The 118,250-nt window shown below is 28.6% G+C and overlaps 1 protein-coding gene across 1 annotated transcript; it reads right to left on the bottom strand.

The window, feature by feature from the left end:
* Nucleotides 1-20,604: 20,604 nt before the first annotated feature.
* Nucleotides 20,605-94,193, bottom strand: LOC129964094 (uncharacterized). Its single transcript, XM_056078775.1, has 6 exons — nucleotides 93,807-94,193; nucleotides 54,550-54,784; nucleotides 50,889-51,124; nucleotides 48,557-48,723; nucleotides 29,962-30,096; nucleotides 20,605-21,697 (listed from the first exon to the last, which is right to left on the bottom strand). Exons 1-6 carry the CDS (start codon nucleotides 94,002-94,004, stop codon nucleotides 21,535-21,537), a joined length of 1,134 nt encoding a protein of 377 aa, XP_055934750.1. The 5' UTR covers nucleotides 94,005-94,193; the 3' UTR covers nucleotides 20,605-21,534.
* Nucleotides 94,194-118,250: the final 24,057 nt, after the last annotated feature.

Here is a 118,250-nt window from a genome sequence, read left to right as displayed (position 1 = left end):
AAAATTCGAAGTTATTTCAATTAAAAATGAATATACTTTTTCAATGCTTTATAAACATATGTAATTATACATATATATGATATTTTATTAAATATACATATATTATTAAATAACCATATATATGATATTTATGAATATTTTATACGATATTTTAAAAAATGTATGTATGCTTTATAAAAATGTTTTATAATTAAAACATTTTCCAAAGGTATTTTTCTTTAGTTTTTTTTTTTTTTTTTGGCAAACATATTTTTTACTCATTATATGAAAGTTTTGGGTTTATTTGATTTGTGTCAGTTTTAGACCGGCAGTTCTGGATCTCCATGTATATATGCATGAAGTTCTTTAGATCTAATATAAGCCAAGAGACCTTCTATTATTATTGAAATATTATGAGTAGAGTATCGATTTAGATGTTTTCTCATCAGCTAACTCTGTCTAAAAAATTATGAAGTTCATCTCACAATAATCCTTGTGTAGTTTCAAAACGAGATGTAAACACTTTGGCAACATCTTAAGGCTTTAGTATAAATGCTTATACGGTGTAAACGATAACTTATTTGCAACGCCATATAAACTCGTTCTTTATCATCTGACTCATTTCCAAACAACATTTATATCAACAAAGGAAATAAATCTAATGAAATACGAAATTTAATACTACGAAGATAAAATATGAATAATAAATCAAAACAATATAAAATTCTAACATTAAATTAGAACAATACGATATATGAATGTACAAATAAAATAATATGTAAATTTAATATAAAATTAAAATAATGTGAACATTTTAAGTTTAATAAAAAGTAAAAATATGTAGATTATTTTTATAAAATTTATGAATATCTAAGCTTGAAATAATTCGCTATGAATTTGTGAAGGCTCATTTCATATTACCGCAGTTGAGAGAAATAAATAAAAATACATGAAATGCTAATTTCTTTTTTAATATCAAATTTAATATCCTTTATAAAGTAATTTCGTCAGTGGGGGAAAGAGGGAGTACCTAAATTTTCTTCAAAAATCCCTTTATAATAGATATCATTACCCTTATCTCAAGGTAATGTCAAATTTTTCTGAATATATTAGCTAGTCAAATTCATTTAGACTATAAAATCCGAAAATCCAAAGTTTCGATTTTGCAACAACAGATAGCCTGAGCACTATAATAAAAATTTCCCGTTTATATATATATATATATATATATATATATATTTGAAAAATAATATAAACGAGAAATTTTTCATAAAGATAAATTTTTTCTGTCTTTTACATAAGGATTTCAGATATGTGCCTTTCTTCAACAACTTTCTTAAAGTTACAATATTTACCCTGGGCAGCAGAAATACTAAACAGAACCTAAATAAGAAAAATTAAAATGCTTCCAATGAAAATTTTCCGCTTTAGCATGATAATGGTTTTATTCTGGATTTTAACATATAAATTCCGGATGTGGAAATATTTTATGGGAAAAAATGTTATACTGTTATGAAGAGTTGATTTAAGATAAGTAGATAGACAGACAGGCAGACAAAATAAAGGATAAGCAGAAAAATAAATCCACAATTTTTTAATACACTTTCTATAAATAGGACCAAATGAAAATCATAAAATACAATGACTGATGCAATAAAGCCAAATAAAGACAAGATAGATTAATAAAATTCTTAAAAACTCCAGCTCTAGGAGTTTGAATTTCCCTTTTCATATTATGATTAATTCCTTTTAAATGAGCGATATGATATATGGAACGCTTCGTTTTATTTTCTACTTATACTTTATTATATTTACAACGAGGTACAAATAGAAAATAATATGAATTGAAAATAAGATGATAATGAAATTCCGAAATATTTTGGGATAATTCTAATCTCAATAAATATTGTTTATCCAGAATTGATTAAATTATACCTTAAAATATTTAATACTTTTCATGATTTACTATATGAATCAACGCATTCTATGATCAAAAATAACAGAGAAATTTTAAATGGTTTCGATTCATGATGTTTCATATTAATTTTATTACAAGCAAAATGTATAGACAAATTTGTTAATTACAACATAAATATTTCCATTCAATATTGCAATTTAAACAGCGGGAGTGGTCCCCTCGAAACATTCTCGTATACGCTCCCATTCATTTTAATCCCTTTTTTTCTGTATAAAACTGAGCACTTTGAAATGTATTGCATGACATTATTGAAAAATAGTTATAAAATACATATTTTTTGTGTGAATCTCACATTCTTACAAAACTATAATTGATAATGTGAATGTGATACAAAACTATAATTGCAGTCACAAGTTAAGATAAAGAATTTCATTCATTCAAGCGATTTCGCTTATGAATTATTGCGTCTAAATGTATGCGAAAATACAGAAAGACAGACATTCAACCGTTTTTTAAATTTTGCTCAAAATTTGAAAAGTATATACTTTAGATGCTAAACTTGTGTATCAAATTTTACAATACAATTTCTTTCTCGGTAAATGCGAAACTCTTGCATTTTGTCGTTATCTATTCGAACAGCTGAACCTCTGCATGGATTTCATTCAAAAGTCTATAGAATTCCACAAGTATGTAGTAATTTCATGTACCAAATTTCATTCGGCTTGTTCAAAGCGTTTTTTAAGTTATCGTATTCACAGACATGATACTGATTTCAGACTGTAGATCTAAAACATGGAAATCTCGAGTTCAAATCTTTTAACGATTACAATACTTCTTCTATACTTCGAATACAGAAAAAAAAATGATATTCTTATTTAGTAGATCATTTCGAAAATTTAGAATGTAGTTCCTTTCTTGAAGAGAATCGATCATCTCTATCTCTATTAATAATGAAGTTTGGTCGGACTCCTTGATTTAGAGCTACCAGATTAGGCACATATAAGATACGCTTTGGAGAGTAAAAATAAGTACTTCGGAGCGATATTTTTGAAATTTTGGTTAAATATATAAGATTTTAGCCTTTATCTATTATTTTTTCTGAAAACACTAATGCACAAAATTAATTTCTGCTTTTCAATTTCTTTTGAATTTTGGTATTTAAATTTTTTTGCATAATTCTCAGCAATATATTTTATTGTAGCAATGAAATTTAAATCATTTTTAATGTCCGATCAAGTATCCCATAAAACTTTTTCATTGCTGAAAGACAAGAAAGAAGGATTTTCGTTAACATCTGTGTAGCTTACGTGAGTGAAAAGAAATCTCAGTATTATTTTATAGACAGTAAAAAAATAATAAATAAAAAAAAATGTCTTAGAGTTTGTAACATTGTAAATTAACAGCATTAGGAAGGATATACAGAAAAACCTGAAATACCTAAATCATCTCATCTTTGCAATGGAATCCGGGTCTAGAGAGGCAACTTATTGAAAATAGAGACGGCTGCTTACGTTGAATTTAAGGCACTGGAGGTTGACATGCACCTAGCTCCTGTCCTTCTCGATCATCAGATATTACATGTTTGAAAAGGCGTTGTCTTCAAAAGATTTTCAACAACATTTATAGACAAGAAATGTGTCTAATATTCCTGGAATTTTCGCCCATGCGTGGACAATGTAATGTTTGCATTTTACTAATTATTTGTAAAAACACAGCTTATTTAAAACTTTTAATCTTGCTTTTATTTTAGTCAGTATTTATCAAATTACTTTTACGAGTGTAAAGGGGTAATAGCCATTAGTGTAGCAAATTTACAAGTGAAGTTCCTGACGCTTGCTTCAAGAATAACACAGATTGAAAAAAGCAAAAGAGATGAAGAATACAGATGGAAGAAACCTTTTTTAAAAGGCAAAACAGTTTCTGGGTGCAGATAAAAGAATTCTCGAGCATTAGCATATAAACACAAAACAGTTTTTATACAAAAAGAAAACTTTTGTATGCATTTTCAGCTGCCAAATGCATTTCTGTACCAACTTGTGTAGAGGTATTTTGTTCTTATTTTAGGTAAGAATATTACTCAATAGTTATGAATTATTTTAAATTTATTATGCATAAAAAATGGGCATCTATTGTTGTTTAGAGTTTTTTTAAAGCTAATGTGCAAAAAATTTGATATTTTATATATTTATCTATATTGTTGTTGCAAGTTTAGGTTATTTCAAATTTAATATTTTAAATATTTATCTGTATTATTGTTGCATGGATAGCTTACCTCAAATAATAAGCATCAGTTTTCAAGTATTTAATTATAAATAGTCACGTTATTTAGCTGATACAATTTTAAACATAATTTTAAAAATATAATACATTACTTTACATTACTTATTACACAATATACTTATTACATTACTTTACATCTTAGCTTAATATATTCATTGAATTTAAAAATTATAACTTTCTAATATTTCTAATTCTAGAAAGAAATACTCACAAATAGGAATAAAATGTCTTTAAAGGAGTTTAAATAGTTTTAATTCACTCTTTAATTTGACATTTTATGGATCTTTGAAAAATGAACAATACAAAGGCAAAAACTGTAGAGAAATACTCTGTGGCTTCCATAATGTAGGTTTACTTATCCTATTTTCAATTTACCTTTAACATATCGAGGAACCTTTTGAGAAATCTGTGATATAACGTAATTTTATAAGAAGCAATTAAAATTAAGATTTCATACGAAATCATCTGGAAATAAAAGAACGGAAATAATAATAATTTAATGAAATAAATATTTTATAATCTAATTTTCCAAATCGAGCCTTCTTAATATGTAACAGCAGGAATTAATCATTCTTGAAAATATTTATTTTTGAAACTCATTACGTGCGTTCGACGTGTATACATGTCTATCAAAATCTTCATTTTGATGCGGTCGATGTGCAGTTTTTTCCTATCTAATAAAAATGAAATCTCATTCTCTTTATCATGATTTTTTTTTGTTACAAAATTTACTTTCCAACTATCTGTATTAAGCTTGACATATATATGCGTCATCACTTGACTTTAAATAGAGGAACTTGAGGGGCTTTAAAGAAACAATTAATTTGTTCACATTTATATAGTTCAGTTAGTTAAATTTAAAATCTGAACCTTTCAGTTCAAATATCTACTGTTTGACAAATCAAATAATTTGAGGAATATATTTGAACGAATTCACTTCGCTCGGAAAATAAAATATATAATTATTATATATACTGAATATAAAAATACACATGCAAAAAAAGATACAAAAAAATGTTAGGCTTTTTCTTTATTTTTGAATATTTTAATTGAAATAAATTTAGGAAACTCAAGAAGAAATACTATGTTTTACTTGTATTTATCTGTCTCTATTATCTTTATGTGTATTTAGTAACCTAATGAAATGCTTTGATTAATTAATCTAGTTTTAACTACGCTAAATTTTGGATGATTACATTCAATGGTCCGCTATTCAGTGCATTGTTGCGAAGAATAATCCATGATAACTGTAAGCTTGCTATCCCCATCCTCCCAAGAAAAGGAAGTATACTTCAAGGAAGTAAGCTCAGATTCGTTCTATATTCTCAGGAAAAGTGAGAATCCGCTTACTTATTCGGCGACATCTCATCTATGAACTTGTGATACTCCCTTTCCAAGGAAATAAGGCAAGTGAGAATAATAAATAGACAAGTAATATTATTCCTAATCTTTTCTAATTCTCAAGTGTTTAAATAAATAATAGTCACAAGATTTTATTAGGAAACTATGGAAGCAATCATAATAGTCACCATCCGCCAAGGCCCAGTCTTTCCCTCTAAAATTATATCATCAGCATGATAAATCAAACCCACACCGATGCTGGGAGCCTCCATGAACCTCTCTCTATATATATTATAAAATCAATTTATCCACGGCCTAAAAGTAATTATTTTCTAACCACTCGAGCTTTGTCTTCATTCCAACTTCTGAGTTGCGTAGACTTTTAATTATGTACAGTAATTTTTAAAACGTTGAATCAAAATATTTTCTCAGATAAAATTCCAGTCTAAAGTTGTATAAGCTCACAACATGTTTCCAGTGGTGGTCTTCGTATTGATTTCTGCCTTTCTATTCGATGCTGTTTGATCATGGCTCAATGAAATCAATCTTTATAATAGATAAAAATTCAGCTCTTTTTGCAGCAGCATGATGAATAAAAGATATTTTTAAAGAACTCCATGAATGCTTTTCCTTAAATCAAAAAATGCTTTTCACGCAGACAATTGGCAACTTTTCATCGACGAAAGTACTGCCCTCCACCATTGGGGGAGGGGAGTGAAATCAGAAGTAACAAGAACTTAAAATACAGGCGGCATTCATTTTAGATCATAAAAAGAAAATGCAGAAAAAAAGTTACGAAGTAAAGAAATAACTGGTAAAATTGACCACTTTTGACTATAAATTATTTTATAATCATAAAATAATTGTGAGTTGAAGGTTTTTGACAGCTGTTCGCATTTCTCTTGATTGTTAGAGTTGGAGCAACGAGATTAGACACTTAGCTATTTTTCGGATAGTAAATGAAAATTAATTCGTGGTTTTTCCAAATTTAATAATTTTTAATTAATTAAAATTAATAGAAATTTTAATATTTTTTCAGTGCTTTCAGAGTGTATTTTGGCAAAAAGTTCATTTTCAAAAGTAACCGTAGAAAAAAAATCACAACAATACTTTTTATTGGCGTAAAACAACTCAAATTAATTTTATTAGTTCATAAAATCTTTCAGCTTACCTGCTTTTACCACTTAACATGATAATATTTTAAGATTGTCATTCTTTTTTTTTTTTTTCAAATACGTTATACAAAAAATCGTAATGCCCATAGTACAACGGCTGATTGAATCAAAGAAATGCATCAAGTGCCTATAAAGCATTATCATGCTACGATGTTTTAGGCTAGAAGTTAAGTCTGTCTGCTTTTGTTGTAAATATAGTAATCACTTTCAGTAGTCAGAAAAGTATTGTTACCTCACCTTTTTTGTGTATCATTCATTTTCCCATTTTCTTAAATAAGTATTACAAAACTTTGATGTTCTTATAACGACAATATTTTCTTTTCTGTTTTCTAAATAAAAGTGCTTATGTCGCTAACAGAAATAGGAGTGACCACTGTCTTCCATTCATTAACTTTTACTCTAATGATGCATTGATGTGATACCTTAACACCAAGAATTTTTGTCTTAAGAAAGCTCAGACGTTTTTAAATTAATCAAAGGTCTTCAGAGGAGTTATAAAAAATAAAGCAAACGGAAGAATCGAACAACTACGCAAGAGTCCCAAATAAAATTATATTCCAAGTCAAATAAGTTAAAAAGCAATTGCTGCTACTTACATCAATAAATTCAAGAGATTCATCTGAGTAAAAAAGAAAATAAATATCGCAGAATTGCATTAAGCATTAAAGGAAGAAATGTCAATTTACTTGACAAGCAATTTCGGAGGTAATGGATGCAGCAACATGAATCACTTCTCTGCATTTTATGGGTCCATGAAGAAATAATTATTTAAATAAAAGAAAATAATGCACTAAATTCAAAAGTTGACTAAAATGTTTTAAATAATTTCTTCTTGCTTCATACAGATTGGTCTGAAAATTTGTTGTTGTTATTTGCAAAATTTACAAATTTTCAGGACGATCTGTACGGGATGAGAAATCTGCATGGGGCAAGGTGAAGCTATTTTTTTACTTGTTAGTCCGTTTTAAGAATGTATTATATTAAATTTTTTTTATTATTTTCTGCTTTTAAGACATATATATGTGTGAAGTATTGCATAAGTTTGAAACTATCTTCTAGATGAGTTAGCTATTTGATATGGCGCCATCTATCGGCAACGAAAGTTTTTATTTAATTGAAAAATTTGTACCGAACACACACAAGAAAGCGAGTTAATACTGCTTTATTTTCCGCTTCTGAATTATGTTTAAAGTTTCAAGTCTCTAGATAATCAATTGCAATATTTTTACCGAATAGACAAATAAGTAGAGCAGAAAGTAACATTTTGTTAAAAAAGTGTTAAAATCCAAACGATTTTCAAATAATTTACAAAAAAGTATTTAAAAAAATTTACATGTGCTAAGTATTAGTTGTTAAATATAAAAAAAATATGTAAAAAGAGTTTTAAAAATTTTAATAAATATTTAAGAAAATCGTTTTATAAAAACGTAGTTGTAAATCTGAAGAAAAAAGAAGGATTAGATAATTTAGAATAGAATTTTGAGGACATAGCAGCTAAAACTTTTAACTGAAAAATATTTTTCACAATTAGAAGAGTTTTATTTTATATTTAATTATAAAAAATAATTTTGCTTTATTTTCAGAAAAGTAGTTTTGTGTTGAGACTTTTTTTTGGCATTATGCCATTTCACTATGAAAAATAATGTACCTTTTGTGCCTCATGAAATGATTCCAATCGGCACCACTGTACCATACTAATCACCAAAGAGAAAGTGAGTTGCCAGTGTTCGAGTAATGCATGGAAGCACATAACATGATAGACAAGGGCCTTTGTAACACGAAAATATCGTTTAGGAATGAATCGTAGAGATGGAAAAATCCATTATATGAATGTTCAGCTGTAATGGAACTGATCTCATTTTAATCTAAACCGAATTAGTTTAATCTGATTATTTTCCATAATTTCAACGGTGGTTTACATAAAGATACTATAATATTTATTTCTAATAAACAAAGTTTCAAGTAGACTTTCAATATAACATTTAAAATAGTATAATTTTTGGAGTAGGAAAAAAATATTTCGAGAATTAGATCACAAAAATCATTCTCAGTATGAAAAAAAACTTCACAAAATATTCCATTTATAAATGTTATAAATGGCCCTTTGCTTACTTAAATATCATTTTCAGACTTTTACAGAACTTTCGATTGAATATAAATTGAATAAATATTCGTTGTAAACAATTTATCAATTCGTACATCTGCAAGAAAAACTCTTCAAAAAAAATCAAAACATGAGCATTAGAAAAATTCAATCCAATTTTTTTTCTAAAAACATTACATTTTTAATTTGGTTAAACGAATTGAAACCAAAGCATTTAACGTGGAAACAAATTAATGCCCTATTGAATTCTTACTTAGATGAGATTTAATACTAAATTTAATAAATAAACAAAAATATATGTTGAAACAAATAAAATTTAATTTTCTAGATAATGCTATTAAACTATCTATTCTAATACGGAGCAAAGATGTTTTGGATTGGTTTAAAAATAGCTGCCAACTCACAACCCTCCTCGCCAAAAGGGATCGGAAACAGTGGCTAGACTCGCCGCTCCATCAAAATCGATCCCCCTTCTCCCCTTCTGCGCATGCGTCTGTTTACGGAATTAATGTCTAGCCTTAGACAAGTCTGACGTAATTCAGTTAGAATCCGATTTCCTATTCATCATTTCACGCCAAGGGTAACATTGGGTAACACTAGAATGCACGAGAGCTGTCATGTGCACAGATGGTCCTGATCAATTGCTGTTTAAAAACAACGAAAATGGAAGTGAAAAATATATTTAAAATAAAAAACTGATCTTTCAGTTTGGCTTGGAGCTTGGCGAAACTAAAAATTTCCAACTTATTTCATGAAGTAAACCTTTATTGGAGCATTATTTGAAACTGGCGTTTTATTATTATTGGCGTTTTCATTCACGTTTATTTGTTCATAAAATTAACTTCATGTAGCAATTGATTACCATTGGCATTTTAAGAATTTTTTTACGTTTTGATGATTTGTGGTAATAAACATCATTGGAATTTACACATGACAATAGACAAACAGAACGTCATGTGCACAGACTTTGCTGTTGAATATTAAAAACTCCTCAGACGGCATGAGATATTAAATTAGGAATGAAAACTATTACCAATTCGAGGATCCGGATTCGCTTTCATTTTGTAAATCGAAATTCAATGTAATATTTTCGGTCCACTAAATACTTTCTATGGAAAATAAAATCAATTACTCCACATTACTTATTCGTTTCATTCGCGTATAATGATGTACATTTATTTAGGATCCTTAATTGCTTATCGTCAGTGGTTTTAGAATTTTTAAATTTAATTGTGACGAATTTTTCTTATATTAATATCCAGGAATACCATTCGAGAAGCAGATATTATTTCTCTAAATTAACTTGATTTACGCCAATAAATATTTTATTAATGGGCATCAATTAGCAATCTTTACTGCCTCTCGGGATTTTATTTTAGAGTGATTTAATTTTCTTTATAGTTAAAGAATATAGATAGAGTGTTCAGTCAAATACTTTATGGCTAAAGTATTTTCTACTTTATAGTTAAGATAAAAAGGGTGCTAGTGCTCATATTTTTTTAATTATTTCCTACGATAAGAGATGCTATAGAACATTTAAATATTTCAAAAAATATACCATAAAATACTGTTTAAATTTCAAAATTTATGCTTTCTTTTTACTGATAAGAATTTCATTACATGAGCTATATTTATATATTTATTTACTTGTGTTTGATATAGTTTCAAATCTAAAACTCAGTGTTCAAAAATTAACTGCAATAAAAATAATATTTCTTTGTTGTTAGATATATCTTGTTAAAAACAATATTTATCAAGAATTTCTAATTTTTGATTGGGTTGATCTTACGTATAAAATTCATTTATTTTCCAAAGTTTTCCCCGCCATTCTTTTGAAGCTTGGGGAAATCTAATATCTTAATTATTTCTTACGATTTGGAGGCTCATGAGAATTTCATATAAATAAATATTCGCTTCTCTATAAATTTATATGGATTTATTAGAAATCTTGGTAAAAAAAATATTGATAAATTCTAACTGGAAAATTTATACAAAAAAAGCAAAAAAAAAAAAACCCGAGTTTGAATGATTTCACATGATCAAGATGACGAAAATTGATTTATATATAATATATTTTTTTATTCTAACATCAGAAAGATTGTTCTTCGTTTCTGAAAAGAAGAAACGAATTTAAGAAAGGAGGGAGAAAGAGACCTTAGAAAAGACATTCCCTAATTATCCCTTTTAAGGCATGCAGAGAAAACAATTGTTCTAATCTTCTTTAAAAGAAAATGCATGCTTAAAATGAATTAAAGTCTTTTAGATTAATCTTTTTTCCTCAGTTTTTTTAATGAAAATATAACGTTATTTGGGTCAGTTTCACAAACTAGATGTCTAGTCAAAATGCTATTTCCTAATTAAGAATTATCTAAAGTAAATAAAAGACTAGTTAATCTGGAATTAAAATGATTTTTTTCAATTTCATTAATAGAATAAGTACAAAAAAGGCTATATGCATTCCACAAGCTTGAACAACAAACAATTGAAATTACTATTTTAGTGAATCTGGATTTCAAAATTAAGAAAGTTCATTTAGTTAAAAAAATTATTAAAAATTATTAGCTTTCACTTATTTATTTATTTTTATATTTTTTTTCCAGTTTCTTTTTATCTTACACTTGTGAATAAATAGACACTAGCATGTTTTTTTTAAAATTTAGTTTGGCTTTAGCCCATATGGAATGAAATCAGAAATACATTCGTTTGTGTTTAATGTAAAAAATGTAGATAAAATACCCCCAAAACGCGTCACATACAATTTAATTCAATTACAATTATAAATAAATGTTCTTGATATTCCAACATGATGCATCAACCAATTTTTCTATATGGTAGAGAATACCGCTTTGGTTTGGTCAATTTGGCCAAAATTCGATTCTAGTCTACAAATTTAGTGTCAAGAAGTTACAATAAATTTTATTTGATCATCATTTTATGGTTTCGATGTATCATGTTTCGTCATATAGTTGGTTTAGTCTAAGATAGATTTAACATTCTATATTTCTAGTATTAATAAATTGAGGAAATTTCAGTGAAATACGCTAATTCCGTGATAAATGTGTTAATGGCATGGAATCGCTGGAATGGGCAATCCTACATGGAATTGTAGAAAGTAAAATGCAGATTTTTCTGCAAAAGGCAGAAGTGCTTAAATGAGCATCTATATAATGCTTTCCTCATAAAGCGAATAATTCTAATGTGATATTTTTTATATCAATAAGACTAAAGACAAATTTAGAATCGCCGTAGGACTGCATGCGATATAGTATACGCAGCCACTTGTGATTTGCAATGAATAAATATTAAAATACGGAAAAGAAAAAGAAAAAATTCTCTTGAGACTACTTTACTGTCTAATAATGCATGAATAAAATATATATTAGCACATTTATTATTAATTATTATGTAAAGCATAAGCAAATGTTAATGAATATCTTAACGCATTAATATTATTTACAAGACTTCATATCTAAAATTTTGTTTCATATTTTAAATTTGTAAAATGTTACACTAGAGAATGAAATCATTGAAATGAGCAATTATGTAGAACAGGAGGATTAGAAAGCAGATTTTTCAGCAACAAGTAGACAGTGTTTTCCATTGAACATTTATCTTTCCTTCCAACATGAATTGAGGAAATCTTATATCTCCTATCTTATATTATTATCTTGCCTATAAATATATTATGCTGCACTGGATAATGCATTTGCAATCTTCATAATGTCCTAATAAGGTATCATAAATATCGCATTATTATTGAAATAAAGGTTTCTATAAAGTCATTGGGACATTTATGAGACCTTACTTTGATTAATAATGCATATAGACTCCTAGACAATCAACTAAAGAAATTAATTTCTGTATTTCGAGAACCACTTGAACTGCGTAGTTGCATGACCAACAACTTACTTCTTTGCACACTAATCTTACTTGCAGCGATGACTGTGTGGGAATTTTACATGAACTTTTTGATGAGTTCCCAAAATGTAAAGGTCGTGACAAAATGAGATTACCTATCGTATCGTTGCGTGATCCTCACCATTTCTGAGAAAGGCGTGCCAAGATAGTAAGATAAAAAAAAAGGTTAGTTATCGATCATACTACTTATTATGGGCACCACCAACACAGAATATATAATGAATGCTCCAAATGAACATGTCGATTTAGATTTCTTGAATGTTATTTGCTCGATCTACAATTCAGCTAATAACAAGAAATTTCGATGAGATATCTGTGAATGACGAATTGCTCCAATTGGATAAAAAAAAAAAAGACAAACTTTATTTAAAGAGATATTTCTATTCTGCACAATTACCTGGTAAAATGTTTTAATAATTAAGGTTTTAAGTAAACATTCATAATGGGTTTGCAGATAGTAGTAGATTTGACACCGATACATCGAATGGTGACGTTTCCTTTTCGGCAAAACTGGACAATTTACAGATTTCTACATTGTTGCAAAATATAGTATATATTTTTGATGATAAATATAATGTCATATTTTTCAGGTGTTAAAGAAAATCTTACTAATAAAGGCTTGGTTCAGACAAAATCTCTATTTAATGAGTGATGACCACAACACAAACTGGTTACTCCGACCCGCCGGAAGGCACACAGAAAAATCTGAATGATTCGACCGTCCCAACAGCAATACTGGCAGGAACTGTGGTTGAGTCCTAAGGGCCATTACCGGCCAAGGCACAACCCTTCCCTGAGGAACTACGTCCCGCCGTCGATGGAAGGAGCCAGACTCTCACTTTTGTGTGCACCCACAAGGGTAGCGAAAACTAACCACCATGCTTCTTATCCTCAATTACTAGGTGCCCTCTTGGTGCTTAGTGAAAGATAAGTCAACCTTCTAACTCTCCGACCCGCCCTAAGGCACACGGATTTAAACCATAGAACTGAATGACCGGACCGCCGCAACAGCAATTGGCGGGAACTGTGGTTGAGTCCTAAGGGCCATCACCGGCCACGGTACAACCCTCCCCGAAGGAAGTACGTCCCGTCATCGGTGGGGGGAGTCAGATCCCCCACCTATTATTGTACCCTCCAGGGTGGCGAGATCCAACCACCATGCCGGAAGCATCTCATCCTCATTCCGAGGTGCCCCCCCGAAAAGATAAAAGCTACTTGCATTTTTTTTAAAATCTAAAATATCCCATATTGAATTACGCTTTATAATCTTTAAAAAAAATTAAGAAATTTTTTGCAATAAATTACAAAACCAGAAATACTATTAATGTTCCTATTAGAAAGTTCCTCCGAAATAATTCATTTCTCCGCAGTTATGTTTTGATATTCTCATTGATTTACAGTGAATTCGGCATAAATGCAAAATATCTTCTAGTACGAATGTAATTTAGCAAAATATTTCAAAAACTAGAACTCTATACTTTCTCGAAACATTTTTGATACGTCGATATCTTCACGTTAGGTCTTCTCAAAAATACGATAAACATATTTAGACATCCTGCATGCTTCCTATAGTAACTTCTGAGAAGACTTATATTTTACCTTTGTCGTAAAAAATTTATGTTTTTCCCTTAAATGTAAGTCTTATAAGGCTTTGCTTTCCCACATTCTCGAATATATGAAACTATGTCTTGAAGAATAGTTTTCTGGCCTCTGATGATGCATGAGAAGTGAATAGTAAGAAGGAGTGTCTAATGTTTTTCATCTTCGGGCATCGTAGAAAGAAAAGCACAATAAGATACAGAAAAAAACGATAACTTAAATGATGTAGATATCAGCAATGTAAACATTCTACGTGTGAACAAATGTATTCTTATATAATGTAATTTGTATAATATTATATAAGTATACAAATGTATACTTATATAATTATGTATATAAAAAGCTCTTAAAGTAAATACTATTATTGCTGAAGTTGAATAATAAATCTTGATGATTGATTAAAACAAAGGCTTTTATTTTATGCCAACATGAGGAATTCATATGCTGAAAATTATTATAAATATTGGCTCTTATTTAGGTACAGATACGAATTCGCGGTCACAGCTAATGTATAGGCATTTACATGTGAAAAAATTACAGTTGGAATGCTGATGGATCATCACTGAGATTTCGAGGTTCTTTGGTGATGTTCGAATCCGCAAATCTCCGCATGTCCATACAATATACACTCAAATCTTGAAAAACGGAATCCAATGCACATATTTTGCAAGAAAGAAAAACCTCTCTACAATGTATAGTTCTGGGTAGATTTATGCATTTTGTAGCTCTGAGCAAAGCAGACAATAAGGCCCCTTTTTAATGCATTTAGTTTAATATTTCAACACATTTTTAACAAATAAGAGATTTTTTATGTCAATAATTTTTATTTTATAACTTAGCGAATATATATATATATATATATATTTAATCTGATGATACTCCAGCATCCATGTTTGTACACAATACTATCGAAACAGGTGCCAGGTTTACAAATATTCTCATGACAAAGTGAATGCAACGAATTTCAAGAAATTGCACTTGACAAAGTACTAAAATTATCCTAATATTCTATCATTTAAAGAATTTGTATTTTTTAATCGACCTACTTGTGAATCCCTCCAAGCTGCCTTAGCGGCCCTTCATTGCCGGCTTAGTTTGAAATTCGACAGTCCCTAAGTTATATATTTGATGGTATGCACATTTAACTTTGTCATGTATGTTGATTTCTTTGTATAATGTTTCTAAGTTATCCAAATATCTGAAAATGAGATATTTTTTAGATTTTCTGTAAAATTAAATGGTTTTTCTAGAGTTGAAATATTTAGATAACGAAACTTCTAGAATTTTGGTTCAATATAGAACTTTTAAAGAAATTTCTAAGCTTATCTTAATTGTTAAATGCGTGTTAAGCGTTTATTTATTTATTCTGAAACCAATGTGTTCTTTTTTTATTTATAATATCCAAAAAGTAGCAGAATTTTTTTAAAAAAATGTTCTGAAGGTATGCGATATTTTTTTTTTCTATTTACAATCGCTGCTTTGATATTTCAATCAAATCTAACAAATGATATTTCATTTGAGTAGGATAATTCATTTGAAAGTGGAGCAAATGCTTAATTACATTTATTTTTTACTACATATTATAATCAATCGCTTATCTCCTCGGATGGTAATTGTCATTTATTCTACGCCTTATGTGTAATATTTTTATTTTCAGCTCATTAACTCAGCTCGTGAATGGATAGTTAAGTCCGAAAACATGTCTGCTCAAAACAGCATTATTTGGAATGATAATAAACGTCTGCTTTTATTGCAAATAAAAATGAAATATATGATATTCAGATATATAAAATAATCATTCTGGAAGTTTTTATTACAGTCTTGTTGATTTCTATTGATTTATCCTCACTGAGATCGTTTATATATATTATCCATAAGCCTCCTGGTTTGAAATTGCATGAAAGTACCGTATTTTTAAAGGGAGATCTGGATTGTTGAATAAAAATAATAGTATCTTTTATATCAGGAATTATTACATTAATTGTCCAGTTATCAGTCTTAAATCTTTGAAAATATATTTTTACTTCTGCCTTTTTAACTATTCATTTTAATTTTTATCTAAATATACATAATAACAGAATACGACTTATGCTTATGAATGTCTATCTTATTAATGTAATTCAGATCCAACGTGAAGCTTTTGGTAAATCGGCTCAAGAATAGTATTTTTAAATACTACTGAATGAAAAATGCTTGGGCAAAATCTTTTCTCATCCTGACAGATATGAGTATAAGAGGCTTCTGGAATGATGGTTGGTTTCAGCTTCCCAGTAGGTACAGAAATGGTCCAGATGATTATCCTACCGATGAAAGGATATGCCGTCTATGGGAAGGAATGTATCTTTATCGGTGACGGCTCTTAAGACTCGGGTGGAGACCTTGTTTCCCACTAATGCTATTGCAGCGGTCCGTGATTCAGATATTTCTGTGTGCCTGCCGTAAGTAAAGAGAGAGAGAGAGAGGGGAAGGGGGAACAAAAGATATTAAGAATTTCATAGAAAACGACAAGAAACGGCTCCTTATGGAGACCTTCCGAAATCTGGAAGAAAGAAGAAAGCAAAATTTTCTGTATATATATATTTCTTATTTTTAAGAAGGGCTATGTAGAATTTGTGTTAGTAGGTTATCAGTGACCTGGATTGTACTAAGATTTGTGGAACTATATGCTATTACCAACTACTGGAAAGACTGTAAGACAGATAATTAGACAATGGATTTCCAGAAGGTTACTTCAAGGACGATTATATGAAAAATGAAGAACAAATACCGAAAGATGAAATTGAGAATGAGAAGTTTGAACTTACAAAGATACAAACGGTTTTTGTAAAGATTTTATGGTAGAAGCATACACAGGATCGAATAATATACATGGGAGAAGGCACTGATGTTTAAATTTACATTGAGTAACATCTTGTGTCACTAAGTCCTAAAATAACATGTAATATAATGTCACCACAAACACTCAAACATTACAACCATTTTTCATTAATATTTATTACATTCTCTAATTGACACGTTATTTAATTTTTAAATGATAAACAGAAAGCCATAATATATTTTCCATCTTTTAACAAAATTTCTTACATTCTGCAATGTATACTAACTACCTAGGAATATTTTGAATAATTGATAGGTGCGTATGTAAGAGAATTGATCCTATATATAAATATTTTGAAAATATATGGAATTCTCTTTCGAAAAAAGTTCATTTAGTATTTAAATACTTTACTTTGGCATTTTTTATGGCAATAATTTCAATTAAGCAATACTAAATATGGAAAATTTATAATCATTATATTTGAGGAAGTCCTACAAAAGTTCTACAGTTAATACTTCATATTTTCATCAGATAATTTGTATTTATTCGTATATGGAAATTCGTACGGAAATTCGAATATGTATAATGTGTAATTCTTATTTATTTGTATATATTTGCAATAGAGTATTAAATATCAGAATTCGTTCTATAAAATCTATACTTCTATAAAAAAGAATCATTAAATAAACAGTTTGATTCAGTAACTGAACACAATAGTTAATACTAATCAAAGGTATTTGGTTAATAGTGTCCTTAAATGCGGTACAAATACAGGTCAAATCTAAATATAATTCTAGATATAATAAATAAATAAATATAATAAATCTAAATTCAAATCTAGAAAAAAGTTCCTTTTGTTTCCCTGTACGTATATACAATATAAGAGGAAATACGCGAACAGCACTCATGTGCTAATTATAATGGAATAAAAATACTATATGAGTGGAAGAAGCAAGTCACTCATTGAGTTTGTCAATGAGTGGAAGAAGCAAGGTTCTTCAGTAATTGTTGATTTAAAGAAAATGAAGTCAAATTTTTGGAGGTGAGTTCGTATATTTTTTTATAGTATTCTTCATAAATATAAAGACACTTTGCTAAAACACTTCCTTTATCAGTTTCAATAGTTCCACTGGTAATCAAGTAACTTGCAGTCATTTTTATAATATTAATTTTTTTTCTCAGTCCTATATTTTTAGAATTATCAATTTCTATCAAAAATAAGTATCTAATGTTTTTGATTTTGCTTCTTTTGACTATATTATTTTTTATTAACTGTTCAACAAAAATGAAAAGATATTCATTTTTGAAAGAATTCATTCTTTTTCAAGTAATGCACTTCTGGTTCAGATGTCTAAATCTTTTAAAGAAATTGCCAAAGAATATTAGCAATATAAGAAAATTTAATTTTAGAATCAATTTTTCTTGAGAAGCATTTGTAGTATTATCACTCGTGGCAGATCCTTTATTTCTTTTATTGAAATCTATGTATTTCTTTATGCTATCAAAAACCTTTAGCGTACTTTCGTAAGCATTGATATTTTCTACCCAACGAAAAGAAAAAAAAAACTTCAATGAAAATTCAGAAGAACTATAAACTTCCAGGAAATCAGCGCCTCTAGTTTAACTATTTTTAAATATCCTATACATTACTTTTATAATAGCATCCGTTTTCCATTCAGAAGATTTATGTTCATTATGCTCAGTGGATTAAGTGCATTCCACAAGTACTTAGATTAAAATTTTACAGTCATTTTCACATGGAAGTACATCTTTGATATATTTTAATTTACATTTGATTCATCCATACTAATTTGTAAAAGTAACTGCAAATTTAATGCAACTTCTTTAAAATTCTCAAACATTTCTTGAAAAGTGATATGCCTTAAAAATATTGAATTCTAATATCTTCTGGAAACTTTATTGGTTGATTCAGACCAATACCTTACAATAAGAACTATTTGGTATTTCACAGAAATGCAATTCAAAACTTGCTAAAACATATTGCAAATAAATTTCTTAAAAGATTGTTGAGAAAACAGAACTAATGCATAACTAATAATGCATTATATTTTTATACGACTTGAAGCACTTTTATTTTTTGGGGGCTATTTCACTATTAGTGAATATATGTGAAAATATTTCGATCATTAAATGCATTAAAGGACGCATGTGATGCAACAATTTTTAATGCCCATAAAAGTTCAGACTTAAACTATTGTTCTTGAATTAAAAAATTCGAAATTGACTTATTTTTAGACTTGGCGTATTATCTCCTGTATTCTTTTCAGACACAAAGTCCAATATCAATTATGACTTTTTGGAACAGAAAGCTATTTTGTATGTTTTCGTCTTTTAGTATGATAAATATAAACCTATTTTCCCATATTACTTAAGCGTATTATCTTACAAAGACAGAAATACACAGCAAACCAATTTTGCGGAGCTTCTTTAACCCATTCTGCAAAGTCAGGATTAATATGCTTATTTGTCCAATCTCTATTAATGCTGATTTTAAGCTGTTAATTGTTTAAAAAAATTATTTAATCTACTCTGAATAAACTCAGAATTTCTTAAATAATAAACAAACCATTCAATAAACTCATATGTTAGGGACTAAACACTATTGCGATGTTTCCGCAAATTGAATATTGCAATTCCTGCCAAACAAATTTATTTTATTCCCTCAAGCAATTATTGCAGTTTCTCATATCCTAATTAGCTGAAATTGGAAATCTCATGGCAAGAAAGCAACTGACACTGAAATCGAAATTAGACTAATCTATACAGGAAAAAAAAAGGGGTTAGGAGTAGAAAAGGGGTGAGTTTCCGCGATTTCACGGCTGTTCCATTCTGTTGTTATGGCTACGATCCTTTTATATTGCAGTGTTCAGAGATCGATATATTTAAATGAAAAAAAAAGGAATTAAGAAACTTGAAATTCCCTTTTTTATTGTTTTCCATATTTTCCTGCATTTTCCCTGTTGTTTAGATAATTTTTAAATTCTCTGTATTTTCCAGATTCTAACAGTACCGCGACAACCCTAAAATAGTGCATTAGATTTTTTTCTCCTATTTGTGTAGACTAATATAACTGTTAAGTCATTCAACGAATAATATTTCACTTTTTCTATAATTTTTTCTTCTCTGTTATAATTAAATGGCGATTAGTTCCATTCGTTTGTGCTGTTTAATGATCACACGAGTGATGTGAAGAGTGGTTTTGAAGGAGAAATAACTATGATAGAGAACCTTCTTTTAAAGGTCAAAGTGACCTTAAATCTTGTCCTCCGGCTGTTCGGAAAGTACTTATTTGTTTTTTTTTCTTGAAATTTTCTACTTTAAGGAGCCATTTCAAATTTTATAATAAATATATTACAAAAGTAACATGTTATAGATTTTTATTTGAAATTTAATGCAATTTTAATAATACATCTACTAAACATAAAAATTCTTACATTTCTTATCAATTTAACATTCATCTAACAGAATGTGCACATGAGAAAAATTGATGATACAAAATATAACATACAGCCATTTAGAAATTAAAAAATGCCAGACATAAAGCAGCATGGGTTAATGTGATATAAAAAGTAAATAAAATAATGAAACATCTTTTTTTTTTTTTACGAATTCATGATTTCTTTTTATTGAGTGATATATAAATATTTTTTATTTGTCGGAAAAAAATTCACTTTATTTTTTACTGTAATATCATCCATTAATGATATATTAATAATCATTAGATACAAACATCACAAATGGGAATATAAATTAGGAAATGCAAAAAGGACATTTTCAATTTTCGAGGAGCAGACAACTCGTAAAATAACAAATTCCGATCTGGCTTATGAAAAATTTTAAAAAAGGCTACGCATATAATATAATGCTGCAACTCATTATTGAATGTTTTATAACCAAAATTGAAATATGTGCAAATATAAAAGAATTCACATTTCAGAAATATGTGACACATTAAAATAATTCACAATTCAGAAATATGTGACATAATAAATGAATTCGACATTTTGTCAATCATTTGACGAAAAAATATAATGAATGAAAATGCCACTGTGAGGATAAAACATGCAATCAATTCTTTGCCATATTATTTATATAAAATAAGTTCTTATAAAAATAACAGAAAACTTTTGGCACTTCTTGTTGCTTGCTGGCATTTAACCGCACATTAAATTGATTGATAAACATGCCTTAAAATATGGGATTGTTAATGCAAATCTCATCGAAAAAGCTCAAAAGTGTTTCTGTATTTATTTAAAAATGAACAGTTCTTTGAAAATACTAGAGTGACATGAAATTTAATGTTTATATTTGTAGTCTTTGCGCACAGCAGTTTATCAGCAAATAAAATAACTGTATAAAAGGCTTTGAACTGTACGGTGGTTCAGTCTCTTTCTAAATGTATCCGCCTATGGTTGTGGTGCAATTGATTCGGACGACGGTGTATTCTCTGGTCTTCGTCATGTCTTCTCGGACAGTATCCACTCTCAGGATTAAACAGTCCATATTCGCAATCAGGAATGTGGCACTGATTTGCCAATACACATCTGTGAGAAAAAAATATAACAATTATTAATGTTTTTTCAACGAAATAACATCCAAATACAAAAATAAATTGATTTGACACAAAACATTTAAAAGAAAAACCACAAAGATTATTAAAGAACTGCAATACATTTAATTTCATAAAACCTTCTTTAACAATTCAAAGGAAACGACACTGATTTCTGAAACATGTTTAAATAAGATAAAAGCACTAAAACCATCAATGTGCTGCAAAACATCTCATAGTGTTATGTCAATATACCAAATCTGAGGTGTGTGTGTCGGCATAACTACAAGTTCAAGAGAGTTACATTAATTTGTCTTAACATACAGATATCTGACCGTCGTTGCAATAGCAATGAGTTGAGAACTAAGGTTGAGTACTAATACGATAAGGTTGAATATGATAGTCTTCCAGTCCTGCCATATGCAATGTCCTGCCATGTATGGAAGTATGTCCTGCCATAGCAATGGAGGTAACTCGATACTATGTACATTATTGTTTTAAGCGGCCGCTAATATATTATTCCTATATTTGTGAGGAGATATTGGTGGTTGGGATTTGGCTGAACTCATACGTTGTTATAATTGTTGCATTTTATAATATTATTCAATAACTTAAAATGGATAAATATTTATAATTTATGATGCGATATTTATTTGCGAGTATAAAATTAATAAATAGAATAATTAAAAGTAATAAACTTTATAATTAATCTAATGATATTTCTAATTTTTATAAAGTTTATTACACACTAAATATGCAGCACTCATTTGCCAATATAAACATAAATAGAAAGCATCAAAATGGTATTATGCAGAATTCATAAATAACGAGTTTAAATTCAGCAATAATGAATTTAAACTCGCAATTAAAAACGTGATAAAAATTTATTTATCAATGAAAAATTGCAGAAAAAGTTTTAAAATTATTAATATATCTGAAACAAAAATGCAATTATATCCTTTCTTTCGAGAAATTAACTAATCATATAGGTCAAAAATTGTATTTTTTAAAAGTTCGTGGATTTATGAAACATATACAAGAATTTATACTATGCAAACTTTCAATAAAATAAATTAAGTCATCAAAAATAAGGTTTTGAGTTTTACATATTTTGAGTGCTTTTGTTTGCTATTATTTCAGTTATTTTTTTTTTTGTTCCAATAAGGATTTATAAATAAAAAAGATCAGGAAATTTGATTTTTTAATTATTCAAATGTAAATATTTTCTATATTTGTGAGATGTATTTTATCCATTTCCATGAATGAAGTTAAACTGATTATAATTCTCAGATCAAATTCATTTTCTGAATAAAAATTTTGATTTGTTTATTATCTTCTTAGCTTCATAATATAATTTATTATAAAATTAAAGAAACCTAAATTTTATATAACAAACGCTGAATTTCCCTTAATGATGCTTCTTGCGAAAGCATAAGGTCATTAAAAACACACTTAACTTTGTTTCATAGCACAATGACGAGGATGTCATTCGAGCTGCAATCGATTTACCACATCACATTAGAGTGAGGACATTTGTTTGAAGGTTTTATGCAACATTCACTACATCTACATTTACAGCGGATTAGCAGATAAAATGCAAGCCCGTTTTGCATAATTTCTTCTATAAGACATTAATGCTATTTTCTAATAATTTCTGTATACCATTTTACATAATTTCTTATATAATACGTTTGTATAATTTCCTCTGTAATACATTAATTTATAAACCAGCATTTAAACTAAAAGTGTGGTTTATAGAGAGAAGATAGTTAGAAAGATAAATAAATCATATTCTTGAGTTTTAGAAAAGAGGGGGGGGGAGTGAAATATTTATCCTCTATCTTATCAGATTTTGAATTTTTGACTTCACATACAAATTGAGAGGCAATTTTCTTTTTGATGAATTTTGTTACACATTTCAGATTGATCTATTTTATTTCGGTCCAGTTCAGTTATATTAACGTACCATTTTCTAAAGTAACACTAGGGCTACTTTTGGAACGGATCTCGCAATTCTAAACAGCTTTCAGATGTCAAGAACAACACTAGAGCTGGCACACCCCTCTCCAATTTTCATCACTCCACCAGCGAGAGGATGTTTGGTCCCGACGGATTTACGTACACAAGACCCGCTTATAAGACGATTCTTCGGTGGAATCGGGACTCGTACCTAAAACCTTCCGGTTCCGCAACCGAAACTTTACCAGAAGATCACTACAGCTCTCAGACTGATTGTAGTGTTGGTGTGGAAAAATTCATGCCAAATTTTATTTTTTAGACCGCTGTGTTTGCCCAGTTTTTATTTTCACACAATTTTTTAACTGCACACGCACGGGCAAAGAATCATGGAATTCGTCCAAAATCTGATATAAATCAAAAATTTTGATATAGAGGCAAGATACCAAATTTTGTCCATTTATATTCTTGTGTTTCAGAATCAACACACACGCGGACACGCACAGAGTGACTAATTCATCTACTTCTTCTACGAAATTTATTTTTGAAAAAATAGGAAGGTTTAAATTGTGGAGATTCATTAAACTCATGAGATCCAATTTTTTGGTGACTACAATACTCTCTCTTAATATACTTATTATTGGAGAAAGTAAAAGGAGATGGAGTGTCATTTAATTGTAAAACTTTCTCTTTTTTACATTCAAGAACTGTATAAACATTTTTATAATTGATAATCTAGTTCATCTTTTTATAGATTTTTTATAGATTTATATATTTTATAGATTTTTCTGTTCCCCATATATGTTATAAAATTAAGACATTACTTTCCAAGAAATTAATCTGCTTTTCTAGTGCTGAATAGATAATATTAGTATGCCGTCATATTGGATCACTTTATGTGTGAATTATTTGCTTATCAGGGATGAAACAACACTGTGTAGAACATTCACATATATTAAGAATGAATATATGTGAATTCATATATTCATTCTTTCTTTAATATCTTTTCTATTTTTCATTCTTTTAGATAGCATTAATTTTTATTTATGGTCAGTAGATGATATACCTGCAGAATTTTTTTTCTTCATATCATGAAAGAAAGTAGATGATGTACCATTAAATTATCAGAAATTCTCTTCCTTGAACTTAAACTTCTTCCAATCTTTCTTAAGCTTAAATTTCCCTAGCAGTTAGTTCAGATTGAATATCAAGGGAATTTTTCATTCTCTGTACGAGATAATATAGGAATTGTACCATAAATTTGTTAGAAATTCACTCCTTAGTGGTTACTCGATTTGCAATCTAATCATTGATGAGATAATACTACTAACTTGTGTCAGTACTTCACCTAATATCAGACGGGTGAATTAATTGCTAATTAAAAAAATGGTGATCGAAAAGATGTTATAGAAATCCTTTTTCAATGACTTGTTAAGATTGCAATGCCTTTTTTTGTTTCTATACCAGCAATCCCAATTTGAAAAGATAGTTTTGGATTTAACTTGGTCGTGATCTAAAGATTGATCAATAGGATATATGAGATGGAATTCGTGTACGTTTTGAACAAATAAAATGTGTCGAGAAATTCCTTTAGAAATTTAAAGAAGATTTTCCATCGAAAAGAGAGTTCAGAAGGATAGTTCGAAAAATCCATCTAAGCGACTTTACAATATCTCGGGTTTGAGAGAAGTCTGAAGATGGAACTGTTTGCGAATTCTCACAGAGAACTATGTGAAAGATGAAGCTCAACGACGTTCTCACGAAAAAAGAAAGATTGATAGGAACGAATTCAGGATAAGGTAGATATAAAAATGAAACAAAACCTAAGATGACTCTTTTTTTTTATCTGAAAGAATAAAATATTCCAAATAATATCTCTAAAATGGCGAATTTCCATGCGGATCCTAAATAAAATGACAATTGTTTCTTCTTCAAATTTATTAAATACTCAGAAGTTCTCATTTGTCAGTTCTACGTAATGTAATTAGTTCATGGAATTATTTAAAATTATAGCTTTTCAAGCATATTAACATCATTTTTCATATTTTTTAACATGGATGTAATTATAAACTTCAAATGCAATCACTATGTTTGATTATTATTCCATGAAACGGAGCTGAAATTCCAAGCATCCAGTGATGCATTTCTTTTTCGTTGACTGAATAATTGTGCTTAGATACATTTTTGAAAATAAATAAAAAAAATGAAAATAAATAAAATCAGCCCATTTTATACGGCCTTTTATTATCGTATATAAGGGTAGAATTTATTTTCCTTATAAATAAATACTTATTATTATGGATTATTTTTATTCATATAATCCATTGTTTACTCCATTTATTATTATTATTATTACGGACTTATTTCTTCATAACTATAAATCCTTATCATTATGGATTGTCTTTAATAAAATCATGTCATGTTTATAGATATTACGTAATTTTTTTAATGGCTTATGACGGATTCTATTCCTTTTTTTTTTTTGAAAAATTATCAAAATGCATAGAATTACTTCCATACTTTCAATTTTTCAAGATGAAATATCATTTTATTAAAATAACCTAAATTTCACAATTTTTTTTTATTTCATTTCTTTATTTGCTGATTTTTCCTTGAAACATTAAATAAAAATTTTGAAATTCGATTATCTGCATTCATTTTTATTCTTGTGTCTTTAAATCCAAATATAAATAGGCTTGGAAATTAAAACATTCTATTCACCGACGAGAACTGGCAAAAAGAATATTTTATATTCCTTATTTATTATTCCTTGTCTTCGATCAAAAAGATTTGAAATATGATTTCATGATATACGCACAATATAAGGGCGCTGAAAATGTTCCAGAACTTATTTTATTTTGGAAGAATGAATACGGATATAACCTGTTCATTTGTGGTACTCAATTCAAAACAAATATTCTGCGAAACTACATTTTTGTCTCTGTTTATACAAAAATACGAATGTGTAAGAGTACATCTGTTTACTCTTCAACTGCTTTCACCATCATACTTCTTCGAAACCTGAAAATGATTGCATCTTATATAATTCGTCATCCATCGAAAATAAATGCATGGTGCGAATTTATATAGAAGTAACTGAATGAGGAAGTATCAGAATATGATGATAATTACACATTGTGGTGCATTTAATTGTAATCTAATCAAAGAATGAATAAAAGTGGTGGGCCTGCCATAGTGTTAAAATTCTATGTATAATTAATCAAAGCATAAGTAGGGTTAAGTTCAATAAGACAGTTTATTAGGTATATATCGTTATCCATTTAGAACCCAACAAACTCAAAACATACCGAAAGAAATTTATGAACGGTCGCCACGATTTGACCATCCACGTGATAGAAAGTTTAGAATGCCTGTCATCAACAGATACCGCATGCTTTGTACTTATATGGGTCGGATGAAATCTGTTACGCTAATTAGCTACATAATTACTCTCTGCTTGTTCATTGTGAAATGGAGTGAATCGTAGTTTAACCTCTTTCTTCATCGTTGGCGATAACGCGCCAAAGCTGGCAACTCCCGTTTTCTCTAGTCTAACACATCCCCGAAAAGCACGGCGTAAGCTCTTGGTTGGCGAGTTGGCGATTTTTGAAAAATGCGCCAAGTAACTACGATCGCGCAGTGAAACGTTATAATCAACTGACATTATTAATTAAAATGTTTTAAATTATTAATTTTAAAATGTTTGAAAAACATTAAACATTTTTGAACTTTTTAAAAGCTGTAATATTTCTATTGTTTAAGTGAGGTTTAAACTTAACGTATGAGTTCTCTTTCTGCAAAGCTACGACAAGTTAGATTAGAACCCACGATGTTGATCTTTAGATTTATAGTTATTCATTGTTTACTTGTTATTTGGAGCTACGCAGAACTGGATAATTTTTGGATGCCAACAAACAATTAGGGTTATTGTTATCTTCTGTCTTTCCCACCAGGGGGCATCTCAGATATTAGGATGAGATCGTTCGGACATGATAGTACAGAAATGGAGGAGTTGGCTACCTCCTTCCCATGGCGGGACGTGCTTCCCTCGGGAAGGACTATACCGTGACCGGTGACTTTCAATTATTCCCTCAATTGCTGTCGCCCTGGTCCGGGCAGTCAGATATATCCGTATGTCTTACTGGCGGGTCGGAATAGCCAAATTTGTGATTACCTTCTGTCTATTCTATATGACATTTACAAAGTAGGGTAAGCTGTAGCAAATAACTGTTAAGGTGAAGTTAGAATATTTATGATACTAACAATTAAAAATCTAGAGAGATATTTACAAAAAATGTCTTTTTTTAAGATTCGAAGCCTTTTCTACTGTTTAGCATGCATATAGTCCATATACAAACAAAAAAGGAAATGAAGTAAAAATGGAGATATTCAAATTGGAAAGCTAATTATGGCGGAGAAATATTTTTGATATCTTCATTCTCATGGAAATTAACTTTCGGGAACTTCCACCTCCTAATTGCCTGAAAAAAAATCTGGATTTTGAATCTTGGCCAAGAAGTGATAACTTATCACGGCAATGAAATGATGTACTTAATGGAAGTTCCAATAAAGAATTTAATTATTTAGCTGTAACGAAGAAAAGGAATTTACTGAAATCTTCAATATGCACTTCATCAGAAATTTGCAATATAATTGAATAGAAACGTGGAATAATGAAACGGATAATGAATATGAATAAAAAAAAACTGACTCTTCATGACCATTAAAATATGGAAGAAAAAAAAACATTTTATTTGCACAGTTTAATCTGTAAAGTGAATACATCTTGCATTTCACATCTTTAGCAAGACATTTCATCTTTAATAATATGAAACTGAAAAATGATAAAGTAATATTACGTATTTTAAGTATTTAACCTTACTATTTCATGATTTTATTTCATATTATTTCATGATATTTTATTCAAAAAAAATCATGAAATAATATCTTATTACTGAGTTTTTTTAGAATTGTAATAGTTTTATTTCTAAATATAAACAGGAATGCTCTTTCATTAAACATTAACAAAGATTTCAGTATCCAGTAGAATTCTAATGAAAATGTTTGATAAAAAAAATCTAACTATTTGTAATTTTCATACTACACGTATAATTTAAGTTCATTTGCTTGATTTCTTTCTAACAAAGTTTATGATAATTTTCATTAACAAAACAATTAAATAAAATTATTTAGAAGGTTTGGTTCAGAAAATCACTTTTTCGAAAAATAAACAACTCATAAGTACCACATGTTCTATCATTTAAATAGGTCAAAGATTCGTATTTTAAAAATGCATGCTTCAAAATATAATACATTTTTATATGAATAAAAATCATCGCGGCCATGCATCTATACACTTTTCAAAGAACGAAAGTTAATAAAATATTAAATAATTAGAAATTAATTGAAATTTTGCATTTTTCTTCTGCAACGACTTTGAAAAAAATGTATTTTACAAGAAATACCGTAAATTTTAACACCACTTTAAAACTCAAAATTTTACTCTTTCAATGATAACAAATTCCATCCTGTGTAATTCTTTTACTTCAATTTTATTAATTCTTTACAACTGATTTTGAAATACAGTAATAGTAAGATTCAAATCTATTCTACCAGTAGCTTTTGAAATAACCGTTTCATATCTTTTGGAATTTTTGTGGATTGGAAATATTGGATGAAAATACTTATTTAAAGGTGTTATCTTGGATTCAGACGATTGTAGATAAGAGATCCAAAAGATACATGTACATATGTAGATATTTTTGATTCAGTTGATCACAGAGAGATCAAAAAGGCAAGTGTTGTATGCTGGGCGACAATACACAATACAAAATTTGCCATTTTATGTAAGTGGAAAAAGAACACTTCTTTATTTTTTAAGGCTTCTTAACTTAAGGTTTTTTATCACTTATTTTTTAAAATATATGAAAAATTGTAGCTCTGGAACCTAATTAGCTGCAAGGATAATATTCGCTCTCATAACTAAAATATTTATAGATTGCTGTTTAAAGAGACATCTTTACGAATATCAATATTCATTCTAAATATTGATAATGGAGCTTTTATGTAGTGAGTCACTTCATAGGGAAAGAAATTAGAAATAAAAATTAAAAAAAAAAAAAGATTGACACGCAGCAGAAATCCATTTTTCCAAGTACATCATTGAATATCAATTCCAGAAATGACACAAAATAATAAAAAAAAATAAGTTTGAAAGATATTTATAGAAGCAAATCCATAAAATATCCTTTAAAGAAATGAAAGAAAAAAGATATGAAATGAATGAGCTAAGTGATGACATACCTTCTCTCAATTTCAGAAAGTGGTTCTCTTCCCCTCTTGATGCGCAGACAGGGTTTCTGGCGATCAAAACAGTCGCAGCCGCATCGGCCATCCTTGTAAACACGACTCGTAAATGGTACTGGGCACTCACGGCACCTGAGCAAGAAAAAAAATAAAAAAAAGGTCATCAACAAAATTCAAGAACAGCCTTATTAAGATGTGATTTTGTGGAATTGTGTAACTCATTAGATGGCTAAATAAATATTTTGAAAACTATTAAACATGATATAAGCTTCAGTTGTTACATATTTTTTCTCTACTGTCAATTTAGATGATACTTGAATGTTTTGAAAAAGATTTAGTATACTGATTCAATTAAGTGTCCGCTAAACTTTTGATACCCTGCCGTTTCTTAATCAAGTTATAATGTGTATATGCGACTGGATTTTTATTTATAAGATTAAAAAAAAATCTAATCATGCAAAGTATGTGTGGAGCCTAGGTGGGATGATTAAAAAATTAGACATTCTTAAAATATCTACATGCTGTGTTGTAGAATTTACCTATTCTAATGCTGTTGGAAATAAATTTATCCTAATGCCTTTCCATTTATAGATATCCTTAATAAGCACTTTACTACCACTGTTTTGTATAACTTCAAATTTACAAAAAATATTAATGAATTGTTAGGTATAAATGTGGTTTAAATCTTCTAATATCTAAATCTTGACGATATTTATAAACTAAAAATATTGATTATTATTTTTATGGTAACAATGGGACAACGCCTAAAGCTGAAAAGAAGGCTGGTTAAGTTCCGCTAAATTTCTCGATACACCAAATGGTTAGATGTCTTTTTTTTAATCTCAAACCATGGCGATGTTTTCTGATTTGTTAGTTACTAATAAATTAATCAAATTAATTACAAATCAATTTTATTAATAAGATAGATGATTTTTTTAAAATTAATTTCCATTTTAATGATTTTTTAAAGTGCAAATTATCTCTATTCATAGCGTTGGAGAAATCTGTAAATTGTGAATTGAATGTATCCGAGAATATGGGGAAAAGTTACACAATAATGTTTCAAGAGTGAATGATGGTGAAATGGAGAACAGTTCTTAGAATTTTCCTAAAAACTTAGTGAAGGCCGTGATACGTATTAATTACAAATCACAAGAAAAATAGGCGCGCAGTAGATACCAACAACTGTCATTAACATCTAAGTGTCATTTTAATTAATGTATATAAGATAAGAAAGTTAAGTTGCGTAATTATTATATGATTCTTTCTTTTTTTAGTTATTATCCTTTATTTATTTTCCGTTTCTCAGCTTTTCAAAATACATACGGCTGCGACTTGACATTCTTTTGTACTCTTGCTTTAGAATATCATTTCACTCTTGCATTTTTTAAACAAAGTTACAAAGGACTCTCGACTAGCTGTCCTAGTTAAAAATAATACTTATCTGTAATGAAATAAGGAATAATCTAATTTGCCAATATATTGCAAACGAGCGTCTTCAAGAATCCTCCAACATAACGTGTATTTTATCACACACTGAAATATGCAAAGAGCGAATTTCTCACCTCTTTCTTAATTTTCACTTCGTCAGATGTGCATCGGATATCAACAAAAACGTAATATATTTGCAAATGCTTGTCATTATCTTAATAAGTTGTTGCTAGATGCGCGTTGTCTTTTTTTATTAGAGATTAATAAATAGTAAATAACAGGAAAAAAAGTAGGGTCATTAAACGAAAATTATTCACTGAAATTCTGGAATAATGGTAGGAACATTTATTTCGAAGTTAGAGGTCAGGAAACTAATATAATAAATTTTTATATTTAATATATAAATTTTTCTTGGATTTTCCTTTTTTGTAATAAGTTTTGTAATATATAGTACATTACATACAAAAATTCATAAAGTACCAACCTGAATTAAGACATGAAATAGTCTGGATAAGAAAGAGTTTTGGGAAAAGAGCTATAATAGTATAGGTATAGAAGGAATCAAGTATAAATGCCATTAGGCCTACCTTGACTTTTAATTATTCGACCCGTATTTTCACTATATATGTCTACTATACTACAAATCTAAATTTGTTTGAATTAATTTTCCTCTTTATTAAAATTCTTGATGGTGATGCAGTACATTTCATACCAAAAATTTTAAAAATTTATTGATTTCATTTTTCAGATAAATTCTCTACTTCTGAGTTATAACAACTAAGAATTATATTTCCGAAGAATCGTAATTAGTCTTTATTTTAATTTTTAATTAGTCTTTATCCTAATAAAAAAGAATCCACAGAAATTTCAGAATGTATAAATTTCCCAAATTTAGTGTTATCTGCCTTCATTATATATGACTGCATTCACAGAAATAACACTGATTTTAATTGAATTAATTATAACTATACTTTTATATTAATCACAAGTAGTATAACCTTCATTATATTTTCAGTCACAGAAGCAATTTAAGGAATACAAAAATAATGAAAAAGTAAGACAATTAGATGAAAACTGGATGGAGTTATAAGGTGCAAGCTATTATTCTACAGATTTCATGTTCACACTTTTAAACAATATTGGAAAGTGTTTTCTAAATATACACAGAAACATTCATTTTATAAAGTAAATTTGAGTCCTTTTGTACAATATTTTACGAAACTAGTATCATCTCAAAATATGCGCATTGCAGATGTTTCTTAATTGCAAAATTCCCTTTATGGTGATTATCCAAACATTATTTCTCTTTTTGTGATTCATTTGTGATGACAGTTCGATAGCAAGAGAATTTAAAACGTAATAAATGAAATAGTACAAAACAATTTTAAAAAATGCAAGCATTATGATTCAATATCGGTAAAAATAATGCTTGAATTTTAATCTACAAATAATATGATATAAATATATATATATTTTATAATATCGTATTATATGGTTCATTGTACTCATATTATCACTAATGTTTCTAATTGAAAAATAGCCAATAATATCCTCCAGAGATAAGAGTCTGCTAAACAATGCGTTCTCAACTTTACATTGAGTTCATTCAATACATATAAATTTTATAAAATTCGTAAAATTTTCTTAATACTTCGATATTTATACTATGCACTTTAATGTTTACAATTTTTAAATTCTTAATTAATTCAACTTTCTAATTATTAAATTCTTCTTTTAATGTTTCTAAGATCCATAGTGTTTAACACTTTTGCTGGCCATTTATTTTTCTTTTGAATTCCCCCCGTTTTTTTCATGTCTTATTATCAATTAAACAATAGCACTTAATGAAATAGATTTTATTTATTTAAATTTTAGGTTTATATTTAAATTCTAGGAGTGGGAAGTATATTTCCCGTTTAATATTTACGGTCATGAAAAAGAATTCAATTTAATGTTGATTATTTGGCATGGAAAGATGAGAAATATGTTGCAATGAATAAGGGTACCTCATCTTCTGCAGGCATGTAGCTGTCCTTTTTTCTTGAACCTTTGTGCTAGCTACAATTCCTTTATTGTTTATAATTTTAAACCAGCTTTGGTATATAATTTTCCACATTGGCTAAGCACACATCATCAGGAACCGTACACTTTGTTTTCTGATAGCTAGTAGGACAACCTTTCTTTCTCTTGAGAAATATCCATCTATTAGTTGACTGTCTAATGCTATATGAAATGTTAGCAAGTCTAAACTTTAGTTCATTTTCCACAATATAAAATTATTTAGATGCAAAGGTAAATAAGAAAATAAATGATACTGTATCACTATTCCTTACATATTCTTCCTATTTGGCAATTTTTTCCTTCGATTGAAGCGATCACTCCTCCCATGACGTCATTGCATAAAGCGATAGATTTTGGGCTAAGTATTTCTCTTTTAGTGCCAATTTTTTTACTCCACTTTACATAATCGCTGGGTTATATGCTGTAGTAAACAAAATAACAGCCTTATTATTAATCCACATATCGTAGAAACATCTTCACGCCTTCCTTAGTTAGGATCATTGATTTCTTTCTTTGTAATTTGCGACGATACAATAGCTAGGCCAATATATGATAGTGGCATTTGGCCTTTCCGCAGGTGTATTTAGTAAGATCATGTAGGTGGGAGTGAGTTAGTTTAATTATATTAACGTCCCATTTTAAAGCAACACTAGGGCAATTTTGGGACGGACTTCGTCATTTTGAACCGCGGTCAGATGACGAGGGCGACACCTGAGCCGGCTGGCACCCCCTCTCCAAACTTTCACGACATACCGGCTGGAGGACGTTAGGTCCAGATGGATTTAACTTGCATCAGACCCGCTTACGGCGGTTTTTCGGTGGTATCGAGTCTCGAACCTGCAACCCAACGGGTTCGTTGCTGAAACCTTTCCACCAAACCACCGCAGCCCTCCATCAAGGCGGGAAGAATCTTCCCAGTGCCCAGAAAAGAATTAAGTCATTGAAGATTTTTGTGTTATGCTAATTTATGACATGTGATATTGTTATTATAATTTGCGTAGCTTGGAGGTTTTTTTATTGCATAAATAAATGAAATTAATTCAAAGAATTGTTTTTCCTCCTAAAATAAGGAATGAAAATAATATTTAAATTTACTTCTAGCCTATAGATCTCGGCTTCCAGTATTTATGAGATCAACATTTTCATTTACAAACATTCCGCATCCACTCTTTTCCTTTTCACGGAAACTTGTGAAATATTCAAAGTACAGGAGGAAGAAAAATTCGCTTATTTCTTTTTCGCCGCGCCAAAAATAAATTTCCAGACTTTCCCTTAAAATACCACACGTCTGCTAGAAATATTCTATCGATCGAACTTTTACACATTTCGAAGCGAACTGCCGAGGAATATCTTTCCTCGATCTAAGGCGCCAAAGAAAATATTTGGAGACATAAATCAAAGACATAAAGAATCGCGTGCAGGTAATAACATGGCTATTTGAGGGAGATGGGCGAGAGAAGAAATTCGTACATTGCAAAATCATAGAAAAGATGATAAAGAATTCCCGTCGATGGTTTATTACTTCAAAAGATGTATAAGCAGGATTAAAATTGTTGAATAAAATGAGTTATAACAAATTCTTTATTCAAACAATAAATAACTTTAGAAATCGTTTTAAATATTGTGATGGAGTAAGATCAGATTAACGTGATAAAGTCAAATTTGTCGCATCGTTTTCATTTTGGAAATCATAAAGCATCTTGCGCATTAATAAAGGTTTAACGTTACAGTTAACTGCAAAAATTTTGGCAACGTGACACTTGTGATTTTAATCTTTCTTAATCTAACATATATCACAAGTCAAGAACCTGTGATTAAACAAAAGCGTTGGACAAAATTATTTGGTCAAAGAGGCCTTAATTATTTATTAAGTGTTGCAAAGCCAATTTTTTACTATCCCAGTTATTTATTAAGTGTTAATTATATATTTAGTGTTAATACTTTAAATTTGCTGAGTTTTTATAAATGGGGGCAAGTTTCTTGCCTAAAATATTTAAACGTGCAACTGGTTTTTGTTTGTGTTCTGACAGAAGAAAAACTAGGAAAAATTCAGCAGCTATGCAAACCAAAGCGAGCTATTTGTTACAAAAAGCGTAAACTGATCTATTAAAATGACCAATTATTATTTTGAATAATGTTCATTAAGGATTCAGAAATAGGAAAGAACTCGTGACTTTCCGAAACCGATTCATATTTTTCACCTGCACAGTACCTTAACCCACCAGTGCAACGATGGTCTGGTGATAAGTTCTTGGCTTCGGACCCGGAGGGTTTCGGGTTCGAGATCCGATACTACCCAAGAACCGTCGTGTAAGCGGGTCTGGTGCATGTTAAACGTCCTGGTCAAAAGTCCTCTCGCTTTGGAGAGGGGATTTCCAGCTCAGGTGTTGTCCTCGTCATCTGATCACGGTTCAAAATTACGAAGTCGTCCTGAAATAGCCTTAATGTTGCTTTAAAACGGGACGTTAATATAACTAAACTAAACCTTAACCCACCAGGGCACTTGTAGATTCCATGCCATCCTTCTGTAACTAATTTCGAAATCGAAAAAAAAAAAAAAAAAAAAAAAGGAAATTACTGTTGTACTTACATGGGAGTACATTGGGATATTTATGCATTTCGGAAGTGAAAAGTGTTTTTTATTGACAATGATAGGTTCAACCTATTATTTGCTAGAAATAATTAAAAGTGCAGTATAAGAATACATCAGAAATAAGGATCGAACTAAGTGTGTATCTTATCTTGTCACTACTGTAATATAATATTACATATAAATTTCTTTTCTCCACATTCTGAAAAATTATCGCGCAGTGAATTTCTGTCAGTGATCATTATTCATTTCAATTTTAAGAATTCATATATCTTTATATATTAGCTTCATTTCTAATACTTGAATTCAGAAATGTTTTCATCTGCTTATCTATGCAAGCTCACGAAATTTCATAATTCCGTATCTGCTTATACGTAGTTATTAGAAGTTTAGAGCAAATGTTAACATTTTCTAACTATTTAATGCAAATTATTTTTAAAAAAAGTTTTTTGCTAAATGTCGAAATGTTGAGTAGTAAATCATCCAAAAAAATTCTTCTTGCTATTTTTAAATGTATAAACAAAAATATCTTTTTTAAAAATCCTTCACAAAAGAATGTGAAATGAAGTAAGAATATTCAAAGCAATATGATGCAATTTAAATTTCAAAAATTATATTTCAAAATCGAAAGATCAAATGAAAATTGTATAGTCTAGACAAGAAATAATTTTCATTCTACTGCACTACCTTATGTTTGAGATAAAAATAAAGCTTAAGCTACAATTAATAATTTTTTTTATCAAGTATAAAAACTGTTTTACTACACCCAAATATAAAACGACGAATTCAATAACTATCGATACTTATGTTGATTAAATATCGATATTTATGTTGAATGAATATCTGAAAATGAATGTTATCAATATAGCACAGGCCTTAAATTAAATGAGAAATGGATTTGTATCCCTTGCAGCGATCATTTAACTTATCATTAGCATCCTTTTGGCACCGTCGACATTGTAAAATAAATCACTAAGGTCGTGAAGTTCAATTATTGGAGGTAATACCACTGCTACGATGACAAATTCATCGAGAAATGTCGATAATAGCTTTTAACCAATGATGAAGTTGTAGAATGATAGTTTATCATATCTGCGTATATTGAGTGAAACTGGTTAGTATTACGTCATTGGAATTTATATAGAAGGTAAAAGCCATTTGCTGCTACAATAAGAATACCAATGGATTAGTTCGATTTAAAGCTCATTAAGCTTATCTTTTTAAAAACTTTTGAATATACATATCTGTATTATATTTAAAATTTTAAAAGAAGTTTTTTTATCTTACACACCATCATTTGTATTAAACTTTGAGAGTATAGGAAGATGGTGCTACAAAAATATAACCAACCCTTTATTCTGAGATTTTAATGAAATATAGAAATTTTATGTTGAATAAATATCTGAAAATGAATATTATAAATGTATTACAGGCTTTAAATGTGAAAAAAAATTTATATTATTTGTAAAATTTTTTCTAACTTGTTTCAGTGAAATATGGAAATTTCACTGAAATCTTCATATTTTAGCTCAGTTAGTTTCAGTTAGTTCAGTTAGTCTCAGTTAGTTCAGTTTAAACATACAACTAGAGCAGGAATTTAGTTATTCACAAAGAATATGAAATTTCCTCATTATTCGATGTGTTAGGTTTCATCAATAAATATTGAATGTGTTTTTGGTGAACTTATGTCTAATAAATCTGTCTCTAATATGAATGTCTAACTGCATATTGCAGAGTTAAAATTTAAAAAAAATGTTTGGCTCATTTAAAAGTGAAATAATAATGATAATTCTTGTGAATAATTCTTAATGCATATTCGATTACAAGTATGGCAGCTGCTAGTAGTCAAGAATGTGTTTGCTTAATGCAAAGCAATTACAAGTTAAAATTTTTACTCAAAAATGTTAAATTATAGGCGAAATATAACAAATAATGTTTGCTTTATAACAACCATTCTATTCAAGATAAACTTCAAAACTTTAAACATTGATATCATTGGGGACTATTAACTTTCTTTTCCCCTCATTTAGTATTTAAATTCAATTGGTTAAAACTAAATTGCATTCCTTAAAATAATCATTTCATAATAGGGTGCTTCTTTAATAAAGATAGTGCATTCGTTCAACTCTCAATGCTGAAAAAAATTTGCCGTTTATTATGGAACATTTTTTTTATTTCGTTCTTTATTTTTCACAAGAATCAATGAGCACTCAAAACAGTTGATAGGAGTCACTATTAGTAGGAAGAAGAAATTTATTTCTTTTGGTATGCTTGGATTTAAAAGCTTATACATGAATGGCTCACTAATGATATTTTTATGGGAAAAAATAATAATGGTTTCCAAAGAATGGTTGTCAAAAAAATGACCAGTTAAAGAAAAATAATAAATAGTTTACGTGATATATTTTCACAGTTATATAATGTAGTTTTATTAAGTTTCCTCAAATTGTATGAATGAATTTATTACATCTTTAAAATTAATGGATTATAAAGAATTCCAAAAATACAACTTATGATAAATTTAAATTAACAAGATAAATTTTTCTTTTCAAGAAAATCGAAATTCCAGTCAAAAATTGTTTTAAATGAAATATTATTATTAAAAGAAAATTATCTTCGTTACAATAACAGTTTTCTTTAGGAAATAATGTACGTACAAAAAAATCATCATCATCATTATTTTAAAAGATACACATCTTAAATTATAACAGTTGTAAAAAAAAGAAAAAAAGAATAAACGTTGATTTTCAGCTTACATTTTCCCCCCTAAATATTATTTAGCTTAATATTTTTTTTCTTGTTTGAAACGTTTCAAGTATGAGACTTTTAAGCATTGCTTGATTTTTATTTTGTTTTAATAAATTTTGTTCAATTTATTCTATTTGCATATATTAAAATATTCCAGACATTTAAAAATCTAATAATCATTTGGTTACTGAAATATAACTGAGTCCTTACTTTTGTCTTAGCAGGGAGAAAAATAAGAAAAAGGAGGAGAAAAAAAAAAAAAAAAAATAGGGAAGTTCATAATGTATTTTTAAAATTTTAGTAATTTTGCAATCCATATATTTATTTCTATTACAATCTTTTTTCGTATCAAAAATTTATTGATGACATTTTTCCAAAATTTTATTTGCATAGAACTTTATTATTCACAGTTTGTGGGCAAGCCATTTCGGATATTGAAAGACTATATTTCATAATAATAATTTACATTTTATCAACTCTTCACGCTATTCTATTAACTCATTTCAGCATGCATTGAAAGGAAATAAATATTTTTTTTTCTAAATAGGTAAAAAGAGATTTTTTCCTGCTTATAAAGACACTGAAATTACTATTCCAATATGTCTTAAGTTTTATTTGACCATAAATATTTATCTTTGAAGAGGCATCAATACAATAATAATAAATACTTATTCAAATTTCTTAAATAATGTAATAGCATATCAATTGGAAATGTTTTACTTCCTCAGTAAAAATTCATATATATATTATTTCGGCGGTTTCACAAAACCAATTGGAATATCTTAAGTCTCAGAAGCTTTCATATTTAAAAGATAGATGGCGCCACGATTTGACTTTTGAGAAAGAATCTAAAATTTCCCGCGAAATTTTGATAAACAGAAAACGAATGTTGACATATTTAATAAGAAAATCACTTCAGAATTGCTCTTACAATAACGAATTAAATACTTTAAAAATTTCGATAGAAGCACTTCAGAATGAAGCTGAAGGGCATTATCTTTACAACTGTAAAAGACAGATGCGGGCAAAAATTTTGCGCTTGAACTGGATTATTGAGATTTAACTATGAAACGATTCTATATGACCTTGAAGCTTATATGACTTTTTGAACTACTATTACTTGGCATTATCTAAAGAATACATCACCAGCTGAATTATCATTACTTGATATAAGCAATCTAAATTAGGTTTCAGGGAAATTAAAATACATGCACACTGTCGCAGGTAATGCATTTAACTAAGCCGATACTTATATACGCAGTCATTTACACAGGTAAACACATTCGTTTCAAAAATAAATAAATAAAATAAAATTCTACAATGCATATTTTCATTGAACCAGACCTGATTATCATTTATGGTTGATATAAATATTTTAATAAATAATTTCACCTAAAAATAAATTTTTACTTAAATATTCAGTTGATAACATAAAAATAAATCAATAATTCATGCAATATCAAAATATTCTAGCACTTAAATGATGAGGTTATAATTAAGTACTGAGTAGTAAACTACCTATGGAAAAAAGGAAAGGATCAATAGAAGGGATATAATATTAAAAAACACCTAATTTAATTGTAACATAACAGTAAAATAATGAGAAGTTCCTAATTTTTTTCGATTATTGTGTCCTATGTAAAATTGTGAAAGATTTAATTTCAAAATATTTAGTAATTCCTGTAAAGTTTAAGGGAAAATAAATAAACCAATATTAGTTTATATACAAATTTATGAGCAAATTTTAATAAATATAACAGCCTGTTGATTACTGCATATTTTATTAAATTATGAAATTAAACTAGATTAGGCGATCATTTATGCGATCAGTTAAATTTTCATTAGCATTATGGCAGGTGACCAATACTTAATCAATTCTACGTTGTTAAATTATTTTTTAATGAATTGTCAAGTCACTCGACAATCCATCAGATTGTGTATTTTTGCAGCTGAATTGCAGATGGAGAAAAGGTAAGAAAGAGACCGAGAATACTTACAAATTTATCAATATTGCAACTATTCCCTTAAAGTAGAGAGTATATTTTTCGATTGAAATGATAAATGTTCCACAATGATAATATTATACTTTTATTTTAAGTATTTCACAAAAATACCGCAAGGCATAGAATTCAATTTTAAAAATGTAAAAAATTCAAAATTATCTAAATCTTGTGGCGCCGCGGCGCAAATTTTGGGAGCTACTAAATTAAATCTTAATTTCGAATTAAGTAGGTCTCAGTAATGAGGAAATAATTAGTACGTATAATATAGTTTTCAACAGAATGAGCATAACCTCAAATATCATGTGAAATAGGAGATCAGTGACTGACAGGACTTTAATTTTGGGGAAAATGTATGCATCAATAACGAGGAAATAATTAGGCACTGATGGATATGTAGTCTAAGATTCAACAGAATGGATATAACATGAAATAACCCGTAATCTATGTGCATATGAAATAAGAGAACAGCGAACCGACTGGGTCTTAATTCGGAAAAAAATGCAAGCACGTCACAGGAACAAGCTTTCAGTGAATAATTGACCAAAAAGCATGGACGGATCTATTATTACATTTATATATATGTCAGAGTTATCATTTGATCTTGAATTACGCAGACAGTTCCAAGACTGGCAAAAATCCGTCATGCAATGTCAATGACCGTGTGAACCGAAAAAAGTGGGACGAAAAATGTTCCCATATAAATCCTTTACAGAAAATGAATGAGATCTCTCTCTGTCTTTGCTTACATTAGGTTGCCAAATGATGGATTTATGGCGCGGGGCAACACAAAAACTGCGACGAATTACGATTATCGTGGATGTAAAACAAATTTATCTTTATTTCAAAGAATCACCTAATTGAAGATGAAAAGGAAGCGATAATTGATTGGCCCAAAATAGGCTCCGAATGTTCTAGACTATAGAGATCTCGTAGATAACACAGCAGAGTCATTTGCTTCTGTAATTAGTTGCATTGCTTATAATAATGAACTTAGTTACCTGCTTTTTATAACTCAAAACTAGTAGTATTTAGAATCAAATTAGAAATAACCGTTAATTTAAGTTTAAACTGCATTAAAATAGAATGAAAATGAAAAACAATGTAAGAAATGATGAATCTGGCCTAAAGACTTTATCAAGGATCACTTACAAGCAAGGATTCAAACTAAGGACGAGGGGGCAATTTTTTCCTTTCCAATTTTTCTATTTTAATGTAATTTAAACTTAAAGTTATTTATTACTTCTAATTTTGATAATTATATTTGTATTTTATATATAGCAGCATTGGCGCTCTAACTGCAATGTATCGACCTCTTAAATTTCGATTTTTGCTCAGAAAATATTTTCTCACCAAGTATGTTTCATAAAAACAATTAACTTTATGATTTGTATTTTCTTAGTATTTTGTATGCAGTTGTGACTGAAAAATTTACCAAACTGTTTCAATTAGTGTATTGTTTTAACTTCATTTAAGTAATTTAAATCGCTTGAGAAGTTAGTGAATTTTTCTTAAATATTATTTCAACCATTATTTTTATCATGATTTATGAGATGATGTTTTGAGTACGACATCAGTGATGAAACATCGCAAGAAAGCCCAGGAATCTTGCAACGTAGGCAAATCAGAAGCTTGAAAAACAAAATTGGAGACACGTTTATTAATTGATTTAATTTGGTAATTAATTTTGCATTAATAAAAAACTAACCCATAACTTAAAATGTCCTAACATTTTTTATTGTTTTAGAATCTATTTTCTTCAAATGTCTAATACTGCAATCCTTAGTATTATAATTAAAAAAATACCAAAACTCTTTGTCTTTTTGCTTTGGAAGAAAATGTTTAATATACTTGGTGCATGAAATTATGTTCAAATACAAGTTTTAATGCATATGAATTAAACAGAGGTGAGCTTTGTACTAATGTTGAGAATGGTGGTTAAAGATGCTTGGTTAACTAAGAAATGAGGGATCACTTCATTTTGATGATTTTTGTGGCCTTCATTTGATCAGAGATTGCACAGCCTGACAGATTTCAAAACTTTTCGCAGAGTGATCAGAATGTGGTGAAATTTTCACTAGCTATGGAGCTTTTTTGACTCACCAGACCAGATTTTTTGAAAAGGGCGATTCTTTAGGAAAAGCAATGAATAATATTCCACACATTATCAAACATTGTGAGCTTTTGTTGTTTTTCTAAACATTCCACAAATCGTGCAAAACTTTCAGTTACCAAATTCTAACTGGCCACGATGCTTTTAAAGTTCATCAGATTTTCTGTTTTGCTGGGAAAAATCAGTGGGTATTCCACATTTTATCAAAGAGTTTCAGCTTTGAAATAATGAATTTAAATAGTAACTTTTTGGTCGGATGCAAATAGAACTGATAAAACCTTATTGAAATTTCAACTTGCCAGAAGTTCTGCCACATTGACTGTTGAAAAACGTTTGACTAGAGAACAGGACGGCGATTAGCTATCAATGATTACCATTATACATCATTATGTTTTTGTCATGTTTTGAAATAATTTGTGTTTAAAATACTACAAAACATGAGAAATTACGTGACATATTATTATTATATTAACAATTATAAAACATGAAAATATTGTTTTCCCCATTAAAATTTTTTTCTTCTTATTTTATATATTTTCTCTTTTATTATCTATTGTTTGATTCTATTGAAGGATCTACGTATAAATGAGGCTGCTGCTGGTTATTGGTTTTGCCCTTTGGTGGCCTGCTATTTTTAAATTTTTAATTACAAGATGAGTTGTTTCTCAATAGCCCTTCGCTTCCCGTTTGGCTTCGGCAAGTTTGCACCTTATGGTATTACTGTAGTATACAAATTTCCGCCGTTTAACTGCAAAATTTAGGCTAAATCATTATTAAAAATCGCTTGAAATTTGAAAATGCCGATGAGTTTTATATTCGGACTTTGTTCGATTATGTTTAATGCAAAAGGAAGCAAATGTAGCTTTAATAAATTATTGATTTTCATGAGTATATGGAGGCGAATTTCAAGTAACCAAAAGAAACAGTTTTTTTAACTATACATGCAAAAATACAGCGTCAATAATATAATATTTTTTGGTGAACTTTTGCTTATTATTTATTTTAATAATTGCTGTAACATATTTTCATGTTGTTTAATATTTTTGGTTAAGTTGTTACACACATTTACCTCTATAAAGCATTTAATTATTCAAATCTTTTTACCACATTCTTTATTCTTATAACTAAATCTCGAGAATGTTCAGTTTTCAGTTTAACATTCTTGATCTGAAGAATTATAAACGTTTCATTTTATTATCAAAACAGCATATAATTTTAAACGTATTCAACCGTATTTTCTTTTATTTAATATAATTTGAGTCGGACTTATAGTTTTTGAACTTAATGGATATCTGTGAAGCACGAAAAAATGTACAAATACAAACACAAAATGTACAATTTTAAAAATAAAAATATTTGAATGTTCCAGAAGATAATTAAAAGATTGTAGGCAATTCTGTTAAATGGTAAAGGATACCTTTCTTTGACATTGAGGGATGACCTCGGAATGAAACATCAAAACAAGATGATGACGTCAAGACATTAAAAGTTCTTTTTTCTCGCTTCATTTGAAGGACTTATATAGAAAAAAATAGATCTCAGACCATTTGCAGTTTTGTTTAGCCCAAAAGAAGAAACATTATCTTTAAAAAATTCGGGTATAATTAAAACGTATTTAAAAAATAACGAAATTGAAACTAGAAACCAGACATGGGAATGTATATCGTAGCAACAGTTATGTTACTAGTTTAACGACCTTCTAATACAGTACAAAGCATTTTTATTGGGATTTTCGCAGCAAAAACAATGAAATTTATGGCATATTTGGCGAGAAGTAGAAAAGAAGTCTATTTAAAATAGTATTAAGATAATATCAAATCGTTAATATAATGAATTCAAATAGTCAATTGCAGAAAAAGGTAGAAAGTCCTCCGGGAGAACAAATATGATATGCAGAATGTATGCAGGTGGATTAACAAGTATGTACCAACTCAGTAGGGTGAAAAGTGAATATTTAACGCGATTTATATTATTGTTTTTATATGTTAAAACAGTTCTTAAATTTCAATATATCCGAAGTGCAAACCATATTTTTTTCATTTGATGGCGTGTTAAGGTTATTCAATTTATTCTTCTCCAAAATAAAATATAATTTTAAATAAAATTAATTAACCTATTAAAAAGTTACTAATTGCATAAACCACTTGAGATGTTTTTCGTATGTTTAAATATAATTATAACCAATATTCTGTCATTCGGCATGAAATTTTAATTAAAAAAACAAATTCAGAATCAATTATACATCTTTCAACTATAAAAATTGCTGCATGGGTTTCAAACTCATCTTCACTTTACGATTTTTTTATTCTCAGTGGAATTTTATCACGATAATTGAAATAGGAAATAATATCCGGGAATTTTCTGTTGGTTCAAAGTAAAATATTATTTTAAATAATAATTTATTTAATTATTAAATTAATTGTTTAATTAATTTAATAATTATTTACTTTATTTAGTTATTACATTAACTATTTAATTAATTTAATAATTATTTAATTTTTATTAATAATAATAAATTTAATTTTCTGTCTAAAATAAAATATTATTTTAAATAAAATAAAATATTCTGTAGAAAAATAAATTGATTGCATAAACTGCTTAGCATTTTCCGCTTGTTTAAATAAAATTGTAACCAATATTCTGTCACTCGGGATGAAATTTTAATTAAAAAAAACAAATACAAATTTACAACAATTATACATCTTTCAGCTATTAAAATTCCTATATGGGTTTCAAATTCTTTTCACTACACGAACTTTTATTCTCAGTGGAATTTTATCACGATAGTAGAAAAGGGAATAACATCCGGGAATTTTCAGTTGGATTAAGATTAAGATATTCTGATGACCTGTTAGATACTTAAAATCTTTTAGCTTTAAGCGTAGTTTCAAAAGAGTCAGAGATTGGTTTCAGGTTATTATCACGATGTGGAATTGCGAAAGCTCTAAAAAGAAGAAAAAGAAAATAAACACCTACTTCCCATTTATGAATGTTTTCACATTGCCTTTGATGTTTGGCGACTCGACATTAATGTAGCATCCATGATGTCTGCATTTTTTATGTTCAAAAAACTAAAGAATAAGGATTTTATTTCGTTTCGTTTATTAGCATAAATAAGCACTTTCTGATAGGATCTGGAGCATGCAAATACTGGGGTTTATTTCCAGTACTTGGTGGCGATAACAGCGATCAAAAAGCGCCAAAAAATTTCACCAATTTGGCAATTTCAATTGTCAAACTATATAGCATACGATTCACACACTCAAAATTTTTCATAATAAATAATAATACTCTTGAGTATATTTTTATAATTCTTGTCGCTTTTTGGTCGCCGTTAAAACCGAATTGCACAAAAAAAAAAAAAAAAAAAAAAAAAAAACCCTAAAGAATATTGATTTTATTTTGTTTCATTTATTATCATACGTAAGCAATTTCTGATATAATCTGAATCATGTAAATACTAGGATTTATTTCCAATATAATACTCATTAAAGTAGCCAACATAAAATGTGCAAGAAATAAAGTATATTATACAATACTACCCAACTTTGGCGACCATCTCGTTTGCCTATATTATTGACTTTTTAATCTGTCAAATATTAATGAGGGACATATATTTTGTTTTAAAAATTTCATCTTGTTATCTGATAAGATCAAAAAACACGAATTTAACTGAATAAGTTAAAACAAATTATAGTCATGTGCAAATTAGAAAGTGTATATAATACGTAATAAAAGCGGAAGTTTGCAATCTGTGAATTATTGACTTTAATGTCCGTAAAAACATTTTTTTTTTAATTTGAGTTTAACACTATCAAAAACACATGATTAAATGTTTTGATGGATGAGGTTGAATTTCATAACATCAAAAATTAATTGCTGCAATCTGTGAATTACAATTAAAATAATTAGTAAAAATACGGAAAACATTGTACAGAAGTGAAATCGATATCATTAAACAAATAAGCTTTGAATTTTTCGAGTAATGCATAGATTATTTTTGTAAGATACGGTCATCAATTACTCATCTGGTGGTAGTTAATTTGTTTTTCGCATTCGATTACACTTTTTTGAAACCTATTTCTTCATTTCTTTTATATCTCCTGAAAGTAAGAGTCTTTGTGAACACTATCCAAAGCATTTCTAATAAGATTTTGCCGCCTTATTAATTAGCAAAACATTGAATTAAATGCAGCTTTAAAAACGTTTAATGAAGCAGTTTAAAGCATTCGTATAATAATTAATTTTAATTTCATTCCTTTTATTCGACATTATGAGTAAATATTTATATATATACAATAATTATTTAACTATACAATAATTGCAATTGTAACTTAATTATACAATAATTGCATTTTAAATATAGAGAGAGATTTCCATGTTCTTATATTCATAATTAGTTATTATTTCCATTGTTATTCCCAAAATTAAAGTAAATATTTTTAAATACATTAATTTTGAAATATATATTTAAATATACTCGGCTAATCGCAACGTTTCCGCTTAAGTAGCGAAATAAAAGAATAAATATTTTATCTATGCGTCTTTAACTAAAAACTGGAATATATTTATCGCCTCTTTTCCTTATCGTTATATGCACGACGTTATAGAAATATGCAAACGATACCTAAATGTTCAAGTTATCCATTTCCCAAAACAGAACAGAATATAACTGAAACAGATAGTCATTATTTTAGTCGATATCTTTTTAATAATGAAAGAAAATTCAATTTTCTAGAATACATAAATTCAAAGAAGTGAAATGCATAAGAGTATTCAAACCCATCAATCAATCACGAAGGGGTTACATGTAAGTTATATTGCTGCTTCTCCAATCCGCCCGAAGGCAAACAGATGAATGAAATTAAATGACAGGACCGCCGCTACAGCAACACTGGCGGGAACTGTGGTTGAGTCCTAAGGGCCATCACCGACCACGGTATAGCCCTTCCCTAAGGAAGTACCTTCCATCATCGGCGGGAGAAACCAGACCCTCTCCTTTTCGTGTACCCTCTAGAGTGGCGAGGACTATCCACCACGCCGGAAGATTCTCATTTCGAGATGCCCCCCCTCCCCAGGGGTGAAGGGATTAGATGCATAAAAAGAACTATGAGAAATTGCATATACTTTCAAAGAAGACAGCACTATCTTTTTCTCTTTCAAAAAGTTATAAAACATTGTCTTACAAAATCAAATCATTATCTGCTTAACTTAAAAATTAATTAATATATATTAACATAATGATTAATGCATGAATGGAAAGAAAGGCATTATACTAATTAACACATTTTTTTACTTTTTCATTCTCACAAATATTTTATAAATTCAAAGTTTGCAATATTCTTACAGCAAAGAAAGTCGGAATTGAAGCAATTAATATGTATGATATAATATAAATATTTCATAACTTATTCTTTTGATGACTTCGATTTGTATTATTTTTTAGCTACTTGATGATACTATCATGTGAGACAAAATTTTGTTTCTGTTTCAAGTTTTCATTTACTTTTTTTTTTATCTTGTTGAATAAACTTATTTGTTAGAAGATGGTTAATTATTACATCTTATTAAAAATAGTTTTAGATTTAGTATAAAACTATTAAGATAAACAAAAATTTTAAGAGCTTAAAATATTTCTCAGTCACTTACTTTGATTTGGATGGAGGGTCCTCTTCCCCGTCCTGCAGGTTATTAAGACCATCCTGTAGTCTTGGTAAATCATTTATTGGTTGACACTGACATGCCGTATGATTTTGGAATAATAATTTCTCGACATCATTCGAAGTGGAAATGCCATTTTTTCCAATTGTTAATGCCTGAAACGAATGATTTGATAAACATTTATTACATAAAATGAGAATGAAAGTAAAGTTTTTCAATCATCCTCACAGTTTAAAAAGAATCATATTATGGAATTTCGTTTTAAACAAAAAGCTGAAAAATGACAGTTATTTCTTTCAATAAAGCGTGTGGCAAAGTTTAACGTTAGTAATAACACAAAAATTCAATAAATTTATTAGGATCTTGGTATATTTTGTATATTATTTTTTTAAAAAAAATATCTGATTGAAATGCTACAACTCATCTTTGTTGTCCAATGGAGTCAGCTGATATCATTTCGCAATACAATAAGTGAAAAAACCTTATTTATTTTTAAAAAGTTTGTTTTAAAGAAAAAATAAATATGATAGTATTTGAATAATATTTAAAACAAAATTAAATATTTTTTCTAATCAGTAATTTTATTTTTGAAGTGCCAATGTGACCTTACTGCTGCTATTTTGCCATATTCTCCTTTGTCTTTAAGTATGTTCCTATCTAATATAATATGAATGAAATTCTGTCTGTTACGATGGATGAAAATGGCGCCACAGTGACCTTGTAAGGTGTATTTCAGTCGGAACGTAAGGGGGGACGCAATGAGTTCAAGTTTAAATGTGCTCTTTTTTGACGTCATCTAGAAAACTAATAGGGCATGCATTTGTGTAAGAGATTGCTTAGTTGGAGACATAATAGATGGTCGTTCTCCTTGAAAATTTATCCAGGAAGGCGTTCTTACTCCTGGAATCCCTCAAAAGAACGATTTCCCACTTACTTGCTACAGGCTTCATTTCTGTCGCTGTAGGCTTTCAGCACCAATGCTTTAAAAAGAATAGTCTAGGACGAATCTAAGACATTTGAAATGGTTATATAAATTCATTTTTACACTCACAAAAAATGTAATAAATGGCAATGTATTACAGTTCAATCCATCTGTGTTTTTGAAAGCGTTTAGAAGTCAAGGTCACTATTATGCTTGTTTCAGCAACCCGCATCTGTACAGAAGCAGGTTGAAACGACGAAATTTTCATGAAAGTGACGAATTTTTCATGAAATGTTTCAAATAACCTATACGCAATAGAAACGTTATTAAATTTTTTTTCGACTTTTCTTGAAATTGCCTTAAAAAAGAAACTTTTCTGTTATACTAGAATAGCAATTTTGAGGATACAAAAATTGAAATTTGCCGTAAGAGCTTTTATAAATAAAACGATTAATGATATGAATTTATTTTATAAAAAAGATTGAAATTTGCCTTAAAACCTTTTATAAATAAAATTAAAAAAACGATATGAATTTATTTTACAAAAAAAAAAAAAAAAAAAATCTACAGACCGTAGATAATTAGTTTTTAAAATATTAATTTAGAAATGTCACAACCATGTTGAAAGTTCATCAAAAACCATTACTATTTCATATGAAATAAAATATGGAAAGTTTCTGAAATACTTATGTAGAATTAGGATGTAGAAAGAAAATAAATACTAAACAAGAATTATTCTTTCTTCTATTCAAGAGATCTTTCTAAGTACTACATTGTGGTTGAACCTCTTTGAGTAAACTTATTTCAGCACCAAATTTGTCAATTAAATAATGGCACGTTTAAGGCAAGTGCTTTTTATAAAGCAACTGATTCAACTGCAGAAAATGTTTCGCATAAAGAATTAAACAAATGAAAGTGTGTATTTCTGCAATGCAAAGATTTTAGGCAAAAGGAAAGCATCATTCATATAAATACGAAGCATTCATATAATATCACCAAAAACCATTACTATTTCATATGAAATAAAATATGAAGAGTTTCTGAAACACTTATGTAGAATTGGGATGTAGAAATAAAATAATTACTAAACAAAATTATGATTTCTTTTATTTTAGGTAACTTTCTAAGTAATACATTGACATTGAATCTCTTTCAGTAAACTTGTTTCAGTGACAAATTTGTCAACTAAATAATGACACATTTAAGGGAAGTGCTTTTATAAAGTAGTTGCATGTTCGTATTCGACTGCTGAAAATGTTTCGCATAGCGAATTAAACGAATGAAAGTGTGTATTCATGCAATGCGAACGTTTTATGAAAAGGAAAGACATCATTCATATAAATGTGAAATGGGAATGAAATCGTTTAGAAATATTAACACAGCTTTTTGTTCACTTACATAAAAAGAGAGTGTCACTTCTTGAATGGCACTGGGAACACAATGGAAGGCATCGCTGTCACAACATCCCGTGAAATCTCCACATCTGTGAAGAATTGTGCAACGAGGGATGTATTCCCTCGAAGGGTCCGGATAATAGTCTTTTACACGTATTACCTGTGCTTTTGGGTCTTTGCACTTTCCAGTGTTGCGAACTTTTAAGTAATGTGCATTTGCTGATTTTAAATCATTCATTCCTAAAATATGAAAGATGTTTCATAATGTGAGCAAACTCAACGACATTATTTTTTTTAACAGAATAATAAATATGAAGCAAATAAAATCATATAACAAGTATCTTTGACAAAGAATTTCCTGTAAATCATTTAATAAAGATGTTTATAATCTCTTATGCTATGTGTGAGATGTTGCCACTTCTTCTAAATCAAGAAAAATCCAAAATTTGAGATTGGGATAGTTGATTTTTCTCAGAGAACCAAATATAGGGATATAAGCAACAAAAAAGAAGAAGTAAAAATTACAATTATAATTTTATTAAAAAAAACTATAATATTTGCTCATCAAAAGAGTATGATAAAAAACGCAACTCAATTTTACATTTACCTGCACTCTTAAATTGACATAACCTTTTTAGAGCGCCACTAGATGTCGCTATAGATGTGAGTAATGAGAGAGGTGATTAACGAAATTTACGATCACTTTACGACCGTTATACTCTATTGAAAGTAAGTTTAGGTTAAAAAATTGATATTTAAATGATGAAAATGCAATATTATATCTAACAGGTTGTCTTCAACATTCAAAAACTGATCTAAACTGATTTTAATATTAAATCTAGGACGAGGTAACGAATTAAATGTCCAAAACATAAATCTGGTCCATTGCACTGGTCATTTTAATCATATACAAATGCGCAGGCCATTTTAATAATATTTTGATTTCATCTTCAGAATAATATGAAAGATTTGTCTCATAAGAGGAATCTAAAATAATTTTAGGCTCAAAAATGCTATTGCAGATTTATTTTCAAACATAAAATAAAGGAACGAATCTGACAAATTTTTGTTTTTCCCTTCTATAAAAATATTATCTGTTTAAGTCCATAAATTTAATCTCTCACTATGAAAGAAAAGCGGAAAAAGAAAGATTGCTTATTACATCGCTTTTATTAATAAATTATCATTTAGTTTGACAGAATTATAAAGTTTAAATAGTTTGACAAATAACTTTTGACATCGTAATTAAATTATATTACTAATTAATATGAGAACATAAATTATATTTCTAATATTCTTTAAAGAAAAATACAATTCTGTTCATTTAAATCTAGGATCAATGAACCGCATATTTTGTACGTCCCCAGACTGTTCTTTTTATTTTTGATTTAGCATTTAATCATTACTTTTCGAAGAAAAGTTCATGAATATTTATATATTATAAGCTGAGCAATCAAACAATGAATACATTATTTTAATGATCATTCATTTTCGGAGAACTAATAATATGAATGAATTAATTTGAATGTTTAAATTAATTAAAGATTTATAGTCCGTTTTGACATGAAAGCAGAAAAGTAAATGTTGTAACGAAACATTTTCCAATTTGTTAACATGAATAATTATGAAATAATTCTAAAATTTTATCAAGTCTGCAGACATAACATTTGAATAAAAATAGCGAATTTGCAACTCCAAAAAATAAATTACAAAATAAATTTCAGAGATACATACAGTCACGTGACACGAGGGTGAATAACAATTTTTCTCTCAAGGGCGTGCAAGGAAAGAAATTAAAAAACGGATGTCAGAAACCAGAACTCAAGTTTCAGTTATTTCTACAGCAAATATTATTTTCACTTTATCATTATAACAGCCGTTTTTATTAAATAAAAGTAACGTTTCGCTAGTGATTCAAAACGATTGTGACTTAAATTACCTCTTTCTGAATAGCATATCCCACAAAATGTTTAAGATTCCGACCTTGAACTAAACCCTACTATTATCTGGTCTAGTTAGTAAGGGGAGTGCGCAATAGAGAGGCTACAGTACAAAAGAAATGCTTCAGTGGATTTTAAAAATAAGGAATCAAAATAATAAAAAATATATAACAATAAGAATGCAGACAATTCAGGGTCTTTGGTTATTGGCTTGGGTTGGCAATCGATGATGAGGACTATAGGGACTTTGTGTGACAAACGATTAGGCAGATAATAGATCAAAGAATTTGAAGAAAAAACTGTCACATTAAAAAAAAAGTGGTGAGTACGTGACTTATTTGATAAATGACTCTTCTAATATTTGGAGAAATTTCATGGCGATTTATTTGTTAAGATATATTTTATTTATTACATGAAATGCCATAAGACTTTTTGCTGATGTAGCAATTTACTTTCTCTATACGAAATATAGAGAAAGTATGGTATTCGTCAAAAAATTCGAACTCGAGATTTTGACGAATCTCCGTGTTTCAGACCTCCCAGAGTTTGAAAAACACATTATTGGACTAGGTGTTTCCGCCAATATGTCTGATTGTCCATGAAAAAGATAACTCATAAACGCTTTGAGCTAGACGATTGAAATTTGGTATGTGAGCATCTATTCAAAGGAAACAAGTCTGTTTACATATAAGTTAAAACGATAGTTACAAAATAAAGAGAGGTAAATATATAATATTTGGTACATTTTAATATCCATAGTGTAGACCCCTATCAAATTTTGAGCGAAGTTCAACAACAGGTTGACCGTCCGTCGATCTGTACTTTCAAGAAAGTATTCCACCAATGGATGTTTAGAGTGTAAAATCTTTTTCTTCAATTCATTCTAACCCAGTGCTTAAATTTAATTGAAGCAAAAATAGAGATTCAACCTAAAGGAAAAGATTTTACCGGAAAGTTTTGGACAGAATTTCTTCTTATGGGACGTCTTAAAGGTTAAAAATCTGTTTATCGAAATGGAAAAGACGTATCTAGTCTAGACAGTAGCGCCTGATTCTCAATTTGTTAGATAGTACAAATTATAAAAAAGAGAAATTTCTCTCTCAAATGTTGAATGAGAAATGTACTTTCTTGACATTTCGATTGGAGGGCGAAATTTATGTAAGACCACATTTTCATTCTATGTCTTATGAAAAATTCGTCCAATAAAAATACGGGAAAAAGTCCAACAAACTCAATAAAGGATTACATAAAATTACGAATACGCAATAGCATAACGCAGATGATGCGTACACAAAACCGCACGTGCAGTAAACAGCAACACGCAAGCATCAACTCGTTACTAACAACCGCAACAGCACAAAGTGTTGGAGAGATCTCGCGCTCCATAGAGAGTATTCACTTGATTACTTACTTAGGCTCAACTCAACTACTCATTTTTGTTCTGTCTCATAGCATTTTATAGTGTCAACGGAGCTCGAAGAAGATTCTAAAAGGATATCGTATCTTCGCTCCTTATAGATATATAGCTAAAATTCTAATACTGTCTGGTAATTGCCGCCAAATCTATCACTAATGCCGGGTTAATAACCCGACATACATTCAGAATCCATTAGAGTTATTTGCTAAACTCCATTATTTATCATGAAACTAACTGCGCAGAAAATCAATATTATATTTCGGTGAAATAATTTTATTGAATGTATAAATAACAAAATCGATACTTACCTCTTTGGACACCATATTTTGCTCTAGCTCTTTCTAGCCCCGTGGGACCAAACTGTTTCCTTAACATGTTCACTCCTTCTTGTGTACCATACATAATGCTATAAAAATCTTCATATGAACGAATATTTTTTTCATCAGGAAGAGAGCTTCTTTCCAGACTAGTTTCTGCCATCCGAGCTCGGAGCTCGTTTAGCTTTGGAAGTGGGAGTAGTGGGAGATCTGGCTTTGTCATATTCTGTGAAAATAAGATGGTTTGATTTTTTTTAAATGTTAGATTAACGCTTTCATTATAACTAAATAATTAAAACAGAATAGTAAAAAACGAAGAGTAATATCAATATCGTCTTGAATTTTTAGTATCAGTTAACAGGTATTATTAAAAATTTTGTATATATATCTTTTTTTTAATTAAGAAGGAACGAGCTTAGAGTTCTTTAATAACAATTTTTATTTTTGATAATGTTACGGTAAAAGTGAAAAAAAATTGAAGGCGAGAAATCGTGAGAAAATAAAACTCAGAAGTTAAATTAAACCCAAGTCTGATTATTAGAAAATTATCACTTGAAGAATGTAAATAAATTAAAATTACTAAGCACACCCACACAAAGACAACGTGTTATTCGAAATAGTTTACTCAGACACTTTTGATGTCAATACGATGTCATGGAACTTGATTCCAATAGGAATGTTCATGCACACAATAAAAAGAACAGATATATGGCTATTCAAGTGACGTGATTTTAATATTTGTTACGGTTTGATACTTAATAATACTTTGTAGTAGAATTTGTAATAATTAAGTTACACATAAAAGATTTCATTGATAATTAACACAGCCATTACCTAGCCTGTGTACCAGCTAGTCACAAGAGATTCCTAGTACTAAAGAAACTATTTGATAACAGAGAATGGTTTCTTAATAGAAACTTTCATATCGTTTTCGTAATACAAATAAACACAAGTCGCTTTGTATGGCTTCCAAAGAATTCTTGATTACTAAAGAATTTTCAGGATCAGGTCTTTCATCCCCCCTCCCAAAAAAAGAAACCCCACCAGTAATGTATTTAGTTTTAAAAAGTATCTAACTTAAAATAATATTAATATTCTTTTAATAAGAAAAGAAATAATTCCTTATAATATCTTTTAACTTTCTTACAACTTCATTTTTCTAAGGAGGGAAAACCCCCACATTTCTTATAAAAGATATTTTGTTTATATTATAATTGAAATATATTCGTTTTCGTGAGGTGTAATAAACAATTATATTAATTATAATATAATTGTTTTACATGCGAATTTTACACCATAACACTCAATGTAATGAATACCCTAAGGATAACATTTCAATATAATTTATATTGACATATAAAGATACAAAAAAAGAGATAAAAATTCAACTTCATTTTTCAAACGCAGATGCATTCTATTGTAATAACATCAAACTGTCTCAATAAAGCAATTCTCTTTTGATGTCAGTTAAACTAATAATAAATGACATTAGAACAAAAAAATGGAAATTCTCTATTGGTTGGTGTGAATCCAAGCAATTGCTTTATTTTGAAACGTGCTTTATTAATGGACAGAAGAAACAATTATAATTAAATAGGAGTACAACAGCATCATTGAAATCCAATTTGTAAATAATAAAATTTACCGAAGATGGGCGATTTAAATTTAGAAGGAAAAAAAGAATAGAAATATATATATATATATAAACAAAAAAAGTGAAAAATATAAATGAACAAATGAAAAAAATAAGTAAATTAAAGAAATAAACAAACAGAAAAATAAATATATACAATGGCTCAGTCTAAGGTAGAGTCCATGAATCAGGAACAAAAGGCCTGATAGAGTTCTTTTTGCCTTTTTTTTCTTGTACTCACTAGATAGTAGCAAAAGTAGGAGTACAAGCAAAACCATTTAAAAGCTTTTTTTTAAATATTCATCTAATATCTAGAAATTTCCCTCAGATGTAGCATTTGATTGTTTCTTTGTTTTTGCATATGTATTTTAAAGATTGCTTCAGATAAAAAAAAATTAATAAAACATTACTGATGCTTAGTTTAGCACTTGCAAAAGGGAATTTTAATTTAATTGACATTTTGAACACAGTAATACAATATATATATATATATAATTAAAATTTTAGGAAGAACTTTCCAATTTTAATGAAATAACTTATAATATTATATATATTTCGCAATTGGTTTTTGTTTACTATATGAAAAATATATAAGAATTTTTGTCAATAAATGATATTAAAATGTATGTCCCCCCTTTATATATGGAATAGAGGTGGTACATAGGTGCAGAAGTGGTACACGAAATAGGTGCAACATTTCTAATAAATAAGAATTTTTTTAAAAATGCAATTGATTGGAAAAAAAAATTTTTAGTTTGGAAAATCGATGTGAATTGAGATTGATTGAGAACGTTATGTTTAAAAAAAGTATGAAGCTTTTTTTTAAACATAACGTTCATATCTTCCTCATCATAAATTTAAAATCCGATTGTTTTAATAGCAATTAACCTAATTATTAAAACGAAGGTTATCCATTTATAGACACATGTAAAAATATCAATTAGAGACCTCTTTTATCAACTGCATTCATGTCTTCATCTTTAAAACTATATTAGAATATTTTCGTGTTATATTATGCGTGCCTCTGTCATTATGATGTATTTCTAGATATAATTTAAGAAGATATTCTTTAATACACTGTTGCTAAGATCCTCATATTAAATACAGTCACATATTAAATTAATCAGAAATGTAGTTGGTGATAGTAGATAATGGAACTACACAATTTTGGAAGGAATTGACCAAATTCTTCAAAAGATAATGCAACAGTGTAATTCATAAATCCATTAGAAAACAAACAGACTGAATCATACACTGGAAATAATTTTCTTATGTACTAAAGCTGAAGATAAAATAATTTTGCATATCTAGATAACATCTACAATATTTCCAAGCAGTATCATATCTATAAATGAGAGAGAAATATTTTATAGTTGATTAATAGCGATTCATTGAAGAAGCAAGCATGCTACTCTAATGCCTACAACTTTTCAAGATATGGATTCGAATCCATTAGCTATCAAGTTTGAGAGTCCACAACTTTTTTTTAAGTAGCCCACTTAGTATTAAACACACGCTCTTTAAAAGATGCGTTTTAATAGTTCCGCTACAACGGATAACAAAAATGGTAAAGCAAAGGACCTCTTAAGGTCCACTCCTTGAAGGGTAAAGTGAAAGGCCCGTGAAGAGTTAAGGACGAGAAAGTTTTTTATTTTTTATTATTTTCCCCCCTTTCAGAGTAGATTCACGCTTCCGAAATCTATAAAAATGATAACACTTTCAGTCTTCCGTTTTAATGGACCGTCTACCTACTCAGCTCATGAATATAAAAATGGAAATCAACTTCGGAACTTTTTTTTTGTCTCTTGAAGGTGACAAAATGTTGGCGCGATGGCGATTTTATTAAAATATGGGAGTTCTTTTTCTCATCATTTTCTTTCAAGTGCTTTAAAGAGAAAATATTACAGCTCATTAAAAATGTTTTGTCTTCTTTATATTGTTAAGAAATAAACGCATTTCAGCGGATTTGTTTGGAAGATAATATTACACTGTATTTAAGCTGTTGGAATAATATAGTAGTTCTATTTTATTTTATTTCAATTTATGGTTTTAATACAAAATGCTCGAACTAAATCAGAATGTTTAAAATTATATTTTTGAAGATAACTATGCATTGTGTAATTTAAAAGTTCTTTTTATTTTTATTGACATTCATAATTTAAAATATTTTTGATTCCTTTTTTGCATAAATGAATAAAGAAGACAATGGGATGGCGTTTCCGCATTATCCAATAGACAAGAAAAATAACTTTTTAATGGAAATTTCAAACAAAAAAATTATGATGTCAATTTTTTCTAGTGCTTATGAAAGATTTTATTCATTAAAATGGTTAATTGACAAGTATTCTTTAATCGAATGTTTTGATGAAAAGATATAAAGAACAATTTGTCAGAAACACATGTATTTCATTTGCCTTTCTAATGAGAGCCATATGTCTCGCAGGAGTTTTAGGAAAGGCATTAAAAAACAAAATCATTAACAGTGCAAGCAATATTTAGTTTTTATAATGTATCAAATATTACGCAAAAAAGAAAAATTTATTGTAATATTACACATGACATCTAAGTAGATCTTAAAGCACAGTTTTTTTATAAACATTCATTTTTCTTTTCTAAACAATAGTTTTCCAATCAATAAAATTGAATTTTTTAAAATGTTATTCATTAAGCTAAAGATTTATATTCATTCATTTGACAAATTACTTGGGTAGGAGTTTTTAAATTTGCATAAGACAACGATTGAACCAATGAATAATCACAGAGTCAACAAAGATAGATAAACCCAAAAGGAAGCATATAATAAAAGTGTTTTATTTATCATTTGAAAAAACTTTCCATTTTTTTTCTTTTCAAAATACGCCAAAACTCGTTCATGTACCAAGAAAAAAAAATTCATGGGTTTAAAGCTTACTTAAACACCTTGGTTGGTTGAGTGGGTGAAACAATTTCGACAAAACCTTGAAACATCTCAAATGAAAAAATAAATAAATGAAAGAGGTCGTACCAATCATTCAAAGCACGTCACTCGTGTATAATTTAACCTAAAATAAAAATCAAAAGGTAACTTTTTATAAATAAGGTTTTATGAAATTATTATTATTATTGCTATTGCTTTCTTAGGAATTTAACATCAGTAATCGGAAGTTTGGCAGATAACTACGTTTTTCAGACATTATGACAATTTTTTAATTTAATATTCTTAATGTCTGAATTGGTTCCTTTATAAAACCGTTAGAATTTAGTACCTAAGTCTAAAAAAAATTAAAAAGTAAAAAATGGAAGAAAAAAAGTGGTTGGATATAAAGGATTTTCGATCCATAAATTTACCCATCCATTTTCAACTCCTTTCAAGATAAGAATCAGTATATATAAAAACATATTAACATTCTGTCATAAGGTTATCTAAGCATTCTGTTATATAGATACTATTTTTCCATTTGAAAATGAGCAAATTGTTTAGATATGCACACAATTTTTGTTCTTTTATGATGAGATAAAGGAGAGATAAAGTTGAGATAAAGGAGGGAACTGAAATATTCTCTACATGCATACAAATGAGATTAATGCATGCTTTCACATGACACCCAACAGGCGCACTGAACTCTGTTTGAAATCTAATACATTTCTAACAAGAGGACCCAGCGGGAGGGGTCGCTCTAAACTCGCATACTCTCTAACATAGGTGTTATTCTCCCATCCACCGGAAAAAAATATGTGGACCTTGGAAAAAGAAGAGGATGCTTTACAGTGCATTGGTGCACAATAGTTGGGAAATATCAAACTTTGGCACGAATTTAGCATTTTAATGATTCTATTGTATGATACTTGGCGAGATTTCCGGCGATTCATCCCTGGAATGTAATAAATAGTATCCGAGAATCAAATGAGTGATTTAGACACGATTGGAACCAAAATATGACACATTACTACAATTGCACTCATAAAATGACATACCTCATTTCATATATTAACTCACTGCGTTTTTGACATAGCATTTACACGCTTCTAAAGGTACAGAATCGACAAACATTCAACCCCTTGTTAGGTTTGTTTCAAAATTTGACAGATGTCTACACTATAGAGGCTAAATCTGTGTACCGAAATTTATCCATCTGGACATCCATTAACATATATTCGACAACCGAACGTTCAGATTTCCACTGAATCAATTTGCTGAAAATTCGATGGAAATCTATAGATTTGATATAAAGAAGGAAGATATGATATAAAAAAACCAAGTTTAATCCGTTTAGCTCAAAGTGCTTTTGATTTTTCTATGTCACACACAAATAAACTGATAGAAATTTTCCAAAAATGTGTTTTGGTAACTCAAGCAAGTCAAAAACATGAAGATTCGTCAAAAACTTGAGTTCAGATTTTTGACGATTATAATACTTTCTCTATACTTCATATACGAGAAAATAAAAAAGACGGACCGTTATGTGCAATCAGATTAAAGCCAAATGGCGTATCCAAATATTTGTTTAGGTTAGGAAGATTTTTAATCTTATACGCCAACGAATATGCCGAAAATGGCGTTTTTATAGCATATTATTTACAAATGTAACTATTTTTAATTTGCTTTATTCCACACATTTGAAAAAAAATTAATTTACGTGCTGACCTTCTGTGCATAAAAAAACTGCACTTGTAAATTTAATCATGAATTTGAACTATAGTGATTTTAATATGAAATGCTTCGTCCGAAACAATTGCTATGGTTTAAATTGTTACAGCTTTTTTTTTCATTTGATAATAATTAATTTTTTAATCTAGGAATAGACTTTTTAAAATAATGGTTAAACAAATGACTGTAAAGAAATTTTATCTCTTGAATATGAAAACTTAAGAATCATTATATTTATAAATATATTGAAAGTTATTTTTTCACTATACTTTAAAAAGTACGTAAATATAATCCAAAATTCTCTTATTTCAATAACAATTCAGCTGTTTTCCTGATCTTATAATGAATATTCCAAAATACATGATCAATGTAAAACTTTGCTCAATCACGTTAGGGAAAATTGTGATTTGGCTAAACTTGTTCTGTGAATGTTCAGAATTGTTTTTAGAAATTCAAACGAACAATACAAAACAACAAACTTTAACACACGTAAGTACTGTAAAAAATGACTTGAATATACGCAATTTATAAAAATGTTAGAAAGATATGCGTTCATTTTAATTTTAACTGTATGTATAAAAAAAGTATAATAAAAGATATTGGAGAATTTTATTCCCAACAGCTGCACATTGTCACTTCTTTATCAACAATTAGTCATCTTTGCTGACAGTTGGTTCACCGGGATTAATAGCTGCAAAAATTTTCATTTAAATATTTAGTGCAACTTGGTCTTAATGATTTTTTAACAAAATATTTTTAAAATTCGAGTTTTTCTAGACATATGATTCATGGTATTTCAGAAGTCTTATATCAATCTGTTCATTGTGGTATGCAGTTCCCTAATTTTCTGCCTATATCATCATACATTATCAATCATATCACAAAAAAGAGCTGCAGTGCTTAAAAATGCCTTAACCTTCTTTAAACTTAAACCGCATTTTTACAACTTTTCATCATTACTTGATTTAACTTTCATTGTAAGCACAACAGAATTTCAAATATTTTGTTAAAAATATTTCTCATACTGAAGTTAACACAACGTGTAAAAAGTAAGCCAAATCTTTATATCTTGAATGTGAAAGATAAGAAAAAAAAACTGGAGGAAATTTTAGTAACAACATTAAAAATAACAAAATATGTTGTTGTAAAAGTTATAAAATACATTTTAAATATTTTAATTGATTAAATATATATGGTAAAATTATTTTATATCATTTAAAAAATAAATTCTGAAATTTTCAGATAATGTAAAAACCATTTTTTGTTCTTTAATATTATTAAAAGCTATTGCAAAAAAAAAGAGAGAAATCTTCGCTTAATTTTTAATTCATTAAAGTTTCAAAAGAAAAATCTCTCCATGATGCCCAGTCTCATTCTTCAAAACATATGTGCTAAGTTTAGTAGCTCGGAGTCAAACGATCTGTCCTGTTGAGTGCAAACACGCATATACATATATATTCACAGTCATCGTTATTAGTAGTAGAGATAAGAGGTTATAAAACAATGATTATATGGGGAAAAAGAAATATGTCATATGCAAATCAATTGCGAATATTTGGCAATTAATCAAAATATATATTTTAGATGCTCTAGTACTATAAACAAGAATGAATAAAAGATTTATTCATTTATAATTACAATTATTGCTTTTAATTTCAAAAGCAATCATCCAGAATTTTCTCAACTTCACGTGCTTTGAATTCCTTTTATCTTCGTTCTTTTTTTTAAATAAACAATTTAATATACTGCTATTTTGTTAGGCTGATTCAATGGAAAGAAAAAAATTGGCAAATAACTTTACAGACAGTAATTAGTACAAAACGCTAGCAACTATTTTAATTTTTAATTATATTGATAAATTTTAAAGTTTGATACTATTTATTTAGGTCTCGTTTTGTAGCAAAACAAAGGCAATTTTGGTTCGGACATCGTAACTTTGAACTGCGGTCAGATGACAGATGATGATGACATTAGTTCTCACTCCAGGTTTCCAGGCCAGGCCGGCAGGAAGATATTTGGCCTCGGCTGATTTAATAATCAGCACTCTCGTTGGGAAGAAATCCATCGATGTAATTGGGTTTCAAGCCCTCACCATCATCCAATTCTCCCTCATCAAGTCCTTAGCACCAAGCCAGCGCTGTCCAGAAAATTTTTAAAAATGCATCAACAACATAGTGTACGCTCATGAAATCTATAACTATCGCCAAGAGTTATTAACAGAATTAAATAATAAGCTATTATTTCTTTCTATTGAAATCATATTAATTTGACGGCTTCTGTACCCACTTTCCCATGAACTTTCCTCCAGATTTGATTTTCCCTCAACAAACAGTGGAGCAGAAATAAGGAAATAGAGGTATGCAAAACAGCAGACCATAATGTGAGTTGATTATAGTTTCCTTATAAAAATCGATGCACCATTCTAATACTATAAAGGATTCAATCCTGTGTATTCTTCACTATTTCATTAAAAAATGGTTGTCATTTGATAAAATGTTTTATCTTCTACCATTTTGCATCAATTAATTTTAAAAAGATTTTATTTTGATATCCCTCGTTTTATTTAGTGTGAAAATAGGAAACAGTTTTAATTAATTACATTGTTCTAATTTACTGAATTTTATCCAAAACTGTCTATTGAAAACATTTAATTTGGTGTTATTAGTAGCTTTTGATTTGTTACCGTTTCAAAGTACACGTTTTCACCGAATAAAACACAATTTTCTAGAGGAATAGACTAAAGCAATTCAAGAGACAGAACCTGAAACTTCAAAACGCTAAGGATAAGAATCGAAATCATGCTATTTAGCCATAATTGATTTCAGAGTCATATTATTATTTAAGGGATAAAATAACCGAAAAAATATTGATTTTGATTTTCTTTTGTTCGTTTCTTTCATCTTCTCTATCTAATCATTGCTAAGTTGTTCTTTTATTATTTCAGAAATTATTTAGCAATTTATCCGTAGTGGCAACTAAAATTTATTTGCAAATAGAAATTTTAAACAATCAACGTAACAGTCAACTTAATGCTAAGGATATTTTCTATTTAAGAAAAGACCTTCAGATTTTATTGTATATATTTATCACTATGCATATGATAAAATTACGCATTCAATAAACATTAAATTCTATTGCTCTATTTATACGAAATAAAAAATGAGTACGAATTAATTGTCTTTTTTACATAATAAAAGTAAAAGATATATGTTAAATTTTTTTTAAAATAAATATTGAAATCTGTGGAAGATTTGTAATATATCTGAGTAATTATATAAATAAAATTTGAAGTAAAAATTTTCCTATTTGGAAAAACGGAAAACAATTCTAAAAACTGATGCTTTTTAAAGAAAAGTTTAATTTTATCTGAAGAGGCAGGCTAAAATAGTCTTTTTTTTCTTCTCAGGGTTATTCTATTTGAATTTTTTTAAGATACCTATCAAAATCCTTTCGAAAATAAATATAATAATAAAAAAATGTTGAGAAAATATTTTCGTATATTCTCAATGTTATTCTCAAATATTTGTTTTTCTTTCTTCGTTGAAGGATGTATTTCAAGTATTCAGGATTTAGTGCTGACAACTTTTCAAATTAATGATATATTATGAATGTTATCAATATGAAATTTCTATTTCTTTGTCATAATCTATTATGGTAATGGTCTTTTTAGCCTAAAAGTGCAATGTCGTACAATGCTCAGAAATGTTATCCATAAATCTCAGAGTCTGAACTTCGGCAAGGCATGAATTTGTCCATTGGAAGATAACAAGTTTACCTATGATTATCAGCTTAACGTCGTCGAGTCGAGGTTGCCACTCTTACTGTTTGACGTTGAAGAGTTGCCTTTTGCGTTTTGGACACAAACAAGGAGTAATATTCATTATTTTGTCTTATTATTCTGATTCCTCAGATCCTTAGAACCCAGGCACTTTAAAATACTTTCACTCTTTCCAAATTTCTGTTTCAAATATAGGAGAAATACCTGCCTATTTGACAGCTCCCAATGATATTTCATTTTCATAAACGGTTCACGAACAAAATGGGATTCAATTTAGCTGTTAAGAGTCCGTTGTATCTATTAAAATCAACTGTATAGAAACGAATTTCTTTCTTTCTGTTTTCAAGGTTACCCACAATAACGAACAAACACGCTCTTCGGGTATTGGCTATATCACATTTGACGAAAAGGAGATGCAGATGATCATCATGCACTGTCTGAATTAACTAGTATTTTAAAACTGAAAGATTTAATACTAGCATCACTTTATATTTAAAAATGTTTTTGGTTATATCATTCGCTTAGCAAAATTTGACTATCTTTTTTTTTTTTTTTTTTTTTTTTTAAATTTTGAGCTAAAACGAAGTTTACGTCCGTAGAATTAACATAAACTTTGTTGTGGTCTGACAGTTGGCTTAAAATACTAAAAGAAATTTTTCTTTTTATATAAAGGCAATGATGAAAGATAATGATTCTGTGGACACTACAATCATTAATCAAAGAACAGGCAAAGGAATCAAAAAGGGAAGAAAGAAAGAAAAAATCTTGACTTTTGTATAATAGATATGCATCTGGATTTGATAAGTGAAAAAACCAAGCAGTAACAATACTGCAAATAACATTATTTATACGAAGATTATTAATTTGTTCAATATAACAAAAAATTATATATCATTATTATAATGAGCAGAAAATGCATTTTCTTTAACTTATGAGTCAACCACATTTCAATGTAACGGCTCTAGTATTTTGGTAGGAATGTTTACTATGGAGTAACAAGATATAGATAGAAATTGCAATCATCGTTATAATTTATAATGAGAATAAATAAGCATTTTATATTCAAAAATGAAATAGCACAATATTTTACTTTTGAATTAGCATGTCGAAAGTAAATCAAATCGGAAAATTTTTAATTAAAGTATTCTTACGATACATATAAAGCGTGTTATTTTTTTTTTTTTTTTGACAGGTTATATATATATTTTTTTTGTTATGAAGTGACAATAATTTCAGGGCGTATCCGGAAAATAAACTGAAATCATTATTTTTATTAGGTAGAAAATATATCAAAGTAGGTGAATGAGGTCTAAAATAGGGTGTGGAACATTTAAGAACCTTTTATTTATTTTTTTCCTAAATTCTTGAGAATCAAATATTAAATGTTAAGATGAGTTTGCTAGTGGATGAACCGGAAGTAGATATAATCAGATACTTTAATGTAAATATTTGATTATATTGATTTTGTTTTGGTTTGAGAAATTAAAAATTTCAGTTTAGAAAATGCTTTTGTGTTGCATTCATTTCGATTTGTGCATATTTTTTATGTATAAGAAGCATCAACTTCAATTTCAGAAGATATTTAGAACTATATTAATACAAATTAGTTTCTATATTTGAAAAAAAATTAATATTAATTCACCTAACTGAGATGGAAAATGCTTCAGATCAAAGCTTCATAATATATTTCTTTTGTAATGCTTGTTATTAATCTTAATTTTTCCTGCATTTTATGCTAATAAATAAGTATCACAATAAATATTTTAATGGGAATTCACTTAAAGTAATTGAGTTAAAGGCTTTAGTAAAAATGCAAAGACTTAAATCAGTAAAAAAATGGCAAAATTTAGAATAAAACAATCTTAATCACGACAAATTGTTTTACTGTAGAGGAAAGCTAATGCTAAGAATTAATTAATGCTCATATTTTCGGAATAATTTTACTTGCCGTTAAAAAAGCAGTTAAATTCTTTAGTAAAGCAAACTCAATGTATATTCAATGGAACTAAAAGCTTGTTAAATATGAAGGATAGTAATTATATTCATTTGTACATTAAAAAAATTCGTCGTCTTCAGTCATTTAGCTCTTAAGAGGATATGGATGCTTACTGAATTCTCTCCGTTTATTTAAATACTAGCCGCCTTTGGCGACCAGCCGGTTCGCCAATCTTAATGTTCGTTAAAATTTTAATAATTAAATATTTTATGCAATTTCTACTTTAATAGCTTCTTCATCAAAATATTTTAAAACTTCAAATTTTGATTATCATATAATTCATTCATAATATTATAAAGGCCTTCAGTCATAACGTATTATGTATCTCTCTCATTTTCTGTTAGCACCCGTAGAATTTATGCTTTAAATTAAAGTGGAAAGAATTTATCTTCAATTAATATAATAATATATTTTACTGAAACAAAGCATTTTTTTATAATCTGATTACTGAAAATAGAGTCACTCAGCGTTTAAACTTTATGGGCACTAAAGAATATCTTTTTAAATGTATGTAATATCTCAAGAGTTGGTCAACAAAATTTTCTTAGATTCATTATGAGCAGATCGATTCATTAACAATGTTTAAATTTAAATGCATCAAACACTAAGAAAATAAAACGAATCGTTTAAAATAAACGGTTGAAAACAGGTTTTAAAAAAACTACTTAAAAAACGATGTACTTAAAACTATAAGCATATACAAAAAATATATAACATAAATACAATTTACTTACAAAAGCATGCAACTAACCCCCAAATAATTTAAATCATCCATTGATAACGTTGTCATGGCAACAATCAGAACAGAATGCGCATGCGTGAATTTTCTTCGCCGGTTACGTAACGCAAATACGTGATTTTTTCTACGCCAGTTGGGGTAACGCTATGCGGATTAGAAATTTCTAATTTCCTTTATTCTGTTTTATTTTAATTCAAAAGTACTTCAGAATGAATCTGAAAGATTGATTCATTAACAACGTTTAATTTTAAATGCATCAAACATTAAGAAAATAAACAGAACCGATTGAAATAATCCGCCGAAAAATTTTAACCCTAGCCTCATTACTGTTGGGAGAAAAAAACAACTGAAGCCTTTCTCGTTTGGCGCTGGGGATAATGGAAGATTTTTTTGGCGGGAAAGTTAGTTTTTAATTAATAATTAAAATTCTAATTAAAAATTCGAAAAAAGAAACCCCAGGTGCACATTCCCAACCTCCAAGGTATACATGTACCAAATTTGGTAGCTGTATGTCAAACGGTCTGGCCTGTAGAGCGCCAACACACACACACACACACACACACACATTGAGCTTTATTATAAGTATAGATAATACTTTCAATTGGATGTGCAAAACATTTTTGCGAATCACATTTGCAAGTGTAATGGAGGGTATTATAGGCTTCCATAACTTCATAAATCATTTATTTTTCAACAAAATGGTTTTATAAACACATTTTTGACGTAATGCACATATTCAAAATAATCGTCTCTGTGTTTCTTTCTTCTTTATAGAAAACTACAAATAGTGGTGAATAACAACGCCAGAACAATTATGTTTCACACTCCTTTCCTATTTTCACTTATAAATTTACAGAGGAGTTTCAATTACTTTAAGACTTTCAGATTTCAGAATTTCAGATTGTAAAAAAATCGGAAGGCTATGTCGTACAAGAGACGATTTTTAAAATTGCAAGCATACAACTGCTGTAATAAGCTTTGTCTCCATGAGAAATCGAAATTTGTCATGAATGTAAGTTATTATTTGTGTAAATGTTATCTTAGACACACACACAAAACGCTTAGAATTTTTTTTAAAAAATGAGGAGGTGCGATTGAACTGATTGATACACATCCACATAGTTCACATCAATGAAAACTCTTTCAAAAACATTCATTAATATTTGTTCATGACAAAAAATTCTTGCTTATCTGCTCTACGCCACGTCTGTAAAAGCACATTTTAGCCTGCTATTACAATTCGCGTAATCATTTCATATATTTGCTCTACACCTGGAAATTTACAAGCATTATTTTACACCAATTTACCAATCATATTACACCAATAATTTTTTTTGTCTTTATTTTAAAATGCACATACACCAATATTTAAAATGCAATCATACACCAGCAGTATGAAGTTACGATGATTTATTCACATCTAAAAGCAAAAACATGTCAAATCAAAGTAAATAAAAGTAATCATGCTTATTAAATAATGAGAATTAAAACAATAACTTTAAGCATTCTTTAAAACATTCTTTTTTTATTTTGTTTCTTCGTTACAGCGAAATGACAAGATTCACGAAAATTGTTGAAATTTTTGCTATTTTCTTGTTCAAGATAACAATGCCATTTTAGATATAAAAGAAGGAATTGCATCTTATTATTTCTTTTCATCGTTGATTGCTCATAATATTGATAAATAATGGCATAATCTGGTAAAAAAATGGAATAAAGCTTACAAAACTATCAGAAAGAATAAAGAATATTGGTAATTATTTGAATTCAACACCATGTCCATTTATCCGGTACACATTATCAGCAGCAGGATCAACAACCAATTGAGTATTTTTAAAAACAACATTATTGAATTCCTTTTAAAAATAAAGTCAGTACAATTTACAAAAATAAAAAATCTAAATTTGATAATAAATAGATCGATTTTTATAAAGAGTCTTAATTAAAAAAACAACACAAGATTATTATTATTATTATTTTTTTTGAAATTTCATACCAGTGACTTCCTATTTCTCGATTGTTTTTACAGTTTTCGATGATTTTTCTAATTAACATCACGATTTTATATTCTTCTGTTTGGTATTGTTCTCTTCATTAAAATAATTTTTTAGCCATCTATTATATTAAACATACTATTTGTAACTATTATATTATTACTATTAGAAGAAAAAGAAGGGTATAGGAGATACTTAAACTAGTTAAAGCGATTTTTTATCATTTGAATTAATTTCTACTAATAATTAATAACATCTTTAAGTATATAATACACATCTCCTGCCACGGGTGTTCTACATAGTTCTTTTACAAGACGATAAATTATGTACAAGATTAAAATAGGATTTACGCAAGATAGTTGTTTATTTATATGCACTCACAAGAATCTCACAAGTGATGTATTATCTAAAAGTACTTTAAATTGATTCAAAAGCTTTCGGAAGTTCCATGAGGTCAGTTTCTTATTTTACAGGATGCTACTTAGAGACCACTTTCTTTATCACGTTCATTATCTATTAGATAGTGGCTGTCATATCCATTTACGAAAAGCATAAAATTCTGAACGTTTAACTACTTAGGATTTCGTTTCATATGCCAACCAAATGTCTTTACAGAAATAGTGGCGTCTAGAGCTGTATCGCTCGATCCTGCGAAATAGCACAAATGTTGTTTCGAAAGAGAACGTCAATAGAGCTAAAAAAATTCTGTATACTACTGGAAGACATTTTCAAAACTACTGATGACAAAAAAATTATAATGTTTTTCAATCAGGTGCATTTTTAAAAAGCTTTTGCAAACGACGAAGATATTATTAAATCTTAAAGCAGCTAGTTATTTATATTAAATACAAGATGTTGAGACTATGTATAAACAAAAATAATGGTTTATAGCACGGGAATTCCATATTATAAAATATAAATTAAGATGATTAAAATGGGGAGCTTCTAATGTTGATATGAGGTTAAACTATTCCAGTATGAACAAGCAAAATTTTGTGAAAGCTCGAATAAAAGTTGCAGATTAACATTTATTTATCCGCAAATAACTATCCTTTTAAATAAAAAAGTAAGGTTAACTTTTAGTTTTAAAAAGACTCCATTTTTTAGAGTACTATAGAAGTTTAATATAATAATTCGAAATTTATGAATTTTTTAAAGCATAGCTGTTTAAAATAATTATTTATCATAAGTTTATATGTACACTTATGAGAAATTTTAAATCTATAAATACATTCTAATCTTTTACACTTTGCCAAAACTTGACCAAAGTGTCACCTCCTCCAGAATTTAATAGCTGAAATTCAAGAAATCAAGTCACTTTGTCATTAATGGATAAAAAAAAAAGTTTTCGTAACGAAATGCATAAAATCAATCGAAAAATCAAAATAATGATAACATATGCATTCTGTCTAATTTAGAAATATGTGTCACTTATGAAATTGGCCACAAAGAAGGTATCGAAGGAATTTATCGATCTAGGTAGGTCTCTTTATTAAGTACGGTCTATAGGCGCCGATGGGTACTTTGTCTTGAGGAATAAAATGATTAATTGTGGGTCGTTCACGTTGAGGACAGGATTCTTTCGGATACCTAGATAAAAAGTTCTTTTTTGAGAATCATTTGACGTCATTTCTACGTCATCTGTACTCAGAGGGAAAATTAAAAATCGAAACTTGTCCCAGACAAAAGGCCCGCCAAGAGATTCCCTCGGGATATTTTGAGATTCGACGATGTTTAAGAGAAGCTCGAAGACGTTTGCAAGTGCCTCTTTAAGATTTCTTTGTTTATAATTAGTTTGAACTCGATTTTTAAATAAACAAGGCCAGCAAATAGGGTCTGCCCCTGACAGATAAACTTCAGTAAACGACCGAATGAAAGTTGAATTTTGTTGCTTCGAATATTTGTTTTGTAAAGTTCAAGAAATAAAAAAGTAATTTGAATGAGCTTTTAAAACTTTTACTGATTAGGAAAAAAAATTGAAATTGGTACTATTTTTATCGAAAATTGTCAAACAAAGAATAGTTAAAAATTCTTTGAAACTCAGGACTAGAGAAATTCATTGCGAGAGAAGAAATATTAACTTTGAACAAAGTTACAGGAAAGCTTTATTGGTTTCACTTTTTTAATATGTAATGGCATCTTTGTGCAACAAGTTAAAAATAGCCCATGTTTAAATCTGCTATTAAGTTCAAGTAGCAATCAGTTAAAAGTTGTTTCGATAAGGGGTGGCTAGGATACTTGCATATTCTATAGAAAAATGCCGTATAAATGGGAAGGTGTACATGTATTTTGGTATGGTCAAATTCCCTCTCGCTGTTGAAGCAGGAGAGGCTTAAAGCTCATCCCCGATATCTAACCATATGATAACTGTCTCCAAATAGTCAATGTACTGCTTCCAGACAAAATATATACATAATAAATTAAACAAAACTAAAACTTTGCCAAAAGACCTATATATCTGGTTTTAATCTGGAAAAGTATGAAGGACTTTTAGGATTCATCTAAAATAAATTAAAAACAGCCTTTACTCACCATTATAGATTCAAATGACAATATAAGATATATATTCTAAATAGGATAGCAATGGTATTTACAAAGTGAAAACTCACCCTGCTTAAGTATTTGGGTTCATTGAATGATCATTTTGAGCTTCAATAAGTTAAACACATGTGATAGTGAAGGAACCGCCTCCACTGAATAGAACGAATAATGGAATAAAAAAATCTTTGTAATAATAGATTGTTTTTTTAAAGCTCAAAGAAATTATGATTTAAGCTATCATTATTCGTAAAAATCGAATGCATATATTCTTGGGAAGATATCTGGATATTCAGCGAGCCTAGGGCTGCTAAGCCAAGACAGGATTGCAAAAAAATCAATTAAAACATTTTATTTACCAAGTTGCCATATAAAATAAGCTTGTAAAAATATAAATTCTATGAATTGTTAAATATAAGGTTATACTATAATGTTTAATATTTACCAGGTTCTTATGTTTCTTTATATTTACTTAGTCACTAAATTAAACAGCAAACTTTTACAAAATTCAATATGGAGATGTCAATTTCCAAAAATTTTAATTGAGGTCTTGAAATGAGTCCTTAATATAACTTCTAAAACTCGGTAAATAATTATAATTCCGTATGAATAAAGCTTTTAGTTTTTAGGAATATGGTTACTATACCAAATGATATAAATATTTTTTCTCAAAGGCGCAAGATATATGAGCTTTGTTATTAAAACAAGGAACATTTGAATCAAATGTTGACTGTAGACACGGATAAGTGAATATTTCCTTTCATCTGAAATGGCCGACCTTTACTAATTTAATTAAAGTGAATTTTATTTATCTTTGAAAATTTGTTTCGTTTCTCATTTTTAGTTCGGCGAACATTTTCAAGGTCAAATTTTCCACAAATAAATCTAATTCCATGACGTTAACTTCCGCAATTTCGTTAAGTTGTTTACAAATGAAATCTCTTCCGTTTCCGTTTGTAAATAAATAAAAATTTGTTGGTCAATTATAAATTAGCTCAAAACTTAGATATGTCCATTATTTTAGTTTTAAGATATCTTTTAATCAAATCACAAATTCGTATTTTTTTTTTTTTTTTGAAAATTTTTGTCTAATCTTGACAATATTTTGTATATTGTCAAGCGGTGCTTTAGTGTTGATATTTCAACTTCAAGAACGAAGGATTAAAATATTTGTAAATTACCGAATGACTATTTCAATAATATTGTGTAAAATAATGGACATTGGATAGTCTATTGCCATAATAAATAATATATCAACGAAGACATCTTCATAAAATTAATATATTAAAGATTAACATAAAGTAAATCATTAATATATTTATCAAATTAAAAATATGCTGAAATTGAAACTAAATTGTTCATTTGTTTAAAAACGGGGGACCTTATAACGTTGACCGCCTTCGTTCCGCATAACTAGATCTATCTGCCACTGGTTATAGTATGTGTACAGTAAATGATGAAAAGCAGAATTCTTAAGAATAATTTTTAATACATATATTTTTCCTTTTCTCATTATGAACTATCTACTTACTAATACATAATTAGAACAACTCAGAGACATTATTTCAGATCGTAAAAAAATTAAGAATAAGTTGTTTTTTTTTATCTAAAAGAACTTTAGAAATTTTTGTCATTAATTAATAATAAATGTTTTGAAAGATAATATTTTTTTTTTGTTAACATGAATATTTCGCATGCGCAACTGCGAAATCTTTCAGAAACCATGCAAAAAAATTTTTGTATATCTCTCACAAGCCTACTTTGTATGGCGAAACTAAACCGGAAGATCATCCTGTTAGAGACTAGCTTCCTATAACACTTTCACGGACAAAATCTACAACGAGACAACAAAGACAGGACAGCTAACAAGACGTGTTCACGTCTTACCTCGTGATTTTGGATCTAAATAAAGAATAGATTTCTTTATTGTCTTCAAACGTCAGAAGTGAAACTCCGAGACAACTGCAGAATAGCAGAAACACCACGCGTGGGCTTTTCATGAATATTTATATTAGTAGCGAAGGGATGAAAACACAAAGACATTTTTGGCGGGAACTGCTTAGTTATTTACTTCCAGGAATTTAATTACACTTGCTACAAGGTCGAAAATCGCGTTTCCTTAAATTGCCAAGGTCAGGAGAAAATTTTATTACAATGTGGTCAAATAAATCACATCTAACCAAAGTTGTATTCTTCATTATTCAGTTAAAAATATTTTCCATAGAAATATTTATGAGCTAAATAAATATTTCCGAGATATAATTCAACGAATTTTATCGAATCGAATAAAACGAATCGTTTAAAACAAGTTTTGGCGGATCATAAATATGTAAATAAATTCATATTTTCACTTCTGGTATTTATTGCTATTATTTTATTTCTTTAAATGCATCCGTTCATTTTAAAATTTAAATTTATTTCCTCATTTTATTCTTGCTACGTTTTAAGATTCATGCGACTTTATTTAAAATAGAAAGACACAATCGCTTCAGGATTTAGAAGAAGAATGAAATTCTATTTTTTTTTCAAATCGACTTAATTTGACTAAAAAACAATTTTTAGTATTAACAATAATAAATAATTTGAATGATTAGAATGTGAGTAGTTGCGAACGGTTTGAATGAATCGCATGGTAGGTAAATTGCCAGATTTCAGTTATGCAATAGCCAACAATGCATATGCTTGCGCCAAGGCAAATCTTATAGTTATAGAATTCTAATCCTAAGCGAGGCATGATTGGTAATGATTTGGATGTTTTTATTGCCAAATTATCTAGAAAATACCACTGGCCTGCGGAAAGTTTCGGGGAATGGAAAGTGAGAATTTTAAAGGAAATTAAAATAATTAAACCATTCCAATCTAAACTCTAAAATTTTCAAAAATCTTATTTTCTCACAAGTTAACAGGATCAAAAGGGTTTGCAATAATAAAAATTCTTATATTGAAGCATCAAATATCCTCCTTAAAAATTTAATTAAAAATGATTTTCCTAGAAATTACTGTAATGTCAATTTTTTAATTAAACAAGGTATGGTTTGGGATTAATCTTTTGGCTTAAATAAAAATAGAAATTTACTTGCATATTGGATCACTCAATAGATGGCGCTGGGTGCCTACCTCTGTTTACATAATTTACCGTTAACTTTCAAAAACAGGAAATCACAATCGATTGTTTAAAGTTTCGTTCACTGTTGGATGGTATGTCTTGGCCTTTTCGTTTTTAATTTTAATTTTAATTTTAATGCTGTTTTTGTTTTTATTGTTATTGTTTTTATTGTATTTTTACTTTGTGGTTTTTTTCTAATTTGTTATTTTGTATTTCCTTTCTGTTAAAATGGTATATTTCTTGAGCATAATTTCGGGGGATTTTCGGGTCACGAGGAATCATTGTTAGACTTAATGTCTGTATGTCCTCACAGAAAAAATCCCTTTATTTGAATCCCTGCCTGAGGGTGACCCTTGAAAAAGTCTTCAGGCCGGATTCTTTTTTAATATTTTTTAATAATTTTTTTGGTTTAATTTTTATTTGGTTTTTGTTTTTCCTATTAACTTGATTCTAATACTTTTGTATCAATTCATCTGTGTTTTAGAAGTAGCTGCAATTGCGCTCTCTAAATACTATGAAGTTCCTTTTTGGTTTTAGTTTAAATAGGTAATAAATTTTAGTTGCGATTTCGAAACTGTTTTGTTTCGTTTTCAAACTTTTTCTTACTTTAGATTGGTTATATATATATATATATATATATATATATTTGAATATTCTTACTTTTTTATCACACATTTAAAAACATTATATTTAATTGATTATTAAATGTATCATAAAATCTCAACGTTGTTACCGGAAACAAAGTTTTGACCTAAAAAAAAGAAGTTAAAATATTAATATTTGGAAAAAAGTAAAGATTTTTTAAAAATGAAAAATTTATTTAAATGAAAAGATGATAAAAACTTGTACAAGTTAATTAACAACATTTATCAAATATTTAAATTTTGACATTTAAGTGGTTAATTAATTTTTTTAAAAAAAGTTGTTGAAGGGTACAATGTTTTAAAGGCTAATATGAAGTCTTTCTTGAGTTTTATCTCGTTCATCAGACATCTGGATTCCACACGATCGGCCATGACATTAGCACATATGATACGCTCTTCAATCAGAGAATAATCGAAATGACCGCCACTTCGATCATTAACATCAAGATCAGATCACTATCGGCTACTAGAAACAAACTTGGGTCACTAACCGTAAATTGGCAGGAACGTGTGGATCTGCCAGAAAACGGAAACGAAATGAAAGACTTATTCATCATTATCATTCGTGGAAACTGAGTCGTAGATTAGGGAAGCATAGGCCTGTTACTGACGGAATTATCATCACTTTTTTTATCAGTCCTTTTAATTAAGCAAATGATTATGAGGTCATCAGCATAGATTGCATAATTCCATAATTTACTCCCATTTCCGAGAAAAGTATCTACTTTAGCTTCCGTCATGACAAACTGATTCTTTTAATCATTATGTCTGTAATTTGTTAAATTAATTAAATGAAAATTGTAGAAAATTAATGAAGTAAACGAAAATCAATAATTAAGTAAAGAAAGTATTGATATAATCAAGCGTGTTAATTTATAAATACAAACTTGATTCTTTTAGTACTAAAATTTAACTTTCGTAAAAAGTAAACTTTAGAGGAACATTTTCTAATATTTAAAAGCTATGTTCAGTGAGATATTTATGAAGAGCAATATAGTTCAAATAGAAATTTGAAATTAAACTTAAGGACATAGCAGGAAATCTAGAAGAAAATAAGAGGTAAATTAAGTTTAGAAGGTAGAAAAGTCTAAAAAAAACCCTTTTAATTGAGTTTTGAAAATTCTATATAAACAACTGTGCCAAGAATTTAATAAAATAAATTTCAAAAAAATTATCTGAAAATTCAAAAAATTTATTTTTTGAATTTTTATATAAAAGGACAACTTGAATCCTGCTTTTATTTATCGCTTAACATCAAACACTAGGGCTCAATACAATTTTTTTAAAGTCTAAATTATGCAGGAGTTATCTTATGTGTCTAAGTTAATTGAATTATTTTAATGCCTTATCCAGTTATTTTATTCATATTAGTGATTTCTAAGTAACTTGCGAAAATTAAAGAGATTAATGTACTGAAAATTGATTTTCACTCCATAATTTCGTCTATTTTTAACATGATTTATGTTACGGAAAAGGACATATTTCCTTTCTTTATTTTGAAATCACTTAAATGCACGTGGAATAAAGTTGAATAAATTGAAAAAAATAATTAAATAAAAATAAAGGAACAGAAATATTTATTAATAACATAATATAAAAATAGTCAGCCTTAGAAAAATTCAGAAGCTGAGCGTGTTTTAATTCTTTTAAATATATTTGATTATAATTATTTATTTACATCTCGCTATACAAATCATTTTAAATATTTTACAACAAATGCTGAATTATGCGATATCAATAATTTATGGTTGCTTCATTATGCAACATTTATTACTTCATTATAAAATGTTTGCCTAGTATTGAAAAGAATTTGGAAATATTAATTTAGATGATAAGGTGTTCTGCCTGCCAGCTACACTAAACAATTTTTAAAATCTGAAATCTTCACTGTTTAAGCTAAAAAATTTTAACAAATATTCCAATAACTAAAATTTTAATTAAAAAAAAATTTCATTTTAACTCACAAAACAGAAGAAAAAATCTACATATTTTATTTACTAAAGTATTGATTTAATAACTTCATACTTCTGTATAATATAGAAGTGAAATAGTTTCTAGTCCTTAGAGAAAATGCATGGATGGATAAGCAAGTATGAAAAGGATGGTTTAAAAATGATCTGAACAATCAAAAAATTTTCAAATGATCTTCAGAGAGAAAATTTCTCATATATAATTGTTAATAACAGATTTTAGAATGATAGTAAATTCCTGATTTGGAATTAGGAGTTGCTGTCTTTGCGAAGAGTCAGCAAATTGGTGTAAAAGAGCATACATTAATACGAAAATGTTTCTGAGTGCGTTTTATTTTTAATGAACAGCCAGTGTAAACAAATGTAATTTAACGAAGTTTCTGTATTAATAATCTTCCTGATTTCCTTTTCTTTTAAAAAAGTCAGTCATTTTTTGTATTAAAAACACCTTTTTTTTTATAAACTTTTATAGCATTTCCGGATAAAAAATGCAATTAATTGGCAGCTTATTTTAATTTATATTTTTGATTGTATGCAGTATGTTAAGAAGTTTATTAATACGTGTGCTTAATCCAGTTCAATACTTATTAACAACAGTAATTTTTAATACAAAATCAAATAAATTAATAATAAATCAAATCAAACCAAATCAGCATTTTCTAACATTCAGCAGGGAATTTCTTTATTATCACAAACGTTACAAAGTCACTTCCTTAATACTATAAATGTTGCCAAATTCAAGGGTTGTTATGACACAGGAATATTAAGTCATGGAATACATGGTCTCTCTCAAGATAAATTTATGATTTTCACACTATCTTTCAGTTTTAGAAGCATTCTCTGATAAATGAAATCATGTAAGTTACAGCCTATATATTTCCCTCTAAGAAATACATAAGAATTAATCGAAGTAGAAATTCGAGACACACCACCATGCACTTTAGCTTATCCCCCTTCCCCCATTCTCAGAAAATGCAATATCTCATTCCCTATCTGCACATACACGTGGGTGTGTATATTTAGTCTCCTTAGGTGCAAGTGACGAAAACGGAACAATATCTCGATTATTTTTCGTCTGGGCCCCTTGAGAAATATCATTGCTAAGTGGATACGACATGGGGTGGAATATCCTGTTAATGGAAAATAATAACAATAAAAAAAACTGCATGATGTATAGTTTGTAAAAACGAGAAACCTTTAATCTTTTTAGTGAGACCTCACATTGAGACATTTATACAGTACGTTAGCGCCAGGCACTCACTTTCTGTACAACATACAGTAATCTATTTTCTCCGACACCTCTGACATTAGAAGCGTGTGATCTGTTTTTATCGCCCTAAAAGTCACCTGTCGCCAAAACGCGCCAAGTTGTCATCGGAAAAGAAGAAATTTAGGTTGTGTTGGGTTATATTTTATCGCTTGTCATTTATTTCAATTCACTTCGTTCTCGCTTTTTTACGATGTTTTACTTGGACAGATTAGTTCAGAAACCTTCGCCAGAAGTCGCACATTTGTTTGTTTGTTTTTTCCCTCATATTTCATCGTATTTTTCTGCTGAATAGATTTTTTATTTTATTTGCAAATAGAAATGATGGATGCGTTGCTACAAGTTTTGAATATTAAGAGCGAGGAATGATAGTTTTAACAGAACTTACTAACCATAAATTATCATAAGTGAGGTAGCTAGCTATGGTGGAATGAAATGGGAATGCTTCAAAATCAAAATATTGAATAATATTTTTTTAAATAATCAATAAAATAAATTAAATAATCAATCTTATAATTTATATAATTTTTTTTATCATTATCATTTAAAATGAATTACCTGGTAATAAAAAAAGTTATATAATAATAAAGCAATATTGCTATCTTTCGCAGTTTTCTATGTAAAAATTGAAAGAATATTTTTTTATGTTTAAATAGTATATAAGTTTATAACAAATATAAGAATATAAGTTTTATACAAACCACATTTCTCGAAATGAGTAAAATTTGAAATGAAGCATACAACATATTTTGTTTGTTATATGAGATATGTAAATAAAAGAATTAAGATTTAAAAAAAAACATTTTCTTGATTCATTATAAAACATTTTTTTCATCTTTTGAAGTGATAGATGTTGAATTTGAAAGAATTATTCCAAGTCATTTATATGAATCTTCATTCATTTGTTTCTAATATTTTGTATGTTTTTTTCCAGTTTGAAAAATTACTATTCATGGTATTTTCATACGGAATTCTAGAAACAATGGTTGAATGAATGAATGAAACAAATGAATTTAAAGATGACTCAACCTGATTTGATAAACTCCCAATCTAAATTTATTCCAGGAAATGATGTAAAACGAATTATTAGCTGCAATCTAATATCGAAATATTGCATACATTCAGGTGGTTGTCAAAATAATGGAAACACCTTAGATTTATAAAGAATCCTTTATTAGTATGGTGTAGGATCGTCTTTGGCATATAATACAGCTTATATTTGCCTAGGAATCAATTCATACAAGTGTTGAATAATGTTTAGAGGAATATTGTACCATTCTTCCTGGAGATATTATGAAAGTTCTGGGAGAGACATCGGTGGAGGATATGGATTCCGTGTGGAACGCTCTAAAATAGGCCATAATGGTTCAATTATATGGAGGTCGGATGACTGAGCGAGCCAAGGCAGATGTTTAACTTCATCCTCGTGTTCATCAAACCATGACTGGACAAGTCTCGAGGCATTGATAGGTACATTTTCATCCTGGAAAATTCCATCTCTTGTAGGAAACAAAGTTTGAATCATAGGATAGACTTGGTAGGCTAAAATTTCTCCATACTTCACCCCAGTGATTCTTCCTTTCAGGGTTACATTTGGTCCAGCAGAAAAGCACGACATGGCTGTCCATGTCATGATAGATCTACCTCCATGCTTGACAGTTGGAAAGAGACGATCACGATCTTGTGTGTGCAGGTGGCCTCCAAACGTGCACCCGTCTTGTTGTAGGGAAAAGTGTGAAATACGATTCGTCAGATCTTATTACTTTCTTCCACTTATAAATCGACCAGGGTTTATGAGTATGACACCATTGTAGATGACGTTTACAGTTAACATCTGTGACAAGTGAGTTGGGAATTGCTGCTCTGCCATAAATGTTCTGTTTATGAAGGTGCCTTCTAACTGTAATCACTGACACTGCAGAATTCAGATGGGTATTGAGCTCTGTGGTCACTTTTGCTGAAGTTGTTCGCTTTTTAGGCATTACAAACCGCTTCAATACCCGTCGGTCTCTTTCACTGGGCTTCTCTTTCTGGCCACTATTTTTGTTTGCCGACTTAATCTTGCCGCGCTATGTATGCTGTCATGACTTTAGACACCGTACCTCTAGAAACGCCTAAAAGTTGGGATGTTTCTGTCACACTTGCTCCATCAAGACGGGCTCCTACAATGTGGCCTCTTTGAAAATCTGACAAGTCCGATATTTTACACTTTTGAAAAAATTCCAAGAATTACAAAATTTTAATAAAGCTAACATATACCACCAGAATATATACATTGCTATTTATAAAGAAAACTGGTAATAATTATTATATTTTAATGCTTACGAAGTGCATTCAAAAATGTCACTGCTTATTCATAGGTGTTTCCATTATTCTGATAACCACCTATACGTTATTCTTTGGAGGCCTGCAAGTTATTAAAATTTTTCTTTGTTGATTTTTTATTTTAATATATGTTCTTAAAAAATTACCTTACAATAAAAAAGACAAATTATTTCAAGTAAAAAGCTTCTCAATGACTTTTATTTTTAGTTATCAACAAACATATATAGAAATTATATTTTATTAATTGTTAAAAGATTAATATCAAATTCTAAAGATGCAAGGATGTAGTCATATATGAGCAAAAAATATAAGCAGCATTATGATAAACGATGCATCTTAGCAAAGAAATTATCATCTGTAAGAAAATATAGATATGCTCATCTTTTTTTATTTTAAATCTTCTTTATAAATGTTTTTGTATCATCTATTCATATATGGCTTTTTTTTTTTTCAAATTTTATATGCAATAAAGGTTTTTAGTGAATCTAAATTTATTATTTTAGTCTAAGAGATGCTGAAATTGTAATTTAAACTTTATCAACAAAAAATGTACTCATATTGCATATAAATATATTTATAAGATTCATAAATTACAATGGCAAAAATATATACAAGGAGTTTCAAAATTATAAAATTTTAACATTATTTTTTGTTATTCAGTTTTTTTTTTTCTCCTCAATTATATATATGTCATAGCATATCATATTCTAATCCAAATAGCACAAGATGTTCTAAAATGTTGCTATAATGTCTTTTTGATAGATGCAACATTCATTTGATTAAACTCGTAAAATTGACTTACAATACCTATTTACTAATATTAAATGTACAATTTAGGTCATATATTTTTGGCAAAGGAATATCTTTTTAATATATATGATATCAAAGCTGCGGAATATAAAACTGGTTTCCACATTTAACGTTGCTTAATGATGTGACAAATTAATTGGATTATGTTATGTACTAAATTATTGCAATGAAATTTAACATTAGATTGCAAGTTTTATGTTATTTAATGATGTGTCAAATGAACGGGAGGAGAAATTAAACTGATTCCTTTGTGAATCCCTATATTTGCTGTTGAGGTGGAACAAGACGTAACCGGTCGTGATAAAATAAGCCAATTATCCAGAACTTTATGTCGAGTCGCTTGTTAGTAATGTCATCACGTAATATGATAAAAACCACTTGCAAGGTACACATCATAATTTAGAATTCTTATCACGGGAAGCTTTAAGTAATGAGTTTTTAATATCAACGGAAAATTATTACTGAGTTTTTTTCTTCCCTGACATCTTGGGAAGTTTCTCAAAAGTGTAGAGATGATTTAGAAACGCGTCTCACATTTTAATTAGACTCTAAATACCATTCTTCTAATCAATGAATGTATTTTTAAAATAAAGAAAAAATTTCATTTACGATTAGTTTTTTTTTCTAAAATAACGGTACATGAAGAGAGATCTTTCATAATTTTTTTTTGGCTTTGTTTAATAAGGCATTTCATTATTAAGACATTTTCGAAGATTTATTCATATAAGATTATGAATATTTGCTTTTCTAAATTTATTATTTATTTAAAAAATTTATAAATGGACTATTTTTTGAGAAATGAACTTATAGAAATTTTAGTAAGAGAATGTATTTAGCAATTCCCTGTTCCCCGTATGTAAATATGGAAAATTATAAATAAATTTGAAAAATTGTTCATAAAAATTATTAATATTATTGTCAACTGAGTTATGGCTAAATCAAAATTAAAACAATATATATGAATTTATTTGGAAAATTCCTGCCATACTTTCTGTAAAATTAAAGACCATGCTGTATTTTTTTTAAATAATTGGGGAAAGTAGGGCGCCATCATTAATGTTCTGAAATTCTGAATATTAAAGAGACATTTGCAATCTGATTACATGACGATATTTCTTTCAAGTTGATATAAACTGCACAAACCAAACCAGAAATGCTTTATATCCGAAGTGCTGAAACGAGTGCAAAACAATTACAACCGATCAGAAAGAATTTTACCTGTTCTAGCACATTACGAATATACTCCTGCATTGCCGTTCAATACTATAGTTTCGTCTCTTATTTATCTTTTGACTTTTGTTGACCTTATTTGCACTGTTTTAATATTTGTGAAATTCCTGAGCAAAATTTACATTTTTACGAATTACAATAAGAGATATAATAGAATAGAGATGATGTAATTTAAAGCAAATGTGGATGTGTTTATACTGATTTAATTAAGTTTATAAATAAGTCACTGCAAAAATACTATTTATTTATTTATAGGATTAATTTTGAAGGAACTTCTACTTTTATATCAATTTCTAGAAAAAATTAGTCGATAAACAATTGATTACTTTGTAGAAAAATTGAAAAGTGCCAAAGAATTACCACGAAATACGTCTCAGCCTATATGTAGCTAAATACTATAGTCTTTTAACATTAATTTGAATTCCAGATATTTTACAAATTTAAATATTTGGACTAAAGCTCTAGAGAAAATCTGGATAGCATCGTCAAGATTAGACAATTAAAAAAAATAATTTATATAATAATTCTACTTCAGGTTCCTTCAAAAACCTCAGTGAGAACTCATGGAAGGGTGCATCGCAATATACAAATAAAGCAGAAACAGGACGTAATTTCTACACCAATCTTATAAAGACTGTCAGCTTTACGATCTTCAAATGCTATGTCAAAACTGAACCAAAGTGACCTCTTATATTTAACCCGCGAGCACTCGCACCCATTTTCGAACACGAGAACTCGCGCCGGGTATCTCATACCCTAATTCATTTCTGCTATTTAAATATTAATTAATACTGTTTATAAGCAAACCTTAGGTAGTTAAATATTACAAAACAATGCATTTAAGAATTTAAGTGAATTTAATAATAATTACTTACATGTTTAGAGACAATGTTTACAAATTACATACTGATGCTCTACACCGAGACTCCTTTCACATTTTTGGCACATAAACCTTGATTTTCTGTCTTTATTACATGGACAAAATGCACATCGTTTATAGTTTCCTTTGAGCTTTTTTGCAGGTGGTTCACTATTAGTAAATCCCAATTCCTTAGAAGTGCTTGGATTTGTTATTATTCCTTGAGGCTTACGGTTTCTATGTTGTTCTGAAAGAGCGAGTCCCAGTGTTTTCAGAAGCGACATTTTTTGAATAAGGTGTATTACCTGGAAGCTTGCTAATTATGTTCCTTGAAGGCTTCCTAACATTTTGCCGATATTTTGTCTTTTCCCATTTTGTTACTTTATCTTTACCTATATAACAATCTGTTGTTGACAGTGAACATTCATCTTCTATTTCTGTCTAAATTTCAGTGGAAGAATCGTGATCGCTGCAGTATTCTTCATCCTCAGAGGCAACACTATCGTCAGATAACGGTTCATCGTCACTAGAAAGTTTCTATAAGATGTCGTAACTATTCACTTTCTTCCTCGTAATTCATATAGCGCGTCATACTGCACTAAACTAAGAGACAGAAATGGAAACGTTTGACGAACACGAGGACTCGCATGGGTATGACATGCCCTCAACCCCTCTTTCTCAAAATCTATTTTTAGAACAGAACTGGTTTTTCCCCTAATGAAAGAATGTGGCCTTGGATGCAGCTACATGAAATTCTGGCCTAATCCGAAAAACAGGAAGCAACAAAAACACTGAATGAAAATGGATCGGGCATGTCATACCCGGTGCGAGTGCTCGCGGGTTAAGCTATGCACATTTATGTATGTGGACATGAAACGGAAAAAACAAAATTTGACCTTTATGATGAAAAAATATCTAACAATGCGATAATAACGAAATATGAAATGATTGAGGGTTGAATTAAACCACACAAACGATTAAACTATAGAGGATTTTTAAAAAAATACAACATTAGTACGAAATAAGAAGTAAAGATATAGAAAAAAAGATAAATCATCATTGGGCATTTTTTGAAAGAGAATTGATTTTATTATTAGCAAGTTGTGCTAACGGAATAAAATTATCAAGTTGAAAGCAAGGGTACTGTAAAGTGTTAAATCATATTTAATTGTTCGAGGGATATCCAGAAACTAAGTTCTGTTTTTAATTTTTACAGGAGGCGTTGTGTTCATGATTTCACATATGCACGTGCTTTTGCTGATTTAGTAGCAGTAAAAGTCATTTTTTAAAGCTCTGAATACTGCATCGGCAGTATGTTAAGCATTTAAAATGTTTAAAAAAATGTGCAGATCCCGCTGCATGCGAGTTACATTCTGACATCCGCTTTCTTAATGCTATGAGCACAAAAAAAATGAAATTCAGAAACAAATTTGCAAAATTAACGAACAAGAAGCGATGAATGATTCGACAGTAAGGAGATGGGTGTGAAGTTTCAATGAAAGACGTGAAATTGTACATGATGAAGAAGAAAGTGAGACGGGATGTATTATTAAAGATTATTAGTTTACAGAAATTGAACAGAAGATTAAGGAGAATCAAAGATCGGGAATTACATGCCAATACATACAATGCATTTCCATCGAATTTCTCGTTTACTTCTCCATCACTGAAAGCGGCACCTTTCTCCGACAAGGGCATCCTAAAGCTCTAGTCTTACTAACAAAAATGATTAACAATGGTGGCAACTATGTTGGAAAATAGTCCAGGCATTTTATTTATACAAGCATTTCCTTATACAAGCATTTCAATATGGTTCCCTTTTTTGTAATTTCTTCACGGTATTTTAGTTTCATTAATTTATTTATACCATTAAAATAAAAATGCTGAAAAATCAAATATTTTCCATTTAATTACATTTGCAAATGTGTGCTGTTTAAATGTACTTTTTTTGTTACAAATGTATTTTCACCCTTCATTGTATCAACAACAGGAAGTAAGAATTCAAATCCTTCAGAAATGAAAATTCTAGAAAATTATTTATCATTTAAAAGACGAGTTTATCACATTTCTTTGCTTTCTAAAACTTACTGAAAATATCAACAATATTCTCTCATAAAATCATTTAGTAAAGCACCATTTCATATGTTTCTCACTTACACATCCTTTCATCACTGCCTCGATTAAATCGTAATCATTGAAATGATAAACAACTCCATTGATGAGATGCAAAAGGGGTACAGAGAGAGGTCACTTTTGAGAAGCATGCGAATTGCGATAATGATATCGTGACTTGGGAATAATTTACAATGGATGAATTAATAGCAAGCAAACCGTCTGGAGTTAATTAAAGAGAGGAGAAAAACAATATGAAGGAATTAATCCCATTATTTTTTGAAAGATGCAATGACTCCTTTAAAAAAACCATTAATTTATTTGCCAAAAATTAAATTTGCTTTAAAAATTATTTATTTAGAAACATTAATGAAAAAAATTTAGAGAGCTCAATTCGATTCATAAGGCTTAAAAGATAATTAACCCATTAGAAGATGATTAAAACAGTTTTTTTTTAAATAGAATACCTACCAAAATGCACAAAAATAATGAATAATAAATAACCACGATATATAACAAAAATATGCTTTTTTATATCGTGTTATCTTTACCAAGGTCATAATAAATATTTCATTGTAAAACTTAGTTAAGGTTATCAATATTAATAATATATAACAATATAGGAAGAGTACAAAAACTTTAAAATTATACCATATTTTTGAACAATGCATAAACATTACTATACAGTGAAAATTAGACAATGTGTTCGGTTATATGACATAAATTTGTATAATTTAGATAAAGGAAAATAATTGACGTCATTTAGCCAATATCACCAACGAGTCGATATTTAGCTTTTCATTACCTTGAGTTAAAGAACAAAAAAAAAATTGAATGTTTTAATTTTAATTATTGGCTAGGAAATAAGCAATATGAATATAATTACCCGGAAAATTTTTATACTCAATTCCATGTCTTGAAAAATAGCATTTTCAAATAACAAGTTTGCTCATTTGTGTTGAAAAGAGAAAAAAAATTCATGGCAAAATGCGTTTAAATTACAAAAAAAATAAAAAAATAAATCGTGTTCAATAATTCTTAACATTTAAAAATATGTTTTAAATTTTAAAAAAATACTTATATTTTCTGTTTATTTTTAAACATATGCTCACATTCCAATTAAAGGATTTAAAGGAATCTTAAAAAATATGTTTTGTTTGAAAATTTTGAAAATTTAAAATTTTTATAAAAATATTTTTTTATATTAAATTTTTGAAATGTGAAAATTTTTATAAAAATATAATGCATTGAAAATATAGCCATAGAAAGTAAAATAAAATTGTCTTAGTATGTAGATTTAGGGCCTAAAAGAAGATGCCAGGTAATTTTTTTCCCCTAAGATGCATAGCTTCTTGGAATCGCAGCTAAATTCAAACTATCTGGACTGTATCCAAAAGAAATATCAACAAACCAAGAAGGGTATTTACATTTTCTTATCCATGTCTTTTTTTTTTGAAATTTTAAAATATATCATTATTATACATTTTATTCGTTACATTAACACACATTCGTTATATTAATTTTTCATATTCATTACAATAATGCATAAATTAAATAAAAATTCTCTGAAAACACAGTTTAATGACTTGTTAAAGCATAAAAAAACTGCTTCTAAAACAGAATTGAATTATAGAGAATATTAGGAAATATATAATATATTCAAAGTATGAAACCTTGAAAATTTTAAATTAGTAATTAGTGTTCCATTGAGTGTCATTAATATTCAAGTTTTAAAAAAAGTTTATAATTTCATGATATTGAATACATAATATAAAATTAATTGTAAGAAACCGAGAATTTTTTGAACAGAAAGTTACCTAAATATATTGTTGATATAAAATTCTAAAACTCTCTGACTGATTTATGTGAATCACTTTCGAAACATGATGAAACAAATTATTGAAAAAAATAGATTAAATTATTCATTTCTTCTAAGACAAGTTTCAAAATCTCGAAGCCTGTTGAAAAAAGGCCTCGTTTAGTTTCCAAGATGTCTTATACTGTCAAATGTCAGCTTAGCTACTGATTGGACTGATCAAAGTTTATGAGCAGCAGAGGGTTAAATAAATAGAAAATCAAAGCCGAATTTTGTCTTTTAGAATACGCAGAAAATAAAAGTAGCGTGTCTGGGTGAAACTGAAACTCGGAGATCATGTTTGAAACAGCAGATCACGCCGAAAACGGAAGTTTTCTATTTATTTTTATAGCTACTCCCAGCGCTCCTTCAAGTAGCAATTATCTCAGCAGGTCATCAGACACACATTAAAAGCCAGACAAACCTGTCTCTATTGACAGTTCTGAAATTCAAACACGGCACAAGAAGTGGCATAACAAGGTTTCGTGATAAATGATTGCTGCGATGAGGCTGAAGGGTTCTTTCTTTTCTTTTCTTTTTTCATTCTTTTTAATTTTTTTTTATTTTTACCCTTTCTACTAGCAATGATTTTCACACAAAACGAACGGAGTTGCATATTTTTTTTTTTTTTTTCCTACGGAAACTGAATATCAATTATACTTTGTATCAATTATACTTATACTAATGTCAGGTTGTTTTTATAAGCAATTTTCGATCTAAGTATTTTGTTAACCTTAAAGGATAAAACTTATCATTCGACCTTTATATATCAGAGATTTTTCAACATGATAATTCACTTCCCTATAAACATATTAATTAATTTTTTTTTCTTGAATTTCAGTATTAAAAAATCGATTATATGCATAACTGAATGGTTATTAATTTCTAGAAAATAATTTAATTCCTTTTTTATTGACATTGAATTCATATCTTTTAGTATTCATTGCGATTTAAAAGTAATTATACAATATCCATTTTTACTTAATAGCTTTATTTTATTCATTTGCGTTTGCAATCTATTAATCATTTATAATTAATTTTCCATCCTATTTTTTTATTGTTCCTTTATACTAAATATGAATTCATTGCGTACTTCTGATTTTGTAAAATAGATTATTTACGCTATCTTTAAACTATTGCGCCAAACCTATGCTATCTAACATAAAATTATGACGCCAACTCTATGCCATCCGCCATTATATTACGGTGCTAAAGATATACTATCATCAAGTTATGACGCCAAATTTACATTTCTTCATATTATATATATATATATATATATATATATATATATATATATAATATGAAGAAAGTGTGTGTGTGTGTGTGTGTGTGTGTGTGTGTGTGAGCGTGCGTGCGTGCGTGCGTGCGTTATGGTAAATATAATTAATTCGGTGAATGTCTATAATTACCGGTGCTTATTCACAATCACCCCTAAAATTGGCAAATGTCATAAATTATTGAATATTTATCAAATTTACCGGTTAATTCATAAAATACCCAACTCGTAAAGAGGAAGTGTAATAAAAGTCCATAATTTTACGAAAATTTGTACAATTTACGCAGCTGCATGGCTTTTAGCATGATGACGTACATAATAAAGAAACTTTTACTACATTATATTATTACTATATCTGATGCTATTATACATTATATCTTTTCTAATATATCTAAGAGCATAGTACAAATGTTTAGTCTTAGATTACAGTTTTAATTAAAAGTTTACAGTTTTAATTTAAAATATTATTCTAAGTTTCAATAGCCATCATGACGTTTTTTAAACTCATAACAACGAAATTTTTAATATTATTTAGAAACATTAATTTTTTTTTAATTAGGACTTCGTTACTCCACAAAATAATCTTAATTTATTACATCCCCCAGCTAAGAGTTGGATATTTTAGCCGATAAATTTGATAAATATTCAATAATTTATCACATTTACCAGTTTTAGTGGTGATTATGAATCATCACAGATAATTACACGTAATCACCAGATTATTTACCGTTATATATATATATATATATATATATATATATATATATATATATATATATGTATGTATGTATGTATGTAGTATAACTGAAGATTTTTGCAACCTATTTACTTATTCTGAAGAGAGAAAAAATACGTATCCATACAAATACTGCCTTTTTTATAAGGATTTGTGTGCATCTAAATTTGGACTTTTTGTCAGAGGTATATGAAAACAAGCCGATAGCAAAAGTAATTGGTACAGAGCTCCCACGCAAAATTGTCATCATTGCGTTATAATGTTTACTGGGAACCTAATAGCGGTAACGATCAATTTCGAGTCCATAGTTAAGGTTTTTTTTTTCTTTTCTATTCCTTTCGTTGACCTAAAAACCGCATTCAGATTCTTGATTTTCACACTTGCTTTTAAAAGTTAGAATTAATTACAGTAAAAAAACAGAAAATTTGAAAAAAAAAAAGAAAAGAGGAATTTTAATAATAAAAGATAAATATTTTCCACACAATAAAATGGTGTTAGTATTAATTTTTTTGCTAATTTTCTCTTCAATATTTCTAGGTTTGTGTATAAAATTTCGTTTGACTCCAAATTGATAATTTGTCTAGAGACTATTCGATACATATATTTCAAAACATTTGAAAGGATCTTATTAAAATCCCGTTTCACTGAAAACTTAAAACCCTTTTTTTGAATGCTATTCACAAAAATATGTAAACAGCAAATAATATATCTTGCATATTATTTAACTGATCCTTTGTTATAGCTTGGGAATATTTTTAATTACATACAAGCATCCTTAAATGCATTGCAAGAAATTCGCAATAACTTTGAGGCGCTGGTTCAATGTAAGATTCGTTAATAGGATATAAACACTTTTAAAACATTAGATGGTTCAAATTTTTTAAGACACGAATTTCGTGTACCCTTTTACACTATAATAGCATCATATTAAAGTTAAACACTAATTTAGCCACCAGAAGTAAAAATTAAACCGTACCGCAATAATAAAAATACCGAATTACTTGATGGTACAACTATTATAAAAAAGGAAAATGAATTTCCAAAATAACTGAACTGCTACATCAAAATATTTCTTTCCTCTATATCTAGAGAAGCATGGATACTTAAAATTTCATTCCCCTTTCAGTATTATTCCGTCTCATCTCGAGACACTCTGATTTACTTTTAAGGCAAAGTTTTGGCTTCAAGTCTAATGGATTCCAAGTTCAAAAAGCATTCCAATTATATGTATCTGATATATAATTGGTATGAACTTGGCTTGAAGCATGTTCAATCTGAATTTGGGAATCAAACATGTTCCTACTCAGCTTGAACAGAAGTTTGGCTTGGCTCAGATGACGTTCTCATTTGACCACTGTCCAGAATTAGTCCACTGCCCAGATTCCTCACAATATATCTATCCTTTAGGTTTGAAACGGAAAATCACTCTAACTTAACCCATGCGATATATATATAGATTAAAATCTAGATTACATACTGTAGGGGGAAAAAATCAACAGCTTTTCGTTACACAAATTTTGATGAAGAAACTGAAATTACTTTCTCTCCTTTGAAACAATTGAACGCCAGATTCTCGGATTTCCCACGTTTATTCAATCAGCTATTGGTGTTGCCTAAACCCAATAAAAATCAACCTGTCTGTGGAAAGAGAAATGGCTATATATAACAGGAAAGCAAAATGATCAGTCAATGACAAGTTGCGAGACAGGTGTTTTAACTGGAAGGAAGACGATGAAACCACCTTTGCTTACAGAAGTACAGTATAAATTTATGCAAAGAAAAAGTTCAACAGTAGCTGTCGCGCCTGTATAGGAGGGGCTAAGTAGAATAAAACAAGAATATTTGACATCATGGGTTTCCGAAGAGGACCATAAATCAAATATTCGATGATCTGAAAAGCCCAAAATCCGATTTTTAAATGCTGTTTTGAGAATTCAAACTTCCAAAATCTATCTATTAAAAGAAGTTTCTGTGACAAAAATAAAGTGTTTGTTATGATACGTTCCTCAAGTATAATTGTAAGAACATTCTTATTTGTTAGTATTCAGATATAAATCTACTAGAATATCCTTTATCGCGTTATGACTTGTTACTGAACTGGCTAAGTAAGATTTTTAAGATTTTTTCCCAACTATTCTGCAAGTGAGGGCGAAGACCCGGTTTAAAACGTTATTTTCTAGAAACTACACTTTGTCATTGCTTATTTACATATAAGACAATGGGAGTATCTCAAATGTTGTGATAGCTTAAGCCAAAGTAGAATTTATCAGTGTGGCAGGCGCCACTGACAAGTTTTGCCGGGAGCTGGAAATGAGCCATGGTGCAATACAGACAAAGAAGTCAACGTTCTGACTTTTATACTCAGAAATTAATAGTAAAAATGTAATTGTTTCAATTGCGAAATGTTTTCAATTGCGAATTTAATTAATTCTAAAAATAGTTATGCTTTACAAGGATAATTTTTTTTTGCTATTGTTCTGTTTTATGATCAACTTTATAAGAGGCTTTTCAATTTTTTTTGTAAAAAAAAATTTGAGGGGATTTTTTATCGTTTTTTACATACACTGTTATAAATTTATCGTCTGATAAATGACATTGAATAAATGCGATGTGATATTTTAGTTACCCGAAATAAAATAATGAATATAGTGAGAAAATATTTTGTTTCCTATTAATCTCTAGCAATTAAATGTTTCTTCATTATAAATTTTTTTAAACATATAATGGCTTCCAAAGAAAAGGAAATAAAAAAAGGAAAGGGTGAAAAACGAAAAACACAAGATTTCTGAAAGTGTGTATATCAGAATTGGTTTATCTTCAATTTCCGAAATGTTTATTTTAAGAACATACAAAATTCATATTTCGGATTTTCTGTTAGATAATATATGGCCAATTCACTAACATTTACTTGGCTTGCATACACATTTAGGGAAAATAAGAAACTGTAAAATAATGTATAGCTCACATATTTGGCATAAATTATCAATTTACTAATATAAATACATATGCATATGTTAAAAAAGTGAAAATGGTATTGCTAAATTCCATTAAAAATAAAAAAACAACAACAACTTATATTTATAATAGTTTCTAATATGCATATATTACTATAATAGTTTTTTTCTTCATTGTTTCCAAAAAAGCCTCCAAAATACTTAAAATAATACTTTGTTTATTTATAAAAACTATGTTCTGCGACTAAATTAATTTTTCTTCATTACATAAAAATGTCAAATTATTAAATTTTTATAAAACCCATAAATAATTTGAAATACTTAATAATATTAACACAATTATAATGATTAGAAGCCTATATTATAATTGGAGAATCCATTATCGGCTGAGTTTTAAATCTTTAACTGATCAGTACTGATGTTGAAGCTCTGTCAGATGTGAATCTGTAAATTAATCGAAGGAGGAATAAATCTTCATTTCATTTGTCAAAATCAAAAAGCCTTCTTCCCTTTACTTTCATACAATTAAAACTTTTAATAAAAGACACAAAAAACTCTTGTATATAATATAAAAACTCTTTGCATATAAGCAAAATTAAAATTCTATTCGGATTGTCTTTTTTATAGTGCAATAAAAACATCTGTTTTATAACAGAATTTAAATATATATATTTAATGTATGTATTAAGTCTAATCTTAAGATACAAAAATTGCCTGTTAATAACAGAAATTTTATAAAAAGTATTTAATTATATCCAATAAATGTATAAAATTACAAAAATGATCAATTACTTACTTGTACAGTAGCATTAACTTGACTAATTTCTTTTGAATATTCCTCCAAGGACTTCAACAGCTCTAACCGTTTCTGATCTCTTTTTGATAAAAGATTCGAGCTGTCCTGTGTGATGTCCGGCATCGCGAAGGACAGTCCGCATCCCAGGAGAACAGAGAACACAAAGATCCTCAAGGTAAACATCCGGCACCATTCCATACAGAGAAAGGAGGAATCAATGTTCCGGCCATAAAATCCGGCAGCAGTATTCGCGGCAGCAAGTGTTCGGGATCGTCCGGCCGTGCATGGGGAGAAGAGCGAAGCACTCACCTATTTCTAGGCTGGGTAGCGAAAGAGTCGTTCGTGAATCGCAGCATCTTGGCAAGTGAGTTTTCCGGAGGGAAGGAAAAAAAAATGATAAATAAGTGAACGATAGAAGTTTTGATCACGGGCTGTCGGGGTTACCAGTTTCGTAACTCGGCGAAAACCTGTGGGCTTTGGCGATCTTTTAACTTTTTTTAACTGCCCGCTTTCTACTTATTACTTTTTTGTAAAAGAAGTAGAGAGAAAGTACTGTTGTCATCGAAAATCTCATACTCGAAATTTTGACGAATCTCCACGTTTTACACCTCCCGAGTTTGAAAAACATATTTTGGAAAAATATCTATTTATTTGCAACAAAGATAATTCAAAAACACTTTGAGCTAGACGGATGAAATTTAGAATACGGCCTTTTACAGCAAATATGTAGATTTTTATCAAATTTTGGGCAAAAATCTATTCAGAAGAAGTAAGCCTTTTGAATACAAATTAACATGATAATTACAAAATGAAGAGAGCTAGATGGATAAAATTCGGTACACGGATTTAACATCTATAGTGCAGACACGTACTAAGGTTTGAACCAAATATAACAAAATGTCGAATGTCTGTCAGTCTGAAGTTTCAGGGGCATGTAAATGCAATAACTTAGAAATATCGAACTTGGTATGTGATTTTGTGACTGTAATTATAATTCTGTGTAAAATTTTGGTTTCAATCGGGCGGAAAAATGCATCTACAATACAAATTCACCTCTATTAGGGAATACGAGAAAGTTTTGCGGAGACCCTTCCACCTGGCCCTTAAACTAAATATCCCGTTGGATATATATTGAAAACAACAAAAAAATTGGTATCTAGATTTTTATAAATTCCAACTGAACTTTTGAGCAAAGTAATGCTCAAAAGTTCAATACGTATCCTCCAATCAAAAAATCATTTTTGGAATTATGTCTATATGTCTGTCCCTATGTATATGAACATATTGACTCAAAATGGAATGAGATAGACAAATGAAATTTAGTAATTAATACACGTAACGAAGCTTAATAGCTAAGAATCTTGTTTTACATTAAAAATAGATATTTACAGAAACTGTATATCAAGTTAACGTTTATGGTAATAATCATAGTTTTTTTGCTACTGTTTTCCAATTTTATGTATATGGAAAAGCAATTACATACTCGAAATTTTTCAGTATGTTACAAAAATCTTATGAAGAAAGAGGAAAAGTTTAAAAAGACTTTCTAAAAATACAAAAAGATTAATTCTGAATTCATTTTAGCTATTGTATTTATTTACTCACTAGATGTAAGTTTGATTTTTTTCATAATTATAGATATCTCTCTTACATCTGCATTAACACTCTTTTTAATGAATGGATTAAAAAATAATTATTTCTACTGCTATCATATTCAAAGTTAAAGTGAATATTAAAATACGATGGAAACGCTAAAGAAATATCAAGAAATCAAACTGAATGAATAATTTTTTTGATTTTTTTATATAATTTTGTGGCATTGGTGGAATGTAACTCAGGATAGAGTGATGCCAAAAGAAATAAAATATGACTTCCATTATCTCAAAACAATTATAATTAATAATTGAATTTTAAAATTTTCAGAAGTTTATCAGTATTGAATTGGTAGATCTTAATGATCGTTTTATATGTTAGTTTCCTATAAGTCTGGTACTCTGATTTGAAATTTCGCCCCAATGTAAACTACTTCCGCGCTTGCGTGCTGTTCTGAAGAACCTGTTTCCGAATAATAGATTTATAAAATGGGAAATAAAGAAAACATTTAAAATAATAAGCAGAAAGTGAAAGGTAGCAAAAATGATAAACCGGAATGTAATTGTAAAACAAATACAAAAAAATACACTTAAGAAAAGGAAATTCAAAATAAAATACTGATCAGGAAGAAAAATATTGGAAGATCAATCATTTTTGAATTAACCTATAATTGAGAAAACGTTTTTCAGTCTCGCAGGTGCATTTCTTTCTATTTATTTATCATTCGAGCATGCGCAAATATCAATATCCAAGCAGAAGGCTGTGATTGCAAATAATTTTTATCTTTTTATCTTTAAAACTAGGACAACATAACAGTTATCAAATGTCAATAAATATTATCAGAAACAATTGCTGATGAGAAAGTTACTTTAAAAAAACATAATTGCTAGTTAAGCTGAAATCTCACGGGAGGAATCAGATCTATGAATAACTCATTACCTTTAGAATAGATTAATATCACTATAACTGTAATCATAATAATTATTAATAGCAGAATTTTTACAGCTTTGCAATGATTTTGTCTATTATACAATTTTTACTTCAAATTATACTGTTTAAATTTTAGTAGGTTAAAACTAAATAATTTAATACCTCTGCTATTAATGAAGTAGACTACCTAAAGCAAATAAATTCAAATTTACATTAATGAAAGATATTAAATATCAATTAAAATATTAAGGCGGTAGTAAGTTTGAAAATTTAAGATTTTGTATTTTTTGAAAATAAGACAAACTAATCAAAAAATAGTTTTCTGAATAATCTCTTCCCAGTCAAAAGGTGTGAACCAGTAAAAAGTATAGTCTCATTTCTTTTAATTTAGAAAAAGATCAATATAATAATAATAAAAAAAAACATTTTCAAGCATACAAAAATAATCATAAAAAGTTTAATGCAATATATATCTTTCTTTTTTTTAACGTAATGAGTTTAAATTAAGAGAAGTTTCATTTTTCAAATACAAAAGCACATTTAAATATGCATTTCTTATATTCAAAACACAATACAATAATTTTTACATTTTTTATCAGATCAATTAATTTCAGTTCCGAGAGAAGAATTGAAAATTAATTTTAAGTAGTTTCTTAACAATTTTAATATCATTTTACGATTTGTTGGTTAAACCCTTGACATGAATCCAAATATTCTTAATAACTAATCACCTTCGGCGACTAGCTGTTAGCTTAAAGCAAATAATTTGACATGCCAAATAATTTGATGAACTTTACTGTGTCACAACAAAAAGGATTTGAATTGGCTCTCTGTGCTTGTAAAACTAGCAAAATTACATGGAAAATAGATTTGGCACAAACGGCCCAGTTGTTGAGGCTGAAGAATCTGTCAAAGTTTTGATCCGAGATATCTCTTGAAAATTAAGTGTGACAGGAACAAGCAGCCATTGGTGGTGCATTTAATAATCATTAATTTTTATACGGAACAAAAAATGATGTAATCGTTATAGTGGTTGTGACTGGGGGTTTTGCTGAGATTTCTGTCCGTACAGAATGTACTATGAAGGCATGCTTTGCAATTTCTCTCAAAAATAAAGGTGATGACGGACATGCAGGCGTTAATGCCTTTTCTGGGTCGTGGGCTTTCAAATATAATAAAAATTGGAGAACCAATTTAGGATATTTCGGGTGACATATTTTTTTGTTTGGCCTCAAACTAGATATATCATTATTATCAAAACAGATATTTTAAATAAATAGATATATCCTTATTTTATAAAATTTTGAATTTGAAACGATATTTACTAAAGTAATTTCATTTCCCTTTCATAATGGTGAGAAAATAAGGAAAATTGTCGATAATTAATTTTATTATTTGTTCTTACAAAATTGGGATTTTTACAAATGCAAGATATCTTTTATATACTACATAATATCATTTTAATTTGTTTATTTAAATTTAGCACAAAACTGAAATCCTGAACAGCGTTCATGAGAAAATTTGAAATAACATTTGAAACCAATTTTAATCTTTATTTTCTCAGACTTGGTATTTGTATTGAAATGATGCCAAAGTAGTCAAATTTATTTTCTTATTGATTGTTTTTTTTATTTAATAACTTTCTCTATCATCACTCAATTTACTTCTTGATTTTATTTAATAGATAAATAATGTATCTGAGAATAGTTAATTTTAAATGAAAACTTATTTATTAAAATAAAATTATTGACACAATTGATGCTTTGCTCCTAATTAATGTTAAGCGAGAAAAGCAATGTTATAATTAAAACCATAAATCAGTATTGAAATATTACAAAAAAAATCAGAGGAATTTTTGAAATTATACTTTTGATACGAAATTTTTCTCTAATATCTTTTCTCGATTATTTGTATTTGTTTTCTTTTCCTCTAGAAAACTTTCAAAATCATCAAAATTACGACAGGACGACTTCAAATCAAACAGGGTTTAAAATCTGTTTAATAAAACTGACGAGAAAAACTAATTGGCACATCTTGATTGATTTGCGACACCTGAACGAAATCAGTTAACTGAATCAGATGCCTAAAGATTTATTTAAAGCCTGAAAGGGGAAGCAACACAATTAGTAATTACCGAATCTACAGGGTTATCACATAACGTTATTTCCATTATGTTATGATTTTTTTAGAAATTTTAGAGAATTTTTGGATATTGATATTTAATAATGATCGCTAGGAGACATTTAAATATGAATATTAGTCTTCAACATATTTTCCCGATTACTTGACGAATCTATTCTGCGGGTCAATATAGCAACTTATAGAACTGTGCTATATATTTCCTTAACAGTAGGCAAATGTTACTGGCAGAGATTAAGCATATGATCTTATAAATTACTACAGCAATTCTCTCATCACCAGTATGTCCCATTTTGTAGTTCACCTCGGTAGTGGGTACATTATTATTTGGACAATCTTTCTTTTCTAAAACCTTCTGCGAAAGTGGCAGATTTAGGAGAGATGGGCTGAGGATCTTGGCCTGTATATTTATGAAAGGATGTTTTTATCAAATCAAAGGAAATATGAAGAATTGGGCTATCAGAAATTGGTTTCTGACGTCTCAGCGATGCAAATTTGTAGGCTTTTATGCTACAGAAATTGTAAATGAACTCATTTTAAATGATGGCAATAGCTGATTGTTTCAAATCCGAAGCTGGCTATTGCACTGTTTCCTTAGTAACAAATGACACAGGAGTCATTTGATTCTGCATGTAAATTCAATAGAATAAATATGGGAAATACTAGGTATATGTGCTACCTGTCTTCCCTTCTTTTCAAGTGATTCAAGGGATGGAGATATATCTTCTGAAGGATCGGGACAATAGACCGAAATCTTTCATTAATTCCTTATAAACTCCTAGTCTCAGAGTTGTTCAATGTTTCGATCAAGCAGAAATCAAAGAAAGAAAGGGAGAGGAAAGGAAATCCCTATTAAAGTTATTATTTTTCACTAAATCACATTCATTTTTTTTATTTCTGTTAGATAAAAGGTATTTGATTTTTTCTTGTTTTCGTTATGTATGACCTTTTCCCATTTTATTTCTTAAATCCTATCAACTATCGAAAATTTCGTTTTAAAATATATATATATATATATATGGAATTTTTTTGTGTTTTTAAGAAGTAAAGGTAAATTAAAGCTACATATTTAAAAAAGTTCTAAATTTTTAAACATTAAAGAATTATATTTGTTTTTTAAACATATTTCATCAGATAAATTTTAATATTGGTAATATCCATACTTAATTTTCTACTCATATTAGAGAACATTTCATGATTTTTGATCTGCGAAATCTGAGTAGAAACAGTGAGAAATGAAGAAAAGACCATAATTCCTTTTTTATTATATGCTAGCCGAATGTCACCTGAAAATCTGGAATAAGTAACGTTTTAACGTTTTTTGTGAAAAAAAATATTCACTGATTGTGTTATATACGTGGGAAGTTTTCGAACTATCCAACCTATTATATAAATGAAAGATTATGTCCCATGAAAAAACAAATTCGTGGAATATTTAATACTTCGAAGAACATTTTCGGCACTTTGATCTTGTTTTTGCGATCATGTAACTGTTTTGATTCTTGCTTTATATTGATATTATTTATTATTCAGTTTTTTGTAAAAATAAGTGACGATTTGTGAACCAAAATAAATTATTACTCTAAACAACCAGTTCTCCAATCTATATTTCTCAACTACTAAATATGCTTCAAAAATTAAATTTTATATTTTGTTATATTTCTGCACTTGAAGTCTGATGTAAATTTTCTTTTCAAATGTCAATGAAAAAATAAGCAATATTAGTTGATTAAATTAATAGCTCGAAATATTTTTTGATATTACCTTCATAATTATCGAAATTTTATGCAATTCTGTTGGGAAGTACAAATTTTACATCATTTTGAAATTTTAAATTAATTGTTAAAATTATAAAATTACAACGGTTTTAACTGTCCTCATTTTTATCGGTTTTAATTGAATGAATAATCTTAATGCCATTTATTTACAAGCCGATTTATTGAAGCACTTCAACTTCAAATTTAATTTACGATTAAATAATATGATTTAATCTTGATTGTAGAGACTCCTTGACAGGCAATCAAATCGCAGTTATTAATTCGATATTTTTTCCCGTTACTGCGTAACATTTTTCAATTTAACGGGCAGCTGATAAAGTGGTGAAGCCAAGGTAGTAAACTTCCTTGACAAATCATTTGTCCGAGATTGTTTGTGCTGAGATAAGCTGGACGGAACCTCTTATTTAGTAACATTAATTGAAAATTAACTTCAGATGAAAACTGGAACGTGCACTTTGCAGCATAAAACTTTTTATCGTTTTCTCATCCTCTGGGTTATTTCCAAAGCGCAATAATAAGTTGATTTATTAACTTATTTATATCAAAAGAATTTAAACTAAATACAGCTGTATAAATGATCCTTAGGGCGAATGAAATAATAATCAGAAAATAGCACATAATAAAAATAGTACAAATTGATTGTATTTTAATTCATTCATGTGTAAATGAATTTCACGAGTTAATTTCTAACAACTGTCATAGGACAGCAAAACTGTTTCATTCTGTTGATTCATCTTCAACTGTCTTTCCATTGTTTTGTTTTTTATCAATTTACTTTCTTGTTTAAATAGCAGTTTTTGATTGTGCTGATATATTTACGTGTTCAAAAATTGCATTATAAAACAAGAGAGCTGGCAAGAAGTTACCAAGAAGAAATAAGTTATGAAATAATGCAACTAGTATTGCAGTTCAATAGTTGTTAATTTTCATTTCATCTTTTCAGGTTAGATACTTAAAAAAAAAATAGTCTTTTTCTTTTAAAGTAACCCAATCTTTGTCATCCAAGAATATAAATTAACATCATGAATACACTCATATTTATAAAAGGCTTAATAGAACTCGGATAAACGAAAATCAGAAATAACAATTTAAGCAAATTCATATAGCTCCAGCTTGAAAGCAAAAAAAAAATATATTATTTTATGCTGAATTGTCCTGTAATTAATGGTAATTCTAAAAGGCAGTATGTGGAAGATTACGAGTTATCGAATCGTACCTAATATCGCAATTAGAGATTGCAATATCGGTAGACCGGGATACCGAATACCGGTATTTTGAGCCATTTGTACAGTTTTGTAATACCGGTATTCACCAGTTTAAATACCGTTTTTTCGGTATTTACTAGAAATTTTTAAAATTGTCTCCGCTATATATTCAGGGATCGCAAACATAGCAAAATAATATACGTTTTTGTTTTTATGTATCCCTAACAGGAGAAATTAATTAGCTAATTAATGGCTTAATTAATTGCTTAAATCTAAATATTTTATATTTTTGATTTAACTTATGATTGGCTATGTTAGAAATAGCATAGTGTGACAGTTGGAAACAAAGCTCACATTTAGTACATAACGTATTTTATGATTCATATTTAGTTATTTAAATACTTCTCTTCAAGCAAAACAACAGCTATTTCTGTGAGGTTAGATTATGTGGATGACACCTAGGGTGGTTCATTTCCTTCTCATTTGCAGACTTCATCACCGGCATTACGACATCAGTTTTAAGGTGCATTAAACCCACATGGAAGGATTGTGAATAGGATATTATCTCCAACTTAGAACTAGACAATGCCAAATACGAAACATTTCAAATAGGGATTGCAATACCGGTATACCGGGATACCGAATACTGGTATTTTGAGCCATTAGTACAATTTTGTAATACCGGTATTCACAAGTTTAAATACCGTTTTTTCGGTATTTACTAGAAATTTTTAAAATTGTCCTCACTATATGTTCATGGATCACCAACATAGCAAAATAGTAAACGTTTTTGTTTTTATGTCTCCCTAACGGGCGAAATTAATTAGCTAATTAATTGCTTAAATCTAAATTAGCGAAACATGGATTATTCCTAACAGAAGACATTGTATCCATAACGACTAATGGTTCAAGATTTATGAAAAAAGTTGGAAAGTTGATTGGAGCAAATGAGCAATTGTGCTGTGCTTGGAATTCAATTAGGAGTAATAGATGTATTATACCAAAAATATAAAGAACAGAAGAATCTGTCGATATAGAAACCTTGGATTCCGACTTTGAAGAGAGTGAGAGTGATATTGACAATGAAGATAATGACAATGTAATTGTTGAAGAAGATATTGGTAATTATTATGAAATATTTATCCATCAAGAATTGCTTCCTATAATTTATAAAGTTCGAAAAATTGTTATGGTATTTAAAAGTTCCTCTACAAAAATTGCCGTATTACAAAAATATATACTAACTGAAAATAAAACAAAATATATGTTAATATTAGATTCTAAAACACGTTAAACAGGTTACTCCTAATTATGGAACGATTTTCGAAATTGAGAAATTCAATCCAAAAAGCAATAATCGACTTAAACCTGCAACCTTTTTCAGACAGTGAATTCGATTTAATATCCAGAACTGTATCAGCTCTATTACCAATAAAACTGACTATTGAGGCATTATGTCGGGGAGATTCTAATTTATTAACAATTAATGCAACAATAAATTTCATGTTGCAGTCACTGAAAGCGAACAGCACACATCGCTATCTGAAGAATTATATATTACATTGAAAAATCGCAACAGAAGAAAGGCATACCGAAATAGAAAATGTCTTATGGTATTTACATAATTATAATGATTTTAAAAATGAAAATGAAAAAGAAGAAAAGAAAATAGCCAATTCAAATCTGATCAATTTTTTCATAAAATTACTTTTCAGGCTTATTGACAGTACAATTGATACATTATGTTAAGATCACATTTCAAAAATTTGTATTAGTACCACAGACTGAATAGTGATATTAACACTTTTTTGTGATTTAAATGAATATGATGTTCCTTTACTTTTTTGTGATTCCTTACATACTGGTATAATTTATGTTACAAATTATTTTTTGTGATATTTACACTCTCTAATAAAACTGGCCAATAAAACAAAGAAACACCTGTGTTTTCTTTCTTTTTCTAAAATTTCTAATACCGGTATTAAAACCGGTATCCCGGTATTCAGATCTAAAAAATACCGAATACCGGTATTGAACTTCTGGTCCGATATTGCAAATCCGTAATCACAAAAGGATTTTACTGACCGTGAACACACATACATCTCATATGTAGATTACACTCGTGAATACATAAATCCGGTTTAAACATATAATTTGCTTTCAAGTGCATTAAATTCATAATTAGGTCAAATTCAGTGAGTGTAATCATGCATTTCATAGATTTCCCCGATTTTCCATGCTGTCAAATTTACTAGCGTGGATTATGCCAGAAGAATACCGTTTTTGTGCTCCGAAATCAATAGTTTCGTGTTTTCATTATACTAACGATTTAATATCTTTAAAAATGAGAAGTTCAAGTTACTTGCTTCAACGCATCAAGAAATAAGGTTGTTATCCATTGAATAGAATTCAAAATAAAGATTAATATTATTATTAATTCCAGTTAAACTTCAAACATAAATTTTAATCATACAAATCATTTAGTGTAATATCCAATAATGATTTTGAATGTCTTAAATAAAATTATCAGCATGATTTTTATGATTTTTAGTAAAAAGTAACTAAATAAATAAAGGCAAATATTTATTGTTAGTGATCAAAAACTGTTTATATATATATATATATATATATATATATATATATATATATATATATATATATATTAATGGATCCAAATAATGTTTAAATTTTAAATATGAAAAGATAGAGAAATGAAATATTTTTAAATTCATGTAACCAATAACAGTTTTCGCACATATTTAATTTTGTGCACTTTTGAGCCCCTTTAAAATGAACGCGGAAGTAAGAATCAGTAAATCTAATTATAAAATGAAGATAATTAGATAATTAAAAGGAAACACCTGTAAACATGCAGGAAACTATATAGATGTAACAAATACGTGGATATCAAATGAAAGAATTTTGTTCCATCAACTCTACCATGTGTTAAATACCATCTGTTTCAAAGAGTAGTGTTGTTAGAAAACAGATGTTTGCTAACAAGGACGAGGCTTTCAAATTAGATGGCTTCCATTTCCAATCCCCGATTATAACTTTATAGCTTTAATGAAGAAAATTATAACTGTATTCTTGTAATGAATGTAATTACGTCTTGCTTTCAATAACATTAAAAAGGACATGTTAGATTATTTTTAACATCGAATATCATATTTTTTTTTCTTTTAAAATCCCGCTTGCAATATATAATCGGCCCCCGAAATCGCTTGTAACGTAATGATTTGTTGATATCTGCGACACATAAAACCAGAGTGACGACACTTTAAAAATAATTAATGGTGTAAACTTATTAAAGAGGAGTATTCGATTCGCTAATGAGAATTTGATATTTTAATGGTTATTTGACGCTCATTAGAAACACCTTTAATGATGGTCCCGACTATCCTCTGGACGTAATTAGAAATAATCGCGAAAGAAAGTTCATTTAAATTAATTAACGGTCCAATTAATTATTCTCGCCTTTCATTGTCAGGCCCGCATTCTGATTAGTTTATGGAAGTATTTTGTGGCATTGTGTTTGTTTTCTACTGTGTGCGAGGATTGTAATTGTAATTCGCGGAATTCTCTTTGATGAGGAAACTGAATAAACTTTCTCGAAGTTTGCATAATTTGCGTTGAAAAAGAAGATAAAAAAAATATCTCGTAAGTTTTTTTAGTCTTTCAAAAAAAGTAGTTCTTCTTTTAATAGGCTTACCTTTTTTCTAAAAAAATTCTATAGGAACTAGAAGATAAAATTAATTTAACGCTTATTTAATTATTTATACTTTAAATTTATTCAATTAAACAATTCTTAGTATTACGTTATTATAAATATTTAGGTTTCAGTTGCTGAAATACGCCACAAAACCAGTTTTTTTTTGCCACGCATTTTATGAAGTAAAAGTAAGGAAATGAAATTAATATGAAGGAATTTTCATCCACACACAAAAAAAACAAATTCAATTTTAATTTACTTTCTTGTATAATTTTTATTTCATTGATGATTTCAATCATACAAGTTATGCATTTAGCATGATTAGTATGAATGTAATTCACATTATTCAAGTTCACAATTTTCAGAAAGAAATTATATTTATCAGATTTGGAAATAGAGAGTTTAAATTGATATTATTCTGCATTTAATATGGAATAATTTTATTTGTAAGACTCAAATATGTAATAAAAGGCCAGACATCGTGAAACATTTGAAAAATTCCCGAATTTCAAATTCTGGCTTTGTATTTTTCTCTAATTTGAATTAAATTTCCGGGATGTGAGCGTTTAGATCTTAAAAATAAATGGTTCTCTAAAAAATTATAAACAAAATTTAAATTAAAAAAAGAGTTTTTCTTTTCCACTTTTTATGATGCATTCAATATTGAATTACAATAATGATACCAATGTGGAAGAAACCACTCTTATTCAAAAATAAATGTTTATTTAAGTATAATTTAATAATTTTATTGTATTTTTTATAAAAATATAAAAAGTAAATAAAAAGTTAAAAAAATAAAAAAAGTAAATAAAAATAAAATTTTTATGTATAATTTTTATTTTATTGAGATTCCAGTCATACAAGTAATACTGTTCCTATGCTGCTTAATATAGTATATATTAAACAGTATATTTTTCTCAAATTAATATATTTTTAATATTTTTTATTATAACATTAATATATTTTTCTCAAATTTGAATTGAATTTCCAGGATGTGAGCGTTTAGATCTTGGAAATAAATGATTCACTAAAAAAAATTAATGAAAATTTGAGTTTTAAAATAACTTTTATTTCTCACTTTTTTGACTCATTAAATATTGAATCACAATAATGGAACCAATGTGCAAGAAATCACCCTTATAGAAAAATAAATCCTTTTATATAAATGTAATTTAGTAATCTTCTTGCATTTCTTTTTTTAATAAAAATTAATTAGTATTTCTCAATTTTTTTAAACGAATTCCCCAGATTAAAGTTCAGAAATAATGGTCATCTAAATTCAGGAACTTCACAGGTGCAAATACGAGACTTGTTTGAAAGGTCAGAAGTTTATCCTTCAATGACAGATATAATAACTGTAAAATTAAAAAAAAAGCCTCTCAAATTTAGAATGACCCCATCCCCTAAATTAGAAACAGTTCTTCAATACTTCTTATTGACTTTCCAAAAGAAAAAGAAGGAGAGTTGGGAAATGAAACCATTTCCCATGCCTTACGAAACTTCATTACTGTATCAATTTCCCTTGTGATGTTCGCCGCATCTTGTATTTCTTTTAATTTATCTTTTAATTTTGCGGTTCGTTGACTGATGATTAAAAAAGAAAAAAAAAGACATTAATTTCAGTTTGGTGAATTTTCACAAGATTTGATTTGGCAGAAAATTGCTTTCGAAAAAAATAACTAACAGGTCTTTATTCTGTTCATTATTGCTAGATAATACGTCGACGGAATTGGTTAGATCGCATTTTATAATGAACAAAATGAAACTGAACAGTGTGGTGATTACACTTAATAGAAAGGTTGCAATATTGTATACGTTACTGTTTTGACTTTTTATATGTATATATTTTACTTAATGTTATTACGTGTTTTGTCCAGCTTATTTATTAGTTTAACTATTTCATGCCTTTGAAAAAAAAATGTTTCTTTTGTTCAATTTTCTGAGAAGGGGATTTATTCCTTAATAGATTTTCTGAAAGTAAAAAATTATGGTTCAGTTATAAATGCTGAATAATTTTAGAAAAAATGAATATCAGAGTCTAAATTATGTTGTCTAAATTTAAAATAGAAAATTTTTTCAAAAATAAATTGTTTGGTATACAAAAATTAATGCACAATTTAGAAAAAAATATTGAAAATTTTCATCGGAAATAACTTGATTTTTTTAATTTGTTTTATAAAATATGAATTATCTAAATATGTATATACAGTATACTGTCGAATTCGCCCGACAAATTCAGAGGGGTGATAGTAGGCATCAAGAGGATAAAAAATCGCCATACAACATAGAGTCCCAAACGACGCTTAGTAAGTGAAAATCTCAAAAATTTAGGGAGTCCGAGAGCTGTTGGGAACTATAAAAAATCAATAAAAAAATAGTGTTTCAACTATGATTTTTTTTAAGTGAAAGTACTTTCTTAAATGTTTTTTTTTCATGTAGATAACATGCCCACTTGAGGATCCAGGGGGTCGTAAATTACTGAAAAGTAGTTTATAACTTATGTTTGCAAAAATATTAAAATTTGAAGAAAATAAGAGCTTGAAAATGTGAAGAAGTTTATATTCTATAATTTGATATAAGCATGTAGTGTGAAAACTGGGGTGGTTTTAAGATATTCAAGAAAATCTAAAATGGGAACCTGTAAACATTGCTGCAACATCAGTACCGATGTTCGCAGAGAGTGTTTTCAAATTCGAAAGATAAATTCAGAGCAAAGATAATAGGCATTAAGTAGCTGAAAAATTAGAAGAAAGCATAGGTTCGCAAGTTACATTTTTCAGTGAAAATCACAAATTGGGGGCAACTGACACGCTGGACGCTTGAAGCCACACAGGAAAATGCACACTTTTTGCTAGAGTTTTATTCTTAAATGAAGCCTGCTTTATGATAGGGGTTTTAACAAGCACAATGCGAATATTTAATCATTCGAAAGTCCCCACATCACTATCTCGTCAAACGTACAACACAAGTTAGATATTAAGATCTGGGCAGGGTCATCTATTGGGTCCGTGTCTTCTGTCCGAACGCCTCAACGGCACAAAGTACCTTGTTTTCTTTCAGCACGTTCCTCCGGATTTACTGCAGGGAACACAGACAATTGTACGTGAGAACAGTTGGTTAATTCATGATTCAGTAACAGCACACTTTAGTTGCATTCGTGAAATCTGACTTATTTGCGAATGAAGTTTGACGACCATCAATGCTGCAATGTTCGTTAATGAATACTTGTTCGTTGCTTTTATTTTTCGTAAACGCATTAAAAATTTACATACGAGAAGGTCTCTTCTTGATTACCTTATTCGTAATACTCGCATTCATAGGACCAGTCATTCTTTTCGTCAGGCTCATTGTCCTTTCGACGCCTGTTTTTGCGATTTTCACTGAATAAACGTAACATGCGACCCTAATTCTAATTTTTCATCTCCTTAATGCCTATTATCTTTACTCTGAATTTATCTTTCGAATTTGACAACATTCTCTGCGAACATCGGTATTGATGTTGCAGTGATGCTTCCACGTTCCCACTTTATTTTTCCTTGAATATCTTAAAACCCCAGTTTCACACTACATGCTTATATCAAATTGCGATTTTCACTTAATATACTTCGTTTGGAACTCTATGTTGTATGACGATTTTTTATCCTCTTGATGCCTACTATCACCCCTCTGAATTTGTCGGTGAAATTCGGCAATGCACTGTATACAGAAAGAGAGCGATATGCGTATACGTTTGTTTTTCCTCTCTTAGTATTTAAAACGCGCTCTCTCTCTCTCTCTATATATATATATATATAAATGCTAAATTAATTACATTTATTTATAATTAAATAAATAAATGTAATTAATTTAGCATTTTAATTAATAACTAATTAAGCAATAGATAATACTCTATTTAAGTTAACTGTCAAATATTATGTAGCATATCATGAATTTATAAACAAAATATACAGCAAAATCCAACTTTCAAATTTGAATTTAGATATTTAAAAAAAATAGTAAGAGAAGAAAACAAACATATATATATCGTTCTCTTATATATATATATATATATATATTATATTGTTTATAAATTCATGATATGCTACATAATATTTGACAGTTAACTTAAATAGAGTATTATCTATTGCTTAATTAGTTATTAATTAAAATGCTAAATTAATTACATTTATTTATTTTTATTTTCTTCCTTCAGTGCAAATACTTCTATTTTAGAAACATACTAAACTTAGTTTTGAGTTGAGAAAACTGAAGCGTTGTTTTTTATACAATAATCGATTTCTAGGTATCATTATTTTCCTTTTGTTGATTCATTAAAAAACGTATTTTGAATTAAATTATAGAAATTAAAGCTTCGTATTTTAAGATTTTACGTTTTAAAAATAATATTAAAATAAACAATACATTTATCATTCATGAAAATATTTATAATTATTTTTTATTATAATTCGGAATGACGGCGAAATATAATTTCAAAAATATAAAATTATTATTTCACATAATGTGCTTTCGAAATTTTTAAATTTTATTTATCTATAATCTTTTATATTTCGCATAGATACCTCCTCATATCTATGTATGTACCACATTTGATTAAAAATTCCGAAGGCAGAAAAAAATCGAATCAGCAATTTACCTCTTAAAATATTTTATGGAGGTCACATGCTAAAATTTTATATTAATATCCAACAAAGAATCTTTTAAATATAAGTGAGAATCGGATTCTGTTCCCACATGTTCGGATACAGATGAATAAATTAAAAACTCCCAATTTTGTTTTCTTTTCCAGCGGCGACGTCCTTATGTCCGGCGACTTCACGGTTCTGGCAAAAGAAGCCTTGAACTCGTAGTAGCAGGCATACGCGAAACCGTCTAATATTTCAAATTAATAGCTTAATCAGGACAATTAATGTGCAATCGAAATGGAATTGAGGCGTCAGGAAACTCTAGACTCCGTGTAAAAAATGAATCACTAACACTGTTGAAAGTGCGTAACATTAATTCATCAAGACAAAACAAGAATTTGCTGATGCAATATCGTAGGCTAGATATAATCAGAAGAATTTAGAAGCTGTTCCCTATTAAAACTAAAAGGATGTTCATTTTTTTAGAATACTATGAATGAAATAATTTCACTTCAAAAACTTTCTCCGCCTTCAGTACAATAAATAAATGATTAAATGTGACTAGACTTCGCACAGTGAAGAATTCTTTATCCCTTCATATTTGTCCTTTATTTTCCGACGGTACTTTAAAGTATCGTTTAAATATGGTTGATGCCTTCATAATATGAGCATTTTTTCTAAGAGTGTTTGAAAGAACACGAATGACGTATTTCCAATAGAAAGCAGTCGATATCAATCTTAAATAGCATTAATTTTTTTATTATCAATTCAATTAACTAAAAAGCTTTTTATTCGTCCTGGGTTTGTTCTGTACCAAACTAAACTAATAGTTCAAATAAATTTTTTAAAAAATGATGGTAAAATAATTTGGTAAATAAAGGGTTAAATAAAACAGTTTCGATTTTTGAACATTTAACCCTCTTGAAAAAAAAAAGGTTTTTTTTTTTTTTGTGAAAAGGGGTCAAAAATTATCTTGCCTGGATTACCCTACTCTGCAATTAGAAGTAAATATTTCGTAAATAAATAAAAGGTTACTATAAGCTTTAAAAGTCAAATTATAACGTGTACTATTCATAGAATAAGTTCGCTTTAATATGACTTTAATGGCTGTTGAAGTAAAAGTGATAAAATAATTTATTAACATTTCTCTTACTCATCTTGTCTTTTTTTTATTTTTGAAAATTTTTATGATTATTTCATCGCTTTACATCTTTTAATGCCAGTTTTTTCTTTTCTAAAATTAAGAAAATTTTGGGCTCTAATAAGTCAAATAAAGTATAAACAGCTATAATCTGCTAAAATAAAAAGAAAAATATAGGTGCAATTTTTGAGGTGGATGATATGTGTATATCCCAGAGGTCTTTTTAAATGGGACACATGTGTCCCATTGGGGTTGAGGTGACCATATAAAATGCAGTGAAAAGTTGAGTCTCTAGTTTTTATCTTGTATTGTCTCTAGTTTTTATATTATCTCTAGTTTTTATATTGTCTCCAGTTTTTGTATTCTCTCTAGTTTTTGTATTGCAAGAAAGCTCTTGCCGATTATATATCCAACATTATTCATGACATTTCTATGTATGATACATTGCAAAACAGTTTCTGCAGAGTGCAACTTTGCTCATGGCGCATGCAGTTTTCCTATTTTGACCATAAAATAGTTTAATTATTATGTTTTAGATTTGGTGTTGTCTTTTTAAATAATTTATCAATTGTATTTAAAAGTACAAATTCAGATTATTATTTTCTAATTATTTTTCCTATAACTTTTAATTTCATCTAATCAATTATTCAGACTACAAAAATAGGCTGAATACTATAAAAGGCAAACAATGCAAGATTAATATAAATACATATGTAAGGAAATTAATTGTTTATTTATTTAAGAGAAAAATATTATGGTATAAACAAATGAAAACTAATCATAAGATTTATAAAATATTATAAATAAAAACTATTCGTAATTAAATATCACTTATTAGTAAAACAATTACTTAAAATTCATGTTTCTTATTTTGCATCTAGTAAAAGATTAAAATCTCTTTATCTTTACTACTAAAAATGTTTTGTATGTTGAAATCATAGCAAATGCGCATGTTTTATCCCTATTTATAGTGATTTTCAGAAATATACATGTTTTCTATTTTAAAGCTAAAATGCAGATTTCTGGCTTTTTTGCCGTTGCTGGTTCAAAGTTTGCTAATCACAAGTAGTCCCATCACAAGTAAACGAAATGCTTTAAAGGGATATTTTGAATTTCACAGATTGAGATGAATGAAATATTTAAAAGACAAACGAATAAAATGTTTTCTTTTTGCCAAAGAGCGAATTTTACTAATTTTTTTTTAGATTAAAACTTTTTTTATTTGTGAAAAATGCGTTAGATAATTGATAAAATCAAATATTAGATGCGTTAATTCATTGCATATTTATATTGAACGAAGTTGCAATTCACTGACGATTATACATGTGTGCTGAACGAGATATTTTTGTAAGACAGTTAATATTAATCTATCATATCTTTCTTTAGATGTTCTTAAAGACTAACTACATTCACTTCTAACTTTTTTATGTCATTTCAGAGGTGTTACAGTTTGAAATCAAGCAGTTTTAATGTTAATTGTCACGGATTCTAACACTTTAATTAAAGAAAAGTTTTAATAATCTTCGTAATCTTTAACAAGATAAGATTATATTTTAACCCGTCAACACTCATTAGGGAAAAGAATGAAAAACAAAACTTTAATGTTTTAACTCTCTTGCAAAGTAACCCGCGATTTACATAGGCTTGGCATAAGACGATTTTAGGTATCCAGAGATTGTCGTGAATTGATTACGTTAGCTTATTCTATTTTAATTTAATATCATTGCATTGTTACAATATTGAATGTTAATAATTTGCTTTTTTGTGAAAAGGATTGCTAATAGTTGTATATAGTTAATGTGTTTATTTAGCTTCAAAACTCCTTTCCAGCGACCTGGCTCGGTTTTGATCATTTTTCTTATTTCTGTTTAGGAGTAATAAAAAAAAGCTTCATTTTATTTTTATTTTTGCTCAATTTGCATTGTTTGATGAATTCAAAGCTCTTTCCGTCTTAATTCTTGATCTGCCAACAGTATATGCCCGATCCATCCAGCCTGGACAAGTCTTAGGCCCAATCCATTTTTAATCATTTGAATATTTTTTGTATATATTTAGTGTTAGAAGAGTTTTTGTATATTTTTGTATATATATAGTACATGGAACTTCGTGTGCATTATGTAAGATGCTAAAATATATGGGCAGAGAAGATCTTGTAAGACCTAAATTTGATACGAAAGCTGTAATCTTTCAGTCACTTTATGTGGAATACATCTAAGTGTCTAGATATAGACACTAGTCAGACATTGTACCCTTGAACTAAATTTATGCTATATTTCATCGATTACGTAATGCTCGTAAATTATCGGGTCACGTCTCCAAGAAGACATAAATCAATAATGAAGATGTTGATAATTAATGAATGCAAAGAAAGGTCATTATAGAATAAAGTTCTTTATTTAAACAGTAGCTAAAAATGATGGATTTAAAACTGAGCCAGACTCAGACCACCAGCATTAGCACTCCAAGAAGCAGAGAAGACGCAAGAAAGTGTCTCACTTTCAAAGCAGTGCATCTCAAAATAACAAATCTTCTTATAATAACAGCTTTCGTCTGACTGTGCAACTAATTAACGTTTCGGAAAACACTGGGAATATCCCGGGTATCGGTTTCAAGGTCAGGAGTATTCATTTTGTGTCATTTTAAGATACGGTTTCATCAGAGTATTCCATTTGTTTGTTATATATTTATCACATGAGATTAGATGGTATTCCGACAAAAGTTGATACAGCCAGAGTTCATTTTGGTAGTTAACTGTTATTTTAATTATTTTGTTAAGTGCCTTAAATTTAGTGCAGAATAAGTAATTTTGCAATGGCCGTCAAACTAACTTCGAAACTTCATTCCAAATATGTCCTACTATAGCAACAAAAAAAATCTAGATTTTTGCTTGAAAGTTCCGAATTTTGATAATCATTTCTAGATTTATACCAAATTTATATGCTCATGATTGTTCTTTTTTATTTATTAAGTCATGATGAAAAAATGAACCAGATTTAGTTTTAAAATGTATAATATTTGTAGAATTGTAGATGTTGGGCTTCCGCTTAAAAATCTTATCTGTGCGGATGAATTAATCTGAAGGAAAAACAAATCTTTCTCTTAATCTTGGATTTAAATTATGATTTTAGTTAAGGCTATTATTTAAGTTATAATTTTGGATTTACTTATTTTATCAAAATGTAAAAATTTAGGCGTTTTTATTTGTAAATAAAAAAATCATTTCAAAAATGAAAAATTGCATTTAATTTTAAAAATTACCACTTGGGAAAGTGATGTCTCCATGTTTTAAACAGAATATAACAATAATCAATTTACTACGGACAACATGGAAATCTACCTGAAAAAAATAATTAAAAATATTAGCAAGTTACCTATTTTATATTTTTAAAATATTTTTATAATTATCTTTTTAGGATTTCTAAATTTTTTAAAATAATATATATTACATATATTATATTTTGTTGAATTTCAAAACGTTATCCCTTATTCTTTAGTCATAGGTTTTAGTTAAGCATCTGATATTTTGGAATCTTCATTATTAATTTTTTTTAAAAACTATGTTTATTAACTTAACACAGTTCTAAGTTCCAGATTTCCCTATAGTATCTTGAACGATCAATCCTGTCGATATTGCTTCTTTCAATAGTGGCGGGGTAGTCGGCTGTACACACAAGAAGTATCTTGATCAACCTTATCGATTTTATATCCATTTAATATTACCATCTACACTGACATATCAAACTTTGATTCAATATTCTAATTATTAGATCACTAAATATGGAACAATCCTTTAAAATTAATATTCACAAAACATCTAATGTATTTTTTTTTACTTTATAAATAAAACATATATAACGTTTGAATGATAAACAGATATGTCACCACAAATCAATTTTTAATTTTAAATATATTAAAAAAATTCTCTTTTTATATTCACATTATAAAACATAGTTTATTCTATGCAATTAAAAAAATTAAGAACAAGACTGTATTGTTTACATGGATAGTGTTCATACCGATTCACTAAAAAACAAACAAAAGAAAAAGAATTTACATTGGATATCTGACGGTACCTATTCTGCTTCTAAATTTATCTTTGTAACTATTTACTTACGACTATTACTATTTACTTATTACATCCTTCTAGTCCATAGTTCAAACATGCCATATATTAAAATGAAATGGTAACAAGCCATGTATTAAAATGAAAGTAATTTAAAGCATGTTTTATACTGTAAAAATAACCCTGTATTTATCAAAGCATAAAAAAAAATGTTCCTTCCATTTGAACTTAATTTTTAATAATTTACCTGAAACGTGCGCAACTGTTCATCTTCCAATACGTTGAGTACGAATATGAGCCTCAATATATACATATATTGAGGCATACCTTACATATTGAGGCATATGAAAGATATGCCTCAATATATACGCAGAAGTGAAGGAAGTCGCAAGCAGAGTTAGTTCAATAATTGTAAATAAAATTATCAAAATTATATTGTTAATAAAATTAATAAGTTGAATATTCGGGATTTCTTTCTATATAATAAATCAATTGCTTATTCAAATTAAATAATTACATTAGTTTTGCAATATTCCCCTCAACTTAACTGAAGTTGACTTCATTCATTGAATTCATGAATTTAAGCACATGAATTGCTCAGTACAAGGAATGAGCACATGAATTCAGTTTAATGGCATCCTCTCGTAGGTGTGGTGTAGAAGTTTGGAAAGGGGGTGACAACTCAGGTGTCGCCTGCGTCATCTGACCGCTATTCAAAATTACGAGTTTCCGTTCTAAAATAGCCGTAGTGTTGGTTTAAAATGGAACGTTAACAAAACTAAAACTAATTCGGTTTAATGGTGTTTCTTCTAAATGGGATAAACAGCGGTCTGGACATAGGTCTTTTTTTAAGTTTAAATGTTTCCGTAGATAAAAAATAAATTTTTAGATTAATTTTTTTATAAATTATTATTTATCTGATTGACCGGATCGCCGTGACAGCAACACTGGCGGGAACTAAGGTTGTGTCCTTAAGGCCATCACCGGTCACGATACAATCCTTCCTTTGGGAAGAACGTAGTGTCATCGGTAGAGAGCTGACCTCTACTAATTCTGTTCTTTCTGTACTCACAAGAGTGTTGAGAACCAATCACCACACCGGAAGTTTCTCATCCTCTTAACTGAAGTGCTCCCCCCACACCCGGTGGAAGACATTCATAGAAACAAAATCTCCTAAACCCGAGAAATAAATGCCTTATTAAGTGATAAAGTGCTGTCACCACAAAAGTTAAAGACAAAAGCGACGATGAAAGATGGTCATTGAAATTACCATGTAAATGAGATTTCAACAAATGCTCAATCTCTTTGCGGTCTGGCTAAATTTTAGTCAGTGAAGTAAGACTCGATCAAATAAAAAAAAACAACATAAAACGAAGAAGCAACTGTCTATTTTAAATAGAGTTAAGTTAATGGCTCTGACCACAGAAGTCTTAAATTTTGAAAATAGTGAATGATTCGTATTTTAAAAAAATACACTTAAATGAGTCATAAACAAATATTTTTTAGCTCTGTGGTTACGTTGAAGGCATGCAGTAATAAAGAGTTATATGTATAACTATATTTAAAATGTTTTTTAAGAAGTTACCATATGTTGAGAAGTACTTATTTAGTTTCTTTTTTATTGTGTATGAATTTATGCCTCATGAATTAATGAATCATTTTAAATGAATAATGATTAATACCGTAATGAAATCCGTGGAGTCGACAATATCTTGTTTTACACAAAAGAACGTGCGCTCTTAATATCGTCTTCTATTTCTCAAAAAAAAAAAGTGAAAAAGGAATTTTAATAGTTTGCTAATTCTGCCATGCTTTCGTGTTACATTCTGTTGAAGGAAATTAAACATTTTTGAATTAATAAATAAAAAAATTAAGTTTTTGAAATGAAAGCTAAAAATATTACAAATTTAACTGAATGTGATTACTTTTTTCGGAGAAGGTCTATTTGTAACTATTTTTAAAAATGTATTTATGCCATTTTGAGAAAAATTCTCAGTTGAAAAAAAACTACTGGGACACACGATAACGTTATGATCATAGAGCTGATTTATAAACTATTTCAACTCTATGGTTATGGCTTCTTCGCATTACCTCCGACCTTCATAAGGTATGAAGATAACAGGTGTAAGGCCTGTTCCATAGAAGTTGCTCTGTGTGTGCAGCGTTATTGCATTCTAAATTCATTGAGGAACAAATTTTCTTTATTTGGTGGTGCTTAATTCGTAGAAAAGGTTTTAAATTAAATATCCCAGTCGTCATCGGACGCCGGTTTGAAAGAAAGGATCGTATTAAATATGACTTGTTAATTAAAATTAAATCAAAATTTTTATAGACAAATAGTTTATTTGAAATAGCATAATTATTTTTATATGTTGCAATAAGCAGCAATCTTTGGAAAAGTTACATAAGCAGGCTGATTTTTTTTATTTCTTAATCAAATAATTATTGAAGAAAGAAGAATTGACTAAGAACATCTTGCATATAAAATGAATATACTAATGACATCAAAATGCATACGAAATATTTCTTTTAAATAGCTTTGCTTAATTTTCATAAATTCACATACATATATAATAGATATCGTCTGCAATCTTTTATTAAAAAAATTAGGATTTCTATAAATATCTGAAAATTGTAAGAAATTTATTTCGTTTTATCATCTGAAAATAAATTTGTAATTAGATATGAATTTTCATTTTGTTTATTTTCTAAAATTACGAATATTAATGATCAAAAGAACATGCATTAAATTTTATTTTAACAGTGAAATTTCTGCTAAAAAGGCGTTTGAAAAGTTACAAAATTTTTTCCAAGGCTTCCTTTTATCAGAAATTGCAGAATTCAGTTAGTATAAAATGTTTAAAAGTGATAGAAAATCCATCGTAAATGATCCTCGATCTGGTAGACCAGTCACTCCGATTAATGATCAATATATCGATAAGGTCAGATAATTGGTGTTTGATGCTCATCGAGATACATTTTCCCAAGCTGATTCCTTTTTAAAACGCATTATTACCAATGATAAAATTTGCATATATGCTTTTGATATAGAAACAACTTAATAATGAAGCCAAGGTGAAGTTTGTATCAAAAGCGCTCAAAAATCAAGGTCATATTAACTGGTTTCAAGTAAAGACAAGGGTTGTTGACTGACAGTGCTAGTGTAGTACATTATGAATTTCATATTACTAGTCAGATAATCAATATTTTCATTTTTCTTTATGCTGGAATTCTGATTACTTTCTGATCATAATAGTACAT

The sequence above is a fragment of the Argiope bruennichi genome, chromosome 3 (genome assembly GCF_947563725.1).
Source record: "Argiope bruennichi chromosome 3, qqArgBrue1.1, whole genome shotgun sequence".
Taxonomy (NCBI): Eukaryota; Metazoa; Arthropoda; class Arachnida; order Araneae; family Araneidae; genus Argiope; species Argiope bruennichi.
The sequence above is the reverse complement of the archived record's forward strand: the minus strand, read 5'-3'. Positions and strand labels throughout refer to the sequence as shown.

What these genes read in the sequence shown, in the direction of transcription:
- LOC129964094 (XM_056078775.1), bottom strand. Translation starts at nt 94,004, where the DNA reads ATGGAATGGTGCCGGATGTTTACCTTGAGGATCTTTGTGTTCTCTGTT. An exon ending in AAGTGACACTCTCTTTTTAT is followed by an intron (nt 48,724 to 50,888) that starts GTAAGTGAACAA and finishes CATTCGTTTCAG; the next exon opens with GCATTAACAATTGGAAAAAA. An exon ending in CTTTCTGAAATTGAGAGAAG is followed by an intron (nt 21,698 to 29,961) that starts GTATGTCATCAC and finishes TTTTTCTCACAG; the next exon opens with ATGTGTATTGGCAAATCAGT.